Source organism: Cuculus canorus, chromosome 1 (genome assembly GCF_017976375.1).
Source record: "Cuculus canorus isolate bCucCan1 chromosome 1, bCucCan1.pri, whole genome shotgun sequence".
Classification (NCBI taxonomy): Eukaryota; Metazoa; Chordata; class Aves; order Cuculiformes; family Cuculidae; genus Cuculus; species Cuculus canorus.
In genome coordinates, this window is record NC_071401.1 from 143,750,690 (window position 1) to 143,874,579 (window position 123,890).

At 43.9% G+C, this 123,890-nt stretch overlaps 1 protein-coding gene and 1 long non-coding RNA gene across 6 annotated transcripts; one reads left to right on the plus strand and one right to left on the minus strand.

Moving 5' to 3' along the window:
* Nucleotides 1-3,472: 3,472 nt before the first annotated feature.
* On the minus strand, nt 3,473-111,942 carry IQSEC3 (IQ motif and Sec7 domain ArfGEF 3). Of its 5 annotated transcripts, none has more exons than XM_054055394.1 (15): nt 111,222-111,918; nt 65,445-65,525; nt 45,033-45,321; nt 37,658-38,751; nt 32,834-32,995; nt 22,249-22,371; nt 21,426-21,592; nt 19,210-19,349; nt 18,257-18,382; nt 17,036-17,135; nt 14,767-14,928; nt 13,891-13,983; nt 13,186-13,229; nt 13,023-13,102; nt 10,801-10,937 (listed from the first exon to the last, which is right to left on the minus strand). In XM_054055394.1, exons 1-14 carry the CDS (start codon nt 111,764-111,766, stop codon nt 13,028-13,030), a joined length of 3,201 nt encoding a protein of 1,066 aa, XP_053911369.1. In that variant the 5' UTR covers nt 111,767-111,918; the 3' UTR covers nt 10,801-10,937; nt 13,023-13,027. The 5 variants fall into 5 exon arrangements, with proteins under 5 accessions (XP_053911380.1, XP_053911389.1, XP_053911372.1 ...); XM_054055388.1 differs by having other exon boundaries at nt 10,820-10,954; XM_054055405.1 differs by lacking the exon at nt 13,023-13,102 and having other exon boundaries at nt 3,473-10,954; nt 111,222-111,942.
* On the plus strand, nt 60,531-79,064 carry LOC128850538 (uncharacterized). Its single transcript, XR_008447966.1, has 3 exons — nt 60,531-60,742; nt 69,104-69,292; nt 76,908-79,064. It is a non-coding gene; the product is annotated as an uncharacterized LOC128850538 (long non-coding RNA).
* Nucleotides 111,943-123,890: the final 11,948 nt, after the last annotated feature.

Below are 123,890 nucleotides of genomic sequence, written 5' to 3' on the forward strand. Positions count from 1 at the left end.
CCTTGTCTGCAGAGCTGATCCCAGCTACCCACCACTCCCTCTCTGCCCATCCCTCTCTGTCACATGCCAGAGCTGACATGCCTTTAAAAATAATTCCTCAATGGAGATGAGGACAAGAGATGGAGTTGGATGAATGCTTTTGGTGGGAAAGGTGCAACATCCCCCCCTCTGCCTCTCCCTGCCTTGATGGTGCAACACTCTGGCTGAGCAGTAAAGCCAGGTTGCTGCCTGCCCAGCCCATGGCTCTAACACATCGATGAGTTTTTGAAGTGTGTTTGGTCCTGCAGGGTGGAGAGAAAGACAGCTAGCATCTCCGTCCTCTCTCTGCACTTACTGCAAATGAAGGGATTAGGAATTATAATTCAAGATTCTTATTTTAAAGCGGCTTTTCAGGTCTACGAGGGGAACTTCGGTGCAATGCTCCTAGGGGAGCAGTGTGACTGAGCAGCTGTCACAGCTCTAGCCACAGCGCAGGCGTTTGGGAAGAAGCAGTTAAGGCTCAGCATTGCTCTCTGAGCTCCAGCAGCAGCTGTATGGGGTGACACTTTGACAGGGAGCAGGATGGGGTGTGGCAAGGGGCTCTGCAGCCCATGGTGCAGGAGTGTCACACGGCTGGGCACCTGCTTTGGCACCGTGGAGCATGTCTGAGTGCTGGGCGGGTGCTGCTGTCAGGCTGCACCAATGGATTTTAAAGGGTTCCTGGATGCTTTGAACTTTCTAATGAGAAGGCCTTCTTTCTCTGGGGATGGAAGGTGAGTCTGCGTATTAGCCATCACTGTTTAAATGGGAGCGAGCTGGGTAAGTGGCACAGCCACAGTGAGAGGTTCACCGTGTTTCCCCGGTACCGTCCCAGCCATTATCCAGTGCAGTGCCACATGCAACCAGTCTTGGAGGGGCTGCACCAATTTTTGGTGGCACCAGAGCCCCTAAGATGCCCCCCAGGTGTGGGGACTCCTCCACAGGGCAGAGCCCTCAGCTCTGAGACAGATTGGCTGCCACTTGTCCCCATGGCTTGTCCTCTTCTTCTGGGATACCAAGGGTCTAATTGCACCAACTCAAAGCACTCTGTGGCCCCTGGGAAGCTTCTGCCCCTCCCTGCCCTGGTGAGACAAGGTGGTCTTTCTTCCTTTGCACTTTTCCTCACTGCTCCTTCTTCCCACTGTGTTCATGGCAGACCTGTGCGAAATGTTAGCAAACTGCTAACATTTTTTCACTGTCATCTCTGCTGCCTTTCCCGCTGCTAATTATTACAGCAGTGTCTCTTCTAGGGCAAGTCGACAGATGGCCGAGGTTTTATCTTTGAACAAGCTATTTAATAAGGGCTTCTGCTTTTCCTTTGCACATTTCTTTCCTGGATGCTTGTCCTGAGCTGCTGGGTGGGTTGTCCTTTTCACTGAGGATGCCAGAAGATGTGAGCTGAGGCTGAAGTCCAAGGTCAGATCCCAGGGGCTGGATTTTTTTCTTTCCTCTTAGAAAGGGAAGATAATGATGCCCAGCTTTATGTGGTCCCTACTGAACAGCACTATCCCTACCTACAAAAAGATGTGATGGTGAACCTGTTCCCACAGCGAGGTAAGGGCTATGTTGAACAAGGGATCCTGCTAGGCAGGTCCTAAGTGTGCAGAAAGGCAATGTAAGTGCTGAAAGCAGCATGCTGCCCAGTCATGCCAGCTGAAATCCAGCTCACAGGGACCGATTTGTGCTCTGGGCTCATTCTGTCATTGGCTGCAAGGTTTGCTGTGACCTGCTTGGTGCAAAGGAGGTAATTCCTTCTCTAGGCAGAAGGTTGCAAGCTGTGACTGGGAAGATGAAGGAGAGCTAAGGTAGCAGTGATCAGCCAGTAAGTTGAACCAAAAGCTGTTTCAGAAAGCTCAGGCTGTGATTTCCCCCCACTGTTGCTAACTCCTGAGCTCTGAAGGGAGTGTACAAGGACCTAACACCCCTGGACCTGCTCCAGGGCCAAGGGGAAATCATCCCTTTGCACAAGAGTGAAGACCAGGTAAGGGGGAGGAGGAGACATCAGCATCAGACACCAGGCCCTGGTATGGTTAGGCTCACTCCAGTGACTATTTTCACCGGTTTTGAAAAGTTTCTCGGTTCTCAGTTTTCCTAAAGAGTTTTCAAAGCCAAATGTCCTGGGGAACCTCTACCATTAGCACTGAGCTGTTTGGTGATGCCTGCCCCAGCAAGAGGGTTAACATGGGTCTAGGTTCCCTGCACAGCAGGGCTGCAGCACCACTCATTGTTAACTTTTCTCCTACCTTTGTTTCCTCCTGCCTAGGAAGCTGAAGAGGGTTTTGGTGGCTTTTCTTGCCTTTTACTTGGATAGATACAACAGTTATAACATCGGCTGTCCCAGGTTGCTCTTATTCCTGCCAGGGCTGCTTGTCCTGGCAGGGTGAAAGCCCTTCTCATAGCATCCCAGGAGGGCTGGTGTCCTGCTAGCTGCCATCAGAGCCGGGCTGGCAGTCTCCCGCATTATGCCCTCATGTTGGCATGACTTGCCTGCACCAGGCTTAGCTGTTTCAGGCTTAGCCAGAATCAGCACAGAGATGTTTGCTCATAATATATGGATTTGTGTTTTCCTACCAGGAACATGCTATCCTCCTTCTCCTGTGCTGCCCAAAGACTTTGCTCCAAGTTTGTTACGAAATATAATGAATATCTCCCTTCAAAAAGGCAGTGGGAGGAGGAAGGGGGAAGCGCTTCCCATGTCAAAGGCAGCAGCAGGAGGCAGAAGAGTGAAGAGGCGGCTGTGGCAGGGGTGTACTAGCAGTGAGATAGGGGCTATGGAGGGAGCGAGCATCCCTGTACCGTTGTGCTGCACATTGTGCAGAGAGTCAGGGAACCTGCAGCTGCTGCCAGCGCAGAGCTCAGCAAAGCCATTGCCTTTAAGCGCACATCAGCCCGTACTGGCCCAGCTCTTTCCCAGCAGCTGTGCAAGCGGCACAGGGTGGCAATGGAAGGACATGGGCAGCTTTAGTGCCCTGTGGATAGACATCAGTTTGCAGCAGAGTGTGGGAGGAGGCTGCCCTGCCCTCTCTGGTTTAGCAATGGGAAATTAATGAAAGTAGCAAAGAGGGGCTGCCAGGTCAGGGAAATCCTGACCATGAAGTGGGGTGAGTGGATGAGACAGGCAATTTCTCCTGTCACTGGCACTGTGTGAGTCCTGTTCGATCTGCAAGTCTATGAGCGGTCAGTGTAAGGCTTCCGTACATTTCAGATGGAGAGCTGAAATGTTCTGAATAGTCAAGCCTTCCATAATGGGAGGGAATAGGAAGGTGTACATGGAATATCAGGATGGGCATATTTCACCTAAAGTGTTTTTGCTGCTACAGCCTTGGCCCTACGGTCCTGTGGAGGATGATCCTTCCTTCTCTCCTTCAACTCCCTGTGTTGTTTTTTGTTGTTTTTCTTTTAAGTGAACTTGATATTGTTTGGGAGACTCTACCCTTCAGGAGGAGGAAGGCTTAGGAAGACAGATTCTTGTTTTCAAGAAGTCACTGATGACTGTGCCACACTGTCAGACCCCAAGGCTGGAGCATAGGTGTTGCACAATGTAAGATCCTACTCTGCATGCTTGAGAACCATCTCAGCTTGTGGGTTGTATGGATTAAGGCAGAAAACACAGCTCCTCACCAGCTTTTAACCTCAGTTGCACTCATTAGCTGCAGGAAAAATATTCCAAGGTCAGCCAAGTGTGACAGAGCTCCTAACCTGGTTAAATCCCACAGCCCTACTCACCAGTCACCCTCATCCTTGAAAGAGTTGCTTATTCTCAGCCACTTTTCTTTGGTCAGGCAGGAGTACGTGCATGACTCCAGGCTGCTAGACTCAGGATCTGGACACTGACTTACAGAGGGGCACCTCTCCCTCCACAGCTGGTGATGACAGGAAACCTGAATCAGAATAGTCAATCTCGGCTCTGTGATCAGCTGGGCATCCCTAAGCACCAGCATAATCTTCCCAGAGTCCCCTAGACGCAGTGGAAAAGCACCCATTGTGCCCTGCACACAACAGTGACATTTCAGGCACTATCCCTGTCCCTGATAAGGGACTGTCACATGGCAGCTTTAGATTTGTGGTAACCTTTCTGCCACCACATTGCTCCCTGAGGGCTCTACTCTTTGCATCAGCCTCGGGACAGGTATCTGACCCCGGGGACAATGCCTGTGAAGCGGTAGACAACAGACTGTGTAGTGTGACTTCAGTGGCAAGTCTTCTTCATCTTGCTTGATAGGAGGTAGGTTGAACCCAGTTACAGCTGATCACTTGAGGGATGTCCTTCATTTAAAGTCCATCTTAAAAGTTTCAGAGAAAAACTCCATCTCAAAATTCTCTGTGGGAAAGAGTGGCATACTTTGATTAACTCTGAACACGCTATATATATGTTATTGCACTTTATGCAATAACTGCATAGATGTAACAGTGTACAGATGTAATATGACAGTTGTGGCATATTCGTTTTGGATTATCATCTCTTTGTACCAACACTATTTGAATCCACATAATATTCGTCCAAAAGGGACCTGCCGTCTTCCAATTAATAATAGTATCTGCACATCGGAGCAAGTTAGAAGTATTTCACATGTAGACAATCTGGTTTTATTGCTTTCATCTTTACAGCCAGGTGTGTGATCTAAACATCAGGCAGAAACTTCTTCAATAATCTCCTGTTTCAAAACATCTTAGAAAATGACTGTTTAGGGTGGGCTGATTTATAATATATCCGTGGCACACAAACCATAAATGGAAACCCTCTGAATCCCTGGGAAATTTCCTGTCCTCCCAAATGTTTTGTTGTGGCCCTGGCGAACTAAGTGATTCTTTGAAGCCAGCAAAGAATTTACAACCTAAAGACAGGGGGTTTTAGCAAGTGCAATCTTACCCCAGCATCTGATCGACTGCTAAAAAGATGTAGGTTGCCTTCCCCCACGGTTGCAGAAGACAGCTTGCTCTGTGTGTCTCTGATCACTTGTCTCATCCCTGTGCAGAGCTTCACAAAGGTCAGTTTCATTAGCCTTCCGATTATGCTTTGTATAAATATGCATGTATATCTGATTTGCATGGGAAATGACATTTTCCTTATGTGTCTTCCATCCAAATGTTAACCGAGCCTGAGCCTGCATTACTTGTAAGATGTGCTGCAATGGTAACTGTCCTCTTTGGGCAGTGCATGGCTGCATATGCCTGATATATTTGTACAGCATGTTCAGCTTTGTGGATAGTAGAGGTGCCTATGCGTTATGGGTCACACAGTCCTACATGTCGGCAGATGCTGTGTGCATTAACACGCAGTATGTGCTGACGTCTCCGGGTGCATGAGTTTCTCTGCAGCCAGCCGGCATCCAATACACACATTGGCACACGTGGCTTGTGAATTTGTTCCCCTTGCCGCAGCAGTGTGCGCTTTGCATGGATGTGCAGGCCTCCTTCCCCTGGGGTGCAGAGTTACATAGATGTGAGCAGAGGGCTTGGGGATGGCTCTGTTGTGTGCCAGCAAGATGGAAAGGAAGGAGCCGCAGCATGGAAGAGCTTTGCCTTCCCCTGTGTTTTCCTGTCTGTCTCTCTGCAGGGGTGAATTTCACATTGAGTTGCTGTCTCTTGGACAAGATTATTTCTTCCTGGTTTCCTCTGGATCTGATCTTCAGAGGACCTGAGCATCAAGCTAGCTCTTGCTGCATCTGATGAAAAACCAGCAGTAGCCACAGCAGGCTGCCGCTGATGCCAGCAGGAAGCCACGATGCTCAGCACTCCCTGGGAGCACACCCTTGTTGTATTGTTCATGTGCCTGCACACACCGAGGGAGCCCAGGGACGCAGAAGAGGGGGCTGAGGCAAAGAAAACATTACCGCACAAGTGACATATCTCAATATAATTTCTAAAACTCTATTAATTGAACAGATAAAATACCTCTGATCTATTTTTTGTTATTTTGTTACAAAATATTAGCCATTTGGACTCTTTGCTAGGTGTGACCACACCACTTTTCCCAAAGGAAGCTTTTCTTAGTGATAATTACAACAGGAAACAGGTACAGACAGACAGGTGCTTTCAAAAGCCTATACACAGGTAACACTTCTGTTGTTAGTTTTCGGAAAAGACACATTCAGATGGGGTTTTGACTAGTGTTGAAGAGCTGGGTGACTTTAAAGCTGCTGTCCCAGGCATGACTGTGAAAGAGTGGAGAGGACAAGGGCAGCTTTAGCTCACAAAACACTGCTGGCAGTCCCTGGAGCCTACACTAGCACAGTGAGGCAGCTGGTGGAGTGGGAGATGGGGGAGCTTTCTCAGCAACTCGCATTTCAAAGCAGAGACTCTGCCAAGCAGCAGCTTCTTTGATTTAGGGCTCAGATTTGTTTTGGAAACCTCACAAACACATGCAGATAGTTGCAGGTTGAGCCTTCTAAAAATGATCTAACAAAACTCAAACTCTTACAGCTCAGAGGCCCTCAAATACTTCTAAATCTGGTGGTAACTTTTTGTGAAGAAGTCTTATTATTGATGACATTTTGGTTGGAGATCATATCCAAACCATTCATCTACAGGAAGGAGAGAAAATGTGAACAATGGGATGCTTTAAAGATGTTGCAGAAAGCACTGAGTGTTGCTGCCACTGTAGCCCAGGTTATAGCATCAAAAGTACTACAGCAGCAGACAAACATTGCTTTAAACCCAAATTGTTTGCACTAAGCTTGACTCTTTTGTCACATTTCCCATCACTTTGCTACCAGTGTAAAGAGATTAATTTCACTGGACCTACCCCAGTATGAGCAATAGAGAATCGGGACAGAACCTGACTAATGCAGCTTTGTAGACCTCAGTAACGCCTCACTCTCTTCCACCTTCCAGCAGAGCCACCTTCTTGTTTGGCCTCTGAGTAACCAACATTCACTGCAGAATGCTCTTTACTGGGTTTTTATTCTCCTCCACCACGTTCCCCCTCCCCACAACCCCCAGCTCCTTTTTAATACAGAAGGATATGAATTCCGTAACAAAAAGCCAGTAGTTCATCTGGGCCAAGCTAATCTCCGCAGCAGCTTCCTACCTGACCCCACCACCTGAAAGATTGTGCTAGGTTCACAATAAGAATCACTGCTGTCAAGAGCTGGCTATTTTAGTTTGGGCTGGTCCCTCTGGGTTACCTGTGGTACACATTTTGTCCTTTATGAGGTTGTCACTGACACGGTCCTTCTGGGCTGCCCCCTGTCAAACATCAGTATGTGGGCAAGACTGTCTATTCACAGTACTACAGCTACAGAGAGTCCGTGTGTGTTGTTTGTATGTGGGAAGGATGAGGGATTAGACGATGCAATAGATCAGATGGGGTGTAAACATGCTTTAAGGTGCTTGTCATCCTTCAAGACCAGCCTTCAAAGGAAAAAAAACAAATCCATGTTTTGAAGTGAAGTCCGAAGGGCTCAGCTACACAGTAGAATTTAGAGCAACCTGTTCCACAACAACCTGGAATAGAGTGGTCTGGTGTCTCTCCTGCTAAATCTGACAGAAGCTGTTGTAACCAGCAAGGGTTATCTACGTTTGTTACTCTGTCCAAAGCTCAAGGCCAGCCTTTGCAAGGTGAGGGAAATGGAGACAACTTGCCCTGAGAGACTTCTGTGGCCCAGGTACCCTGTCACTCCAGTTAACTTGCTTCCATCCTTCATCCAGCACGAAGAAGAAAGTCTCATGAAAGCTACCTTATTTCTTCTTTACATTCTTGTAGCTCTCCCAATAAATTATTAAAGCAGCAAACCTCTCTTGTAGGAACTTCATAGACATCGTTATAAATATTTTATCTAAAAAATTATTTCATCAAGTACCTTAAGGTTTTTGTTGTTGTCGCTTCGTGTTAAACGTCAAGTAACATCCAATTTATTTATTTGAACACTCACGGAGACCTTTAGAGACTCACTGCACTCCGTGCACACTGCACAAGTACCACATTCCTCTCAAACAGCGAAGTAACCGCTGAGAAGGGAAGGCAGTGCCAGTGCCTCCTGGACACCAGCCCTTTCACCGCAGGCAGTGAGTAAAAATGAAATGGCAGCCACACGCTCCATTGACTGGACAATGGCAGATACCACACGTGTTTTCCCAGGAAGCTATGGGCAGGTCATATGAGATCTTGGCTGCCATGGGGTGGTGAGGTGTCACCCTGGAGGGAGCCAGCAGCATATCAGGCCATCTGTGCCTCACAGCTGGCTGGAGGGTGTGGGGCTGATCTCTGCCTATCAGTAAGTACCTCTCCCTGGGGGCTTCGATTTGAGATATGGAGCATCCTCACTGACTTGAGCGGATAGCTAGAAGAAAACTTCTCTGATCTGGAGGGAGATTGGGTTTCTGTTCAGGCTTTTCTTACAATCTTTTCTGTCTTCTCCTTCCACAGTCCTCCCTGAGGCTGTGCCTTTTGACACCTGGTCAGTACATCTGCTGTTGAGTATAAAAGGGGTAGCCTAGTGCCCTGCTGTAGACAGCTAAGCAAACAAATTAGACAGACCTGTTGGCACACCTGGGAACATGGGTCAGACTTGGGAATAAACGGATCTGGAAGTGAGCAGACTCCTGCCCTAGAGGGCTTCACTCCAGTACCTGCCCGCTTCCCTAACTCCATCTGGACTTATGCCTAGGTCAAATACATCAACTGAACATTTCAGCAGAACCAGCTGACATCCATAGAGCACTGAGGGGAGCCAGTCCCTGATGCACTGTAGTTTTGTCATTGGCAATAGCCCCAGAGATGAGAATACTTGCATAATCCCTAAGGAAATTGCTGTGTGGCTTTTACACAACCAGTTAAGAAAGAATTTCCTGCACCTGTATTCACCACCCCTCTTCCTCTGACGTTATTCACACCCCCACCACTGCCAACAACTCCTACCACTCCTCACCCAACGGCTGCATTATCAGCACCCAGCGCTCATGTCTCAGCCTCGCACAGAAAGGAAGCACATTTCTTTCTTTCTCTTTTAAAATAAAATAAAAATAGAGGCCCTAAAAGGCATTCTGTCCTATTTTAAACTCATAAAGTTGGTCTTAAGCCTTGAAGGGAGATAGAGAGAGTGAGCGAGACCAAAGCCTTTAAGCTAATTAATACTTTCCCCTCCCTGCTGCTCAAAGAGATTTTTTTTCTAAAAATACATCCATAGCCCATTTTTAGTACTGTCTTCCTTCACATCAATGTTCCCAATAAAGCAGAGGAGCCGAGCTGTCATCTCTATCTCAGGATCTTCCCCCTGCCCTCACTTTGAAGCTGAGATAGGGAGGGGGAGAAGAGAAGAGACATTGGAGTCTGGTATCAGCTGTCCCATAGGAAAAGCTGATGGAGACAAGAGTATAGCCAGGCAGAAGACACATATAGGACCTCACATGAGTGGTCTCCAAAAAGCCCATTCCCTCTAGCACAGGAGGAAGAACCCAAATGAAGGGATCATCCACCCCAAAGGTTTTGCTTTCAGAATATAAAAAAGCAGGCGGGCAGGAAACACAAAACCAGGTGGAAGGAGGACTGCAGAGGTGGGTCTGCTAGAGAAGACAATCTTTGTGTGTGTGTGTAGCGGGGGGGGGAGGGGTATGTGTGTTGAGGTGGGAGGGCACCACTTGGTGCCATCTCTTTGGAAAAGTACTCATCCATTCCAGGAATATCCCTGGGCTTAATCCATCCCTTCAGCTCCCTCAGAACTGCTTGGTGTTTCCTTTAGTAAGCATGCGCCATACATACACTACCATACAGGTGTATTTACATGTGATGAGGTCTGCTAGGTCTCAGCAGAGGTCTCTGGTACAATGCTCCAATATAACAACAGAAAGAGTTTTGGTGTTCAGAGTGAGGCCATTGTTGCGTTGTACTGCAGCTCAGGACAGTCTCTCTTCCTCTTGAGCTCTCTTTCAGTCATGCACTCCCTTGCTTGGAACCGGCTGCTGCAAGGAGATAATATTTGAGGAGCAATGAGGAGAAAGCATGGCAAGTGGTACAAGTTCTCAGCTCCAGCTCAGCAGGCGGTAGCAGCGGTGGCAGGGGGAACTCCACCCCAGGGAGTGCCCCAAGGTTGGTCCTTGGCACGGCCGAGTCCATTTCTCTCTGAGGCTGGTGAAGTTTTGGGGTGGGTACAAACCTATGGCCAGGTAAATGCAAGGCAGGGAAGGAGGTCGAGGAGTAGCAAACGGAAGACACAGGTGCCTACAAAGCAGCAGGTCATCAAGCCTCTCAGGAACAGGGCAGCAAAGTGCTACATGGGGACGGTACCAGCACAGGAGGCCAGCTGGGCTGGCAGGGTGTGAGGATGTGTGAGCATGTAGGTTGGCAGTTTCTATAGATGGCTCCTCACAATTAGCATCATCTTGAGGGGAGACAGGGTAACAGTTAGGTCAGTCAGCTCTTTTTTTTTTTTTTTTCTTTTCTTCTTCTTTTACTAAAAAATAAATCACAAACTAGATCTCTGTAGGCAGAAAGGGTCCCCAGGAGGTGGTGGGGAAGGGAAGCAGGGAAGTCTGTGCTGTTTTGGTGCTGGTGGTGTGGCTACACAAGGCTGCGTGAGCCACTTGAGTACCTGCGCCTCTGAAGCAGGGAGCTAGGGGGGCAATATTGGTGGGGATGGTTGTAGGGAGGTGGTGGAGGTGGGAGGGGGGGCTGATGGACCAACTTCATGGGGGTCCCGGGGAACCCACTGCCCACACCACGCCAGGGGGTGGAGGTGCAGGAATCGGAGGTGACGTAGCGTGTCAGAGTCTGGTTGAGGGCCGGCTCCATTCGAGCGAGGCACGGCTTGTCCAAGACAATGACTTTGACAATCTGCTGGCACTGTACAAGTGTCCCCGCTGAGGCGGGGTGCGAGGGCACCAGTGCTGTCTCCAGCCGCTCCCGTGGCATGTTAAGACGCATGCTGGGCTGCATTCCACTCTCGGGCCCCAGGGCGGAGTTGTGCTGGTACGTTTGAAGCCTGTTGTGAATTGACACCTAGTTTAGAAACAGCCAAAGAAGCATTAAATGTTACAAGACTTTTCCCATCTGCTGCTACTGGCTGCCCTGAACCCCCGCCACCAGCCGGCCTCACGTGCATTAAACACCTACCCCCCCAAAAAAACCTAGAACAGACACAACCCCTGGCTGCAGAGCTTCTCGCAATCGCCCCATCACCCCCATCTAGGCCTAAGTGTCCCTGTCCTTCCCATCACATCAACAGCGACAGGGCCGGTGTTCCCAAATGCAATGCAACTTTGATTATCCAAATGGCACAGTCTGCTCTACAAATGGAGGCATCCGTGAATTCTCATGGTAATTAACAGACCTCAGAGGTCATGCCCTTGTCCCCACCAGCAAAAAGGAGAGGGGAACCAGACAGTAAGGTTTCAGATAATTGAGGCTGTATGTTTCAGCAAAATGATGGTAGCTGAATCTGAGATAGAGAGAGACAGAGAGACTCAAGCCTTTCCTAGCTCCCTGCCTTTCTGAGTAGGAAGGTGCACCACATGACTGTCTAATCTGTTTACAAAGGAAAAAGCAGAAATCTGACATACTCCAGCAAAAGGCAGCTCCCTCTGATCCATTTGATGGTTTGTCAGTGAAAGGAAATGATTTTCAAAAAAAAAAAGAAAAAAAAGAAAGAAAAAATGCCCATCTAGCTCATACAATGATAAAAGAAATTCATGATGAAATGGCAGCAGATTAGATAATCTCAAAGAAATGGAAATGCTCCTCTGCTAGCAGAGTATTACTTGGGCAGCTAAAGGGGGGAAGGGAAGCAGGAGGTCATCAGAGTCTCCACAGAGAGACGCTGATAATGGAGTCAAATAAGGAAGCTCACTGAGTCCAGTTTGAAAATGAGGAGCTGGCCTGGATTGGAGGTCCCTAAAGAGGAAAGCATAGCAGGAAAATGGTGTTTTCCAAATGGTGGATGAATTTATAGTTTCTTCCGACACGGACATGGGCTGATGGAAACGCCAAACCAGAGCAAAGTTGCCAGCTCAAACCAAAATGTCAGTCAAGTGACAAACCCTCGGTAGGAAACCAGTGCTTGCAGATTGGCATGGCACTTCCAGGTAGGCAGGGGTACAGATGGGCAGATGGGACAGTGGCGGTGACCTGACAGTCTGGCAGGTTGGGCAGCAGCACCAGCAACTGGGAAGAAGCTGTGCAGTGGCCAAGCTTCCCACCATGCTGGAACAAGGATGAGCTGCCTGTCCCTCATCAAGCATGGAGGTTGTCCAGACTCAGTGCGCAGCAGGACATAATATTGTGCCCATATTTATTCAAGCAGAGGAATATCCCCTAGGAAAAACTGGTTGCTGGGCCATAAAGTGTTAATGACATCAGGATACATGGAACCCATTCTCCACAAGGAAACACTCCTCCCAGTAGAAATAGGAAATTGGCTGGGAGAGGCACCTTCCCTAGGAAGGGGGTGTCTGCAGGGAAATAGAGTGCTCCTCAGGGAAAAGAAGCAGTACCCGCTCTCCACAGGGAAGCTGAACACTTCAACTAAATATACTATGACAAGAGGGGAAAGAACTACCCTAGAAAAGGGCAAATTCAGGATAATGGAGATATTCTAGACAAGGAGAGAGTAGGAAGTAGTAGATAAGATTTTCAGTGTGAAGATCGCATTTTCCTGTTTCCTCACAGGCAGTGGGAGTATGGGTGTCTGTGAAGAAACACGCAGCCCACTGGATGCTAGACATTCCTGCAAAGACAGATGTACATAGGACAGCCAAGCTCCCTACTTGGGAAGGTGAAGCTCTAGGGAAAGTCTCTGGTATACAAAGGCCATGCTTAATCCCCTTCAAGGGGGAATAGAGAGACAGAGCTGCTGAGATTGTGCAGGAAAGCTGGGCTGCAGGGAATTTGCATGTGATGCTGCATGGAGTTAGCATGTCAGGAAAGTCTTTAGAGGGGTTCTTAGTGTCCCCGTAAGCAGAGCGTGGGTTAGTTTATAGCGTTTGGGAGCTTGGTCCATGAAGGATGTTACAGTTATAAAAACGGATTGAAAATGCTTTGAAGTTTAGTTTGGATTTGAAAGTTGTATTACCCGTCCTAGCAGTAACTTTTAATTGTATCTCTGGAAATTGGTAAAATTGTCAGTCTGGCTGGGGAGGCATTGATTAAAACCTGAGAAAAGAAACAACAGAGAATGTGAGAAGAGCTGAAGTGAGAGAAAATTACTTACCTCAGCTGCTCTGCACTCTACTTACCTCCACTGTGCTGTCCGAGACCTTCTCCCCCAAATCCTTCTTGCCTTTGAAATAAAACAGAAGATCTCACTCGCGAGGTCTGTACCTCTAGTCAAGGGCTGACCCTTATCCTGTGGACTGGAAAGCTAAGGGGAGAGGTACAGGGCCAAACAAGATTCTTGACTGCAGGAACAAATAAAGATTTTCTTGCAACCTGATAGCTACTCAGTGGGGTAGGGGAAGGTGCCGGTGGGGTCCTAGCCTTAGGTCCTATCCTTAGTGTCATTATAGTGAGTTGGTAGCCTTTCTCACCTCTGCACTTGATTTTTGCTGGCATACAAGCCAAGGGTATAAATGGACACAAAGCCTTTGACACCAAGAGGTTGGTCCAAAGGGTTGATGAAGGGAGTGGAGGAAGTTGATAGTGCAGTTACTCTGTTGCATCAGTTCAAGGAAGAAAAAGTGGGTCAGGTTCTCCAGAAGACACCTGTGCTCCATCAGTAATGCCTCTCTGCTAGATGTTAAAACTCCAGACTTGCTAATGAGACTTTAATGGCTGGTTTTAGGGTGTTTGAAGAATGCATATGTTCTCATATTTCCACTGCGCCCAAGGCTAATGTATATAAAACTGATGATTTCTTTTTGCAGTTATTCTCACAGGAATCAATGAAAACACATTTGCAAAGGCAGTCTTGCTCAACCAAGAGAAGCTGGGTGTCCTCTTACCTGTTGGAGAGCCTTGCTTAGACTGCAGTTCCATCTGGGCTCCATTGGTCCTTAATGAGAGACTCTTTGCCCCTTGCTGTTTTTCCAGCTCCCCTGCAAGACACAGGGGAGTGAATGAGGAGAGGGATGGAGGCAAGGACACTGGCATACTGAAGGAACAGTATTGGAAGTCAGCAAGGAGAATTAATGCAAGAAAATGACAAAAGAGTGTCAAGTAGGGAGGGAGAAAGGAACAGCCAAGAAAAAAACCAGAAACTGGAGAGGACTTGACATATGGCATAACTTGTATATCCCCACACAGCCTTCTATATAAGACCTGCATTTATACAGAATAGGTTATTGCTGCATAGGAGGGGACCACTGATGCTGAGCTACTTTGACTTATCAGTTTATATGTGGAAAAGCTATCAAAGGCTTCAGGGGCATCTAATCTCTGTAAAACAACCCGCACAGGGGCACAGTACAGACTGCTTGTCCCCTAGACATTCCTGGAGTGAAGAACAACTCTGCTAAGGCTACCAGACCTGTTCTGTACTTTCCAGCTATTTACAGATCATATTTGTATAACCAAAGGAGTACGGGATGCAGAATAGCCTTTTGGGTCTGATAGTCTAAGCTTCACTGTTCCAGACCACTGTATCATACACCCTACTTCCTAAGCATCACAAGTAGTTAAATTCTTCCATTTCTTCTGCTGGTGGGTGGTCACAGAGCCTGACCGCATTATCATCGAACACAAAAACAACCCTGTGCAGACTTGTGCTACTCATCCTCTTTCCCCCTGTTCCTGAAGAACTCATTTCCTTTACCCTTTCTCCCTTGTAGACACATGCAGTGTGATGGCACTGGAGTGTGAATTGTATTAGAGATCCTTACACTCAATTCGTATCTGCTCCAGCTCTGTCACTTCTGCTATTGACTCTTTCAGGTCTTCCACAAACTTCTGCATTTCCTCAGCACCCAGAGCACAGAAGTGTAGTACCTGTTTCTTTTCTGAGCCTGAAACTGGAGTCACCAGTGTGATGCCATGGGGGTAATCTGTAAAGAAGATGTGTCAACAAGATAAAGAGGTGTGACGCATTCTCACTGGAGTAGTTGGCTGCTTTGGACAGAGACCTTCCAACATGAGTCCAAAGGAATTCCACACCTAGAGTTTGTCACACTGCAAACTGTGAGAACATGCAGCATTGCAGCCCTCCAAGGGAACAGAATGGCCAAGATGCATCGGCAAGGCAAGTGCCACCAGCAACACAGTGCTACCAAACCAGAAAAATCTAGCTCTTAGGTACACTTAGCACAACATTGATTCTGAGAACCTGAGCACAGAGGTAAAGCCCTTCTGAATCTATGGAGGTGTAAACAATGAATATAAGGGGCTAACAATACTTTTTCTCCTGAGGGAGATGCATCAGGAGAGGTTGGCTCCTGGAATCAAACACTTTTTCTCCTGAGGGAGACGCAGCAGGTCAGATTGACTCCTGGAATCAAACTCAGAACAGCCATTAACATCCCACACTAGCAGGACTTCTCCTCAGTCTCTACTTCCAGCAGCAGAGAAAGTGGCAGGAGTGTTAGCACTGTGTGGGTGGGGAGCTCATTGTGCTGTGCACAGAGAATGGCAAAGAGAAAAATGTGGGTTTGTAAGTGCCCACTTAGTACACCCCAACAGGCAAAACACAGGGGAATGTAAATGGACACTGGGTCCAGAGAGTGGAAAATGTCACAACAAATGGCCTTGTGTTTTCAAAATCTGGTTTGGTGCAGGGTTTCAGCCAAAAGAAGCACGAGAACAAGTGTGTGCAGAGAACTTGCCTCATTTGTGACTGGACTTTCTCTGCCTTTTGCTCAATGGCTAATGGCTTTGATCCCTTTTCTCCTTCCTTCTCACTTTTCTCCAAATTTCATTTCTCCCTTCCCCTATCCTGCTTTCTCTTCTCTTCCATTGCTCCTGTATCTCCCTCTCTTCACCACCTACTTCCTTTATCAGTCTTTACCAAACAAGTCAAAAAACCATCCTGCTGTTTGCTGCCAGCTCTCAGCAGCCCACAATTTTGTCCCAGGCCCTTTTTCCACCCTGTGTCTGTCTCATCTGTTCAGATCACAAGTTCTTTATGACATCTGCTTTTCTGACTTTGCAGGGGATACCCACCAGGATGCCTTTGCCAGAAGATACTTGGGCAGTCCCGGGACAGTCACCATACCCCTGGAAGCTGATCGCAGCTCTGATGGTGCCGCCTGGGGATGCTCAGTTATAAATTACTCTTTTGTACATATCAGGATGTGAATGCCTTGGCATGATGCAGGGGGTAGGGCGTTGGGAGAGTGACTCAGGCTACCAATAGGGTAGAGAGAGGATTTTAAAAACTTGGTATAGCCACAGTGCTGCTACAGTCTTCCTTCCCTGCAACATGATCTACAGGTGCTCACAAAAAGCCCAGTGGGCATCGGCCACGCTTGCCCAGAACTGCTGTGCAGCCCCTCTACCCACGACAGCAGGAAGCCTGCCTGTTTCTGGAGCTCCTCCACAACACAACAAGCCTCAATCATGACACACCATGGCTCTGTTCCTTCGGGCTGACTAGGGCTGGCCTCTCGCCATGCTTTGGTGTGTGGTGTTCCAAGGGCTCTGCTTCTGTCTTGGGAAGCTTTCAGCACAGCACAGCATGGCACAGTCTGAGAAGGCAGCAGGAGCACCTGAGCCTTTATCAATGTCAAAGGTAGAGGTGTGAGTTGTGACTTTGGGCATGAGGGGAGAAGTGCTAAGCTCACAGCAGCAGTTGTGTCAACGAGGTTCTCCATCTATAGTTGGTTCCTGAGACCTCAGTGAGATGTATCTAGGGATTATTTTCCTCATTCCTCCATATTAGTGCTCTCTCTGCCACCATGACAAACCAGATCTTTCAGTGAGCTTAAGTTCTGCCCTTCTGCAGGTGCTCAGATCTAGCAAGAGGTACCAGGAACCTCTTGACATCACATTGTACTGACACAGAGATCTCCTCAGCACCAAGCCTCATTTTTTTCCCCTCCACTTTTAACCCCAATGGAACCTTTCTTCTGATGTAAATACACTGGGTGACATAACCTCTCCCTTCTTCTCCTTTTCCTTGCCAAACCCCTCCAAGCAACCCAGGAGTAATGGACTTACATTCATTTTCAAAGAGATGGAACTGCATCCCTAACAGTCCGACTGACTTGCAAAAGGTGTATGTTGAGGAGCTTTTCTTCTTGGGACAAAGCTTGAGGATCTGTTGAAGGGAGAGATGCATCATTGGGCAGGGTGCTGGGGAATAGCGAGGCAAGAACAATGCAAACTGCTCAAAGCAAAAAAAGCTTTTTGCCAGCTCTGTTAATTGTACATGGGAGTAACGCTTGGTGACTGACAGGCTCTTTGCCCAGAAAGCTGCCTGGCAAGCTGCACTTGTAACAACACTTCCACAATTCTGTATACGTAGCCCTGGGACCCACTCGGCTCCCAGGGGTGCTGGCTTTTTGATGCCCACATTTCTGAGTTTGCAAGGGTAACTCTTTTCACCAAGGGCCAGATCAAAACTTGAAGGAAAGCCTGTCAGAAATACCTTGGAGCTGGGAAAAAGAGAAGATGTGAATGCTGCACTGATCTTGATCCCTCAGCACTAGTTCATACAGATCTGAGTTATTCCATGGAGTAGGGGGACAGCAAGGAGAAGAACTTCTTCTCCATGTTCATAATTGTACCAATGGGTGCACAGGAATAGATGGGGAAAGCTCTTTTGTCCTTTGCCCCTACAGAAGAATTTGCTTTTAGCCTTACATTTGCAACATCCACAGTTTCATTAAATTCAGCAGAACTTCCATCTTGTTTGGTGTCCTTCCAGTCTCAGCATACCTCTGCCTTCCTTTGTCCCTGTCTAAATTCAGTTGCATGGTTGCTGGAGTGGGACACTTTAAAAAGTACTATACACATTTGGGGCTCCAGTAAGTAATATGTACTCTTCTACAGCTTTTGCAATGTTAGAAGGCAGTCATTTTAAACTGCTTTCAGATTCAAAGTGCAAGGCAGGACTCTGTCTACTATAGTACAAACAGACAAAGATATGAACCTCCCTTTCATGCAATGAACCTCCCTGCAGGCAAAGGCATGAGAGAGAGCAATGACACTGCTTGGATGGCTGTGGGATGTGACAGTTTGTCTTTTCAAGGGTTAGAGGAGTTATAGATTTGGTAGGTTTTTAACACTAAAGGATCCAAAGCTGTGTCTTACAGTGTTGATGGAGCAGTAGATGGACCATCAGGGGGAAAAGGCATGTTGTGGACTGATTTTACCTTGCTTTATAGAAATCAGGGCAAGTTTTATCACTGCAGTGCCTAATTGCCAGAGCACACTCACCACCAGCAGGTCATTGAAGAGAAAAACTTCCCTCTGGTGAGCTGCCTGCTTCTGCACTTTGTTCACATCAGTCACTTCATACAAACGGCTGCAGCAGACTAGCCGGCGATGGGGCACAGACAGAACCTGCAGAAGATCCACAAGAGCACGCAGGGGCTGAGGGAGGTGCTACTGCGGGGCCACCCCACCCTCAGACCACACAACCCTGCCCAGCGACAACAGCACAAGTCAATTCTGCCCACTCAAATCATCCTCCCCAGCACTCCTCACCATCACTTTTTCTGCTGGTGAAATAGCAGAAAGAGATATGCCTTTGTGATCTGTATAGGTCAGAGGAGTGGGACAGCTGTTGGGAACCCTCTTGCTCACACATTTTATCTTCATATACCTCTAGTTTCCAGTCACTAGGGATCTGCAGGTTTTCTGGGCTTTGAGAAATTATTTTACTCATGTTGAGTAAACAGTTTGTATGTTTTTGCATTACAGATCAGTTACTGCTAAAGAAGCTGTCTCTGCATTTGAGGGTCTCTTAGCCCCAGCAGTCCTTAGGGAACTCATTAGAAACAGACGGGTGAAATTGTTTTCTCTCACTTCGCCTTCTGCTTCCTACACCCTCACAAGGCCTGAAAGTTTGAAACACTACAGGTCTGTCACTGGGCCATTGGCAGGCAGGACCTGCAATGAGACTCTTGAGCAAACAATTACTGCACCAGACAGATACTGTAAACTCTCACCACGTAAACTCTCACCACCAAGATCCCCCAAAATCAGGAAAAAAATGAGATAGCGAGGAAAAAGGTGTTTGGAGAAAAGGGTGTGAAATCATCAAGACAAGCAAGGAAAGTATTACAGAAGAGGAGTAGGGGCAGAGAGGAAAAGGCAGTAAAGAGGAACAGTCAGAGAGGTGGGGATGAGAGGAATTAGTGGGTGCCAGTGGGGTTATGCATGCTCACCGTTTTCATTCCAACTATGGACTTCTCCACTTTAGTGACATAAGTCACATGGTCCTCATTGGATTTTAGCTCTTTCTGCTGGATCCTCTCGTAAATCCCCACCACCAGCTCCCGTGGGATGTCAGCACCATCGTCCACCCCTGCCAAACACAGAAAATGTTGGGCGGGATAGGCAGGGAGAAAACGAAAAGGAAGAAGCAGTGGTCCCTGACAGGCATCTACTGTCTCTGCACTGTGCAGTGCTGAGAAGGCTGAAGGGATAGAGCAACACTTCGCTTCAGGCTGTCTTCTTTTTTCTCTAATACATCTGCTGCACTAGCAGGAGTCATTGACATCTCTAGGGCCAATGCAGAAGATTTCATTATTCCATTGTTCTGCATGGTGGCTCCTTTCCATGTGTTCCCTAGGGTTTTACAGCCACAATTTCACATTCATGTATCTTGGGCCATTCAGCAGCAACCTCTGTGCTGTTTTCATATCAACAGAAGTGCTAGATGTGAAGGACATCCATGTTGGGATCCAGCTGCTCCTCCTGTCAATGTAAGAATCAGCTCTCTTGTTTGCTTGGTGGCCTCCACTATTTTCTTTTTGTGATGTCTCCTAGGAGTAACACATTCCTGTTACTCTGTGGTATCTCTGTTCTGGACCTGTCCCTTTTTTCTTTCACATCTCCTTAGATAAATCTCCAAATTTTTCTGTCTGACCCTTGCAGAGCCTGGCAGAAAAGTTTTCTTTCACCCTTTCCTGTTTCAAACACCACAAATTAAACATCCAGACATTCCACTGAACTGAATTCCTTCAGTTATTTTATATTGATTTTCTCTGCTTTCCCTCCCGCTCCCTGGTCTGAGATGTATTGCTCTGAGTGATGCAGGAGAGGAACTGCTAAGGAATGGAGAGGCATTGCCATGCCTTGGCTCCCTCATCTACCTGCTTGCAAATGTAGCCTCTATACATGCCTCTTTTCAAATACAGCCTGGTGAAGCTACTGACCTGGGCATTGGCTTGCACGTGAGTCAGGAATTAACCCCTTGTTTGTAATGAGGTGACATTCACTTGCTCTAGTGAGTTGTGGTGTGCTACACGCTGGAGGTGAGTGATCCTTGTATTGGCTGAACACATTGTGAACTGGCAGATTTTCAAGCAACTCTAAGTGTAAGTTAACATAAAAACCCCTTTTGAATTATTGCTCTCAGCTGTGATACCAAAGGGGATGATTTCAGGTATCTCAGGAAATAACTTGCAAGAGGGCCTCAGTGTCACATTATATTGGTCAGAAGTAGATGTCAAATTGGGGAAAGTGTGGGAGGCTGAGAAGACACTTTCTGAACAGCAGTCAGAAAAAAAGAAACAAAGCAAAGGAACCCCCAGAAGTTCAAAATCTAGACAGGGATTAACACTGGAAAAAATTGAGGGAGCTTCATCTGAATTGCAGATATGCTGTAAGAAATACTTGGAAGATGACTGACCTGGAATGACCTAGGACTGAACATGGGTGGGAAATTAGACAAGAATTTGTCTAGACGTGATGTCAAAAAGTCCAAACAATACTAAGCTGCATTAGCAGATCTGAAAAAAAGAAGGCAGTGGCTCTATATATGAGTATGTGTGACCACATCTGAAAAAAATGCTTTTAGCAACCTATTACCATGATGGGAAGGACTGACCTTGAAAAACAGAAGAAAATTGATTTGGGGAACTGATGTATCAGAAATTGTGAAGAGGTAATGTATGCGTGAACTCTATCAGGCCAACAGTTACTACCAGTAATTGCAAGCAATTAAGAAGGGGAAGATTTAGCCTGAATAGAAGGAAAATGTGTTCATATGTTCAAAGCAGCAAGAAGGGGATGGGCTTTTTTAGCACAACCCATCAGCGTCTAAGATGGATGGAGCTGAACAATAGGAAAATGTAATACAATGGACTGTTTCCAAGCAATGAGATCTATTAAAAGATGAAACCATATCTCAAGGAAAATGTCTGGTTTCTGAGAAGACTAGACAGATTTCTGCAGAAGAAAAAGCTTAGATCCTCCCCTTCCCCAGTACTCTAGAAGACACCTCAAAGGGTCTTCCATCTCTGGCTCACAGGGAGCAGCAGCAGCCTTGAAGAGAGGCAGCTCAACTAGGTTTTTGCTGCCTTCACCAAGGCAGAATTTAGAGCAGCAAAAAGGTTAAAAAAAAAAAAAAAAAAAAAAATCAAAGTAGGACCCTCACCTCTCAGATTTCGAATGAAGTCCTCCAGCATCATCTTCCTATCAGGCTTGATGTTGGGGCTGTACATGTCCGTATTGAGAAGGATGATTGCAAAGGCCAAGATGAAGATTGTATCCGGGTTGTGAAACTGCTGGACCACATCTGGGTTACACATGCAGTACCTCTGGCTGCAGTAGGAGGGATGCAGATATTTAACATGGAAAATGGGAGACCTCTGCTCCTAGGTGGCAATGGCTTCATCATAAGCAGATCAAATACCTCTTTTCACTCAACCTCTCAGACAAATGATAAGGAACTGGCTGCTCTCTGAGGGCAAATTTATTCACTAGTGGCTAAAGTAGGCCACTGAAACTTCAGCTTTCTTGTCCTCAGGAACCAGAAGAGCAAAGGAGACTGGAGAGGACTACTCAGGCTGGTGTCACTACATACAGGTGATATAGGAATATCTACTCCAGCCTTCCTTGCTAAGGGCAAAGCACTACTCTGAATGCACCAAAGCAGCAGCCAAACACCACTGTGAGTCCCAGTGCTGCTCTTCCTGTCAATCACCAATGAACAGTGAGTCTCTTGCTGACAGAAATGTCAGGACTGTCCTCACTCTAGCATTTCGCGCTCTTCATGCTACTGAACATCTGACATGGACAGGGCTCTGCCACAGGAGTGGCACAGACGACTCCAATTCAGAAGCACATCCATGATCACTTTCTTTGGAAGTAAGCTCCCTGGCCATTCACTCCATGGCTGCTGCATCATTTCTGCCTTGAGTATTCTCTCTGATACCTCTCTGGTTGCAGCAGTGGGGCTATAGGGTTCACTCTCTTACCTGAAAGCCTCAATTAGCCGCTCGACCTTCTGTGCCTCACCCTGCACGCGTATATGGGCCTGAAATTTCCGCAGTGCTTCATCCAGCTCCATGCCCGAGAAGTCCATCTCGTCCACCACGCAGCTGTGGGAGGAGGACAAAGTCTTCATCAGCACTTCCTCCCACAGAGGACACAAGACAGGCTCCTTCACTGCAGTACCAAGGCTCAGTCCTGAAGGGAAATACTGTGGGAGCAGCCCCAAGACATCACTACAGCTCCCCTTAAACAGGCGATAATTTCAGACAAGTGACTCCTATGTTCTACAGCAGGTGAGCAATTCTTGTGCCTAACCACATATATACGTGTGTATATACCATGAGATACGTACATTGTATCATACCATATACAGCGTAACTATTTACATACACATGTACAGAGAAAGTGTATATATATGCATTGATATTTATCTGTATCTGTACAGAGACAGGTGTCTAGACATCTATATTGACATAGATATTTAGACACCTATACCAATATCAATATAGATATAGATCCATCTGTTTCCACCTTTCTTATCACCTGGCAATCATCCACACATTGTCCATTCCTTCCTCCCTCTCAGTACATGCACTTGTTCACCACCCACTTATCCACCTTTCTCTTATCTCTATTCACTGGGCTCTTCCTGCACTTGTCCTCTCCTCACTTTCCATTCTGCCCAGCATACATTCCCATTTGTGACCTGTACCTTCTTCACCACTCTTCACTCCCACTCAACCACTGCAGCAAAAACTTTCATTATGTCTTTAGAAACCACAGCCAGCTCAGAGAAAATAGGAAATAGAAGCTGTTGTACAGAAATAACATTGCAACATTAGCTGCCTTGTAACATCAAGGCTAGGTAAAACTCTGCCCATGTAGCCAAACACCAGCAGCCCACAATTCATTCTATCCAAAATCTTATTTATTTTATACATTCCTACCAATTCCACACAATCTTTTACATTTCTACCATACTTCAGTAACATGGTCCCCTGTTACCTGCTGTAAATCCTTCACCTCATACATCTGGTATCACTTTTCCTTTCATGGTGATGCATTGCACGCTGGTAATTCATAGTCAATTTTAGATACTCAAAGAAAGGGATGCCATCTCTCTTGTTTCCCACTAAAGTATTCTCAGCTTATAAAAGTCCTTCTGTTAGTCTCCAAAATCTATGACGACAGTTCTTGCTGTCTGTAAGACAGCAAATAAGCTTAATCAAATAAGCTAGCTCTACTTTTTCTTACTGCATGATATTTTGGTCATCTGAAATGACAAGGCCTTTCCCATGTGGTTTCAAAACATTTGATTAGCATATTCCTACCTTTGGTATCCAGGTCATTACTGCAAGCATTCAACAAAAGATTAGACTGCAAAAACTCTGCTCATAACCTAAGGCCCAACTTCCCATTTCAGCAGAGTATGTAGGCACTGATGTCTGCATCAGCCAGTTCTCTCCTCCATTTATGATTCCTCTGCTAATTTCTCTCTCTTCCACTGTCAACTAACAATTTCTTATATCAAATGCTTTGCTGAAGTCTAGAATTACCTTCTGCATGTTCCTTGTCTAGAAAACCAGTTATTTTAACAAAGAAAGACATTGAAATAATCTACTCTCCACTGGCTTTGGTATGTTCCATTTACCTTCCTGTCTGCTGTTATTCTTTCCCATAAATAAATCCTCAGAGCTGACATTCTATCTGACAGACCAAGAAATTCACAGGTGCCAAAATTCCATTTTCTTTAAGCCTTTCTTAAATGTAAAGTTACTAATTTGCTAATCTTCTGCTATATAGCACCACCTTGACACTACAAGTGTATTAAAAATTCAAACACTTCACATTTTCTGCTTCTATATTCCTTGGAGGCTAATTTTATCTCCTTCCCTTCTCCTTTTATTGAATTCCCTGTATTGTGTTTGGTTTGCTTTCTCATATTGTAAAGGATGAACTGACCCCAAATTTAAGGTTAGGAGGAAATTTTCCACAAGACAGGTTGTCTGGTACTGTGTGAGGAATGGTACAGGGAAACCAGAGGGGGAGGGGATTAACTTTCATCTGGATCCTTCTATTTTATAGGATTATCTGGAAATTTTCCTAAACAAACCTCTGCTAATAAAGGGACACACTGTCATCAGTTTCTTCTTTTTTCTTTTTTTTTTTTGATAAACTGGAGGTGTGTCTTTTGGTCTTTTCTACAGTGCTGTACTTTGCTGTAAGCTGTTGGGAAGTGTTTTGTGTTCAATGCCATGTGCAGCCTTGCTAGAATAAACATTGATTGCATGATGTCTCAAATGGCTGAGTGACAGGGTTCGACTGCTCAGAGTCATTTCTCCATTCCTCCATTGATTCAAAAGCTGAGATATCATTGCTTAACTGAGGTGACACCCACAGAATAACTTATCAAGAGCTCTGGCTGAACATAGAGCATTCAGTATATTCTAAGGCTGGAGTTGTTACACCCTCAGCTAAGAAACTTGGACTCTGTCCTTGCACAAACTCCATATAATCAAAATGTAGGAACAACTGATGAGGAGTATGGGCAGAGAATCAATGGACCTGCTCTCATAGGAAATTTCACATGAAATCTTTTTATTCCTCTCCAAGAGATGGATTGAAGAAACACTCAAAACCAATTTCTGGCAACAGCAAAAATTTCCTCCACTGCCCCTTTCTTTGTTATTTTGATTTTTCTCATATTCAGATGTCCCTTGGGTTTACATCAAGGCACTCTGCTTCCGGGAATTTATCTCTGACTGTAAGAAAAGATTTTCTCTGGTTAGTTCTTGTGTTAACAGCTGCAGTTGGACTTCTGTTATTTTTTAATTCTTTCCAATGCAGGATATTTCTCAGCACCGACCCCAGTGATTTTACTCTTATTGTCTGCTTCCAGATATGTGAAAGCAGAGTCCTTGCACACACCAGTGAGACATGCTGAGGTCACCCAAGAAACTCCAATCTACCAGCATTAAATTATATATCTTTCACTCTGCCCCTCATTGATCAATTTTTCCCGCCGCCACAGGCTGCTTTAACACATCCTCCTCTTTGTGTAGAAATCTCAAATAATAAAGTCAATGTCCTTGATACAGAAAGCATCAAGCCTTTATTAGGACAGGTACGACAAGATAGCTGTTTAGAGCTCTTTTCAAACTCAAACAGGCATTGCTACATGAGTTATGCTGAGCTTTTCTTTTAAGAGTCTCTTTCATGGAAAGACAGATGTAGGTTTACTTCATAAATTCTAAGATGAACTCTGGGAGTTCCTTCTACTTGTGTCTCACACCAAAGAAGTGTGCCTTCATCCTGCTTCCTGAGAAAAGTTGATCAGGCAGAATGGACTGGTTAGGAAGAAAGTTTGACTCAAGCAAAGTCAGCCTGAAATTGTATTTGATTTATCTAACACAGCCTGTACCAAAAGCCTGAGGAATAGCTCCTAGAGGAGCCATCAGGTATGCTGCTACTCTCTGCTGCCAGACAGACAGAAGGAATGGTGGATTATAGATGTCTGATATTTTTTGCGAGTGAATTTGACACAGCAAAGTCCATTCAAAGAGCCAAAGAGCTTCGTGCCACGAGGCTGCCATATTCCTGCTCCTCTTCTAGGCTACAAGTTTTGCTGCCTTGGCTGACATCAGACTCCCCATTAACTTTCTGAATGCACTGTGGTGCCTCTGTCAGAGCTCCCCTGAAATGAAATGCAACCTTTCTTTGTGAAACCAGAACAAGTAGGTCTTTTCTTTCAGAGGCAGAGGCCTTGGAAGCCGACCTAAGATATCTTTGCAAGTCTGCAAAAAGTACATTGATACCCTCAGCCTCCAGAGCTGCAATGTAAGAGGCAGTGCAATTCTGTGCATAAGAGGGGTGTCCCTCCTCAGAACTGAGTTTGCCAATGTGAGAGACAAAGGTTGAGCTGGGAGTGGATGGCTCTCTGCATCCAATGAATAAACCAGCAGTTTACGTGCATGTGCCAAAGCCACTACTGAGTTCATTTTTCCACATACAGCAGAACACCTGTGAGATGCCTATTCCAAGACCACCAGGAGGCCTGAAGGATAACCAAGCGAGGCAGAATAATCATCTTATAAAAGCTCCTCCTGTTTCAACTCCTTCCCCGTCTATGGACTTGCAACAAGCCACGTGAATTGAGCTCACAATGCAACCAAAGATGTTTTTAGCCCAGTACCTGCAGGGATATGACTTTGGATGTTTGGATCATGTTGCTGAAGTGAGCACGGAAAGTGCTGACACCTTGCCTCATAAACAAGGTGGTGGAGTTGGAGAACTCTTGTGCCACCTGTGTACATGGGGAGCTTGGTCTGTCCTGAGGCACTTAGCAGACAGGCATCTTGCCACTGCAGAGAATTCCACACCAGTTGCTAGGTGACAGGACCACAGGGTGGGCTCCTAGTTTAATAAATTCTTTCAGCAATTACCTCTGTGGTAGCCATGCTGCCTCCTAGGCTGCAAGGAACAGATCCCCCCAAAAAAGAGTGGGCGCAGTTGCATCAGAGCTGCAAGGATTTAGCACAGGGCTAAGTGTGGCAAAAAAAAGCCTTGTGGCTAAAGGGTTCAGTGAAGGCAGGAAGCAGCTGTATCGTGTGGGGCTGGGATCTGCTCGAGGAAGCGTAATGACCTATTTTCCAGCTTTTCCGCTCAGGTGACAATGCAGCAGGAGCTGGGCTGCAAATAAAAGCGTCTGTAATGAACCTGCAGCCCATGGTCAGGGAGGCAACAAGGGGGGAGGCAGCCAGGTGGAAAGTTTAAAAGCACAAAGCACAAAGATATTAACAAAAAACGTCCCTCTCCTCAGCTTCTCTAATCCTATGAGCTTCCTGAAGATGAACCAGGGTAGGGGTGGGTGGCACAGAATGAGCTCAGCTCCCTGTGAGGAGGCTGGTCTGCACACCTGAACTGAGTTTCACAGAAAGAAGAGTGAGCAGGATTCATTGATCCCTTGAGCCAGTGGGCATGGGCGTATGTCCCAGTCCTCACCTGCATGGCCTCCTTGTGTAACAGTAGTCTCTGCCATGGAGACTGCAGTCTGCACCAGTCTTCCTTTTCTGGCAATACACCACATGTATTGCTATTTATTTTTATTTTTTTCCTGGGGCTGAGTCACACCTGTTTGCCCTCCCAGGGCTGTTGGCAGCTCACATGGCTACTCACTTGGACATCCATTTCTTCCTAAGCAAGAAATTGCCTAGCGTACCACTCCTTGCACCAGAGCTGTCTCCCAAGGTGGAGAGCTGTTTGTGCTCCAGACATGTTGGCCATGCAGGGGAGGGTTCTTCCCAGCCTTCATCTTCCCCTGTAAGGGACAAGGGAAGCCACTGTTTCCCTGGGCATCTACGCAGGTTCAAGCTGCACGTTTGGCCTTGGCAAGTCTGGCCTTGGAAAGCTGCTCTTGTCCACAAGTTTGATCTGTGCCTCTGCTCTTCTTGCAGCAGAAAGTCAGAACTGCCTAACTCATTCTTCCTGTTTCCATCACATCACTATCTATCGCTTCACAGCACAAGCTGCAGCACAGTGCTGCTCAAACCCTCCTGTAATACAAGTCCTCTATTGATCCTCTGTAATGTCCTCTGTATGAAGGGGAAGGGAGACCAGTTTGGGCTAAGCTGTCAAGTTCACTCTGCCAGTCCAAGAGGAATCTAACACTTCTTTCAGATAGTCTCTTTGCTGGGCTCCCAGCTCTGCACTTACACTCCTAAGAGCATCTTTTCTCTTCCTGACTTCCCATGAAAGAAAGAGAAGACAATACACGCTTGATAGACAGGAGAGCTACTCACCCAGAGAAGAGCGTGTGTAACAGCAACTTACAGTCTAACACCAGCTAACCCCCAACTCAGCACAGTATCTCCTCTGCTTGAATCCCTGCCTCTTTCTACTCTCACAGCAAATGCACCAGGACAGCCACTTCTCCATTTCCAAGTCCCATGACCTGAACACAAACCCTCCAGTACCAGCAGCACAGCCAACTCCATCATGGCATCACTCACATTATCTTATTCATGAATGGACTATAAATAGAAGCAATTCCTGAGTTAGAAACAGGTGGAGGGGAAGAATGAACTAAAGTGAAGGGAAGTATAAATTAAGGACAACAAAAGCAACAGATAATAACAGAATAAAGAGTGCACAAAAGGAATTAAACAATACATCTGAGCATATAATACAAAAGAAAGGAATGATGAAAGGATGAAAGAATGATGATGTAACTCCTATTAAAAATATGCATTAATGCCTCAGGCTTGACTTTTTCTGCAGTACTTGCCAGGTAGATTTGATAAAAAAAGCTCAAGTACCACCAGATCAGTGCTTTCATGGCACAGGCTACTCTCTACAGCTGTATTCTCTGGACCAGTAGACATTGAAGCCCTGGTGTAGGTCCTCAGTGACTCCTCTCAGCTGGCTGCAGTACAGGTTGTGGAAGCAGATTCCCAGGAGAAGAGGCTGGATCTTACTGCAGGATGCTGGGTCATAGTAAGTGGTTGTTGTTGTGGGATGCTCAAATTTGGTTAGAGATTGGATTTATCCCCTGCAACATAAAACACCTAAAAGCTAGACTCCAGCCTAAACTAGCACATTGAGAAAAACAACACTCTTGAGGGACCTGTGTCTCTCCATTGACTAAAGGAATTCATAAATTGATAGCAGGCACTAAACTTGGTAGTGGCTAAGAACAGATGAGATAAATCCTACTTTTAAAGATTGAAGCCTTTTCTACAAGAGAAAATTACACAGTGTATCTCCCTAAACAGACAAGATTTAGCAGTTCAGTGTTTTCAAAGGATGTGTGCCAGTTATAGTCAGATACTGGTGAAAATCACCTTCTCTCTCCCTTTTCTTCTGGCTAGCGTGTATAATTACTTGTGAGTTATCCTAACAACTTTTGTGGGCTCCAAGAACATTGGTTTAAGGTTGAAAGATAGAGCAGGAAGATGGAAGGGAGAATATAATTTCAGGGCATCTAGGCACTGAGTACGCAGGTGTGGGAAGGCAAAATACCAAAGGGCTCAAACCTTATATTGCACTTGCCCTCACCCACCCTCCTGCCCATGTACATAGGAGGGTTTTAAACCAGCATGGCACTTTGTAGGCAAGAGAGTTACTTTGAGAACTTGTTGTAAACAGAGAAATTGTAGGCTAGATAAGAGATAATGGTAGGCCAGCCGAGTTGGACTTAATTGCTGCAGCTGTGAGATCCTGAGAAGTGGCCAAACACCAGGGTCGTGGCTAATGAGGCGATAGGGGTGTATAAAGCCTTGCATGGCAAAGAAGGAGCTTGCAGTTAGAGCAGCTCAAGGAGATGTAGTGAGAGCACCCCAACTGAAGGAGTTAGAGCAGCACCCAAATAGAAGCCAAGTAAGCGAGTTTTTCATTTACTAGGCTGTCGGGAAAGAAGGATCATCTTCACAGTGCCAAATGTCACTGTGGACTCCTGAGCTTTTGCCTGTCTCCAGGAGCAGGCAGTGGTTGGCTTATTTGTCAGCCAGGACAGCTTCAATACCTATGGAAGCCAAGAGAAGTTTGCAGAGTATAGACTTATGCCTGAACTTACAGCTGAGTCTGGAGTTTGTAACCTAGGCAGCTCTGCCCTTCCTCCAAATACACAAGGGAGGCTGACACTTTCTGCAGATGTTTTAAAAGCTGTCCTATTATTTATTCATGCAGTTGGGTTAATTCAGCCTGGTTGCAATAGAAACAATGCTTACAGTACACAATTCTAACACAAGTTTTCACATCGAGCGAAAGCTAAACTAACACAGCAAGTGGCATCAATAATTAAAAGTGCTTTCGGGAGGGAGATGGTGGGCCAGGAAGGCTCCAGGGCCAGGTCTGAGATGTGAAAGGTCAGAGACATCTCGCTCTGCATGCAGGCTTGCTCATTGCAGGTGGTCAGAGCCTGTCCTACGGCTACTGCCTGCTCAAGGCCACCTTGCCTGGGCATTTGAGCATGCCAGGGCTAGCAGTGCTGGTTCTTCTTCTGCCCACTTGGGCCACAAAAATGACTGTGGCATGGGGCACATTGTGCAGAAGCTACTGTAGGAGTTATCCTGTATGCTATTTGCTCTCCAGGGAATACTATATACCCTAACATTAGCTTGCTAAGTGTGGGTGGATGTGGAGACTAAAAGACAGCTCTTGCAAAGTCAGTTCTCCCAACTTGTGCCAGTTTTCCTCAGCTAGTTTGATTGGAGTTGGATGGGCAATGAGAACCAGACTAGATCTTAAACAGTCCTAAAATGTCAAAAGGTTTTTGAGCTCTCTTTTGCTCCCACACAAACAGCTCAGAAGTTGTGGTTAGCCCTTGAGCTACTGGAAATGCCAACACAGTTTACTGTACTGCCAGCCCTCTTCTTCCTGCAGCATGGACGGGAAAAATATCCAGGACAATAATCCTGGGCCAGAATTTCTCTTGGAAATGCCTCATTTCCATGCATGTCACACCACTGGGTGTGTAGCCATTGCCCAGCCAGCTCTCACAAGCAGATGATGGAAATTTTCTTGCAAAAAACCACCAACCATTGCTATCCCCAAGCTCAGACCTGACATGCGAAGAGAGTCAAAGTACCTGCAGATAACACAGCTACAACCAGCTAAATGTGTGTGTTTTTTCCATCCCGTTAAAGAACATTTTGTGTGTATTTTAGGTCTACTTTTATCTTTGCCTTTAAGGAAGATGAATCAGCAATTTATTGTGAAGAGGGAATAGCAGCACAGATTGCTAGTGCAGGAACATCATACATTGCCTGGAGAGATGAGACCCAGGTTTGAACCCTGAATTCAAACTCAGTTGCTTGATACATGCCCATGTACACATAGTCCATGTCCATGATATTCCCATGTACACACAGCCTCAGCAGCTCAGTTCCCATCTTAGAGTCCTGCTTTCTACATCAGTAAGTAGATGGCAGGGTCACTCTTCTGTCAAACATGTAGATTGCTACATTGAGAGGTGCAGTGGAAACTGAGAGTAATGAGCATGACCAGTAAGGCTACCTGGCTTTAACGGCCCTTCTGCAACATGTAGAGACATGACAGGCAACCACAACATAGTAGCTCCTGAGCACTGAGGGTGGGAGGTAGACACCAAGCTTTGCAACAAGGAATGTTCCCAAGAGCTGCTGACACAGAGTTTGTAGTCACATGTGAGGCAAAACAACAGGATCATAATAATGGGATAATGCCAAATTTAGGAATACAAGGAAATGCCAGCCTATTGCTACTGCAATATTTCCGTGTCTGAGCAGAGGCTGGCTTTGGACTTCATCAGAGTATCTGTCGGGAGAAGCAGCCCACACATTGCTTGCTGGAGAAAAAAGAGGCAATTACCTTTAATTGTAGCTCTTAGTGTAAAGAGACTGGAGAGAACATGTATTGTCTTGTTGCTGGCCAAATCAATGCCTATAGAGTACATTAAGAAAAGAGCTGGACCAAGGGTTAGGTACCTGCAACAATAAGCAGCAGCAATTGCCGCACGAATGAATTTTGAAATTTGGGCTCAGATTTGCCTCTTGATATCCTATCCTCCAGGCTTTCCCTGGAGTAGAAGTGGTATGTGTATTGGATTCAGGTTTTCTGTTTGGCTTGGTTCGAAAGAAATGACTGCAAAATTCAAGGAAGATAGAGAACATTTTGGAGAATGGGAAAATATGATAAAGGATCCAGAGCAAAGGACTTCCTGCCCAATGGAAAGGCAACTCTCACTAAGGAATATGCTTCTGCCTAAAAAAATGAAGACCCAGCTGAGTGCTGGTCATCCCTTGAAATGGGTCTCTGAATGAGCTTGTTGCCCCCTGACTACACACATCACATCACTCTCCATGGCAGCCCTCACATTCACACTATGGTGCAAACTTGCCCTGCTTTCACTGTAGTAGTTCTTAGGATGGGAGAGGTGGTATCCCCTGTTCCTGATGTCCCCTGCTCTGCTTTCTCCTTTTCCCTCATCTGAAGTAGATCAGGACCAAGCAGGAAATCAATGGTCATCTCAGTTCCCCAGGCTTATCTTTGCAAGAAAGCCTGCCACCTTGGACAATACTTAGAACAGGCAAGATGCTTTTCTTCCTGACACTTCTGACCCTCCTCCCTGTAGTGTAGTTCAGGACAAACTGAAAAGGCCACCCATCTCAAAACTGGACAGAAAGAGAACCAGGTATAGAGCCAGAATTCGCTGCTCCCTGCTGGTCTCACAGCAAGGAGCAGGTATTTTTCCCCTTCTACCTCTCTTAGCATCTCCCAGAAAGCATCAGAAGTTCTTTGTCTCCGTGGAGTGAGAACCCAGTTATAGAGTTTCCCAGCCACAAAAACTCCCAGCATCTCTCCCAGTGGTGCTGAGGTCCTGCTGGATGATCACAGGCGCTCTGAGGAGGCACTGAAATGAAAGGGCAACTAATATTAAGGGAGGGAAATACATTGTTGGGACACGCATTGAGAGGTGGCAGATAGGGAGTGGAAATGGTGGAGTTCCTGCAGAGTGGGGATGGAGGAGTGCGGAGAGTGGGCTGGCAACTTCTTTACAGGGCAGGGAAGAAGGGAAGAGTTTTCCACACTTACTCCAGGACATCCCTGTTGAACTGCTTCTTGCTGTTGCCCAGGAACTCCCCAATCATCTGGCGGCTGAGGCCTTTCCGCTGGAGCAAGAAGTGTGCCACCCCAATGGGGGTGTCCGGGATGAAGCCTCGGGAGATCAGGAACTGGATCCCTTTGTCTGGGTTTCTGAAAGGGAAAGACAGATACATGGTGAGTTTGCATGATTTTTTGAGGTGTTATTGCGTCTGGCTCACCTCATGGCTCACAGGAAGGCAGCCCTCAGTATGTGCATGGGCTCCTATGAGTTCATGTGTGTGGCAGGACAGGACTGATGGGGACAGGGAAAAGTGATCTAGGAGAGTGCCCCTCAGCTGCTGCTGAGGACAAACAGATGTCATGGGACCTACTGCATCACTTGTAGCACCTGCTGTCATGAGTGCCATCCTGTTGCTACTAAAGGATTCTGCTGCACTATATCAACTTCATCAGTGATTCTTCTACCATCCCTCCGCTCCAGAGTCAAAGGCTTTTGTATCCTTTTGCCCCAGCCTGGTTTGTTTAGGGTCCCTGTGAGGGTGTGATTAAATGCTGTGTCCCATACAGACAGCACAGGAAATATCACTATGCTCAGCTCGTTGAAACACAGCTCACAGAAAGCTGTCCCCAAGGACCAGGAGTGAGAGATGGGCATGTGACCCTTTGGTTTAGGGGAGCTGGGGTTGCACCTCCTGTTGGGCAGACAAAGGCAAAGGGAAGAATGTGATTGTGAAGAGACTTGAGAGACATTGCTGACATGGTCTACAGGCAAATGAGGCTCAAAACACAAAGGGGGATAACCAAAGGTGGGCACTTTCTCTGTAAAAAAAAAAAAAAATATCCCTTTCCCATACATTTTCAGTGCTTAGTGTTGAGTGCCACTTTCTACCTCCCTCACTTGAGCCCAGTGCCGGCTGCCTGAACAGAAATGTCATATTCAGATTTGCTTTTCTCTTCCTTCACCTCCCCCGCCTTTAGCTGTGTTGTTCTTCCCTTCTCTATACTGATTTACCCCCTCAGGCAGAAATCTTCATGTGTGGGTGGATGAGAGCATGCACCTGGAGAATGCCTTTTCAGAGCTGGGGGAGAGCTGCCTGCAGCTCCCAGACAGAGGGTTTTTCTCCCTCTGTGGCTGTGAGTGCCTCTCTGAGAACAGTCCTGGTGCTGAGTGGGCCTGGCTGCCTGGTTGTGGGAGTGATTTTCTCCTTGTTAGTGTGCCAGTGTCTGTGCCCACATACACAACTACTGGGGGGTAGTGCGTGTCTCAGGAAGCACACACGTTTGTGTGTGTCTATGTCCTACACGTAGCATGAGAGGATAGCATGAGATCTCAGAGCACATGAATGCATGATACGCACAGGCATTGACTGTGACACTGTCAGGTGGTGAACAATGTGGGTGAGCAACATATGTCTAACTTTAAGAGGATCAGCATTCAGGAGAATGCCTTGCTCCTTGCAGGGGCCTTATGGGTATATAAAAAGTAAACGAGTTTGAAATAGTTCTGTTTACTCTGTAATGTCACAAATAAAATATCCTGGGCAATGTGACATCCCCAGGGAGCGTGGCTGCGAGAACAAGTCAGCACATTAAATTTATAAACAGAAGAGGTGCAAGATCTGATATTGAAAACCACAAGCCTTCTTGATGAAATCCAACAGTGTATCTTCTGGATTATCCCACAGATCTCCTGCTTTGCACAGGCAAAGTTCTCCGCTAAAGGCAAAGGTGATATGGTCAGCGGTAAAGTCAAGCTGAACAACGGAGATTCATAAAATGCACCTCCACCTGCACACTTTGGTATTTGACAAGGGACAGTATGGTGTTCGCTTGTTCACATGTTCATGTTCACAGCATGAAAATGATCTGAGTTACACTGGTGTGACTCCAAAGCCACTGGACTAAATTTGGACTCACTCCAGAAGAGCTGGGAGTTGAATGTGATCAGAAGAATGCAGCTCACACACTCACATGGATGTGCAAATTTCAGTAGAGATGGCACACACAATGCAGGAGGGTGTAGGACAAAAAGGTCCTGCTGTGACAGCCCTCCTGCACTGCCTTGACCATCACTCAAATATACATGCACACCCTATCCTTCCACTAACAGCAGCCTTTCATCAGTTTTGCTCTGGATTCAATTAGTTCCCCACAAAATCCTAATATACAGCATCTCTGGCACCGAACACCTGCAGATGTATCCCATGTAGTGCAGAGTGCAGCTTTTACCCAGATGTGCAGCAGACAACTCCACTTCCATCTCTCCTGAGCCTGGTCTCTGCTATTTTCTTTAGTGTTGCAGGGGCGTTAGGCACAGCCAGCAAATGCTGCGGGATTCCTCACGTCCTGCTGGCTTTCCCTCTGCCCACGCAGCCAGCTGCCCACACACTGAGTTATTACAGCAGTGCTGCATAATGAAGCTCTCTCTGTTCCAGGGATTCCACCCCCTCACTGTGGAGTGGCAATGGGGAAAGTGCCACAGCAGCACAGCATCGGTGTGCTCCCAGAGGCCCGCTCCAAGCCAGAGTGCTGCTTGCTGAAAACACAACGTAAGGCCAAATAGACTATGGTAGACGCCGCTTTCAGCTCTTGGTCCAGGTAAGCAGTCAACAAAAAGGATGTGCATACAGGCATGCGCAGCCTCAGCTCCATGCCCTATGGTTGGTGCCCACACTGCAAACCCTACAATGGTAAACTGGCTGCTTACTAGAAGTTGGCAGGGAAACCAACACGAAATAATTGCAGAAAGCTGAATGGCCTTCCCTGCCCCTTTGGATGGAGGTTCACTCCCCACAGCCAACAGGTCGCTTTCGTCCCTCCGTGTCCTCCAACATTTTGTCAAGAAAATTGAGCCTTACAGCTTAGCGCATATTATTTCAGCAGATAGTTCCAAGGGAGCAGGGGGGGCCTGATTAGGAAGTTGTGTTTCAGAGCTCCGCAGTAAGTATTCTATCCCACAGGGACCTGCAAAATGCAGTGAACCCAGGTCACTAAATGAAGAAGGACGGCAGAACTGCTTCCCCTCTGTCACATGAATGTGTGCCAGACAGATTGGGAGAGGAAAAGAGGCTGGGGAAAAGCATTTTCACTCATGCTTTATCTTCACATCAGTGCTCATGTCAACAGTGCAGGAACCAAAGGAAAACACATTGGGTGAAGGGACTCCTGCCGAGCATGGCTGAGAATATTGAAACACTTAATAGCAGAGACATGGGCCCCACATTCCCCTCCAGAGGTACACCTATCCCAGCAGAAACACAGGAGCATGTGTATGGACCTGGAACTCCCTCTATCATAACCAACCCCCACCTGTGTGTGGTGCCTACCTTGTCTCATTCCAGCCTGCTTGTGTTCATCATGCAAATCTGTATGTACCCTCGGCCTGACTTTGATAAAGACTGTGCTGGTTTTGACTGGTATAGAGTTAATTTTCTTCGTAGTAGCTAGTATGGGGCTGTCTTTTGGATTTGTGCTGGAAACAGAATTGATAACGCAGGGAAATTTTAGTTACTGATGAACAGTTCTCACACAGAGTCAAGGCCTTTTCTGCTTCTCACATCACCCTACCAGCGAGTAGGCTGGGGGTGCACAAAAAGTTGGGAGGGGACACAGCTGGGACAGCTGACCACAACTGATAAAAGGGATGTTCCATACCATAAGATGTCATGCTCAGCATATAAAGGTGGGAGAAAAAGAATGAGAGGAGGTGTTTGGAGCAATGGTGTTTGTCTTCCCAAGTAATTGTGTGTGATGGAACCCTGCTTTCCTGGGGGTGGCTTAACACCTGCCTGTCAATGGGAAGCAGGGAATGAATTAGTTACTTTACTTTGCTTGCGTGCATGGCTTTTGCTTTGCTTATTGAATTGTCCTTTATCTCAACCCAAGAATTTTCTCATTTTCACCCTTCCGACTCTCTCCCCCATCTCACCAAGGGCAATTGAGTATGCAGCTGTGTGGTGCTTAGTTGCCATCCCTAGTGTTTTCATTAGGGGACTAAAATGGAAAGATAAGAGTGTGATGATGGAGCAAAAGGCAGTATTTCTTATGGCTTTCTTAGATGAGAAAAGTCTCATTGAAAGGCAACGAGCAGATCTAAAGCTCCTTATAGGAGTTCAGCTGCTTACTGCCAATCCAAAATAGACTATTTGTGACCCCTCAAGTTAACCTTTTCTGACGGTAATCTCCGAGCTGCTCTGCTTTTGCTTTCACACCTACAGCCCTTTCATAGGATATCAGACTCAGATGTCTGAGACACTGAGACGGCTAAACCTGGTCTGTCAGGTGAAAATATAGTCAAATACCAGAAGGAAAATGACAGCCAAAGGACTCATACTGGGCTAGCTGAGCTCAGCTCTACCTCTGTCTCTTTGGAAAAGTCTGTCTTTTCCTCCCCTCTCTGTCTTTATTTGGAAATGCCCCATGTTAAGCAACCAGGTCTGGGTTTACATCCCCAGCTACACTTGTTCCTTTGCAACAGAGTAGAGCAGGAGCCTAGATCCTAAGCTCAGCTGGTGGATGCCAAATGGACAGCTACTGGGACTGAAGGTTCAAAATTTAGCAGAACGTGGGTACTACCCATGGGGCGCTGAGCTTGTTTCTCTGTTGGGCAGAAGATCAGGACAGCACTTGGGAGATTTCAGGGAAAAAGCTTCTGAGCAACCAGCCTGTGGTCTGCATTGCATACCCAGATGGTCATGCCCTTGAATACTAAAGAAATTCTCCAGAAATGGATCAAGACCAGGAGTCTGCCATCACGTGTTCCAGTGTGGCATGAAATAGGTTGGGAAACATGAAAGAGGAAGATTCACTTACATATTAAAGAGGTTCAGTCCAATGCGGTAAAGGCGTTTCCTCATGGTGTCTGTGGAAAGTGTGGGGGACTTGCAGCTAGCTGGGTTCTCGCAGTGGTACCGTGGGAGGCTGAGGATCATGGCCTGCAGTGCTTCTTTTGAGGACACCTCAGAAGCTGACTTGGCTGAAGTGGAGGTGCTGCTGCTGCTCAGCTGCTCTGAGTTGTCTGCATTCTCAGACTCAGAGCCTTTACTTTGCCCCGTCTCATTGGTAGCATCAAACTGGAGCTTCTGCACTGCCATCTGCTCTGGCTCAGCACTGCTGTCTTCTGTGCCATTAGTACTGACATTCACCTCGGTGAAAGTGTGGCTATTCTGGGCAGCTCTGGATTCAGGTAAGCTCTCTGGGGCAGCCGGTGGTTCACTGGCTTCTCCCTCCCCTTCTCCTGGGCTTTCCTCAGCCTTGGTGGCTTGAGCGAGCCCAGCCTGGGCATTGTTGCTGAGGCAGTTTGCCATGGACACCGAGGTAGATGATGAGACAGAGATGTTCTTGTTGTCAATCTGGACTGTGACGTCTCGAAAAGCCATCATGAGAGTGCTGCTACTCTTGGGTAAGGTATCCGGCAGGAGCCCTTCCTCCTTCTCCTTGTCCTGCAGCTCAGCTTCTAATTCTTGGTTTGGCTGCATTGAGCTGGCACTGAAAGTCTCCCTTATCTGGTATGAGCCCCCATCTTGCAGTGAGCACATGGTCTTCAGGCTCCAGGTGCTAAGGGCATCATCAATAGACTTGGCCAGGGACTGAACTTGTTCTGTGAAGGAGTCCTCCAGTTCAGTCAGTGCTCCACTGATGGTGGCTGGCAAAGACGGGGACCTCACCAATGGGATGCCCACAAAGTTGTACCCCTCCACTAGGGCTTTCTCAGCGGAGAAGCTCTCTGAGTTCTGGACCCGGACCTTCCTCAGTGAAATGCGGCGGGGCATACGGCTCTCCAGCAGTGAGTTGCGGATCTTCTCAAAGTTCTTGCTGAGCTGGTACTGCCGGAAAGCAGTCTGGATGGTGCAGGCTGCCCTGCGAGATACCAAATGACCTCCATATTTGTGCTCTAGCATTTCGATCTGTAAGACATACAATCAAGAGAGGTTATTTTTCGTTAATTGACTTCTGATGGCTTTCTGTTGTGCCACTTCCTACACTTATTAATCTGTAATCACTGTCGGAGGAACTTCTAATATTGAATTAGTTTTTTCGTGCACTGACATGCCCCTGATTTCAACAGAATGTCCCCCCTCTTTGGGAATGGCTGGCTAAAGCACCAATATTGTGAGCAACTGTAGCGTAATCACACCTCTTACTAGAGCGCCACCCATACAAGATGGAGCCTGGAAGTGCCCTTCCCTTGCAGACCCACTTCTGATGGCCACTAGGGTAAGCTCATCTCTCCAAATACAGTGTTCCGGCATTGTGTCTTCGTGCTTAGCAGCGCTCTGGTGATGTCAAGCATCATCCCTTGCTCCTCCTCTCCTCAGCTGCCTCAGGAAATACTCTCAGGGAAACGAGATATCATTCAGAAAAAGGAAAGAAATGTTAATTTTTAAATGCAGAAAATGCTGGCTTGATCATAGGAGCTAGAGAGAAACGTTAGCTTCCACAGAAGTTAGTGGAGGCTGGATTCATCGAGTGTCTTTTAAAAAGCACTCTGAATCCCAGAGTGTCTTCCTTCCTGATATCTGAGTTTTTCAGGTGACAGCAAGCAGTGCAATGAAAACTACCCAAGAAAAGAAAGACTCTCAGTTTTGAAAGGTAAAAAAATTCTGATTTTAAATGCTAAACAAGTAGAAGGAAGATTCACTCCTTTCTGATGGTAACAAGAAATACACGTGTAAATACATATACATACAGTTAACTAGCATCTCAACAGGCTTCAGCAAATAATCTGTGGTAATTTCTTTTCCATACTCCAGTATTTATACTTCCTGGTAATTTCCTCACTCCTCCTCTGCAGCTGTGCCTTCACTAACATGCTGCAGGAGGTGACTTGATTCCAGTGAGCAACTGATGGAGGACAAGGGGGACAATGTGAAGATGATGGCAAATGATGGGATTGAAGAAAAAACAGGGATGAACTCAAATTACCTTCACTGAGGTTTTGGCTGAACTATGAGCTAAACTCTACATTGTTGGCACTTTACAGGGCAGAGCGCAGGTGCAGACTGTAGCGTTTATATATGTATATGAACATGTGGAAAAGCCAAAAAAGGTGAAGTGCAGGACTGAGAGTGCTGCTAAAATCAGTCCTGAATTAACAAAGGATTCGCTACATCGTTCATGTGGTGAATATGAGGACATGCAAAGAAAGAGTTTTACTGTCTATCTCTTTATCCCCAGACAGATACCACCTGCTCCTCACTGTACCTTGCTGGACCAGTACTCACAGTATGAAGGACTGAGCTAATAGAAGATCTGAGCTTAAGTGCAAACTGGTTTTGTAGTCAAAGTGAGACTGAGGCATGAGTTTCAGTTCCCAGTCATGTCATCTGCTTCCTTTTTCTTTTCTTTTTTTGGTAACACTAGGAAAGTTGCAGATAAAACTATGAGCATCATCTAGGTACAAGCGAAGGCCTGGAATAACAGCCGTGAGAAGTGTAAATCACCTCCAGCATCTTTCCAATGCTAATTCTGGAAGTAGGGGAAGATGATATGACCTTGCGAGATGACAGAGAGAGAGGAACAACACGACCTCAGCCATTCAGCCCTTGCACTGGTATCCTGGCAGCTGGAGTAAGTACAGAAGTCCTTGCTCACTGGCAGCCCATCACCTCAGGCAGCAACAGGTCTAGAGATCCTACTGCGCTGGATGGAAGGCTGCCATTTCTGGAAGTAAAGAAAGGAGGGACACATCCTATCATATATACCTCACTGTAAATAAAGCAGAGACCTTTTGCCTTGTGCTCAAACGTAAGGTAGGCTAGTGTTTTCTGTGTGCCTTGCCCTTAAATTCACATCTGTCCAAAGCAAGCATCAAAGCCCAGCACTGAGAAGTACTAGCAATTTCCTTAGCCATGGGTTGGCCACTGCAGCTGTAGAGGCAGTTGGCACAAAGTTCTGCTTACCCCTAATTTAAAAAACACTGGCCTAATATTTGCCCTGCTGGCTTCCTAGAAAGGGACGGCAGTACTAGTGCTAAAAATCACCCACACAATGACCATGGATTCAGGTTCATTTACCACAAGACCTGTCAGTAGGCCTTTTTGATAAACAAGGTCTCTGCTTATCCCCAGAGTGTGATGTGGCAGAAAAGTGGAATACGGGGACAAAAAGAGATTGTGGCTTGCAAGCAGAAGGGGTTTGCTGGGGTTCGTTGTCCTTTCTGAAATGACCATCTTAAATCCCACCATAAAACCAGCACTGCTGCCACATCTCATCAAAGTTGGCCTCCCTGGAGAGAGACTTGAGTTATCCTTTCGCCTTATCTGTATGAAGGCTCATACAGATAAATGCAAATTAAACTGATAACCTGCACAGGCCCAACCCAGACAGTTATTACTGACAACTGACCGTGAGCACTTAACATAATGGTCTGGTTAATCAAAATGTAGAACTAATTGTGTTGTGAGGGAAAGAGGAACAAAAGGGAGGAACAGACACAGCTATCTGAGGGACAGAATAATAGTAAAATGCAAAACAAGGCAGAAGGAAGAGTCTTATAATTATCTGATGTTTCCAAAGAGGTGACAGCCATTCTGAAAACATGAAATTCATGTGCTCTGATCTTATTAGAGGCCAAGACAAGATGTCATTCCTGATCTGAAGTAAAAGGCCAGTTTATCTCATGAAAGGACAGTTCCTGAAAAGGCCGACTTTAATAACTACTGAGAGGAGAGATCCTTCCAAAAGTCTAAAGGAACAGTGCAAACTGTCAGTACCTTGAAAAAGCATCACCAGCTTTTTGCAGTCCATTATCTCAGTCCTCCCAAAGGGCTAAGGCATTAAGGAGCATAACAGGATGTAAAGTGAGAAGACTCCCAACCTAGTCTGTTCTCCAGTTCATATCAGGCGTGCAAGGATAGGTTCTGAATGTGGTCCATGGCCATCTGGCCATTTCCAAAGCAAGGAGAGTCCTCAAGTGTCTTGCAGCTGGGATAACAAGAACTGGGGACTAGTCCAAAGGACACCTGAAAAGACTGGCAAAGCCAGAAGCAGCACTCCCATAGAGAAGTGCCCTCCCCACCCTTGCTTTGTAGGAGGAGATCTGTGTTTCTCTCTCCTTGATGTAGCCTAGCCATTTACTGTTTACTGATGTCTGAGGCATTCACATATCAGGTCAAGCTAACTGACACTCCAGAGGAATTAAGGATTTCACACAGCTGTTGGCCTGTTTTCTTCCTCTCAAGAGGAGGAAAGGGCATCCATTAGCACCACAGCAGCCACAGGTAATGGAGATGTGTGTCTGGCTTGCTGGAGGAACTTTCTCTTCCCATTTGAGAGGCGAAAAAGGCCAGACATGATTGGCCTTCTCTCACTCTTAATAAACCCTATGAATCACAAGTAATTGCCTACTTAAAGCTACTTTTCTTTGGGGAATGATCCAACAGCCGTCGCCAAAGGAAGGGAAAAGCAGTAGGGGAGTCAGGGGGATTTCAAAGAATAATTAGCTTAATACATTTCTGAGTCTCAATATGAACACTCAGTTTGAGAAATTCAGGTCTAGTGGCCAAATCAGAAATTGCTGGGAAATAGCCGTTGCCATGAGGGATTGCTCACCCAGGGAGCTTTAATAAGTTCAACCTAAGCTAAGCCAAAGTGCCAGGCCCGGATATGACCAAAACACTTGAGGTGCACACCTCATGGCTTTGTTGCCCATAGGCATAAATTAAAAAATCTGCCAGGAGAGAATGCGCTTGATCTTATTCTCACTTAGCACTGTTATTCCACCCAGGTTGCCACTGAGCATGGTGACATGCCACTGTATTAGCAAGAAAAGAATCAGGCTCACGGACAGAATCTGAGTCTCTCAAGTCAATGCATGCATTGTGAAAAACAAAGACAATACAGAGCATGCATGTTCTCTGTCACCCATTCTTAATGCCTCTCCTTCCCACCAATCTTTCGCAATGGAAGGACATTGCTATAAGGGCCATGTGTTAATGGAACATTTTCCTTCATATATGGGACATCTGCCACCCTTCAGCACAGCAGAAGAGTATGTACGACTGAAACCATGCTCCTCTCTCCCATCATCCCCTCCACTTTTCCCATGTTACAATAGAGCCTAAACAAAGGGGAAGATTGGCACTTGAGTTTCCTTTCCAAGCTCCCAGAAGAATATACTTCTGCTCTGCACACTGCCAGCATGCTCTCTCTCATGATTTAGAGAGTGAGGAGAGCCATGACCCCACTCGCCCACTCTCTAATATGATGTCAATGGGTAATGACCGGTAGGCGACCTGTACCTCCAAGCCCTGTAGAGAAGGCTGTATGCTACCCTCCATTCCTACCAGCACTCAGTCCTCTCCTGAAAGCTAAGGGTGACTCCAGCTGCACTGTGAGACTAGAAGTCTCTCCTTCCACCTCTTTCTCATATTGTAAATTCTATTAATGCATTACAGTTTGTGCTATGACTTGAGAATTACTGGAACAGCCCTATGAGGGTCCTATCAACCTTACTCCCATTCAAAAGAACTACCTGACAAGTAAGTTGATAGGAATACCGGTGAAAACACATACTAGAGTGCAAGGTTGGAAGACTTAATACTCTTCACTCCCTGAAAACCTTTCTTCCAGAGCTGGAGGCAATACACTGAGGCCATCCATCAGGCTGGGGGAGCACACATACTGTAAGGCCTCTTGCTATGAGAAAAGTGGTTTCACCTATGAGATAGGCTAGGTCCCTGCAAGGTCAGTACGGCAAGGCACCAGAATTTAATGAACGAGCAGCTAACAAGTCTCTCTGTCTCACATGCATCCAGGGCAGGTCTGGCCTCTGCTGCAAGAACAGTGACAGGGCAACATGACCTTAAAGCTATAATCACACAGGACAGACACTCCTCAGGACAAATGAGAGCAGCTCTAGGACATTGAGGAGGCTAAACCCATATATAGCAGCCGAGATCTGGCCCACCCTGAGGATAGGTCGCATTAGTTTGTGAAGCCAGTTAATTAGTCTCTCTTGTTTGTTTTCCTGGTATGAAGCAAGAGTTCTGTCTGAGTTGAGCATGCAGTAGCTTGAGAACGACAGAGCTAAAGAGCCAAAGCTTCTTTTCTGCTTAGGAATTTATTGGGCCATTGATCTGACGTATATTTAGGGACAGCAGCAATGCCTTGAGGGAAGTCATAGAAAGATGTCCCAGAAGTAGCAGCTTCTTTTGTAGGAACTTCATTAGCTGAGACCCTTCATCTGCAATAGCACAGCTCCCACTGAATTCTCTCACTGAATGTAATCTGGACACTGTCACTACTGCTTGCTTGTCCTTCTCATCTCGCGTACTGCAGAATCTGCATATCAAACAGTCTCTGTTTGAGCTGCCATTCCAGTGAAAAGTCAGAAACATTTCTTAAGGTTTTGTTTTGCACAATAGCTCTCCTGGGCTGTAATCTGCACAGATGAAAGTGTAGGGGGGCATGTTCCACCTCATTGTCTTTGAGTGAGGAGCCCAGTTGCCATTAGCCCCTCTTCCACTATCCCCTGCTGGGAGCCCAACAGGAGATGCAACTAGAGATGGGTGCACTTGTGCTCTGGAACTAGGCTGTAGTCTCAGGCACAAGAAGCAAGGCTTGCAGCTTCAAGAACTGAATCATATTCTCCCAGTCTGGTAAACCTCCTGTCTTTTCAGCATCCACCAGTGGATGGAAGGCAGTGATGGTAACATTATGCAAACATCGTAGTAGGTGCTATGCAGGACACTCACTGAATAAACCCTACTTTCCCTGAGAGCTCATGCTTTGAAGATGCTAATGCAGAAGTGCACTGGAGGCCTGCCCAGCATGATCCAAGAGGGAAAGATGGCTCTTGGAGACCTCTTCCACAAGGCAGGCCTTTTTGGACAGTCAGTTGCTGAGAGCCTAGAGGCGTGGCATGCTTGTGAGCAAGGCAGTATCCCTGGATGCTGCAGCTCTTGGCTGCTCACAACCCATCTCCAAGTCTACAGTCACAACTGAGCATCTGGGTCCATTCTGGACCACAGAACCCAGGCAATGAGGAACAGAGCCCAGCAGGTTTGAGTGAATGACTACAACAGTCAGAGGCGAGGATGATGTTTCCTCCATCAGCCCCATGTAGACAAACGGCCAGGTGAACAAAAGGCTAAAGTATTTGCTGAAAGACGTCCCACCACTGTGCGAATACAGTCCCACCCACCCCGTCCCCTTCTCCCGCAGCCTGAGGAGGAAGCCTCTGTACCTGTTTATTCTTTAGGTCAAGGGAGAGCTCATAATCGGAGGCAGCTGCATGGGAACACGAGGCCGTCCCTTTGCTGCGCTGCACTCTCACTGGGGAGCCCGTGTGGTGGAGGCTCGCCTTCTGCACCAGAGGGGAACACCCCGCTGCCTGCTCTTCTTGGAGCTCCGCATGCTGGGCTTTTAGCGTCAGGGTCTCGGACCTGCCTTCCTGGCCACTCTGTCTGCCGGCCTCCTTCGGATCCTCCGTTTCACACCCGGCTTTCTTGCTTGTGGAATCGCTGGGATCGTCACTGTGAACAAAACGCAACGTTTCGCTTTTTTTATTTGTTTTTATTATATTTGATTTATGATTATGTTTATTGTTCACTATACTCATTCACTGAGCTGCATTTTAAATGTCTAGGGAGCCTGGGCTCTCTCTCAGTGATGGATCAGGACTTTAGATTGATGCAGCCAAAGCTTTGATCCCTCCCTCCTTGAGAGCAGGCACCTGTGCTGCACACGCTGCTGCCTCTGCTCAAGGTGCTGCAGTTGGAGGTGAGGGGCCAAAGAGGGTGTCACGGCCTGCGGACACTTCTCCTGCTCCCTGGAGCAGCTAGCAGCTGGCAGTCATCCCTGTGCCCTTCCTACCTATTGCTCAGCACCTTCCTGTGTATCCCAGACTCCCATCTGGAACAAAGCGTGGTTCGCAAGAATCCAGCTTTCCCCTGGAGTTTCTAAGGGCGTGTGGGAAATGGTGCAGGGGCAGCTGGATGTTGCAGAGTTTCCAGAGGAACTCTTGGAGAGCCGAGTGTATAAAGATGCAACAGAGCCAGCCAGCCCCGAGATCCCGACTCTTTACAGCACGTCTGCAATACAGCCCTAGAAGACTGCAGAGCTTCCATGAAAGAAGCCATTTCCTTCTGACCTACAGGACATACTGCTACGCCACTGAGATCTTGTGGAGAAAGAAAAACATCCTTCTCTCCTATCAGCCAAAGAAGTAATTGTGTGAAACCAGGGCCTGACAACAGAGCACTCTAAGACATGTTGCTCCAGACAGGATGGGGTTAGCTTACGTCTGATCCATTGAAGTGCTGAGGAAGTCTGACGTTAACATCTCTTGCTGAATATTTTCAAAAACCATCTAATTTCAAAGAAGACTTTGGTATTCTGGGGGAATGTTTGAACCATTAGTGTTTGTTTGTTGTTACATTAGTCTCTTTCCAGTGGCTACAGAAGAATAATTTATGAATTCCAAGAGTGTGCAGTGAGTCCACATGGATTCTGGGTTCTGCTGCACTATGAGCATCAGATAGAGCTCCACTGGTTTCCAAGGGATGAGCATTTATCTGAGAGCAACATCTAGTCTGGAAATAATTACTACAGAACCAATGCATTTAATTCCATTGAAACCAAAGATGTATACTGCCTCCCATATTTAAACACCATTAAATTATTTAATTCACTTCTGAATCATATTTCTTTCCCTTGGATTTGCTCCACATACGACCAGTTCTGTTGTCATCTAGATAACAAATCATTTTATGATTGGTGTTGATGTCAGAGTAAAATCAGGAAAATTAGATATGATTTTCTGTAGTGCCCAAATTACTTAGAAGCATTTAAGTCTCATTTTCAAAAGTGCTGTAAGCACTCAAAAGCCCAAGTCTTCTAACTGTAAATAGACTTTGCTTCCTAAGCCTTGAAGCACTTTTGCATACTTATTAGTACTTTAAAAAGAAGTTTGCTCTCTCCAATAACAATAGGTTCAACAATTAAAAAATTTAGAAATATTCCCACAGTTTCTGAAAGGGTTCCAAATCTGATGAATGAAAGACAGTATCACAACTTCAGAAATAAGAAAGATAAGGCATTTAAAAGTATTAGGTTTCTTCTTTCATGCACGTGCATTTAGTCACCAGTTAGGCTTAAAAAAATAAAATCACAGAAGAAACCAGTCTCTTACATAAATGCTATATAACCAACTTTGTCAAAGCATATTAAAATGACTCATCAATCAGGAAATGCCACCATTAAAATGAGGCATAAACCTGTCATTTTGGGTTGTACACCTTATAAAATCTTTCCTTGTTCTATTCCTGATACTATATAACTGAACACTCTTTTTTCTATAACTAAAGATGTAGAAGTGAAGCATGTACCTATTTTTAACTCCTTCTGTCCATCCACATTGCATGAAATATTAATACAAGACTTTTCCCTTACAGCTCTCACTGTAACATTTTTATTGGGAGCCTCTGCTCTATCTATTCTCATTTTAACCAGCAGAGCAGTAATTTTTATCCTCAGCTCAAGGGATAACCAGGTGAACATAGATTTGATCATGTTTTCATTGAAGTGTGTGCCAAAAGCCTCACAAGTATTTGAGAGGGAACTGGACTGTGCCCTACAAAGCAATTTCAGCGAGACGCATAAGCTCTGATTCAGCAAGCCACATATCCCAAATTGCTCTGCTGAGTCAAGGCCACAGTGCACAGCGTGCTATGCAGTTTCTTTAGGGCACATCAGGGCCAGAGGCAGTAGACTAGAGAACTAGTTGACTTGACTTGCCTTGCAGCATGAACGGGCTCTAAATGCCAGCAAATATTCCCTGACATGATGGTCCTCTAAACACTCACACATATGCTTGACTCTGTTTTTATGAGGGCCTCCACTGACTGCTCGTGACAGAATGTGAAGTCCGTGGATAAGAGTTAGCAGCATTCAAGCCCGTTGCTCTGTAAGGCTGTACATCACCTCCAGTGTGTGCTGCCTATTTGGTTTTCCGTCGCACACAGTTTAGAGTCTGAGTGAGTAACATCCACAGTGACAGGACATCCTGAATGCACTGCTAATACAGAAGAAAAAACAGCAGGCTTTGTAGAGTCACAGAATAACCTAGGTCGGGAGGGAAGGCTAGAGGTCTCTATTTCAACCCACTACTCACAACAGGACCATTTTCAAAGACAGATAAGGTTGATCTGGGTCTTCTCCAGTGAACTCTTGAATACTTTCAGACATGCAGATTCCTCAGACCCCTGACAAGCTTTGTCAGGGCCCTTAGTGCACTAATATACCTTTATGGCTTGACTAGCCCCACCTGCCCCCTCAAATATCCCCTGCACAGTTCCTCCTTTTCAGCCCAGCCCACAGCAGTCAGTCCCTGCCACAGCAACATTGTAAGAGTGCTGGTCTTCAGCTCTGCTATGGCCTTCCCCTTTCCATGTCCATGGACCCACTTGATCCGGACTCTGACCTGCAGACTGACTTCCCAGCTTGACCTGGAACCTGTCTTAACGCTGTGGACGTGCCTCAACACCATGGTCTTACCCATTGATGACTGGGCTGTGTCTGACACTGCATACTATTCACTGGACCTGATTCTTACCCTGGACAAAGAAGGAGTGGGCATTGGACCACCAGAATGCTCAGAAGCCCCCTTTAACCACATTAGACATTTAGGATATTCCTCAAGACACAGGAGGGCCCAAAGACTGCAAGCACTAAGTGCACACAGATGTGTGAGAAGCATCACCAAGCTCAGTTTTCCCACTCACAGCACAAAACTGAAGCCCCTAAAGACACTGTGCTACCATAAGGACATACGCTAATCGCACATACATGTGTAACCTTGCCTTCCTCCTCCATGCGTGCTCTGAGTTCAGTGAGTACACCCATACAGAATGTATTGTGCTTATGCATGGAATTTTCTGAGGGTCAAAACTCGGCCAAATCAAAACCAGATTCCACTGAAGCACTCAAAGGCATTTTTTCAGCTAGATGTCTTTATGCTAAATATAAAGTTTTTAACCCCCTGCTGGTTTGGCTGTTAAACTGTTCAGAAAGAAATAGCAAATACTCTTGCTGAAGTGGGAATAGTTTATACATGCTCTTTGTGAAAAAGAAAAACAAAAACAAAATCCCAAACTATTTCACCTTTGGGCAAGAGATCAAACCTGGGAAATTTTAGCTTCAGCTGGTAAACTTCAGTGGCTAAAAGCAGTGGGAAAAAGGGGTAGAGAGAGACTTGGCTTAACAGCCTCAATGTTAACATTGCAGCCCTGTGGTTCCACTTACCACCCTTATTCCTCCCAGGTTTACTCCATTTTGAACCTGCTTCTGAGGAACTGGTGTAGGGAGATCTGTTTTCTGTTTTCCAGGAGCAGTAACGCATGAAGCACCCACAGGAGAGACAAAACACACTTCTAAAGATCAAATCTGATGCTGCAGTGAAATATAAGCTAAAAACTTGATGATCCTGATGTTTTCACTCTGTACTGAGTGACACAGTTGTTTTGCTCTGGTAGAGCACAGTTTTTGTTAACAAGTGAAGGCCCAGGAGCTGTTGTAATCATAGTAACAAAAAAAAAATCAACAATAAGAAAAGTAAGTAGGGCAAGGAAAGACACTACAGCATGGAAGATGTCCGGGGAAAAAATATTAACTAAATGATAATATGAAGCTTGCCTATGACAAGCTGTGGGAAGACACACTATGGTTAGAAGGACACGGTGCTAGTATGGGCCCTCCACCCTGGGGCATGCTAGAGATGCTGCAGCACCGTTGAAGTCTTGTGGAGATGAGATGGGGGCTCCTGAGGCATGAGGACAGGCTGAGAGAGTTGGGCTCTGAGGAGATCTTATAGCAGCCTTCCAGTACCTGAAGGGAACCTACAAGAAAGCTGGAGAGGGACTTTCTACAAGGGCATGGAGTGACAGAACAATGGGGAATGGCTTTAATTTGGAAGGGGGATGATTTACATTAGACATTACGAAGAAATTCTTCACGATGAGGGTGGTGAGACACTGGCACAGGTTGCCCAGGGAAGTCGTAGATGCTCCCTCTGTCAAAGTGTTCAAGGCCAGGCTGGATGTGGCCTTGAGCAGCCTGGTCTGGTGGGAGGTGTCCCTGCCCATGGCAGGGGGGTTGGAACTGGATGATCTTTAAGGTCCCTTCCAACCCAAACCATTCTATGATTCTATGATTCTAAATTAGGGGGGATCCACTTGCTTTTTCTTGGCCAGTAAGAAATCAACCTCTCTGTCTATGAGATGAAAGAAGAGAATGGAGGTATTGCCTGTTCTGTTTCTTGAATGAGAAAATTTTTCTAAGCACTTATAATAATCAAAAGCCCCATGCAGAGTCTAAGGTGTGAATCCCAATGTCCTGGCCAAACTCCAAATAGGTTAATTTAGTTCTGTATCCCAGCACCACTCCTGCAGTTTCAACTGTAATCAGTGTTCTTTACTTGCTGTCCTAAAGTATCACATACCATCATCTTTCACAGTTTTTACAGCTACTCTTGCATGATAAACAAAGCAATTTTCTGCTAGTCATGCAATCAGGTAGGAAAGGTTTGTGCTGTCTTTGAATTCCATTTGATTGGAAGTTGTAATATTAATGTAAATCATTTGCAATCAGACAAAAAAGGAAGACTACAAATTCATCTATTCTGTTCTTCCTAGATTTTCCTACATGACTTTTGTGACCCACAGCAGCTAGCTTAGTTCTTACCACAAAGAGATTTAATCTTCTATAGAAACCATTTCTCATGTTTCAGGTATTTCCTGATACTTTTGCACTGCTGACTTCTACATGCCTGCTGCAGACAGAAACCATATTTCTTAACAAAGACGGCAACTTCAGACAATCTGACTCAGGGCGTACATGAAATACTGTACCCAGGTAAGGATTTCAGAACTGGGATATCGGGGTTCTGAGCTGAATCCTAGTGTTTGTTTCAAGAAAGCAGGATGGTGAAAAAGCGCTCACTGAGACAATTCAGCTGGGTAACCATAAATATTTTTATCTAGCACAGGTGAGACTTCTGCTATTTATTTTCTATGTGCAGATTTCTCAGGGAGATTTTACATGAGGAGTACATTGAGGGAAGGATGTAGGGAGATGACAGAGGAAAAATGGTATCATGTAGAGTTTTGCTACAACTTCTTTTTTTTCTCCTTTCTGATACCTTTGAAACCCAAGACCCAGATCAGTGATACTAAATTATCAAAACAGAGAAGTCCATCCACTCATTCCTAGTAATATCAGCCCCGTGTCTGTACAGAGTTGTTGTAGCATACTCTATCCTGCAAGAGATTTGATTGCTTTTCAGTTCCTATAGCATCAGGATGGTACAATTCCTTGCATTCACCTCACCACCTTATTGCTGCTGGAAACACACTTTTCAAGCTTCACAAGGGTCTGTGCTTCTAACTATGTGGCTGAACTATGGTTATCTGCTGGATCTTGACTGTCAGGCTTAAATATTTCCATACTCAATGACTTGAGAAGGAACCTTTCCCCACAGATGTTTCAAGACAATTTCAAGCTAGACCTGTAGGGAGGAACTCAGAAGTTGGATGCTCCCGATGTTACATTCCATTGCCTCGCTATCAAATACCAGAATCAGTTCAAGGTCTGGGGGTAATTTTCAGAGCTCCCAGAGAGGTGTTTACAGGGTAGACGAGTGACTAAACAGATCTCTAGAGCTAGGAGAGCTACTCTTCTTAAGGACAGTAATTTTAGTCCTGTAAGACATTAAAACTGAGCTTTCTCACTGATTCCTCCGTAGCTACACAGCTCCTGTGTGGTCAAGACACAAAACATCTCTTTGCCCCTTGTCTCCTGCAAGAAGAAAAATTATTGCAGATAAACAAGAGCAATAACAGAGTAATAAAACCAGCAATGGCTCTTCTGGACTTGGACAGTAATGTAAGAAACCAGTTACTCAAGAAGAGGATGCTCAGATGCGCTGTTGACAGGTATAGTTGTTATGCAAAAGGATCTAGCTGATTGGATAGGAGGAAGCTATGGAGTTGAGGTGTTACAAAAGTACTAGAGAGGCTGATCTCACTTCCTCTGTGTCACTACAGGAGAAGGTCACATCACTGTTTCCATGTGTAACTTACTGAGCACCTTCTTCATGGTATTCACAGTCAGGGTGCAGGATTGTGACCTATAACTGAGGCAAAGACTACATGGACTGGTTGTGAAGGATCACAAAAATTTACGCATCTGTTTCTCTGAGCATCCTTCTAGGATCAATTAGTTATTGTATATATGCTACTCTAAAGTGCAATTATCATGTGTTATCATGGCCTTAGAGCCATATGAGATGTCAAAGTTTCAGAAACAGCAGAATAAAAAACCCTTAGAAAGGGTCATATGGAGAATTAGAAAAAGGGGTCACTAATGCCAAGAAAATGGAATCCAGACCCCAAGTCTGCAAGAACCTGTGCTTTCTCTGTCTTAAGACATTTCAGCATTTCCACTGTCCTCTCTCCTCCCTCTGCTCAGCAAAAAAAAAATATATGTTGCTGAGTTTGCAGGGTCCAAAGTGCCATTTCAGTCTATCTCCTTTCAGTGTTCCCTGAGGACATTCATAACATATGGTGAATGGGTTGATCGGAATTCAATGAAAAAAAATGGCTGAGACAGGCTTGGTAATATATTACAGGATCTTATCAAGGTTCAGAGATTTCTTACATGCTAGGGGTCTGAGTGCAAAAGAACTGCTTCTGATTTGCCCTTAAGTTCAGGTTTTAGGGTGACTTGGAGACAATGCTCTCTGGGAGCATGCTGAAAATGATGGAAGGCAAAAGTCTCTCCTGCCAGAGAGGCAGGGAACTTGGAACTTGATCTTGGCAAATCATCCCCTGCCAGCTGAGCTGCAGCCTTCTCAGTCAGTCTCCCCTAACACAGACAAATATAGGAACAAGATTCTTATTTTGTCTGCATTCACATAACACCTTGCAAAGCAGTGGCATCAAGCCATCTTCTCACACTAGTTTTACCCAAGAGGAATTAATGATAATTAGCCAAGCTCATTACCCATCCCAGAATATATTACTTGTTTCATAAAAAGGCTGGCACACACACCTATAAAATAGATTTGACAGTACAGTTAGGTAAATATATTGAAAATCAATTAAATTTAACATCCTTTAGTACAGACACAACCAGGAAACATCTTTTCAACATTGCTTGAAGTGGTTTCGGTGAGATGTCTATTTAGCAGACAGGAAACATAATGAAACTAGCAATGCCTCGTGTCCCACAGGGTCCAATATGCCAAAGTCAGGGCCTTCGTTTTGGGCTTGGTATGATCCCCACGTGCTGTGTAATTCCGACATTGTTGTGGTGGTGTGTGTTTTGCTACAGAACAGTACTGTAAGAGCTAAACTTTCCTGATGCACTGCATACCCTCGTGCTGCAAAGATGATTGTTTAGGTGTCAGTCTGGGCTGACCCAGGCTGGTTGCCGCATTGTCTCTGCAGGTTACACTAGTAGGAGGCCCCACAGCCTGTCACTGCACAGAGGGTCACTTGTGGCTGTGTCAAAGGGGGCACCTGTGCTTATCACTGAGGTGCGAAAAGCACCAAGTGGACAGAGAAGGGATAGGGAGCTCCACTCTGCAGGGTTTAATTACTCTTACTTTAACCCCAGACCTCTCCTGCCGCTGCAATGTTTGGTAAACACGACCTTTTAGAGAAGGAAAAAACAGATGGCATCCTGCATTAGTGTAACTGCCTGCTCAGCACCCCAGGAAAGAGAAACTTGGCTTCTCAGCAGCAGTCTTTCTGCCACTTCGACTCAGATCTCTTGGCTCCTCATCCCTGAGGCAGGTCTGAACATCACCAAATTCGCTGACAAAAGCCTGCCGGTGCAATCATGCAGAAGATAGAATTTCACTGCTAAAACGAGATGAATTCAGGGCTGGGAGGCAGCAGAGCCTCTACAAGGCAAGAAAAACTTGCATATCCCCTCAGCCCATTGCTCTACTATTCCAGTTGCCTGTGAGCTGGGTGAGGGACACAACTCTTGGCATTTACAGACCTAGGCAAAGGTTTCTGTGGTCTTCATTTTCCACATATTGTGACAGACCTTGGGTTGGACTGCACCTCTGTGTTCTTTCCTAAGGGATCAGGGTAAATGATTACTGAAGGCAGTGAATGAGCAACTTCACAGGAAGATCTTTGTGTAACCCAGATAAATTTTGTTTCTATTCTCACATGTCTTAGCCATTTCATCTCTAGCAATCACTGCAGCTCAGTAGAAGGCCACTGCTTGCGTCAAACCAAGGCAAGGAAGCCTGATCCTCCTCAATATAAAAAGTAACACTGCTTCAAATCACCTATCCAAACAGATAGTCCTAACAGCATTCATCAGCTCTAGGAAAACAGATATGATCCAGTTTTAATTTTGCCAGTGTGTTCGGATCGAGGGGTTTGGGTTGGCCTGTGGCTAAAGACCAAAATAGAAACATCACGGTTAGCATTCCTTACTCCTTTCCCCAGTCCAATGAACACTGTCACAGCCTGGTGCAGCAGGCACAAAGCTCTACTTTTCCAAGTTCTAGTGCACTGCTTCGCTCACACTTTGAGCTAGCAGTGTGCTCAGGTGGCCAAGAAGGCCAGTAGCATCCTGGCTTGCATTAGAAATAGTGTGATCAGTAGGACTAGGGAAGTGACCATCCCCTTGTACTCAGCACTGGTGAGTATATGTGGCACCTCAAACACAGTGCTCAGTTTGGGGCCTCACACTAAAAGAAAGACATTGAGGTGCTGGAGCGTATCTGGAAAAGGGCAATGAAGCTGGCTGAAGTGTCTGGAGCACAAGTCTTATGAGGAGTGGCTGAGGGAACTGGAGGTGCTTAGTGTGGAGAAAAGGAAGCTCAGTGGAGACGTTATCGCCCTCCACCACTACTAGAAAGGTGGTTGTGGCGAGGTAGGTGTTGGTTTCTTCCCCCTAGTAACAAGTGACAGGATAAGAGGAAATGGCCTCAAGTTGTGCCAGGGGAGATTTAGATTGGATATCAGTAAAAATTTCAACACCTAAAGGGCTGTCAAGATTTGGAAGAGGCTACCTAGGGAAGTGGTTGAGTCACCATCCCTGGAGGTATCTAAAGATGTGTAGATTGTGTAGATGTGGTGCTTAGGGACATGATTTAGTGCTAGACTCAGCAGTGTTAGGTTTACAGTTGGACTCGATAGTCTTAAAGGTCTTTTCCAACTTAAATGATTCTACAATTCTATGATCCATTTCATGTGACTTCCCTGAGGCATTATTTCCTTTTCTATCTTTCTTCATTCCTATTTGGAAAAGTAGCATGACTTAGCAGTTTACACAATTGGTCCTGCAAACTGGCATGCAAGTGGCCCTAGGGCCACTTAAATTTTTCTTCCCAATGAGGAATGAAAATCATTCCCATTCCTATACTTTGTACTCAGACGATGACCTTTTGGGGCAAGATCATTGAGAAAAATCTGAGTTTGCTTTGACACAAGCAATTCTACTGTGTTGTTGAGCAGAACTATGGCTGGTGTTAAATGGCATTGTGCCAGTGGACTGCACCAAAGTCAGTGGAGGATCTAGCCCAATATGCTATATTTTAAGACAATCTGTAACGTGCTTATCAGATCCACTTGTGTTGCAGCAGCACAGCAATACTTTTCACTATGCAATTCTGTACCATCCATTTTTGTGCATCTTGACCTACCACTCTCATATTAGTATATTCTGGGAAACTACAGGCATCTGTTATATTCCACTGGTCACCTCAGCAGACAAGTGCAAAAGCGTACCAGTAATGTGTATATAGGGTACTCTATCCCCTTCTTCCCTCTTTCTCCAAAAGATGAAATGAGAGAGACTGCAATCAACCCAGATACAGAGGCAACAATAACAGCATCATAATCTGTTTACAGGAAAGCAGCGACATACCAGTGCGGGACATGACAAAGGAGACACATGGCTCTAATCACTGGGCAAATATAGTTCCCAGTGGGATGATGGTACAATCTGTGTGTGGAAAGAACGAAGATGCCAACCAGAGATAGCTAAAAGTTACTAGAGCACCCTTCCAAATGGTGTGGCCAGAGCTAGGTTACTCAGTCTTAAAATAAAAATCTCACTGAACTCAGTTCCTATTTATGTATTGATGCTTTTCTTCAGGATGATGTTTCCTCACAGAAGATGGTGTGGTCTCCAGCTCTTCTGCAGTTTTTGAACAGGCCAAGTGACAGTCTCACAAATCCCCCAACTTTTTTACACCCTCTCCCTCAGCTATCCAGCTGTTTGCAGAGCTCAAATAGAACGGCCTGAGCAGCTGTACAGCATGTTCCTCTTCAGCATCTCAGATTCTTCAGTTCTTCCTGGAGCACATGAAAACCTGCCAGGGCCACATGCAGAAAAAGGAATACTGGAACACGGACATGTTTTTCTAAAAGGAGAGCTTATTGTATTTGAACACAGAGCCTGCCCCATGGGGATGGTCAGAAGGGGAACTTGTATAAGAGTTAGTGTTGCAGAGCACAGAAAAGACAAAAAGCCTTTACATTGACATCACACTGCAAGATGATGTGTAATAAAAGGCCACAACCTCATTGCTGTCACTGCCAAAAAAATGTTGGCATGAACAGCGATATTCCAGCCAAGGAACCTGCTCATTTATCTTCTGTTCATATGTTCTTGTTCCCTCCAGTTTCTTCTTTCGTTTACACTAATTTTTAACTTCCTGCATTTCCTGCTCCTTGTCTCCTCTATATAGCACGTTTGGTATCTATTTCCCTTAAAGCAGCACCATTATCTTTGTTGGGGTGGGTCTGTCTCCCTTTCTTTCTCATTGGCTCTCTTTCCTTATCTCTCTCTGCCTCGTAAGCCATGAAAAAGAGTGCAGACAGAGTCCACAGAAACCACTGTCGAGTTCAAAGAACACACCTTAGTGTACAAAAGATATGGCATGGCCCAGTTTTGGGAGTGGATGAATCTTAGCTGATGCAGATCAAGTCAAATCATATCAGTAGAGGATTAGAATGAATGGTGTGAGCTCCATCACAGTCCATCTGCTATTACTTTATCAACCGTCTGTGCTTGTTTTCTAGTGCTAGATACAGGACTATTTCCAAAGCTGTCATAGCCTCTTCTCATGCATCTCTGTGGCACACAGGAAACACAGGATACAGCAGGGGTTTATGTTCCATTCCACTGGTACCAAGAAGTTGCCATGTTACAAGCAGGAAATTCTTTGCAATACAAGAGAGAGAACAAGAAGATCATCTGCAAGCCTCAAATTAAAGTAACTAGCTGATCTCAATAGGTGTTGAAAGTGGGTCCCACAACTATAAGATTGGGTATGGCTGATTCTCTTTCACAGACATTACCAATACTGCGCCAAAAGAAATGGCAATTGCTGTCACACGTGGGAAAAGAGTACTTGAATCCAAGTCCAAATTCCTCTAGTGCAGGACCCATGTAAGCAAGAGAAGTAACGGGATAAGGAAGGGCTGGAAGAATGTGTGGCCAAGCAATGGGTGGATATAGCTTCAGGCTCTCAGAAAACACGTGGCTGATGGGTATCTTTGCAGTTTCAAAAGAAGATACTTTAGACAGGTTTTCTTTGGCCTCTCTCTCTTGCCATCTTTCTTCTTCCTGCAGAAAGGTGTTGACAGAGGCAAACAAAGCAACCCATGTGACAGGGAGACTCCAGTATCTCACAGAGATTTTTTTTCCTGTCGAAAGGCCAACTATTTCTCACTTTAATTCCCAAACCTGCCCAAAAGAAATTGCACCAGCTGTTGGAGAGAAAGAGCAGAGAAATGCCTGGGTGGGAGATAGTGCCAAAATGTTCTGGTGGATCTCCTTTACAGGACTGAGAAGCTACATCTGTGACTCACCTCCTGTTTCTTTGGATGCTTCCAGAGAGAGCCATTCCTCCCAGGTCATAGTACCAGACGAATTGCCAACTATACCTCCCTGCAAGAGATTCCCAAGGTTGTTGGTAACTATGATGCTAAGTATGTTCTCTAAATTTTTTCTTGCTTATAATGGTGTTTCCATACTTCCCCTAAATCTACATGAACTGAATACCTTTGTGGTTCTGGACTTAGGCTCTTGCATAGCAATTAAAGCTGCTAGTCCTGACTGTACAAAAAAAACCCCATAAAAAGTGAGGAATTTACTTACTATCAAATTTATGAAGAGTTCAAATCTGGGTCTAGACATTACTCCTCACCCACATCTCTGTGTCAGACTGAAAACAAAACTCTGACAAGCCTGGGGAATATTTATGTGAACTTTGCTGACCCATCCTTGCCTGTTTGCAGCATCCCCACAATGTCCAAATGTAATATCTTGAACAGGATTATTAAGTCTACAGGGAGGAAAGAATAAGAAGTAGACGAGCTGTTAAGAAGCAGAAAAAAATCCTCTCTTCATGCCTTTGACCTCAATAAGGAAAAGAAATGAGAAAAGAAGCATGCTCAGGATGTGCTAACAAAGCAGAAATGCTGCTCAAACTTCTCTTATGTGCTTTTTAAAACAGTGCTGTTGAGGAAGTCAGACTGAAGAGCTCTACATATAAAGTTGTTTGTACTCAGAGGCACAGACTGTGGGTGCAGAGGCTCGCTTTGCACTGGCACATCCAGGTGCTTTAAGCATGACTAGGAGTGTTCTCCATTAAGAATCAGGGAATTCAGTCTCCATGGTCCACTAACTGTAGGAGTTGGCATTTGACACTGCCAGCTGAGGGCCAGTTATTCAGAGTTGTGTGGCAGGTGCAACCACTCTGACAAAGACCAGATGAATTATGGCCTACCAAAGACCTCATGAAGATGATGGCCTGCTTAAAGATCTGACAAATATTGATCTTGCCAAAGACTTTCCAGCGTTGAAACTTGATTACTTTTTTTTCATATTTCAAGGAGGAGTAGAGGGGAAGATATTCTTTCACTGCAGAGAACACTAAGGTCAGTGATGGACTGACTGAAACTCCTGCGTCCCCCTACTCCCAGCTCCACTGGCAGGGGTGATTAAAGGGCTGTAGCCAGGGAGACAGTCCCAGAAGATGTGAGTCCACAGAATGACCAAAGATGAGACCTGGCTATGGTATAGAATAGGGTTCTGATGGAGAGATGATTTGAGATGGTTTCTCCTCAGAGCTGTAAGCCTGCAGTGAGGACTCTCCACTTGGGATTCGGATGCCACCCAAGGTAACTTCCCTCGGACTCAGTGCCCTCATCCTTACTTTAGTGAGTGACTATTTCTTCTGTATATGTCTTGCCCCTTTGGGTGAGCGATTCTATCTACTGGGTACGCTTGAAAGACAGATTTCCTTCTGTGAAGGACTGATTGTCCATATTTTGGGACATCCTTTTAAAGGATTGTTTGCAAAACTTAGGAATTCTTCTGGTAGTTGTACAGTAATATTCCCAACTGACATCTATACTTTTGGTTTATTTTTGTTTGTAGGAGTGCTGAGTAAATCTAATTATTTTCAGTGACTGTGTGTTTTGTGGGTTGTTATAACAAGTTGTTATGTTGTTTTGTGTGGTAGGTTATAGATCTGATTTGATACAGACTAGAATGTTTATCACATTTCATACCTGGGACAGAGCCACTGAGTACATCTGAGCTGAGAGGAAACACTGACCTGCAGATTAAATATCAAACATCCTGTCAGCAATCCTAAGACAGAATGGCTAACCACGCATTTCATTAAATGGACTTGCATTCTTCCTGTCAGGCAAGGTCAATCTTTTAAAAGTTCAGAAAAAAATGTTGGGCATCTCAGTTGTTTTTCAGTAATGCTTAAATGATGGACACGGGTGGAAAATCATCATTCCCCACCTGTTTTTTATCAAGATGCTTCAGTGGTATCCAAAAAGAGAATCAACTTGGAGAGCTGTTCAGTTCTTATCAGCTTCATGGGCCTCAGCCTTAGGGAGTATCGTATTCATAATCCAAACAAAGTCTTATGTAGCATCCTCCCAGGAGGATCTAGCTGTTAGAGAACCTAGAGTGACCCAAGGGCGATGTAAGAGCTGTACTGGGAGGAGAGATGCTCCTGGCCTACAGCAGTGGAGGACCAAAGATGGATATCATGCTGTGGCTAGATAATATTAGTGGCTCTTTCATGCCAATGCCTTCCAGTATGACTTCACAGAGCAAAGAACAAACACCTGTTCTATGGAAGTGGAGAGTTTGGGTAAAGAGATGTGAAGAGTCAGGGACAGCAGACCTCCAGAAGTAAATGAAATCAGAATTTGTCTTTTAATCATGTTCTGCTTAGGGTGTTGCATATCTTCTGCAGCTCAGAGAGCTGGGAAGAGAGATGTTTAAAGGTTTCATTTCAAACAACTGTTCAAAATCCATCCATCCATTTTTCACCTTACCACATGCAAAAAAAAGAGTGACAACCACAAAGGACCTTTTTCAGCAAGGAAACATATTTCCATTTGAGTACTTTGGGAAGTCAGAAGTGGGGTAAGAGAAAATTTCACCAGAACTACAAAGTAGTCTGGCTTGGAGATGTAGCCAATGGCTTACATGTCTCCTTGCCAATAATTGGTGCTGCAATGCCAGGCATTAACCGATCTATGACAATGACTAATTCAGCAGGCACTTTGGAAATGAGTACACAGCTGTTTGAAGTCTGAATTATATTGAGTTACAATTTAATCGATTTGCAGTCATGAAGTAAACACTTGCCAGTGCACTACTCATGTTTCAACCCTGATCTAAGCAGCAGTATCCCTACTGGAAAGTGAGGAAATATTATGGGCAAATATGAGCAGTGCTTGTCCAACTTTTCTATAGATGTTTCCATAGATGTTTCAGACCCTAGCTGTTCTGCTTACTGCATTTCTAAGCCCTTCCAGAAGACTGTGTTGAGATCTCCAGCTTCTCCTCTTCTGGGAGGACTCCCTGTCTCCTTTGCCTTAAGAGCAGGTAAGGTCTCATCTGCAATTCTTCCAGATAGAAAGGACCTTCTCCCACAGACACACATGCTACATCTCCCATTCCCAGAGAGCTATCTGGCATATGATTCTGCCCTTCATACAAGTGTACCCAGATCCCATCCAGTCATCTTTGTGACATGATCCTTTAGCCTTCCAGTGCTATCCACATTTCCATTGCCTAAGTGGACCTGCCCCACGTTCCTAAAGTTTTATGTAGAACTTTTCCCTACACTGGAGCAGAGGTGATTTTCTGCTGATTTCCTATTTAGCACCACAGGCGAGCCAGGCTCCAAAAAGCCTATGAAAGGCAACTGAATGAATATACTGTTCCCTCCAATTGTGACTCCATCATTTCTTCTCATTACTCTAATAGAAACAAATCTTTCTCATCTCATCCTATTACCTCACACAAAGGAAAATGGTATGTAATCCTGTTAGAGCTCGGCTGCTGCTGGAGACATTTTAAAGTCATTGTTCTGGGATGCCAGTCTGTACCGTGTGAGACTGGGAGAAGAGGGAAATGCAATTATTAGGCTATTCAAATTCCTAGAATGAAACCTTACTGTTAACAGGCAGAAGCCAGGAAGAAAAAGAGCAGTTACTTTATGAAATTATAGGGTTTGGCTAAATCAGAGTCCAATCAACATCTCAGTAAAAGAGCAGGATCTGCTCCTAATGCCATCCATGGAGTCTTCTCATTTCCCCTAACCTGATCTTTGGTATCCCTAGTGGAAGCCCAACCTGCAAGATGAGTTATAGTCACAAAGCCCATGGTGTACAAGTCCAATGGTGGTCCATGTCCAGGATTTACACCGTACCGTGAAAGGAGAATCTCTATGTGTTCAGCAACAGGAATCCGCCTGCTGTTGCCATCACCTCATACTATACTTTGGTTCTCAGCTTCTTGGGGGGAGATTCTGAGATCAAATCTGTCTCCTAACATTCATGGCCTACAGCACCAGTCTTGTTGATTGCTGGTGCAACCCAGCTAAGCAGCCAGGTGGGAAATTTGTATTTCCAAACTCATGAAACTCTACCCCATGCACGAGGAATTCACATGCTGGATGACAGAAGGGAGCTAGCACTGCTTGTGGCAGTCAGTGAAGCAAAGCAGAATAATATGAGTGGGAATGATCGCAACCACCTCATTGAGCTGGTTTCTACTGAGTGATTAGACACAGACATGTTACTAATCATTCCCACCTAGGTGAAGCCAAGGCATAGAAAGAGTCAGAAATCTTGCAGAGGACAACCATTAGGGAAGACCAGACCAGAACACCAATGACCATCACAAACCACAAGCGGAGACAAACTTTTGTCCCAGACTGCTCCTGATAGCTGACCTCCTACTGTCATGCCTTGTGTTTCCTTCTTCTGCTCAACACTTGAGCTGTATGGCTGTTCTTGCTGGTGTCCCCTGCAGTCAAGTAGCTACTCTTCTTTACTGCCTTAATGGCCCATTTATCCTCACCTTCTCTGCTGGATTACCCTCCTGCTGCCCATGTTCCCTCAGTCACTCAAAGGACTTCTGTCTCACAAGAAAAGGTTGGGTTCCTGCTGAAAGCAAGACCATTCTTGCACTCCCCAGAAGTAACCAATGTGGGCTGAGGTAAGGTTGCTGGTTGAGGAGAAGAAAGCAGTTGATCACCACTGAGGTCTCCAAGTCCCTTGAAGAGACGAGAGTCACTTCCCTGTTTATGCTCTTTATTAGTCCCTATTCTCTTTAATCGGCTTAGACTGATGAGCCAAGGCAGCAGTAGGGATCAGCTGGGCTGTTTAATTAAAGGATTGCAGCTCAGCCCTGCAGTTTGGGGGTTTGTGTAAATGAGCTGCAAGTACATTATTTAATCTACTGCACAGAGAGGAGTTGGGGCATTAATGAAGCAAAGTCTAATTAAAACTAGACGGCTGATGGTTATTAGTGGCATCAGCTCTGACAGGATTTATCTCATTTAGGGAAACGCCTGATCATGGAGGGGGAAAAGAAAGAATAACCGAAACTGGTTTATCAAATTCACCACAGCACCACTTGTGACTGCTGTCCATTCAGCAGGGCTCAGGAGAGCTTCACAGGGAGCCCCCATTTGCCAGGCTCTCCCATCAGGAGCCCTGATGAGCTTATTTAGGGATATATGCCTGGCTCACCCAGGAACTGATTGCTTATTCAGGCTGTCTGACCCACATATTTCAGTTTTGATTGACTTTTGTTCTGCCTTGGTTCAATGGGGATCCTGTTCATGATTTGAGCAGGGCGACAGGCTCTGTAAATGATCTGATGAGCTTCTCCTAGCAGCATATTGAGCCGTTCCAAAGCAGCATAGCTATCACCTACGGACATCAGCTCCACAGTGACTCTGTATTTTTCCCTCTCTGCCATTTCTCTGCCCTCCTTGCTGCATTGTATATGTAAGTTCAGATATGAAGGTAGCCTATGGCTACCTTCAAGACCTAGCAGAGGCTGGGAGGTGTCTTCTGGCCAGCATAAAGCTGACCGGTGAGTTTAATAGTCCTGTATGTGCTCTACCTTTCTTCTGGCAGAGTACGGGAAATAGGGAGGCTCTCCTCACCTTAGACGGTCATATAGAGAGACCACATATAAAAGCTGGTCTGTTTCAAAAAGCAACAGTTCTGTGTGCCTGCTTCTCACCTTCAAATAGCCATGGTGGTTTCAACCATCCCTATCACTACACAGGTTAAGGACTGCTATTAGGGTTTGGGGGTATTAGAAATGGAGGGGACAGCAGAAAACCTTGGGGGAAAAAAAAATGTAAGGAAAGCAGGAGGCCCGCAGAGTGGGACAAGCCACAAAATACATAAAATGGACAGATATAGATGAGTATGAGAAGCTTCATAACTAGCAGCCCAGGTGCAACATGCTGTAAAGGTCATTGTCATTTATCCCCACTTCTCACATCACTGTCTCAGCCTCATCTTTGGATGCAACTTGCCAAAGTTGTTAAATTACTGAAACAAATGATTGCTTCCTCTTCAATTTACCTGCCAAACCCCAGATAAGAAATTTGGTGGTTCCCAGCACACAGAGGGCAGGCAAACTCAGGCTCAAAGGATAAGTGGGGCCTTTGGGAACCACTGGGACAAAAGAAAGGCCTGGAGCATAAGCATGACAAAAATGACCCCAGAGCTTAGGACACTGTAGGAGTGACAAACTTGTAGGACAATAAAAAGCTAGAAACTAAGGGAATTGATCAGAAATAAGAAGGAGGCTGGGACAAGAATGGGGTAGGGCCAAGGATCAGGGTATGAAGATGGAACAAGATGGCAAAATTGAGCCTTGCTTCAGACAAAACAGAGCACATAATCAAAACTCTCTCCAGAAATGCAAGGCAGAGGTGGCTGTCCCTACCACAGAAACCTCTGCTGTCTCCTCTTCTTCCTTGGCAGCATCTGCCCGTCTGTCATGGAGGTGCAGCTGCAGATGTCCCAGTGGGCTGTCATGCAAACTTTACCAGTGTTTGAAAGCCCTCAGCACAGACATCACGGGGGTTAACCATTCCATCTTGATACAGAAATGGGCAGGAGGGGTCCTGCTTCTTTACCATGTCTCCGAGTGTGGCTGAACCCTACTTCTGAACATGTACATACACACACCCCCACTCCTGTTCTCTTCATAGTTGTCCAGCACTCACACTTTTCTTTGGAAGGAAATCAGAAACCACAGTCTGCTCCAGTGAGCAGAGCAAATAAGAAGAACATCATATAAAAAATATGTAGCCTCACTACTGCAATTCAGCTGCCCAGTTCTGTCCAGAGTCCTGCCTAGCAATTCAGGCTTCTTAAACAGATGCCAAAGGTCGGATATAAAAGTCTGGCAGTGTGATGAGGGAAACCTTTAAACAGAAACCTGTTTGCTGTTGACAGAACAGTGATGAGGCATGAGAAAAAGAGTAAGTCTGTGAGATGGAGGTGTAAGAAATTCTAAGAGGAGAAGGAAATGGCAAGAAGAGATGGACAAGGCCAAGCATGGAAGCTATATGCAGTATGTACATCTCAAGTATTTTTGAAGATCCTTGGACTCCTTTAGGTGATGTCAGTGATGTGATTCACTGATGAGGGAGAGCTATGGCAATTGCTGGTATACTCACATTTGGCTGCACTGGATACAATTGGTTATAGTTAATAGTACTTGTCTATAACTGTTCTTCATTGGCAAGCTCAGACCATTTTGACACATATAAAACTATGTCCCTCACCTTGTTCAGGGTGTGAAATAAAACCCTGAGCTTGTTTGATGACTTTTGCTATAGCTTAAAGGTTATGGCTCTATACTGGTATATGTCCAGGCTTCTTATAATGTGGGATAACTAATTTGAAGGAGAAGAATAAAGCATGTGTATGTCAATGTCAAAGTGATGCAGAAGGGTAGGAAAAGGTACAAGTGTGAATGTGGGTCGATGGAAGTATATGCTTGAATGGAGGCTGAAAGTATGTTTTTAGAGGTGCAGAGTGAAGGCCAGAGGGGGTTTGTGAGCAATTACACAACAGTATGAACAGTAATCTCTGGAGGGGAAAACAGAGGGACAGCAGTTCTGGGGACATCAGACATGAGGGAGGATGGAGAAGGATGGATGTGTATGATACACAAATTTTGTTTGGGGCAGGAAGATTAGTGATGGATGATAACAGAAACAGGAGATGGAACAGAAAAGGTCTCGCTAACAGCAATTTCCCACCTTGGTGAGGAGTCTGCAGATGAAGGCTTCTGCTCTGCATCAGCTGCTGGGCAACAGAACTGGTGTAAAACAGTTTCATTCCTGAAAGAAAAAACAAACAATAGAAGGTCAGTGTTCAGCGCACTCAGCATTCATGAGAGAATGCCTTTCCTTGGCTGTTCTAAGGGGATAGTGACTCTCAGCAATGCTGAAAGAGAAACCCGATTATTACATGAAGATTTTGCACATTCTAAGTTGGTGAAGAGTAGGAAAGAAAGGGGCTGGCAATTCTATTCCCCTACGTTACCTGACCTGCTGTTGATGTCAGGCTGTAGTGAATGGGGCAAAAGTATACAAATAAAGTTTTCCTTCTATTGGTATCTGTCTCATGATCCCATACATCTCATGAAATAGTAGGTGGAAAACTGAAAGGACGAGCACAAGTATGGGAACCAAGATTATGACAAGAGGAAGAGGTCACAGCAAAGAAGAGCAAAACCACAAGAAGTAACAAACTTGAGCAATACAGGAAAACATAAAGCTAAAAATGCATTTATTAGGTAAGAAAGGCGAAGAATTAATCCAAAGGAAGAAACTGTAGATCAAACTTCCAAAACCGCTCACTAATATAGATTGACTTGTTCTTAGGTCCCTTGGCTGGAAACATTCATAAGGAGCTTGGTTTTCAGGGGCGTTAGGCACTTATCACAGCATTGGAACCCAGTAAGAGCTGCTCAGCACCTCTGAAAATGAAATCTTTTTGAGATATGATCAGGAAGGCTGTTGAGGTGTCAGAGGTAGCACAAATCAACAGCCAGTTTAGAACACATTGACCTTCATCAATGAAAAGGAGTCACTAAAAAGAGATGCAGTATCAAGGCAGGGAAGCACTAGGGGAGTGGAAAAGAAAACAAAAAGAGAAGAAAAGCAGGGGACTTAAAGCAGACTGGATCCTCAGATGGCATAAAATCACCCCATCTTCAAGTCAGTGCAACAATACTTGGAGCTCTGTTCTCAGTGCTACTGTGGAGACCCAGGCCTTAAATGGGGTCATCTCCTTTTTAAAATATTTTTCCCTTCTAACCCAGACATAAGCAGTAAATCTAAGTCTCCTGGTTTGTAATGAGGTCTTAGGTTCTCCCAAAAGCCCTACCACACTTCCCATCATTCTGAAATGTGAAGCTTATCGCCTTGGTATTTCTCGAAATCTGACAGACATGGTCACAAACATAGCTAAATTACAGACAATGCTGATGCTGTTCCCAGACACCTCTTTCTGGCCTCCCAGCTAGCTTAATATAACAAACTGCTTCATTATTCTGCTTTCTTGGCTTCCAATGCATTCTCAAGAGAAATATTTCCTTAGAAACAATAGGATTGGCAGAAACAACAGAGCAGCAGGGAAGATTAAAGCGTTAGCTTTACCTCACTGACCTCTGCTCGTGCCCTCGGTCCCTGCCTGTAATATGCAACCTGATGGAAAAGAGGACATATTTGTATGACATACCAGATTCATCTCCTGGTCTTCCATTTCTGTAAGTACACAGCTCACATCCCTTTTTTCCTGCCAGCCTAGTTACTGCTGGTTCTTACCATCGTTTCTCATCTAAACTTCTCAGGTGGTTAAGTGTCTGCCTGATGTGTCCACGAATTATTTGTGTTGTCTTTTTACTGAAGGAAGTGGTGGGATCACATTTGAGTCTATTTTCAAGCGAGCTCACATAAATACTGCAGCTCCTGCATCTTGTAACCCTGCTTCCAGCTAGAATCTGTCAGGAATTTTCTGATAAAATTTTGGTTTTGCATAAAAACACCAATTCATCAAATTTAAATTATCTAGTGAAGACATCTTGGGTTTGACAAAGATTGTTCAAATTACAGAGCTTTACCTGGATTTCCTTCCTGGCAAGCTGCTGGAGGTCCGTGCCTCCGTATCCCACTTCTCTAGTCCAGTTATGCCATACAAATAGCCCCTTGGAAAAGAGTCATCAGGTTTTCTACCCAGCTCATTGTTCTGCCCAATTGCCAAAGCAGCAATGCTGGGAGCTGCTAGCCCAAGAGGTATGGAGCACTTGTGCCAAGGCAGTTGGCTCTGCAGAGCAGCCCTGGAGTCAAAGGCATCATCAGCTGCGGGAATGCACAACGCTCTCAGCTCATTCAGCAACAGCCGGCACTCGTTCTGAGGAGCATGCTTGGTTTTAGAAGTATTATGTATTGGCATTTCCTACTGAATTTCATCTCTAAAGGAACTGCTGGGAAAAAAAAAAAAAAAAAAAAAAAGGCCTACTTCCAGACAAAAGAAACACCATACTTTGAAATAATAGAATTATTTAATCATTTGTGTTGGAAAAGACCCTTAAGATGATTATTGAGTCCAACTGTAAACCTAACACTGCTAACTCCACCACTAAACCATGCCCCGAAGCATCACATCTACATGCCTTTTAAATACCTCCAGGGATGTTGACTCCACCACTTCCCTGGGCAGCCTGTTCCAGTGCTTGACAATCATTTTTGGTGAAGAAATTTTTCCCAATACCCAATCTAAACCTCTCCTGTCACAACTTGAGGCCATTTCCTTTGATCCTGTCATATCTTACTCAAAAGAAGAGATGGACACACACCTCTCTACAACCTCCTTTTCTCCAGACTAACCAACCCCATTTCCCTCAGCTACTCTTCATAGGATGTGTGCTCTAGACCCTCCAGCAGCTTCCAAGTGGAATCTTCCAAAAAATGGACAGCCCAAATTTCAGCCATTTCTGGTTGTAATATTTCCCTACATGAACTACACCATTCTCTGCTTTTATTCAAACAGGAGATGCACCACTCCAGTTCCCAATTACAGAAAAAGAAAGCAAACAGCGAGGAGGGAAAACATAAGGAAAAAGAGGAACAAAGACAAAAAACAGAGAAACAGAAGCCTATGTATAGATTACATGCCTTGCTAGTTAATTACGGGGCTAGAAAAACAGAGAAAAGTAAAGGGGAAACAGAAAGGAATAGAGGTGTGAAGCTAAGGGACTTTAGGCTCAGTCTCCTGTGAGCATTTTAAGAAAAAACATCTCACAGATACTCTTCAGAGAATCAGGATGTTCTGAGCACTGCAGCTGCATAGTCAGCTGTTGACTCTGGTTCTCATGATTTCTCATGTGTGTTTAACATTAACATTGGGCATTTTCTGCCCAAACCAGAGTCCCCTTGAACCTCTGAGATTCCAAGATCTCTGAAGTATTTGTGCACCTTACATATCACTACCAGATGCTGATCATGCCCACAGACAGAAATCTGCCTGCAGGCCATCTGGGATCCTTAAGTCCCCCTCTAGGGGCCATGAGTCCCATGGGGAAGCCACCAGGGAGGAGGTGAGGAGCAGACACTGCCTGATAGAGGCAAATATATGAGGTGTAGAAGAGTATACCAAGACTGTGCTTGAAGCTCTTCCCCTCACTGGGAGCAGGGAAGGGTATCTTATTACTCCTATTAAATCGGAGTTCCCCACATGTCCAAGAGCAGTTGGACCTCTGGGTCTATTTAAATCCTTCTTTTATAGCTTACTTCTCTTTCACTTTTGTGCTACCTAGGCATACACCACAGGGATTGGAGACTTGGAGGCTCCCCTTATTAATTTTCCTCTTTCTTTCCATCTCTTGATCCTGTATATATCTGATATTTTACAGATCTATGCCCTCATCTTTGCAAAATAGCAAGCATAGCCCAGACAGGAGCTGGGAGAAGGTTAACCTGCTATGGAAGAGTGGACCTGTTCCCGCCCTGAAGAGGCTTGATTAATTATCTGGACAAAGCAGCTCTTACCTGAGTATAAGAGACAACTGTCCTAGGGCCTTGCTATCACTTCTAAGACTAAAGTAAGTGATGTAGGAAAGCAGCTGTCTTCTTAACTGTATGAACTCTTCAGGTAAGGTTATTTTTGATGTTGCGATTCAAGAGGGCCTGGCAACGTTGTAACGGCTGGTGGCTACCTGGATTTCATTCCCCTGTGGTGCTGTCAACTTTTGCAGCTTTAAAGTGAGTCTTAAGATAGTTATCATCTTTCTAATGTCAGTGCAAGACTGTTGATGGCTGTTTTTTTTCCTTTCTGTGCTTTCTTTTTATTTTATTTTTAAACAAATCTTACTTCATAAGTCAGAAAGGCTACATACAAACTTGAACGTGCAGTCTCTGAGAAGTTAAACAACAGAAAACATAAGGCTTGCTTTGCCTTTATAAAACAGGGATGAAGACAACAATTCTTCAGTTCAGTGACATTTGATTCAGACGCATTACTTTGGGCCACTGATCTGTAATTTTTTTTTCTTTTTTAAATACTTCAGGTAGGTAGCAATGTTTTACCAATTAAAAGAGTAGGTCCAGGGCTTGATTTTCACCTTTCTGTCTCTTCCTCTATATGCTCTACCTTACTTTCCTCAGATTTGCAAACCATCGCAGGGACTGCAGCTAAACAAACACTGTTGTGGGCAGATCAGGCAGGTGACTGGAAAGAAACATGACTTTTTCTGTTGAATGGTTCTTTCTCTAATACATTGCTTTGAAAACAAATAAATTATTATCTCTTGGGCTGTACCCTGATGGAAGCTTGGAAGGGAAAAGCCAGCATGAAGAAAATGTGTTGTGGGTGAGTGAAGAGGAGTTGAGAGGTACAAAAGAGAAAGACTCTAACAGAGAGGGGGAGGCGTGCTGAAGGGTCCGTTGAGGTAAATGTCACCAGCAGTATGTGTGTTGTGCATAGAGGAGCAGCAGAGGACAAAGGCAAGCATAGATGCAAAAGGAGGACTGGGAACAGCCTGAGCCTGTCGGTGCCTCGCTCTGTCTAGCTGGGACGCGTGCTCCAGAGGCAAAGATTTGACAGTCTAGACCTATCTTAAACGCAGAGAAAGCTGTGCTTGGCCCAGTAGTAACCTATGCTGTCAATTGGAGCATTATCCCCCTCTCCTCTGAGAGAAAACAACTGACTGAATTTTATTCAGTTGTCTTTAACATTGCTCCTGACAAGAGGTATCCTCCAGCCAGCTGCCTGCAGCCACAGGGAGGGTATATGTGAACCAACTGTCTGGCCACAGCAATTCTTGCTTGGTGATGAACTTTGGAGAGGCCTGTGCCAAACCTCCTGGCTAGCACAAGCTGTCTAATCAGCTCAGGAAATAGCTCTACCTTTCTGACTTCTTAGAAAGTTGGACTGTGCTGCAAAGGGGCCCCCTGATTCATGGTACCTTGTTCTTTACAGCTCTGTATCCTAAAGAGCCCAAGCTGCTTTTCTCTTGAAAAAAAATGGTGTTGTAGAGGGTACCAGAGTTGAGCTCCAGAAATTGAAAGTCTCTGTCGCTACCTAGATTGCATATTACAGGGCCAAAGGAGTGCAAACTTTCCTAAAATTGCCTTAATGCTGTGTCTTCCCTTAGGACAAGTCCTGGGGCTTTATATCCATTAAGTGTTGTTGCCCATCCTAAACATCAGTGTCCATGAGTTTAGCACTGATGATAGCTGTCCTGAAATAGAGATGCCTGTCTGCTGAGAGCTGTAGTATGGTAAACATGCCTAACTCCTTTTTCTTCTTCTCTTTCCCCTACAAAAGGAAACCCCCAACCAGACAGCATATGGAAAATGGCAGTTCTCCCTGCTCTCCAGCAGTCAGCTTTAATTAAACAAACATCCAGTGCAGCCTGTTCCGATAGATAAAGAGCAGCTCTGTGTTTTTCTGTATGAACTATTTTAGACTACAAGAAATGCCAAAACAAGACAGACGGAAAATTGCTTTCACTGAGAGTACACAGAGCCTCTCTTTAACATGCTGCATCACTTCTGCATCCCACCATGACTGCTGCCCTGGTCAGTTATGCAGGATAACTGGCATGACCCCCGAGAACAAAGAAGATCATCGTGTTCTCCAAATGCCAGTACTTGCTTAACCTCTGTAGCATGGTACTTGGGCCCAATTGGCCTATATAGTCAGTAGCCTTGCTCTTGGTCAAGTGCTCATCAGTCCTCAGAAATCTGACAATGCTGAAGGGCACATGGTGATCCCTCAAGCAATGTTCTATCAGTAAATAACTAGTCCAACTCATGTAGCCGTTCTGGTTTATCTTTAAAACTCTACCTTTTGAAGAAAAACTACTGGCTTTGACCAAAAGTCATTGTTTGTAGTGCTGGATATCTCAGCTTTCCTGGAGCTTTCCTTTTCTACTTGTCTCTCTGTCTTGCATTTTTTCGGATAGCTGCCAAGAGAACAGATGGAGTCAGAAAATCATGGCCTAGAAGGGGAAGATTAAAGGCGGAAAGAGTCAAAGGAGAACTGAATTCATCTCAGATGAAGTTCTGCTGGTTGTTATCTTTCCTAAGATGAGGACTGGAGAACGACAAACAGGAACTATTTAAGAATGCTAAGTTTATGGAAGGCTGGTTGCATGCTCTTCTGACTCCCCCAAAATATATAGGTCAATGTCACCTCTACCTACCAACGGAGTTGTAGACACAACCTAACTAAGGGTAGCTGCAGGCCTTACCCCTTCAATTATCTCCCTGCTGTGCTATATCTATTTCTGTCTCCAGTCATCCTGGAACTGATTGTTGAAGTGAGATCTGAAAAAGGTATTGTTTCTGAAAGAGTACCTTCTAGCAAGCAGCTGTTTCTCTTCTGATTCTTCACTCTTCAGTCCAAAATACCCTTCTAGCTGTCTTAATAACTCACTGAAGGTCATTGGACTGGTGTTTTGGAGGTAATTGAGTACAGGCGGATTTTATGGTGTAGGGAAACAATACATGGTTAAAAATAAAATCAAGGTAATCTCTGGAATTTAAGTTCTTTAACTCCTTGTAACACTGATCGCCTCCTCATTGTTATGGGATACTGTTGATGGCAAGAATTCTACAAAATTCAGAGAGGAACTGGACATTTTAAAGAGTGTCCTATGAGGATATTTAGCGAAGATCCTTCCCAATGCAAATGTATATGATGCAAGTAGTTCAGGATTAGAAGAAGGCCTTTATGGATGTCCTATGACTCCCTACTGTGACTCTTCTTGCTCCTCCCTCTTGAACATCTGATGTTAGCCATCTCTGAAAAACAGCTACACAAGCCAGATTCACAAATCTAACTGTCTGAGAAATCCTGTGTTAAAGGACAAAAGGCTTAGTAGCCAAGATATTGAAGTGCAGTAGTGCAACGAGACTGAAACTGCCACTTTATTTTACATTCACAGTAACTACAACAGTCTAAACCTGAGCATCCTCAGGATACATCTTAGGAAATTGTCAAAAACTTCCGTATTCGGTCAAAACATGCCCTGGTATTAATCCACAAAGGGGAGAATGAGAATGAAGCAGTCTAGAGTCAGATTTCCATGGTAGATTGCTGAGGATGAATTAATAACAAATGAAGCAGAGGGAAGAACTGAGCAAAAGATGATAGGAAGATTATTTGGAATTTGTGTGTGCTGACCTAGCGAGCTGTTACTGACACCTTTAGGCTACTTTGGTTTTGATTTCCCTTCCCTAACTTCTTAATCTTTGCCTCTTCCTATACTCCACCGCACATCTGTTGGTTTTATGGTTATAGATTTACTTTGCTCTCCACATCATCGCTGCCTCAACTCCCTCATCAGAAACATCCTCTCAAATGGCAGTCTTTAGTCTTTTAGCTATCTGGAAGGTCAGTGCCATGTTTATAAAGGGCTTGCATGTGCCACTATAGTCTATGCAGGACCACTTTCTATCTGTTCCACATACTTGTCATTGACTCTCTGGTCCATTGCCCACTGGAGTAGATGTTCATAATGTATCTATATGCAGAGTCCCAGTTACATCTTCCAGATCTAGGATTTTCTTAATTCAGACCAGCAACTGTCTAGCTGTTCTTGTAGCAATTCACAGGCTTAGCTATCTAATTAATTGTATGAAAAAAAAATAATGAGGATGTGTCTAGATGATGTCTAGATGCTAGCATGTAAGTACAGCCTACAAAAACAAACAGCTGAAACAACTTATTGTCTCGGTATGATCAATGAATGTATAACACATATATGCCTAGCCTTGCTGGGATGCATGGTCGGTCTTCTTTCAGTCCACTTGAATGCCTATCATTCCACACCTCCTTCTTTAGCATTGTTAGAGTTCTCCTTCCTTCTTCCCTCTGTTGGGCAGTGTTGTGTTGGGTTTACATGGCATGGTTTTGGTAGCAGAGTAAGGGCTACAGAGGTGGCTCATTGTGAGGAAACATTAGAAGCCAGGGTCAGCTGGCTGCAGTGTTGACCTGCCTCTGGCCAAGGCCAAGCCAGTTACCAATGGTGGTAATGGCTCTGTGATAACATATGTAAGAAGGGGGAAAATATGGTGAGAGGGGTGTGGTGGAGAGAGTCAGGGGGCGTCTGGGCTGCCAGGGTCCATTGGATTGATTGGGCTGGGCCAGCACAGCATGGTGGAGAGAAAGAAGGGAGATGTGGGAGAAATATCCCTGCAGACACCAGAGGGAAGAGAAACAACTACGCAAACATCAGATGTGAGAAAAATAGCACTACAGAGAATACTAAGGTCAGTGAAGAAGGAGGGGAAGGAGGCACTCCAGACAGCTGAGCATTCCCCTGCAGCCCGTGGAGGAGACTACACTTGAGCAGGCTGTCCCTCTGCAGCCCATGAGGAGTCCTAGTGGATGTTCACTTGCAGCCTGTGGAGAACACCATGCTGGAGCAGGTGGAGGAGGCTGTGGCCCCATGGAAAACTGCTCTGGAGCAGGTCGTGGAGGACTGCATCCCATGGAAAAGTCTCATACTGCAAAAGTTCATGGAGGATTGTCTCTCATGGGAGGGACCTCACACTGGAGCAGGGGAAGAGGGTGAGGAGGAAAGAGTGGCACAGACAATGCATGATGAACTGACCACAAACCTCATTCCCCATGCCCCTGTGCTGCTGTGGGAGGAATAGGGAAGAGAATATTAGGAACAAAAGTCAAGCTTGAGAAGAAGGGAGGGGTGCGGGAAAGTCTTCTTTTGGGGATTTGATTTTGTTTCTCAGTACCTTGTTCTGATTTGATTGGTAATAAATTAGATTGATTTTTTTCCCCAGCTGAGTCAGTTTTGCCTGTGACGGTAAATGGTGAATGATCTCTCTCTGTGTTTACCTTGACCCATGAGTTTTGCCTTTGTTTCTTTCTATTTGCCTCCCCGGAGGGACTCACAAGGAGAAGGGGTGAGCAAGCAGCTATGTGGTTCTTTGCTGCCTGCTGAGGCTTGCAGCTGCGTGGGTCTTTGTTGCCAGCAGGGGCTCAGAACCATGACAGGGGTGAAGTGGGAAGAACCTACCAAGAGCATTTATTCTCTCTGCTTGCCTGCCAAAAATGAAAAATCAGATATGTTTTGTAGTCCAGAACTTGGCCTGCCTTGAACATCTCATGAGTGTTGGAGAGAATGTCTTCTTCCATGGTGTTTCTCTAGCAATTTGATGATCAAAAGATCAGAGCTTATCCTCTAATACCTACTTAGCATCTGCTTCATCATCATACTGTTTCTTGGTACAAATTAATTTTAAATCATACATCCTTTATGCAGCATTGCTATCAATTTGTTTTTCTAGAGCTAGGGGATGGGATGAAGATTCCCATTGAAAGAGTATTTCCCGTTTCTCATCACAATGTGGATTTTAGAGACCCTATGAAGTATGTTAAAACAAATTCACCTCGGTAGTATAAAATACCACATGCACACACTACTGTTTGGAATGTGAAAATTCAATGTGACATGCTGACGCAAATGTGTGTCTTGGAGCTATTGTGGGTTCTTCAGAACAGCACAGCTTGGAAGTACTAGGCACCGTGCTGAGGAAATGGAATTGCCTGTGTTGGAGGAAGGAGATCTGAGCCAATGCTGCTGTGATCTGATCTTTTTTTGGTTCACTAGTTGGGTGACTATAATAGATATGTCAAATACGCCATTCATTTACCACCATCTGCTTTTAGGGATGGAGATATTATTGCCATATCTTCCTGAACCATTAATTTCTCAGCTTACTTTAGCCCACATATGTGACAGGCATTTCGCTTGCACATCCTCACTCTTACCTTGAAGAAATTCTTGGTGAAAAGTGGGCAGATGTGTGTATCACTTTCAGAAAGAATTTGGGGTGTTTTGCACCAACTCCAGTGCAAAGAACATGATGCAAACATGCATTTGCACAGGTAAATGTGTGTGGTTGTGTACTAAAGACGGTCTGAGCATGAAGGGCTACTGTGAACTAGCATTCACAGACTTAGGGTCAGAGTCAGCAATGTGCCTAGAAGATGGTGAAAATGAGCTGTGGCTTGTGTTCTGGCTCAGTGGGGTCTGTTGCTCTGCCAGAGACCTAGAAACACTCTTCTTTCTTGTTGGTGACAGGCTACTTGACAGAAATTTCATTCCCAAGGATCTAGGCTCCAGACATCACTATCAAGAGGGAGGAAGATTGGAAAGATGTCACCTGTGGATTTACTGTAGTCAGTGAAAATTGCTGTTGACAAGTTCATTTTGTTACCTAGAAACACTTGAAGGAAATCTAATACATTTGTTAAGCCTACAAGGAGTGGATGGGCTAGCTGACAGATTTCCCCTACATGCTAGAAATGGGCAGGAACAGAAAAAAGGAATGGAAGGAGCAGCTGCTCTTCATGCATGCCTCAGGAATCATCTGGAAGGGGGAGAGTCCCTACTTTTGGCTTCTGTGTCAGAAGTATTGTGGCCAGGTAATCTCCCTGTGACAGCCAGAAGCAAAGTCTGGGGCCAGGTTTTGGACTCACTTCCAGCACTTCTCATCCTAGGTGGTATATTATGCTTTGTGCAGTTTTGTGTCTCTTGGTGCTTTGGCTACAGCGGGATGGAATGGCTTACTGAAGGTCAACTAGGGATGATACGCTCACTCTCAGTTACCTGTGGACTAACCTCATTATAACTAGAGTCAGTCTAGGTGATAGAAACTCAAGGTCACGCATCTACAGTACAAAGAAAGCCTAATCCTTAAAGCAGTAAACATAATGTATTGCATACACATGCAGTGCCTCAACTTGAACAGAACAAAACCCTCAGGCTTAGGACACGTGAATTGCCTTGGAGAAGCTAGCATTGCTGAAAGGTTTCTGTAGACGGGGACTTGTACCTCTGAGGTAGGTAGTTGCATGTTGGTACTCTCTTACAGAATTACTAGTTGAGGAAATACTCTTCGGGTTTATGGGGGATGCTTCCCATGCTTTCATATTTGCCCAGTGGAAGTGATTCACTCAGAAGCTTCTCTCTTTGCTACCAATTTCTTTCCTGAGGCACAGTAGGAACAAGGATGAGGAAAATGATTGTACTTGCTGAGCAATTCCCAAGAAGAAACTTATTGGGTAGAAGAGAGTTCATCATCTACTGCTAGAGGGGTTGGGGAGGCCACATCTCCTGAAATGTCTGTGAATCACATGTCAATTGGGAGTTCATTCACTCAATTTAAACGATTTCTCTCTTCCAGAGAAACATCAGCCACATAGAGCATGGCACCAAGAGGAAGAAGGCAAAGTGGCCATCAAGAGAGGAAATGCTGTATGTTGGATTATGCAACAGCCCAGTATGCACCATCAGTCTTGTTTAGATCCTTCATCAATGGTGGAAACAGCTGATGATTTATTGTGATAGACAAGTCACAACATTATTAGCTCTGACTAGCTAACAGGGTGAATAGTGGTACTCAGGAAAAACAGCTACTGTATAAAAGAGCAATCTGATATTCTGAATGTATGTGCACAGCTAATCATGTGGAGGGGATCCTCTGGTGACACATGCAACACTTACTGGGAATGAGCAGAGGTTTAATAAGTTGTAGCCAAAACTATACTTCAGATATCACAGCTAGGAAGCTGCTATGGAAATGCGAAGCATGTGTGAGGGGGAGTTTGTGTAAGTTCCTGAAATAATTTCAATTAAATAATTACTATAAACAGAAGTTGTATTGATTAAGTTCTTAATGGAAAAATGGTATATTCACACAAAACTACTTTTCCAAGACAATATGCAACCTTTTCCAAGACAACATCCCTCACTTCCGACTATCTTCAATATCATAATTTATTTTAAAGGCTATATATGTAATGGAATAATTACATGTCTGCAAATGCATGCTGATAGTGACTCTGTAGCTTTGAAACATCTTTTCATACTTCTTCTGTTTTGTACTATACAAAGGCCCCTTTTTCTTTGTTCAAATAATTGATTTATAACCACATAAAATAGAAATAGCTGGCAAAAGCTCACTTTTAATTATACTGATGAGCATTCTCCAAATCTCCTCCAGTTCTTCATATAATAATTATAGTTTGTCATCCTAATACCAATGAGTACGTGGTCCTTCTAAAGAGATCCAGAACTAGCACTCTGCCTGAACGCTCTCCTAGCAGAGTAAATGTCTTTTTTCTTCTCTCCTATTTTGGGCTAATATGAATGAACACTATAAAAAGCTAAGGCTTGTGTTAGTGGAAGTGGCAACCCTTTTCACAGTTATTAGAACTGTGATATATAAATGGAATTTATGCCTCTTCCTCAGTGAAAATAAATTATTTTGGGGTTTTTGAATAATCGTCAGAATTGGACTCAGTAAAAGGATTTTTGTTTTGACTGAGACTTAGCTCTGTTTTTAATCAGGCTTAGACTTCTTATTGGCTTCCCATTCATGTGGCTCATATTTAACTCCTTAGTACAGGAAGAAAGCTCTGGAATTTTCCAGAGGCTAAAATGAAACCGTCCCTTAACACTGGAGAATGACACAAAGCTATATGAAGTAGTGCTGTTCAATAATTCAGAATCCCATAAACATGCAAATTAGCTGCATACACAGAAATGGCTCACCACTGAGCTCTTTGCGCACCTCAGCAACACTGTCTTCTGCATGTAGATTTGCCCCTCCATAGAAATGCATGGCTAGATATGCTGCTGCTATCACTCCAGTTCTGTGCCCTTGCAGGCAGCACTGTCTTCAGTGCTAGATACCAGAATAACATGGCAGTGAATTGCACCAGCCACTAAAGACAAGCTTAAAATCTTATTACTACCACATCAGGCTGATGCACTAAATTTAAGCAGAGGTTTTGTTTTGTATATTCACCAAAGATTATCAAGATTGTTTCAGGATGTAAGTCCTGCTGCCTAATACAGAACTACTCAGACTCTACCCTATGCTGAGGTTTGACACAAAACAGTGTAACAAGAGGAGTGCACTTGAACATAGTGAGATAGACCATAGACTGGCTTGGCTTGGCTTCCAGAAGGCTGCTTCAGGCCCATGGTTTGGGGCTTTGCCTATGGAAACTCAGTCACTACCAGATCTGCAGGTATCTGGCATGAATGACACCTATGATTGGAAGTGGAATGGCTTCCTAGATGGAAAGGACAACAAAGAGAACTAGAAATGCAGAACCTGACACAGGCTACTTGGTGGCATACACAAGAATAAATTTTGCCCTTCTTTGATGTGTCAGAGCTTAGCTGCTTCTCCTGTGGCAGGGGAAGAGCAGAAGAAAAGGACAGGACCACTTGGAGAGCTGACTCTAATGCCTCGGGTGTCAGATAGGAATAGACACCATTGTTTCAGGGGAAATTGGATTTCCCCATTTCATTTCCAAACACACACATGTGCTTCCACCAGGGCCTTGATGTATGGAAAGCAAGCAGTTTTCAAGACTGCTTGTGAATACAGCAGCTGGTTGACACCAAGAGCAGCAGAATTTGCATATACACTTAACCTGGAAGGAAAATACCATTTGGCAGTAATGCAAGTGGGGACAAGATGCAACTTCTATGGTCAGCACTTGACCATCATGGATACTTGCTTTGGGGTTAAGAGGAGACATCACAGTTTCTTGAGGCTTCATAAACTCTTGGCCTTGCTAAGGTAGCAGAAGAGCAGGTGGAATTAATGACATATCCTAAAATCTGGAAAAGCTGTGAAAGTTGTTGCATCTTGACTGCTCAATAATTCCTGGGATTTAAAGCCAGTAGGAAGTACAATGTACTGTCAAGTCAATTTATCAAGTTGATGATAGTTTAGGTTAGTCTTAGTCCCAGGAGTTGGATTATTTTTATGCTCCTTGTCTGGTGAAGCAGTGCCGGGAAAAAATCACCACAAAAATGGAGAAGGCATCACTACTGGATCATCTACTGGATCATCTACTGGATCCCTCTGTAGTGTCTTATTGCAACTAGCTTGTTCCTTGTGGGGAGTCTTAACTTGCTAAAGCATATGAATTACAAACCCATTATTGTTCTTTACTTGATAAAATTTGAGCTTCCCACCATATGCTGGAGTCCTTTGCTTCCTTTCCTTTATTTGGAAAAACAAATATATAAGCTGTGGTTCTGGAAACATTAGAGATCTTTCTGTACTACAGGGGCCTGATTTCTGCAGAGATATCTTAGGAAAGTTGCAGAAACAATTACTAGAAATCAGAGCAAGGAACTGTGGGGCTGATTTATGCTTCTGCTCCTGAAACAAGACGGCTGAAGCAAACTTTCTGAACCTCGTGGTACTGGGCAGTTTCTCCTAACGACTGAGATTTAACAAGTTTGCTCTGGTACCCTGTTGCCAACAGGGCTGTAGCATAAGCTGAGCCACACCATGTGGCTCAGCGTAAGTTGGCAATGCTATTTGTGCTTTTGCTCTTGAGTCGTGAAGCTACATCAGTGATGGTTCCAGACCCCAGATGCTGGGATGTGACAGTGACAGTATCTGCATCAGCTTACTTTAGCACCAGGAGCTGTTGAAATCTTGATTCTTGTGATGAACGGATTCTGCCTAGACTCTGGTTTAGCCTTGGAAGCTGGGTGGTGAGGAAATTCCATTTTTGGCAGCTGCTGTTCTGTATAAAAATTGTGTAGTGCACGAAGAGATCCCAGAGCTGCAGGAAAGGTGTTGGGAAGAGACAATGAAGCCTCTCACAGGAAAAACAAACTAGTAAAAGTAAGATTTCAATCAAACAAGTGAAAAACAGTGAGAAGCACAAAGGTAGAACTCTGGATTAGAGAGGACAGGCATATTCCTTACTGTTCTCTAAGCACAGGTATGAATAGGTAAGAGCAATTATCATGCTCCTAGGCTAGGAGGGTCAGCCTTGCTTGTAGCTGAAACACAGGCCTCTGCGTCCAGTGAGTAGCTACACATAAAAGTTGTTCTCAGGTTGACTCCAGAGCAAACCAATTGTGACAGAGATTCACTAGTCACTGGATTTATTTCATGACAATGAAATAGATGTCACTCAATGTGCCATGGAGAGTAAAAACCCTTCCTCCTGTGCTAGGAGGGGTGGTCTCTCAAGGGTCATCTAGTTCTATGCTATTTACACATGGCTCTGCTGCTCCACCTCAATCCTAACCTACAGGGAGATATGATTCTTCATGGCTTATGTCTTGATCCTGGATTGCCAGAATTTCTGTTTTCCCGCAGCTGATACTTCTTCCTCTAAAGGATTAGTATCTGATTCCCTGGCTAGCAGAGACCAGCATGCTCGCACAGCAGAAATACTCTTGACACGTATGAGGAAGCAGGAATGCTGCCCTGCACCCCTACCTGTGTGTCCTTGAGTTTTAGTTGCAGCTGCAGGCCACTACTTAGTCTCTACAGCCTGAGACCTCCAAGGTCATTTTGGACAGAGATCTGGGTACCGGCTGTAAAGTGGAATTCTTGCTAGACAGTCAGCAGTTACCTGGTTGAAAAAAAAATTAGAAGTGGTTCATAGTGGAGGGCAAGTAATACTGAATAACATTCATCCTTGCAGCAAACTGACCAAAACACATAAATGGGGTGAGAAAAGAGGCATCTTTCTTATTTTTGAGATAACAGTTGTTCTGTCGCACTTGCAAAACCAGCAAGTAAATAAACTCAGAGGCAAATCCACCTTTTATACACTTGCCTTCTATTTTAACCAGAAAGGCACCTCCCTAGGACTTTCCTTATCCTTGCCACCTCCCTAATCATGATTACTTCAATACAAGGGCCAACATCATACCCAGAGTAGATGAGAATGGTTGTACTGATAGCTCCACGTTTCTCAGCTGACTTCTCCATCGAACAGCAGATCTCCTAGTTCAGTCTAAACCTAACTCCTGTTGCATTTTATTCCCCTTCTCACTGTAACTTTCCGAACAGTTGTTTCTCAGCTGAATGTTGATTGCTTTCACCAAAAATCTAGTCAGTGCTTATTCAAGCCATATAAACTCATGCTTCACTGATCTATTTGTTTCTCCTTCTACCCACTATCTTTTCTAATTAAGCTTGCTGCTACAGATTAATCTCTCGGGTCCGTGTGGCAGCAGTTATGCCCACAATACAACTGGGATGGAGCTCAGCATGGTGGTCCTTGCTGGGATCTAAATCATCATAAGCAAGAGATCCTTTGGCAAAAGGACAATAACAGTGGTCAACACAGATTGTGTGGCAGGGTGCTCTGATAGGCAGTTTCGATTTGGAAGAACAGTGCTTTTGCAAGAAAGGTTTCATTATGCAATATTTACAAAATGGCCTAAGAGATGTCAGTAAAGTACTGTTGTGTGCCTGTATGTGATAGAAAGAAGCAATATACTACAGTCTTGAGTTACAGGCATTTTGTATAAACCTGAATACAGGGGAAAAAAAAAGGTTAAGATTATTATTGCAAGTCAGAAGTTTCTCTCATTGGTGGCATTTTTTAATTGCGCTGCTGTGCAATTCCCTCTGCTAGTGTTAGTCTACCTCCCTTAAGGAAGTAAATCAGAGTGTGTGGGCTGGGGGCAGCAAGTAGATGAAAAGCTTTAAGTGTGTCTCTTTAATGAAAGGGTAGATTCTAAAGCGTTTTCTCTCACCCTTGCAAAATTATCCTCTGGTTAACTGTGGTATCAACTGCTTTGCTACTTCACGACTTTCTGCCTGTAAAGGGCAATGCCATACTTGGATGTGTTTTATTTATTCTGTTTCTGCTTTATTCCATAATTTGAAGCATGTCTTCCAAATTTCCAAGTTCAGGGTAATTGATGCCACTGTGAATTTGAGAGCATCTGCTTGGGGTTTGTACCTTTGTGCAGAACAATTGAATTCTGCCACTCTTTTAGGCACATTGAAGACCACCATCTCTTTTTTCCAAAGTAAATTAACAGAATAACTGGAATACATAAGACATTTCAGGCCCTGTTTCTATGCCCTCAGTTACTAGGCACTTTAATTCCTGTATCTCTAAGAATAACCACTGCCATAACGATTTTCTTCTTGTGTACCACTTGCCTCCGCACCACACAGTACTAAGACAATGAAGATCATATTGCCAGTTTTCACCAAGCACATACAAGGCTTTCTGGAAGAGTGTGTTGGGATGTTCCAGAGGGATGTTATTTTGGAATCTACAAGGTCTAAGAATAGCAAAAATTTTTTTCTTTTCTTGCCAAAAGGATGGTCTTCAAATAACTTAAGTGGAAGAAACTGTGTTTCTCTTCAGGTCCTATGATAGAAGGACTTAGGTTCTATTCCCACATTCACTTCCAAAGTGAACCATTCTTAGCTGGACAGAGAACTTCCCACCCTGGAAAACAGGTTGTACCATGGATTGCAGTCTCGTGATTAGGCTGCACTTGGAATGGACCATGCTTTACTAGCATTTATTGAGATTTCATAGTGATTACTGCCATAGGACAGCTCAAGACTCTTTGCAAAACAGCACTGGCTTGTATAAAAGGCATCAATAGAGAAAAAATAGGGTTTTTTGCTGCTTCAGCCACTGTATGCCATGATTCAATTTTATGTTTCAGGTACCATTGTTAAGATGTTGTTTGGAGTAGTCAGCTTTCACTGCTTAGGTAGCTGAAAATGCCTACCTGTTTAGTGTGTTTTCAAGATATAAGGCTATTTAAAAAAAAAAAACCAACACAATAATCAAACCCAGGGTGCATTTATGTTAACAGTGAAATTAAAGTACCCATGGGAGACTGGATATTGTGGAGAATAATCATCTAAAAGGACACGTCAGACAAAATACAACCCTAATGTAAATGTATTGGCATAAATGGCACTTACATAGCGTATGCACAATTGGATCTGGTTTGGAGACTTGTAGCTCCTATATAACCAACAAGTTTAATGAGATAGTCAGCCCTTGGTATCAGGCAAAGCACGATTCTATTCTTATGCAGTATCTAGGCAAATGACACTAATTGAGTCATTTTATAATATTTTTTATTCTCTCTGTAGCTGTCTGAATGAAGTGGAAACCAATGAAAAGCATAATAGGTTAACTTCTTGGTATTTCTTAATCTAGAATCAGTTTGCCCAGCGTTACTGGAGAACTTCATAGGTAACATGATAATGTTTCCACTCAATCCACTTATCAACAGTTCTGAAACAGAATCAGAGATTCTGGCAAAGGTTAAGCATATTAGAGGATACTCCATAAATAAAACATAAGCAAAGCCTAGATGTACTAGGAGATTCCCCATAATAAAAAAGATTGGAAGGAAGAAGAGTGAAAGGTTTCAGTGATGCACAGGGAGACCTCTGTATAGAGCCTGAGGTACAGAACATAAGGGAGGAGTTTGGAGGCCTCTATGTAATTCTGACTCTTTCCAGAGGAAACATAACTGCTATCAATATGCTAGCCACAAAAGGGTAAATAAAGCTTGCAATGTGTTTGACCACCTACTTGTTTGTGTCGGCATCAATTCTGCATCTAATCATCCTTTGTCCTTGAAGTTTTCTCAAGGCAGAATGGGTTTTATGGAAATGGAATGTACCCTGGCTGGCTATGTGCAGTTCTTTAACATCATGCTCCTAAACCTGAAACGCTGGTCTTATTAAAGTTTTACCACTTCTAGTACTGTAAGAGAGACAGAAAATGCCCCAGAACTGTGATAAGGCACCACATGAATACTGTTTCCAAACTTTTTAATCTTTCAAAGCACATACAAAAGAAGCATCTGGCCGAGAGTAAGGGCTGAAATGAAATCTGATTGTTATTCATCTGGGATCGCCTCCAACTCCCACTAAAACAGTATTTCCACTGAGTTTGTGTATGATCTGATTTCAAGTCCCATGCAGTGAATCCTAGCCAATTCAGCTCTTAAGGGTTGTCCTGACTCAAATGCTAACTATCTGCATTCAAATGAAGGTTCTTCCTACTTAAGAAAATATCTTATTCTTGGGTCTACTGCATGAGAAATGTCATTTATTGCCATTTCAAGAGGGAGAATCTGTAAACAATATGGCTTCTCAGACAGCAGCCTCCCCTAGCAATGCCTATGTTTTCCTCTCTATCTTCAATCTTTTTACCTTTGTAACTAAACACTTTCAAATAGGAACATTTTTCTATGGGCAGCAGAATAAACAGCCTGATCTTAAGAACCTCTAATGATTTTATGCTGAATACTTCTCAAACATGGGCTATATAGAGATTATGTGTGCAGGCATGCAGTTCTGAAAAATCTGTAGCTCACATATAGTCAGCAACATGATACAGCACGAGCCACAGAAAAGACTGGAGCAACAGCAAGAGAGGTGTGAACTGTCCCACATATCAGCACAGAGTCTGTGTGCCAGCGTTGCAAAGTTCTACATGACTTACTGTGTCCTACTAAGCTGATGCTAAAAGCTTGCAGTAGAAGGAGGCACACGCTTCACTTCTAGGAGAAAAAAGCAGTGGTTCTTAGCTGCCCCAAGTCCTTTCTGAGATCAATGAACCTCTTGCAGGTGCTAGGCACTGCATTTAGGAATATCGGGAAAGACCTTTGATTCTTGGGCTGAAGAAACTTTGACAGAGCGGAGTGGTGGTGGCTGCAAAGATACTCCTCCTGCACTTCTGTGGCATGTCTCTTTGGGTGAGGGGTGATGATGATTTGTTGAGGCACCCTGTGGAAGCCCGAGCTAGCACGGCCTGTGCTGTGCTTGTTTTCTGAGGTAAACAGGAAATCTCAGACCTCAGTAATGTCAGTTCTGAACTTCTCAACAGGACTAAATTCCATTTGAAGGGAAAAGAACAGGAGGAATGATCTCTATGTTTAGTTATCTCATATCTTGTCTTACATCATCCTTTCATGAGTGTGCCAGAAGGCCAAAAGGAGACCTATGATTGTCGTGTACGACCTGCATAATGGGCTTTTTCAGTTGTTGATATGGCATGTGGAAAACTGAGTGAGCCGTGTTCCTCTTCTACCTAATTCAGAGTGACTGGAGAGGAAAACCTTTGCTCTGAATCTGCAGGGACTCGAACCTATGCCTCTCTCCATTCCCAAATGAGCCCTGAATCCAAAAAAACTTACCTGCAAAAACGCTAAGGTCAATCTGAATTTCAGCCTCCAATTTTTTTTCTTAGTCTTCTTACTGGCAAATTGTACAAATGCATTTGGAATGCTATTTCTATCTACATATTTAATTGTAAAAACATATTTAAATACCAAAAATTTTCTTAATCTCTCTCAGTGACTTGCAGAACGCTCTCATGGTTTTTGTTCCCTTTGAGCTTTCCCAGGAAACTCTTACCTTTTTTCAGGGTCCATCTTCCACCTGTTGGGATAGGAATTTGTGTTGTCACCCATATGTCTTAATCACTATATTGCTTTGAGGTGCTCGAAAAATAGGAATGTGGATAATCAATTTAAAACTGCCATCCTGAGAGCTCTCTCACCAAACAGTGTCTGTACCTCAAACTGCTTAATCTAACCTGACTGGAAGAACAAATGGAGTTGTCAAGCATAGTATGTGACTCTCTCCAACAGAGGCTGTCAGGACCCAAAGCTCAGTGCTGATTCTAAACCAGCACTTGGAATGTTCCAGTATGGCTCTCTGATTCAGTCTCTACTCTAATTTTTTAAGCAGTAGTGCCTTGTATTATGTCTAAATTAAAACATATTCTTGCATTAAAATGATATATATAATTCAACTTCAAAAGCTGTCTCAGAAGCTGTCTCCCCTTTGTGACAATAATGCTGTCCCACTTGTCTTTGCTCCACAAAGTGCTGTCAAATAAGTCCAGTCATCCAGCGCTCACTGCAGCAAAATGGTTCATCTTTCAAAGGCAGCATTCTCGAAGCTCTTTACAAACCCCACTGGCAGACATCTCATGCTACCCCCTGCAACGGAAATGAGTAACGGTCATCTAGTCACACAGGGGGATGCTAAAGTAAAGTCAGGCAATACAATTTGCCCACTGACACATGGCAAGCTTGCCTGTAGCATGGAGCTCCTACCTTTCTAACACATCAGTCCTGGTTTCTAAGCAATAGCCCAAATTTCCTCTCTATTCAGCAGCTGAAATTGTTGTGCAGGATTAAGTAGGGACTTAACATCATATTGAACAGGAGCCAAAAGAATTAATTTCACAGGAAAGGAATAAACCAGCACAAAGAATTCAACAAGTTGGAGAGTGAAGAATGAATGCATGTACTGATGAAGAAAGAGAAACAACCTAAGCCTAACTGCTGAAGGCTGTAGTTGTCAAAGCTAGCCCTTCTTCTCTTTAAATGAGGAAGAAACTTTCTAGAGAACAGAGTGCAAGTCACTTTTGCCCAGCAGCTCACCTGGCTAGGTGCTCCCCAGCCTCAATGAACATAACTGGGAACCTCTCCTTGAAAAGAATGTTATCTGAATCCTGTTGCTCTTCTACATAGCCTAAACTATGGCCCCCAAGGAGTATGTCTGTCTCAGAAGCACTATACTATGCCTACCTGAACTAAGCATTATCCTTGCTCTGATAGGTCTGCAGACGCTGTGTAACCTGTCATTGGAATAGCAAATGAGATCACATAAACAGAAAAAGGCCTTGAACCTGAGCAATATGACCCTGGCCCTTCCAGGCTGAGCAAACTAATCCATTTATTACAAGTAGCAAAGGCAACACAGAATGAACTGAAATTAAATAGTTCACATCACTAATAAACCACAGGAACAGGAATAAAGCTGACCTGTACTGCTCAGTTGTTACTAACAGGCTAGCTTTACAGGTATTTTAACCACTCTCTGTCTCTCCAGAAGAGAACATATAGCCTCAATAACACAGTGAGAACCTCCACTTATTTGTCAGCACACCAAATAAGCGTCACCTTTCTGTTGAAATTAGCACAAAAGCTCATAAAAGGCTTGCAGTAGCATACAAATGGGCACAGCAGCATTTGGCTAAACATCTGCTTGTGTGTTGTGAGTACTGAAATGGAGCCCCTGATGTCTTCTTATGAAGAAAGAACCTTCTCCTGCTTGAGCTAAAAGGGGATCTCAGTCAGAATGCGTAGGTGTCATTGGGATAATTTCTTTCAATTTCCAGGCTTACTAAAACCAAAAATTCTCCATCTCTTCTACTACTCTGCAAAAAGCAGATGCACATATGCACAAAGAAAACTAGAGATAAAGGATATGTCTAGAACTTGCACCTATTTCATGAGATTGCTGAAAATGTTAATTTTACCCAAGGCACACATTAACAATCCACTTGAGTCCTCAAACCTTGCCTGCTTCCATTCAGGCGGAAGGTATATCAGGAGGTGGGAAGTGCAGAATAAGCGAGATACCTAATTTGGGTTGATGTAATAAGATAACCAGGCTGAAAAGTTGCTACATGCCCTAACAGGTGATAATAAGTCTCTTTTAATAACTGATTGTCACTAACAGCTACTGCAAGCAAAAGAAAAAATAAAACGGAGAGCGAGCAAAATGGAAGCCTCAGCCAGCCAACAGGAAGAAACAAAAACTAAGTTTCATACAAGCATATGAGACATTCTCTGCTTATCAAAGAACATAGACAAACAAGATGTAGTCCCCATGTAAGGAGGTTTATCCCCTGCTGTGACCGACCCCATCACATATTCCTTTATGTGGAATTTCCAGTATAAGGAAAGAACATGAAAGGAACAGGACATTCGATGCATGCAAAACGTAAGGCAACTTTTTCCCTCCTACTGTGTTGTTCTAGCATTGTGCCTTGCTTTTGGTTTTAGGTCCAAGAAGGTTGTTAGCCTTTCCAGATTCCCACAGGTGTGAGATATTCTGCTGAGCCTGTCAGTAGGAATGCCATCTTGCTATAAGCGTGCTTCCTCACATGGAATAGCTAGGAGTTTTCAACACATTACATCTTACAGCATCAATCCTGAACACCACATCACTGCTGTACAGGCTCCCTCCTCCTGTAGACTAATCTTGTTGCTTGGCATCAATGGCAGAGCTTTCAGAGCTGAGGAGTACTGGCACATTTGAAATTTCAGCTAATCCCCTTACAAAAGGCATTGTTGCTATTCTTGAGTAGGAAGTTTTCTAGCTCTGTTAATGGGTACAATTAGAGGCAAACTCGTTGTTTTCTGACAGCTTGCTCCAAAGATGCCATGACCCATATCACTTCTGGTTGAAGCAAAAGAAGTCAAAGCATTCAAATTTTTGTCTGAATGACAATTCATTAAACAGCAAATGGTGAAAAATTGCTAGAGTCCTAATATTCTCCTGACAAGAAATGTACTTGTTTGGCTCAGAAGGAACATGTAAAAATTTTTAAGTGCTGGTTAACCTTTTTTTAACAAAATTCCATTGGAAAATCTAGGAACAAAAAACAGTTTGCTGATTCTTAAGCATTACGTTTTATTGAAAGATAGTGTTTCTCACAAGACCCTATTATACATTGAAAATGAGTGGGTGGTTTCTTAGCCAGTTTTAGTGTTCATAAATATTCTCAAATGGTGCCAGAGTCAAATTACAAGAACTCCTTATGCTTGTGTTCCATGGAAAGGGCTTCTGAATTCTAACTAATCTGTGCTGCTTCCTAACACAAAGAACCTTTCCTCTTGGAGAATAGCCACTAGATGCTGTTATTCTGGTAGCACAATTTCATCCTTATGGACTGAGTGCAGTGTTTTCTCCCTCATCCATCTTGGTTTGGGGTGGCTGAACTTCACTTGAGAAGTTTACCTCCTCGTAAAACAGTGTTAGTACAGTTAAAAACCACCTATGAATGTAGTGCAGTGACAGGACACGGCATAGTGGTTTTAAACTGAAAGACGGGAGATTTAGATTATATATTAAGAAGATATATTTTAATGTGAGGGTGGTGAGGCACTAGAACAGGTTGCCCGGAGAAGTTGTGTATGCCCCATCCCTGGAGGTGTTCAAGGTCAGGCTGGACGGGGCTTTGAGCAACCTGATCGAATGGAAGATGTCTCTGTCCATGGGTGATCTTTAACATCCCTTCCAACCCAAACCATTCTATGATTCTAAGATACGCCACCTCATCTCCCCCACCCATCCCATCTATGGGCATTATGATGTCTGCTTTCATACTGTAACTGTGAGAAAGATATTGTGAAGCTATTCATTGATCTGGGATATAACCCATGCTCTTTCTCATGCAATAGTGGCGACCATAGATACACATGTGATTGCATTCATGCTGGTGATGGGAAAATATTAGAAACCTAATTACTGGAGAAGATGTAAAAGAGATACAAATTAATGTCCTGATGATAAACTTAATTGTCTCGAGCCCCCAAACTGTGTGGGTGGGGCACAGCTGGGCAAAGAAGACAGTGAAGGTACCTTGCCCTTTGTGGCACTAACAAATATCTTTTGTAAAATTAAAGTAGAGCAGCTGTTTGTAATAGAAACAATGAGCAACTTTTAAAATACTTCCATTAATCCCCTAAGTGCTTTATAAAGGGGTTAGGAGGGAGAAGGAAACAGGGAGTGCCATTGATGTCTAGCCAATGGCTGATTTGGCAGTCAGTATGCTGCACAGCTGTGTAATGAGGAGCTTTGAGCCAGGGACATCTAAACAAACCCTTTCTCTTTCAAAAGTTACTGGAAGATCATTTAGGGATTCAAGTCAGCCCAGGAGGATCCTTTTCCATGAGTGTGAATGGAAACTAAGCACTTGAAATCTCTTGGTGACTTTGGAAGACTCAGCCTTTTTAGCTTGTTCAGAGCAGATGGGAACACTGCCATTCAGATTTCAAATCTGAGATTTGCTGCTCTACCATGAGCTCCTGAGAAGACAGTTTCTTTGCCTTTACTGAACCCCTTTGAAAAATAAATGCTCAGATGACTAAGCCATTTTGGACAGGAACTAAGAGCTTTCCTGCTTGACTACAGATTGCAGCTAAGCTGAAGACCCCACATATGACTGTAGCACTCGCTCAGAAACCAGCATTCCTTGAAAGGTGACTGGTTTCCTTAAGCTTATTCTGCTGTCCTAGAGCAAGTGTACAGGCTAGATTGTGTGAGTTCCCACAAGAGTATGCCATTCTGCTGCTTTTACACTCTGCACAAGCTTCTATGTGATTATAACTTTGCACTAGTCTTTCTACACTGCTAACTTAAATTGTTGCAGTTGATTGGATTACAAAAAGGGAAATGACATTTTCACTTGTGTTTGATAACTTAGTTTCTTCTCACCACTAGAAACTGCAGTGTGAGGAGCCTTTAAACAAGAAAAAATGTGAAAATACTGAGAAGAGCCCCAAATTGAGGCCTATTTAGTTGAAGACTGGCAGTTAGAAATATTTTAGGAATAAGACTGGGCATTTTTTGTGTTTTATTCTTGCCACCTGAAAACGTATGTTTCTCTCACTTAAGAAGAACTGGAATGAGATCCTTGTGTTTAGGATGACAAAATTCAAAGCAAAGACAGATTAAGGGGCAGACAGATTGTGATAAGTTTTCGCTGCAGTTGCTAGACATCCTTCACTGAGTTGAAAAAGTCTGTTCAGCAACACTCAGTGGCCTACAGCTATGTTTCCTCACACTCATGTCAGCTATTATAAGTTAAGTGAGTCAGTCTAGGCATGCAGTTGGATTGAAGATTACCAATGAAAAATGAAGGGGCTACCGCAGTAAGTGGTGGTCTTCTGAGTCATTACTGCACCAGTGCCACAGCATGGTGCTGTAAGGTTCAGTAAGACGTCCCCAGTAAGACGTCAATTGAATTCCTAGTAAGACTAAATGGCTTTGCTCTTGTTCTTGTTCCATACTAGCATGTCTAAAGTTGGAGTCTTCTGTCAAATTTCATTTGGTTAACAGAAATCACTGAGGCTATGGTCATACGCACCAGCTTATGGCCCGGTCTCAGTTGGCCAGCCTAACACCCACACAACAGATTTTGTGGAAGAAATGGCAAATCTAATCACAGGGGATGGCTGCCTTCTGTCCCAGAGGCAGTAGAGTCTCAGTGGCAGGTAACGGTCAGTCTCAGTGCTCAGAAACAAGCACCGTTCTGTCAATGGAAATTAATATTCTTCTGGCTTGGAAACAAAGTACAGTGTCCCTCAGGGCAAGAAGGGAATTCCAGTCTGTATCCATTAATTGATGGAACTGTTTCCAATTACACATCCTCTGAAATCCTTAATTCACAAACTCTTTTTTCTAAGGGGAAGAATGCTTCTGACAAGCCTCATTAAGACTGCGTAAGGAGGGAGAGAATTTCTGCTTCAGTGCAGGGTATGAATGCCAAGAACCCCTCCAAAGTTCATGCAACTATCAGAAGCTAATAAAAATTTAACCACACTCATGTGGAAAGACCTCTGTGAAGTGCACACCAAAGCCTCTAGCAAATCTTAAAATTGGAATTGCAGAGCAGGAGAACTGGAATCCATTGGAATGGTTATGGGCACCTCAATAACATGCTTGGAATGATTGTGTCAAAGAGGTGCTCTGTCGATGACCTATGGGACTTGGCACTGTTGAGAGCCATGCACAGAATGGAAGTGCACACCAGACTTCTTAGGAAAACCAAATAGCAAAGAGCAATGAGCTGGACTTTCACACATTCCATATTACACTGATTCTTGAAATACGACTGGAAATCTAACAGTGACTAGCTGGAATGGGTAAGATATTAGAGGCTGGCACAATATTCCTCAATAATTTTTACTCAATAGTTCAGTGTCATAACCTTACATTTTCCTTTATGATCCTTAAAATGTGAAAGACAATTATTTGAGTCCTTCCCTATAACCTTCTTCTCCATAACTCAGAGCTGAACACTTATACCTCTGAAAGTATGTCTGTAACTAGACTGACTCTTCAACTTTTAGAAGCTAAAACATAGCTAAGGGCATGAGGTGCTAATGGGATGCTAGCAAGCAGAGAAAGGGTGATGGTGTTTTGAATCTCCATAGGGTTGGGGGTTTTCTACTTCATACAGTACCCAAAGTTTTGTGGTCTCCAAGTGGGCATGAAAGATGGAGGCCATCTTAGTTCAATACAGCAGGCTGGTCTTTTCATATGCTAAGTGTTCTGCACAAAATTCTGTGAATGCCTAGGAATAGTCTTATAGTCCTTAATCATAGGCTCCTGAGGTGTTATGGTTGGGAAGGAAGGAGGAGTTTGATTATGTGTATTTACTTCTGTGCTGGGTTTTTTCATTTTTTTCTAGGAGATTCTAAATGTAGCAGATTCCAGACCCAAAGCATCTGTCATATTCTTTCATGCCATTCCTCAACCTATCATTATTTTACAATCATCCATCTCTTCAGCATGGCTTGCTTTCTAGGGTCATTGAGCTCGATTTATGACATCTTATTTCTACAGTAATTAAAACTCATGTAGTAGTCTTGATTTCTTTTGTTCTCTTTCTGTTCTCACTTCTAGTTCTTTTCTAGTTCTCACTTCTGTTTTTCTCTTCTTTTGACAGAGGATGCAAGTTTGTTGGAAAGTGTTTTTCTGTTTTTCTGCCTGCAGAGCACATGGAATAAAAGTTGTGTGGATTCTTACTAGATATCCACTGCATAGCTGCTTTTGTCTGCAAGGACCTGCAATCAGTGACTTTGCAATAGCTGGTACTGAGAGCTCCAAGTGTCAGGATGAAATTACGAGGTGCCTGCACTTCACTCTTTTTCTTCAGCCTTTTTCTTGCTTGTAATGACTCAGAAAGACTGTGGCAGCATCAGCATCTCAAAATGATCAAGGGAATTTACACTTATTGTTTGACCTCAGACAAAATAAAAATCCTCTGTCTTTCTAGTTCTGTGATGGTTTTGACCCATGGGAGATTCATAGGAAGAAAAACCTACAAGGAGCAAGACAGAAAATGGAAAGGATCAGAGTGTAACAGAAGTACAAGAGGTGGATGTGGAGTGTTATGGGATTTGGACATTCTAATTCTGCCTTGGCAACTAATTAAGTTAGGGATTTTACATCAATCCAAAGAGTGCTCCAATGAAAGGTAAGATAAGGTAAGGAATTGTTAATAATGGAAGGAAGTGGAGGATACAGCCAAGAAGAAAGAAAGAAGGGAAATGTACTATCTTCCAGAATTGAAATTCAGACGTATCTGGATGTTGGTCCTTAAAGACGAATCTGCAGGCTCCTCCACCGATGGGCTTGGTCAGTGAAATGAAATAGAATAAGCTGTGAGGTAATTGTGAACCTCTGGGATCAAGCAATACTAGCACATCTGAGAATGGGAAAGTTGCCACATCAACCTTAGCTCTCCACAAAACAATTCTGGCATCTGTCTGCTCGACATGCAATAGCAATAAGGACATCTGGTCCAAAAGCAGAAACTTTGGATGACCAAATGCCGTCTTGCAGAACATGCTGAGGCTTTGTGACTCCTGGATGGTATGTGCCTCTGAAACATATCAGGTCTCATCAGCTGATAACATTAGCTACTAACTCATCTTCTTCCAGCTGTTGGTTTGCTTTGTTTTGTAACCCATCCTTCTGAAGGAAAGGGCTATGCAGCAGTCACTCTAGTGTTTCATTTCCTTCATAAAACCAGCTGCTGTCAGACAGCATTGGGGTTGGAGTAATTACAAGATTCTTTACATAAATCACTCTCCTGAAACTCATTTGTCTTAACAAGTTCTTCTATCAATGTTCTCTTTATTATGTCTCCTTGGAAAGGCTTGCAGTCCGTCTCAAGACCCTCAATCTGTTAAAGGAGGAGGCAAAATGAAAGCAATTGAGTAAGTATACTACAAACTATGCATGTATTACAACAGACTGACTGTTGCACTCATGTGCCCCTGTAAATGCTTTCCAGAAAATGCAAGGCAAAATAAAGTGTTTTGCTTTTTGATTTTTTAGCATTTATGAAGGCTGCCTCCATATGACATTGCACTTTTAGTTTCATAATTTCTTTCCTCTCACAGTTTTTATTCAACCTTATCTCCTTTTTCTTCAACCTTATCTCCTTTTTATTCAACCTTATCTCCTTTTTCTTCTGTGCCAGATCCTTGCTGATGGAAATGTGGGGCTTTTGGTCTTGACAGTGCGTGTCAGGGAAGAAGTAGAGGATGAGGGAGAGAGGTAGGGCAAATTTTATCTCATTTTGAGAGGGTTTTGGTGATGATGAGGATGATTTTCTTTGATTTTTTTTTTGTACTTAAAAAATGGAGTGTGGAATAGAAGTAGTACTGTCAGTGTTGGATTCATGTGACATTCCTGCTTGTGATTCTCAAGTATCCTTGACCGAACTCAACAAAAGAGAGGAAACAGGGGAGTTAAAGCTTCATGCTTTGGGTGTTTGCAAAATCTGTTGGGGCTGAAAAGGCCAGTTAAAAGAAAGAAATGTTTCCTGATGCATCTTTGTCTCACTCGTTATAGAATCAGGATGGGCATGAACTTTGAAATATGCAGCAGTAAACAGAACAACTCCTGTGGCACTGGGATCCATGCCATGTCCATTACTAAAGCCAATTGTTCTCTTACAGACAACAGCCACTGTTGATTACAGCACTACCCTTCTTGTTTGCTTATTCAAGATACATTTCTTAGTTAGCAATGCAGCCTGTATTTCTACCAAGGCTGAAACAGTCTTCCTTATTAACTGTTCAACCCAGCTACTAAAAGTTTAATTAAATCTGCATCTGTTGCCTGTGGGCCCGTTAGACCTCCAAGGGACTCAGTTCTCTCCTCAGTTATGTCTGTTCACGGCTCTGGGCTTCTACTGCATTGGTCTCATTGCTTTCAATGGTTACTCTCCATTTGTTCCAAGGTAAACAAAACCGGAATTATAAGCTAAACATCTAGAAGACAGTGGGAACAGACAAAATATGTGAGTAGTTTTCTTATTTAGACCTATAACTCATTCTGTAGAAAATCTGTTTTGGAGACTGGTTTGATGCTGTTTGGGGGAGATGGCTTGATTTATCTTTTCTTGAAAACCTATTCTTATGTAATTCATAATTAAAATAACAACCTCAAAAGCTTGATTGAGAAAATTGGTTTGGATTCTTCATAATCAAATCCTCAAACAGCCAACGAACGCACACCCAGAAATACCATGTCATAGAAATTCAGTAAGTCTTTCTACCCAAGAGATTTTCAGCTATTCATGGAATTGTTACTCTCTCACTCTCCACCACTGTTATTATGGTTTGGGGTGAATGACATGGGGCATAATAAGTTCTCAGAAGTGCACAGACTGTGTGCAACATGCAGCCACAAAACGGTTGCAAGAGTTCCCACTTGTGTGCCAGCATTGTGCCATTAAAACAGCATTCCTGTCTTGCAAAACAGGTCAGAAATACTCTCCGTGGATGAATTTGCTATTATTAACTAGAACACCTGAAAACAAATGAGGCGATTTCTGGCTTGGTACTAGTGGAAATCACAAGTATGAAAGGAAAAAGAACAGCTTGAACTATTCAGTGAAAAGGAGTTCCTTGAGAAACAGAACTTCACAAAGGATGAGGGGAGGGCTCAGTAGCAAGTAATCAACCCACACTTACACTCACCATCATAATGGGCAGGATAAAACTGGGATGTCACTTTTCCAGATTCATATCAAGTTCTCTTTTGTCTAAGTTCATAAATATGAAGGTAAAAAGCTTTTCCTGCTGCACTTGAGGAACATTTTTTTCTTCATAATTTGTATGAATATCAATGCTTGGGGAAGTCAAAGATTAATAGCAACCATTTGGTGCCAAGCAAAGCACAGGCAAGCTTCTTTTGTGCAGCTCTGCAGTTCCTCCTCACCTGCAGCACATCCACCAGCTTAGTTCTGAGCACCCGTGCAGCTGCCAGTTACCCAAACCCTGCTAGCCCAGACCTGTTCCTCCACATGGCCCTGCTGCTGATGCAAAAAGCTGCCTATGCTATTGGTTGTTGTTCCAGTGTGGATTGTCCATGCAGCTCTGCAGATGCATTAGAATCCTTTCTTACTCTTTCCCATCCTATTCCAATCTTGCTCCTTCACCTGTCTCACTACGTGCAGCATCTGCTAGTCCTTCGCACAACACTGAGTCTTCGCCTGAGTCCTTTGGCATCACCTCCTCCAGTTCTCCATGCCTCTTCCTCAAAATGCAGACCTCTCTCATTCATCTCAATTCTGCCCAGCAATTCTACCTCACAAATGCAGTTTTGGACTTGCATAGCGGCTCTGCTGAGCCAACTTGGATTTGCCACCTGGTGAAATACCCACATATATGGAAGACAAATGTCACTAAGCTCATTCTAGTTTATCTCAAGGTAGACCCATGGTGGCCTACTGGCATAACAGCCATTCTGTGGACTTCTTGCCATCAGAGCCCTCCCCACCTAACAGAAGGTAATGGTAGTAGACAAAATGTACTGTTTCAGTTTAAATAGGAGCATCCCCTGTTATGGCGTTAGTATGAATAAATACATCTCTAAAGGTTGTGGCAAAGCAAAGCTGTGCGTGCTGATGATCTTACAGCACCTGCCACACTGTTTGCTACAACACCTCAGAAATGAATTTGCAAGAAAGTTTGACAGATCTTTTAGCTCCACAGACTATGGTGTGATGGTTGATACTGATGAAGGCTACACCTATGTCTAATGATGGTTCTTTGTTTCAACATATATCAGGAACTGGGTAACAGGCAGACAGTCAGGAATTTGCTTGCTCCTTAGCACTCCCACCTGTGTTTTTTAGCACACTGTCAGAAGGTCTCAAGCTCAATTTCTTCTTAGCATACTCTACTTAGTTCACTCCTTCTTGTAGCACACCTTTTTTTTTTTCTCTTACTCGGGGCTTCTTCTAAGCAATCTCTAGAGCCTTCTCAGTCCCATGTTTGGAATGCGGTCACTTACTTTTTGAAGTACAAAAACATAGGTCAAAAGAGCTGATTTTTTTTCTGTAGTCATCACCACACTACTAAACAAAGCAATTAAATGTAAGTGCTCTCTAAAAAACATTGGGCAAATCTTCCCTTCCCTCTTTCCCTATTGATTTTGTTAATTCAGTGGGTTCCTGAAACCCCAGTAAGTCAACAAATGTAAAAGTTGCATATATGTGACATTAAACACATCTCATTTTGACTATTCACCCTGACAGTTGTGAGTACACATATATTTTTATATACTCTTGGATTCCTTATTCTTTCAGACTTCACTTCTCCACACAGAGATGAATATCTATAGGGAGAGGAAGATAAATTCTTATGGGGATACAGCTCTATCATTCACATGCCACTTTACCCTACCTTTCACTGTTCAGTACCTGCAGACATGCCATGTTTCTTCTTCTCCCAACAGCTACCTGGGAATCCAGCAACAAAAACCTTCATCCAGCTTTGTTCTCAGCAGTGCTGTATTCCTACGCTGCCGTTGTGGTGTAGCTGTCATCTACAATACTCTTACAGTAGAGCTGTAGAATGGAGGTTTTGAGGGAAAGAGAGGGTGTAACTGCCAGTGAGAAAGAGGAAAAGGGTGAGCTAAGTAAGGATGAATAGGAGGTACTGTCTGGAAGGAGCCAGTGATGTTTGGAAAGGGAGTCCAAGCTCTTTTCCTGAAAGCCAGTTTCATTCCTGCTATCTTTGCAAATGCCATTGTGCTATCAGGAGGCACTCAGTCCCTATCTTTTCTTTATGACTTTAATAAAGGGAGTAGTAATAGAGAAATGTTATGAAATTGGTCATATTTTAGCTATTTTTTGTGACATATGTCCAACTAGTGCCATACTGGATCCCAAGGGAACAGTTACTAATTGTGCCTATAGTTAGTGTTCACCTCAAGGAATTCAAAACAGCCTCAAATAAAAAAAGTGGAAAAATAAAAATTAGATCTGGAAGATAAAAGAGACAGAGTGAAGTCCTGATCCTCTGAAGTGCTGAGTTCTTTCAAACCAAGGAAATCTATATACTCTTACAGTACAAGCTGTTAGGAAAAAGTAATCAACATCAATAACTCCTTGCTGGTGACAGAAAGGAAGCCTGGAAACATCCAAAGCACATTCACATACTGAAGGCATTCTCGCCCTTGCTCCAGATCTCCCTTGCCATCTTTGTTATTACCAAATGCAGCTTAGGTCTATACTGAATGCATCCCTTGACTGTGAGAAACACGTTCAAGTTGTACAAGAATTCCAAGGGCATGACCCCCTCTCACACATGCACGAGAGAGTGCCAAAGAGCACCCTTTGGGTTTGTAAAACACTGGGGCCTGCCTCAATATTGAACGAAAAAAAACCAGGGAGGATGGAGGATCCCTATCAAAATGGTGTCACCAGGTAACAGCTAATCAGACTGAGCTAATGAAGCATTCTTATCATCAAGTCCTACATCGCAAACAAGAGGGATGGGAGAACGCAAATGCCCTTCTTATTACTGGAATTTAAAAGATCAGCCCAGAATCCGATAAGCCACATATATCAGTCATGCAAGAGTTCTCCTTGGGTGAGGCAGAAAAAATCTGACAGAGCAAGACTTTGAGACTGTCTGCATGACTTGGTGATTACATGTACTGCTGTGATTGTGTCAGAGGATGGAGGCAGCAAACCCCAGTATGACTCTATTTAATAGGAGAACAAGGGGAGGGAAAACATAGCTGTGGGAAGAAGAAACTGTGTCTTACCAGGCAGTGTTTTTTGGAGAAGTCCGTCAACGTATTCACATGCACAGATGTAATAATTACTTTCCACTTCCCTAGCTCACATGCAGTGCCTGTCTCTGTGGGAGGCTTTTCCTTTTGCTCCCATACGAGGAATATTTTCGGTGTCTTCCACGTGCTCACTGAGCTTTCTTCCATTAGATCAGACTGAAACAGCAAAGACTATAGACTGTTAGCCTACCTTTTCTCACTACCCTCTCCCTTCATCACTGTGCAGCTTATAAGTAGTTCATTGCTGCAAGAAACAAAACACTCTCCAACATGCGTGATTTCTTCCACTTTTTAATCTGACCAATTTTCTTGCTGGTCTAGCTGCTTTGGTAAAACTTGCTGGACTTCCATGCAATACGTGTTCACAGCCCTGCCAACCTAAAACCACTTGTCTTAATTTCTCTTCAAAGACAATACTCAATTTTATCTCCAGCCTTCACTGATCTTTCTTTCCAATGTAACTGACACCAATCCTGAATGGCTGTTAAGGATTTTTGGCCAAGATACAGACTTTCAATTGGCCAAAACTCTTCCTGATATCAAGCTGTCCAGGGAGTGAATCAGTTTTCAGGATTTAGAGCAATGTTATTTATGCCACAGAAATGACCTCATAACATTTAACACTTCTTGTCCTGTTTGTCTCCTTCTTTCAAGGCACTGTAGCCTACTTGACAGATCAGAGCCCTGGGACACAGGTTTTACTCTCAGCTTTGACTAGCTGGGTGAACTCAAGCAAAACATTTTCCATGTCTTCATTGCCTTCTGTGAAATGAGGATTAACAATCTCTGTAAGCACTGAAGGGTTTACGGATAAAGAGTAATGCAGAAGAGACATCTATTATCATTAGCTCTTTTTGCATGGTATTTCTATCATTCACCTTGCAGCAAGATCTTGCCATGGTTAGAGGTGTACTAGAGGAAATGCTTACATATTTGCAACTTGCTGCACTTTCAGATATTGTTAGGGACATACGCTAACAATATTCCACCCATGAATAAGTGCATTACTTCCCAAAGCACTTTATAAACCATAGCATTACTGTGTATATGAGTTTGTCTCTGAAATGTAGCTTTTTCCAGTGTAAGATATAAGAGTTGGCCATAGCAGCCTATGATGAAGCCTTGTAAAAAAAAGGTAGCAGCAGAATGGCCCTGACTCCTTGTGCTTAACAAGTCATATTATCTTTGTGCTTGAGATAGTGGGATGTAAAGGACTCAGTGAGGATTTGCTAGCACCTGAAACCTACGTCACACAAAAGAAAATCACTTCACAAGAGGAAGACAATGAGGCCTGTTGTCAATTAAGCGAAACAGTGAGAGGAACACGATGACAAATATACACCAGCATGTGAACAGAGATAACAACTTTGCTCTCTGTGTATATCCTGTGAAGGGACGCAGGTGGTCAAGGCCCTCAACATCTAATCTGGAAAAAGGGTGCTAATGCCAGGCAGAGACATCCTGAAAACAATGCTATCTGCAGACATAATACACTGTCTTCCTTCGGTAATTCCTGGAAATCACGCAGACACTGCCCAACCAGGTTAAAAATTGCTTTATGAGATCAGATAAACCTCCCATCCCACAGTGATGAGAACTAGTCACATACACTTTGGGCATACGGTAGTAGGCTCCTTCCTTAAGCCCAGGAACTGCTTGCTGGGAAGGTGGCTTCAACGAGTCATTATCTGCTAAGGATAATGTTCAGTATGTGCTATGTATTATTAATTTCTCCTGAGTAAGAGGCTTCATAAAAATAGAACATAAACTCCTATCACTCCTCCCCTGCCCCCAGCTACACTGAAGCATCATTACAGTCACACACCTAAGTGAACATGCATTCAGAAACTTTGCAGCCTCTGCAGGATAAGGTGACGGGGCTCCTGGCTCTCCTGCATTCTATAATTTCCTTTGAAACCTTTCTCCTTCCCCTTGTAACTCCTTTCCACTGCTGTCCGCTCTTCCATCAGCTCCTATCTCCCTGCACAGACAACCTCTGCAGAATCCAGAAGTATGCTCTACTCTATCTTGCCTGCTGCAGAGGTTTTGGAAAGCATGCAGATGTGCACACCGCTAAGACGCAGTCCCGAGGCAACGATTCAGCCATGCTTTGAGGCTTGGGATTTGAAGAGTAGGTTAATATAGACTTAAAAACCGCCTGAAGGTTGCCCTTAGCAGAGAGGAGAGACACACTGTAGATGCCTCTTGTCCTCTCATTTCCCTCTTCCCTGTCACCAGTATTTCCTTTCTTCTGCCTACCTGTAAAATAACTTGCTGGAAGCAAATGGAATTTGGCAGAAGTCTGATCCCTTTCTTAAAAATGAGTAGAATGTCTGAGACTGAAACTCTTTGTCAATGTTTTTCTTCCACCGAGGATACAACATGGTATTCCCTATCTGTTTGGCACTGTAAGAGCCACTGTAAATGAGGTGATAGAGGTGGTGTAGTAGTTACAGTCAGAGCATATCTAGTGAAGTCAATATTTATGTATTCAGCTTGACAAAGATAAGAAACTCACTCCTGTCTTGGCAGAAACAAGGGACCAGCAGTGGATGCTGCTGAAGCTAACATGGAGGCCAGTATTTTCCCAAAGGAGTAATAAAGAATTCTTGGGGGAAGCATTACATCAGTTGGCTGTGCTATCCCAAATGATTGCCATAACAAGTGTGCACAGAATCCAATAGGTAATAGCTAACTCAAACTAACTATAATAGCTCCAGTGGTCGGACAGAAGTCAATTCAAGAAGTTTCGTAACATCAGAAGGTATTGACAAGTGTTATCTCAAGTTTCTTCAAATTTGAAACTACTTAGTTAAGTGAGTTCAGCCACTCAGATTTACAGTTAAGTGGCAACAGAATCTGGCTCTTCGACTTACAGTGCAAATAACTGATCAGAGTCATGCAGTCTGTCTACATTTGGAGGTTCGCTGGATACAGATTTATTGGCACAAAATTTTACAGAAGAAAACTGCTTGAAGAGAGGCCCTTGCTATGAGAACTAGGGAATGCTTAGAGAAAAGGGAGGAGATTCCTCAGATGCTTTGCTAGTTCAGGTGAAGGTTAGTGGTCCAGCGTGCATGGATATCAGCACAGGCCCTCAAGATAAATCCAGATACTCAGTTACTATGGTGAAGGGGGCCATGTGAGTACCTAGGCAGACACAAACAATTTACTGGTTTCCTACTGGGAATGGGTTTGCAAATTAAAAACTGGCAAATGAGAGGCAAGGACATTCATGAGAATTCTGAACTGACTGTAGAGCTGAAACTTTTCCTGGAGCAGCCCAACAGAAGCAGAAACAGTATTGCTTACAGAGGGGCAAAAGCAAGGAAAGACAAGTCTGAGCTTGGTTCCATAACTGAAGTGGCAAGACAGATAATAATCTCTATAAATCTGGAGAGGTATCGTCTCTTTTGGAAAATTCTATCATGTAATAAAATCCATTAAGAATCTCAGGGACAAAACCACATGCTCTGGGAAGCAGATCGAACGATGTTCCATGAAGGCAGTGCCCATCCAGGCACAGTAACACCAAGATGCTGGACATGGAGGCTGAAGGAGCTGTTATCAGAGCAACTCTTCCACTGAAGCAGGATAGTCGTGAATCACTTTGGAGGGCTGTCTCGAAATTGACATCACAGAGACAAACAGATTGACAGCAAGGTCCTGAATTTTAATAGGAAGGTCACAATTTGAACAAATATCCAAAGTGCAGCAAAACCTGAAGAGAATCCTAAGCCTCCTTAAGATCTATAATAATTTCAGCGTCAATTTTCTTCTACTCTTGAGAATGATATAGATGCTTTAGTGTGTTTCAGCATATATAAATTAACCTCTCTAACAGTAACAATGTCAGTGGCAGCATGTACTGACACAAATGTTGGCAAGTGGATTAAGATGATCCACCAACTTCATATGCAAAGCCAGGAGGAGAAACAGACGCCATTTGCTAATGGTAAACCTCCACCTAGGGGCCTCCTAAGCTCTTACAGCAATTTCCCAGTTCTTTATAATCTTAATGTATCAAGGCTGTTACACATAAAACACCAGCTCCAAGAAATAGTCACAAATGTGGAGTGAATTGTTCAGCCATTTTGATGTAGTTGTGGGCTAAATAAAAAATTATCTTGGTTTTGGTCTTTATTAGCCGTGTTCCTAAGCAAAACGTGGTTTTGTGACCATATAATCTTTTCCTTTCTCCTTCTATGTATGAATATGTCTCTGTGTGTCTACGTTGATTCCTACCTTGTAACTGCAGATCCCCCTGTAAGCTTCAACCAAGTGTGAGTAACAGTGATCTCAGAGATACTAACCTCTTATGAGTTCCATGAAAACAGCTGGCACAGTGTAACAGAGGGAACTTTGTAGGTTCCTCACGGAGGGAAGGGGCTGCTGAGCGAACTGAAGCTGTTGCTCCATACAGAAATCTCCATCTTGGAGAGAGATGTTATAAAAGCCTCAACACCAGGAGAAGCTTAAATCAGATCTCACAGCTTGTTAGGCATCATAAAACGTAATGGTGACACGAATCTTCTGGAAAGTCAAGCTTCATTAGCTCTGCAGCTCACAGACCCCCCCAGAAGAGGGCAGGAAGGATGTTTGCCATTTTAAATTTCTTATTCAAGATCACTTCAGTTTTACCAGAATGTTCCCTCTTAGATGTGACTAAATACGTAAAATATTGATCCCCTTCTATCCTCCTCAGCTGATCAATGAGCATGATCTTAGCAAGAGGAATGAAAATAATACCTGTGTGAGAAGTAGACTGAGGGTGGATGCACAGAGTACATAAAAGAAAAAACATTATCAAACAGAGCAAATACAGCTTTATAACCCTGCAGCAACAAAACTCTTACCATTTTCTATTAAAATACCATAAGAAAACATTACAAATCTATTATAAGGAAGAACCAGAATGTTGCTTAACATTTTTTTTCACTGTTATTTCTGTGATGAGTTGCTCCCAACTGCTACTGTCAACAGTCATTTACACCAGTGGATGTATGCGTATTTGTGTGTAAGGATAAATCCACAAAATCTGGTACAGATCCTCAAGTGATGTAAATTGGCATGATTGTATTGATGTCAGTAAAGATACACTGATTTCCTCCAGCAGACAACTTGCTTTTCTGTACATAAAAAGCACAGAAACTGGGTGCTGTTTCAACAACACTCTTAGACACTTACTGTAGACGAATGCTCATGCAAATATATTCTGTCTTCTATGTGCAAATACACATATTGTCTTGCAGTGCACATTGCAAGTAATGACAGGAGCTTTATGCTGCTTCCTATGCTGAAATTTATAAAAACAATCTTTCCTGATCTATCTGCCCACTCTTACCTGTAACAACAGATCTCTAACTGCTTTGCTACGTATCTTTAAATACGTACAGAGATGAAAAGGATGGTCCAGTATCACAAGTCTGTTAAAAACACATTTAAGAGGAATTAAACTTTGATCTGAAGACTGTTAGTCTAATACTTTAACTAAGAGATCTTAAACAGAGCCATTGTGCAGAACAAATGCAATAGTCAAGGCTCATTTTCTCACCTAGGGCTTAGCTAAATGAAATTACAAACTCCAAAATAGATGAGTACAAGAATAGTGCTAGTTTGTTTCAAGATAAACCTCTTTGAGGCAAAAAATGTATATACACCTTCTTTTTTGAAGTATGAAAAATAAAGGGAGATTGGTTACATTTCAGGGTCTGTCTTCATTTTTTCTTTTTTCCCTTAATTACTTTTATGTGGTTCCATGGAATGTAGATGAAGTAATGATCATAGGCTACAGGTAATTTTATAACAAATGAAATATTTTCCATCTGTTAAACAGAATAATGCTTTCCTAAGGGAGAAACAACTAAGAACAGAAAAAGAGAAATAAACCACTGCTAAGCTAGGAAAGAAAGAAGAAAACAAACAACCTAACAAGACGTTTATAGGGAAAATAACTGAAGAGCAGAAGATGAATAAACTCTATGTACAGAAAGATTAAGATGGAGAAACAGTAGCTCTTTTTTACTGTTTCTACTTGGATTTGAATGCAGAAGGAAAAAAAGAAAACTAGGAAATTTCTACAGTTTAATGCAAATGTTTGTATAGAGGTATTTTTGCTTGCAGAAGTGTACTTGATTTTATCACATGAACACTTTTTTTTGAATGAGTTGGTAGAAGACATAATTAATAGAAGACCAGACTTCTGACCAGACTTCTGACAGACTCTGGTCTGGCATCTTCTAAGGACTAGAAGAGTATCCCAAGGCTAGATTTCACTGGTTTACTCTGACTAAAAGTGCAAATAATTTCAAGTATGATGTAGATGGGAATATGTGCAGTCTATGCCTCATATACGTAGCCACTTGCTGCATGCATAAACTGAAAGAACTATGCCTAAATTCTTGTGTGTGCATAATCTTATGAAGGACATGGAAGTATCAGTTGCTTGTTGGAATCTCAGAATAGCACTTGCCCTTCCACATTGTACGTGCTGCAAAGAATGGGAAAGCCATCCCAAGAGTCACCTGGCACCGAGGTGCTGGCAGGAATTCTCAAGGGCATTGTGAACACCTATTCATTTGTAATGTTCTTCCATTTCTACTTCTTCCAAACAGCCATGTCTGAATTCTTTTGAACGTGAACAATTTTGCCATGTGAGCCAATTGTCCCTAAAGTCCTCTCATAGAGCCTTACCTTGGATCTACCTGGGAAGTGACACCAAATGGGCCAATACATAGCATATGGAAGAAAGGTACCCTTGCCACCAGGGCAGAGCAGCCTGGCTGCAACAGAACATATAGCTGAGAAACATAAATATATCACCATCTTATTGGAAAACAAAATAATGCTTTTGTATCCTTCTTCATTTAAGCTTTAAAAAATTCACCTTTTTTTCTGTTGCTTTCAGCCCATGGCTTCTCCTGTTAAAAGATTAATATGACTCTTTGTTACTCCAAGTACCACTCTGACTGGTCTTGGGACATAGATGCAACAGGTAGTATCTGTCCAAAGAACCACTGGGCGGTATTTCACACAGATACCTTCCCTGTTATTATTTCCTGGTGCTCCCAGCCCAACAGTGAGATTTCCCACATGAAAATTTCAGCTTTGACACTGTGTTGCCCTGGTTGAGAATTTATTCGGCATCCTATGGAGGTGCTGTCCCTGTGGGTGGAGTTCCTCATGCTGTCTTTACTCAGCAATTTTATACCTAGAACTTGATCCTGAACCCTTCCTAAACTGATAACTAAATATTGTTGAGAATAATCGATTCCATTTTCTTCCACCTGGGATTTTACAGGCCCTGATGTAGAGATGTGTCCATGTCACAAAGCACGTCTTAGGCTGATTACAGTGTGAATGGAACCAGCATGAATATATCTTTGGGTGGGACGTAGTCAAAGAGAGTCTCTTTTTTCCTCTCATTATGCTCTTTACTTCAAAATTATCTAAGCAGGGCTTTAGCATCTGTGTAGTTATGCCAATGCAGACCTGTGTCATTTGAAACTGGCTTACAGCACTCTACTCCAAATAACTTTTGATGCTGAAATGGTACATTGCTAGCAGGGATTTGCAGAACCTAGTTGCTTCAATGCAACTATTTCTGGTGTGTGAAAGCTCAAGAGAGTTAAAGCCTGAAATGGGCTGGGGGAAATCTGGAAGAATAAAAGCAGAGGGCAAATGTAGCATTCCTTGTGTGCCCAAAGTGAAAGGAATAAAGGAATGGGTATCTGGGGTACCGAAGCCATTTAGAGTTGTTCTGGCCTTCTATTTTTCTTTTTTTTTTGTGCTGGTGCAATGCGCAAATATAGCAAAATATGTTAATAGTAAGCCATAATATTTACAGTTATTGTTAGTATCCATTGAAATCAGTGGGATTTTGTCTAATGCCTTTACCCTGGAGATAATACATAAAATAGAACATTAATGCATAGTTAAAAAGAAAAGATATGGAAAATAGCACCTCTGCATATGCAATATCTTCACTTTAAAGTTACATAATTGGGCTTTTGAAATTAAACAAAAAATATAGCAAACAGCCTCAGACTAAAACAGCAACTGACCCTAACATTGTCTTTTAAAACTTGCCTCTTTACTAGGACAAAAAGTACTATCCTAAACCAATACAAAATAAAATAAAATAGCTTTCAGCCCAATGCAAATCTAAATGAGCTTTAAGACCTCTGGGAAAATGTGATTTTTAGAAAATTTCTTCCAAGAGTTCTAAGAGTTTGTTTTGTGTGAGGAAATAACTTGTAGAGCAAACAGAGGCTAATCATTTAAAGTCAGTGCTTAGGTTCTTTATGTCATGTTAGATGAATCCCATTTCTGTGCTTTATATTCACTGCTCGTGACACGGTTAAAAGATGACTTTAATGCCACTTCAATGCAGAATATTTGTAAATTGTACCCATGTATTTTGATGGAAGGAACTGTAACAGATTATTAGCTATTATTCTAATTGCATTTGTCAAAGTGAGTCTTCCAGCTAAAGCATGGGCTCAGAATCTGAAGTAATTCCACAGGCAGAACTCCTACTGAGAGTTTCCCTGATAAAAAAACAAGATTTGGGCCATTAAGACTTAATCTGTTAAATTCAGCCCTGTAGCATTTCCCTGAGACTCGGTGAAGGGTACTGGGGATTGGCAAAGAAGGTAGTATTCTGATAAAGAAAGGAAGGAAAATTTATACTCACAGGATTTGATGATACTTTGGGATGGTCCCTTAAGACAAGAGGCTGCTTAGTAAGGGTGATCTAAGCTATGCTAATTTGGCAACCTGTATTTTTGAAGCAAAACATTCCATGACGAATGACCTTATTTTTTTGTTTTTAAAGCTGTGAGGCGCTTATGCAATAGACTCCTAAGGTAGAAAGAGACAGATGCCGCGGAATAATAATCAGCCTAATTCTTGCTGAGAATCTCTGCAAAAATCTTTCTCCTTGCCTCTCCTTTCATAGGTAAGCTCAGTGCTACCTTTCTTACACAACAACAGGCAGCAACAATTAGTGGGCTTCTGCATAACTTAGGAATTCTTCCCATTCTACAGATGAGCTTGGGTTTGTTCCCAATCTAAAAAAAACCAGAGGAGGTTCTAAACTAGAAAACTCACAGTCTTTTTTAAAAAGTGAACAACAAAAATAAAACTGAACTTTTCTTTAAAATAACAGAGATGCTTCAATTATTTTTTCTTCCAAGCCCCTTACAGAAGACTATCCCAGTTGACATGAATAGTCACATATGTCCAAAAGCTCAGGTCTTCACTTCTACCCTGGGCTTGAGGTGAGCTGGGCTGCAAAAAAAAAAAAAAGTCAAGCTTGATTTGAAATGAGCAAAATCACTGGGCTGTGACTGAGGTGAGAACGGCCAGCACAAGAACAATTAAACAGGCTGATGTTAGAATCTCCTGTTTTGTGAGAGTCAGAGGAAATTCCATTACTGGACAGTGATAATGGGGCACTGCCTGGACACTGCTCTAACCCTTGCTTTCAGCCACTGCATCCTGACATGTTAAAATATCATTTTAGATCTGTTTAGAGTGGCCATTTTCTGTAGCGAACAGTCAATTTCTATGCTTTTGGCTAAGAGAAAAAATATAGATAACATTGAACTTCAGGGTTTATAATAGAGGGAAAAGCGGTTCAGACATGGAGAAGAAGGAAAAGACTGCAGATACCTATTCTGCATAGGTATTAAAATATATGTCTCCTGCTGTCACGCAAAGGTAAAAATACAACTCTCAGGCTGGCCAGCTGGATCGTAAAGGATACTGGGCATGCTTTCAATAGGTGGTGAGAGATTCTGCCTCCCCTCCGTCCAAGTTGCTTTTAAGTTAGATTTTGCAGTCTCTTTGATTTCTTTCTAACAGTCAGAGATGAGAAAGCTGGTATACACAATCAATGGGAGGAAAAAAGAACCTGCGGGAGTGAGAACTATATACTGTTTTGCATCTCTCATATTTCCTTTTCTATAGAAAGATTTTGATTTGCCTAAGCTATAGAAGGAAACAGAAGCAGTCTATTTTAGTCTTCCTGAGTGAAGAGCGCTGCAGGGATTGCTCTGTTACCCCCAGCAGCAGCCCCGACTTTCCACAAAAAGGCTACATCCATCCACCTATCCTTCTCTATGAAATACAATACATCATACGCTGTACCAGCGATCAGCTGTGTTCTTAATGCATTTCTCTTTGCGTATTTTGGTATAAAGAAAAAAAATTCACAATTCTTCCCACAATGAAAGCCCCAGCAATAAAAAGCTCAGATACAAAGGAAGTATTTAGACTTATGCATTGAAATCGATTCTTCAATCTGGGTAATGACGTATGTTAGAAACTCTGTTCAGGAGAAAGGAAAGCCCTTGCCAATACAATGTTTCTAACAGAGCCTTCACTGCAGGGATTCAGTATTGAAAATACAATGAGGTTGATTACACATTTTTCTTTGGGTTTTTTACTGGTTTGACTTCTGTGAACTAAGCTACACTATTCAGGATTTACACCAATCGTCATGAGTTCAAGATCTGGAATTAGTTCTTTTCAAAACTCCATCTATTCCATAATGGAATAGATGGGCCAGATCCTGCAATCGCTTACTACCTGTATTAACACTCTGAGTAGCCCACTCGCTTCCTTTAAGTTGTGATTGCAAAATTGAGCCTTACAGTGCAGTATTTAAGAAGCATGGATCTGCCTTTTGGGATTCTATCATGTCTTGACCATACATATTCCTCTAATAGTATTTCTTTCAACAGTTATTTTTCCACTGATTTTCACAGAATCATGTGATAGATGCTTAGCTATTATGAAATGGTGTAACTCGTACTTACATGAGCTGAAAATTGAGCTCCATGTTGTAGCTATGCTTGTGTACTCAAAACGAGCATGAGAAAAGGGTCCCTTTTATTTGAAGTGTGAAAAGAGACAAGGAAGATGTTTTGGGCTATACAGTGCATTGTATACGTCACTTGTTTTTACATTACTATAATCAAAGCAACAGAGTTCATTCTAGGAAAGAAATTCCGATCTAAGTTTACTATTTATATTAGCTTGTTTCTGAGATGAAAGAAGCCACGTCAGAAACTGTGCTCCTTCTCTTCCTAACTTCACTAACTCTGGCTTTCAACCAGAAAACATTCCCCTGCTTTCAAAGTGTTTAAACAAACAAAATTACAACACTGACTGCTCTTGTAATTACCACCTGGTGAATTGACAGCATATACTGGATACATAATGTAAGAAAATGTGACTTTTCAATAGCAGCCTCTTCCACCACTGCCTATAGTGCTGGAATGCTCATCCTTGTTTACTATACATGCACGCACATAGACCATTATCAGTATTCAGTACTAGTAGCGATGCTTTCTTCACTGAAGAGGAAAGACCAGTGAAAAATACTTTGTCCTTTTGAAGAGCTGGATCAGTGTCAGGTGCCACTTACCAAAAAGGAAAAAAAAAGACAGGCAACCCACATACAAGTGTGATAAGCATCCTAAATGTTGAACGCACGTACAGCATCTGTATCTATATGAACATATATACATCATGTATGCCAGAATGCATACCCTAGACCCCTTACATCAGCGAGGGCAGGAAACCCCCAGCTAACTCCAGGGATACCAGCAATTTAAGGCAAACAGAAGCTGCCACAACGCTGCTGTCCTTTGCAAAGCTTCTCCCTGCCTGGGCTAAGCTGCACTTCTCTTTGATCAAAGACTTATCTATTTATGACAGACAATGAGGGCACGATGCTGTGTGTGAGCACCGTGGGTTCAAACGGGCCACAAACACTCGCACGTAAAAATAAAAGCAGTGAGCTAGGAGCCAAATGCCTCTTGGAAGCAGCATCCTGGCTTCCTTTTGCACTCTGCCTGCTCTCCCGGAGAACGCATCGAGGGAGGGATTCCCCACCCACCCACACACTGCCTCTCTCCGTGCAAGGCTGCAGGGGGTATAACCCAGTTCCCGCTTGGATCCTGGCCCGGGAAGAACCCGTTACGCTTCTGCTCCCCCACCGCCAACCGTTTTCTCACTTACTCCGGTCTCCTGCTCAGGACGCCTTTGCCGATGGCCTGGGGGGTCTTGTGCTGGAGCAGAGCGGCACAGCAGCCCTTGTCCCTGCCGTCCCTCTCGGCGGGGTGCTGGTGCGGCTGCACGGCGGGGTGCTGGTGGCCGGCAGCGCGGCCGCCGCCGCCGGGCCCCGCGCCCGCCTGCTTGCCCGGCGGCGGCTGCGGCGGGAGCTGTTGGTGGTGCTGAAGCGAGTCGGGCTGCCCCGGCTGCGGCTGCGGCTGCTGCGCCGGGAGCTGTTGGTGGTGCTGAAGCGAGTCGGGCTGCCCCGGCGGCGGCGGGGGCTGCTCGGGCGGCGCGGGGGCGGCGGCGGAGGGCTCGGCGAGGGGCGGCTGCTGCTGCTGCTGCTGCCCGCGGAGGTTGCGGTTCTCGGTGCTGAGCTCGTCCAGCCGCCGCTCCAGCTCGTCGATGCGCTGGCGCTGGGTGTGGATGAGGCTCTGCTGGTTCTGCACGATGGCGGTGAGCTCCTTCAGGTAGAGGACGGCTCGCACCGGGTTCTCCAGCAGGCTCTCCATGCCCCGTCGGTTTGCCGGCCCCGGGGCGCCCCGGCGCTCCGGCGAGAGCGGCGCGGGCTGCGGGGAGGCGGACTCCAAGCCGCCCCGCGCCCGCGCGCGCACCCGCGCCACCGAGGGCCGCCCGCCCGCGCGCGGGAAGGATGGGGGGGCGGGTCGCGCGCCGGCCCCCGCGCGCAGGGGAGAGGGGAACTGGGGAGCAGGGCGGGGCCCGGAGCGGAGACCCCTCCCACAGCGCCCACAGCGCACGCGCGGGGAAGGGGGGAGTGTGTGTTTGTGTGTGCTTGTGTGTGCCTGTGTCTGTGTGCATGTGTTTGTCTTGTGTGCATGTGTGTGTGTGTCTGTCTGTCTGTGTATCTGTGGGTGGGTGTGGTGTGAGTGTGTGTCTGTTTCTGTGTGTGTCTGTGTCTCTGTTTCTCCGTGTCTGTCTGCGTGTCTGTGTCTGTCTATGTGCATGTGTGTCTGTCTCTGTATTTCTGTGTCTCTCTCTGTGTGTCTGTATGTCTATATGTGTGTTTATGTCTGTGTCTCTGTTTCTCTGTGTCTGTCATGTGTGTCTGTATCTGTGTGTGTGTGTCTGTGTCTCTCTTTCTTTGTCTGTCTATCTCGTGTGTCTGTGTGCGTCTATGTGCATGTGTGTCTGGCTGTGTGTCTATATGTGTGTGTATCTCTCTGTATGTCTCTGTGTCTGTGTGAGTGTGTGGCAGCAGGGTACTGCCATGCCAGCATTCTGTCCAGGAACACCACCCCATCCCAGCAGCAGGACAGATCCTCTCGTGCTGCCCCCCCACTGTGTCCTTCCCAGCACCCGTTCTGCACTTCTCCCCAAATGGCACTTCTAGGTGTTGCCATTCTATTTTTTCCATGGTGACTTAGTGATTTCTTCTGTTTTCCCAAAGTGACGGGAGTAAAGTTGGGTTGGAGTGTGTCCAAGAAGGCCAATGACATCCTGGCCTGCATCAGGAATAGTTTGGCCAGCAGGACTAGGGGAGCGATCCTTCCTCTGAACTCAGTGCTGGTGAGACCGCACCTCAAATACTGTGTTCAGTTTTGGACCCCTCACTACAAGAAGAACAATTAGGTGCTGGAGTGTGTCCAGAGAAGAGCAATGAAGCTGGTGAAGAGTTTAGAGCACAAGCTTTATGAGGAGCAGCTGACAGAGCTGGGGTTGTTTAGTCTGAAGAAAACGAAAGTGAGGGGAGACATTATCACTCTCTACAACTGCCTAAAAGGAGGTTGTAGTGAGGTGGGGGTTGGTCTCTTCTCCCTAGTAGATAGCGACAACACAAGGGGAAATGGACTCAAGATAGGACATTTAGGTTGGATATTAGGAGGAATGTCTTTACTGAAAGAGTTGTCAAACATTAGAACAGGCTGCCCAAGGAGGTGATTGAGTCACCATCCCTGGAAGTGTTTGAAAGATGAGTAGATGTCATACTTGGGGACATGTCTAGTTGAGGACTTAGGAGGGCTGGATCGATCGTTGGGCTCCATGATCTTAAAGGTCTTTTCTAATTAAAACCATTCTGTGATTCTGCGTGATTCTGTATTTGTGACTGGTTTTGGTTGCCCTATTGATAACAATCCTATTTGTTGCATACCTCTACCATGGAGAAAACAGGGCTAAATCTGAACCCCAGGGAAGGAGTTGCTGAGGAAAATGTGTGCTAGAGGAATCTGCTGCTTCCCAGCAAGTTTGTCCCTCCTTTGAGTCTTCAGTGTCCTTTAGGTTCTTAGGAGGAAAACTGGGACTTAGTGTGGAGTTCTGCAAGGGAACATGACGGCTGTGGATATAATGCCAGGGAAGTGACAAGCAGGGCGTTTGTTGTTGGAATCCATGCATGTTTTGTTCATTTCTTAGGAAATTGCCCTGCCCTTCCTCATTCACAGCCCTAGAAGTTCACAAACTTACAGCCTTGAGTCTAAGAAACTGTGTGCTATTATGTTCATGAATAACTAACATGGCTAAAAGTAATAAACTTAATTTAGGAACTCCTTTGTGTATCCATGGACAATTCTGATGAATTTTAGGTTGATGAATTTTGATGAATTTAGGTTTAACTAAGCATACAAAAGGTGCAAGACTATAGAACAAAAACCAACTGGTTTTAAGTAGGTAATTTTGAGTGTAGAATCACTCCACTTCTGTCTTTTCAGATCAGCAAAACCTGCACCGTAGCAAGGATCTCCTGAAGGGAGGAACCGAGTAATGTAAAGGAGAATCTGTTTCAAATGAGCTGAAAGGTGTATTTCCAGCCTTTTCTGTTCACAGATAGCCCTGGGAATGTAAACTGATGCAAACAGGATCACCAGGATTAGAAGCTGTTCGCATACTCCTCCTAAAAAAGAACTGCTATTCACAGTTCTCTTGCAGGCACTTGGAGGTGGCTTTAGGGAACATGAAACATTGCTGTATGACACTTTTGTGCTAGGGGAAGACTCCAGAGTGAACTCCGAGAAGTAAAAGCATTCAAATCCCCCACACTTACGGTTTTATTGGGAATTTTTAGGGGAGCCCTTCCTCCATCTCATTGCCTAGCGTGTCATTAATGTCTCATGACAAGGGATTGACTGAGCAGGAACTGGTGTTATTTAGCAAGGGGAGAGATGGTTATGGGGGAATGTGAAAAAAAAAAGGCACACACAGAAGGACAGGGGAGGTTAAAACACCTAAGCTATATTCGGGGAAGAGTGGAAATGATCATCTGGGAAATAGGGCTGATATGCTGTCCCCTTCAGAGACACTACTGAGCAGCAGCATCTCAGTCTTGCCTCACAGGAACACGGTCCAGGGACACCAATAGAAATAATGTGCTTTCGGCATTAATACATTTTTGGGAAACAACCAGGGATGGTTATGGGTACACTCACATATGTACATACACACATGCAGGGCAGCCTTGTCCTTGTTAGAAGAGACTTCAGGCAGAGACTGTTTATCCTGCAGAACAGAAAAGGCCGTTTTAAGGCAAGCCCTGTTCCTTTGCAGCTCAGCTGGGTAAAAGCGATGAAGTAATAAGATAGATATTGTACTGGCCTATCCAGGTATAGTCATCCAGGTTGTGGCATGTATTCTTAAGGGAATACTATCTGAAAATAAGAAAATCAACCTAGTTTGGAGAATTGGGGATGGGGCAAAACAGCTTGGAAATCCTGTGTCATGGTGCTTGAATGTCTATCAGAAGATGTGACTTTTACTGTGGGCAGTGGACCCAATATGTTCATCCACGTTTTCCTGCACCTTTAATTCACTTGACCAGCTTCATTAGCCTAGTTTCTGCTAATAAATCTTTGTCATAAATTAAACAGAGACCTACAGCCGCAGATTGGCAAGCTAGAAACAAGCAGGGTAGGAGAATAAAAAAGAAACTCATTTCCTATGAAGGTTTGATGGCTGGTGGACAAAACCGGTAAGACCAGCCTTGACCTTCCACGTTTCTACAGAGAGCATGTGCCAAAGGAAAATGCAGCAGAATGCTTTTGTGCCTAACATGAAAGACTACGCAGGGATCACCTTACAAAACTTCAAGAGGTAATAGAGTTGCATAATCTTCCATAATAAGAAAATTCATTGAAGACAGGGTATTCATTCAGGAGGAATCTGTGAGGATATCAGAAGAAACTGTGCGTCTTCATTCCTTTGGTAAGCAAGAATCCTGCATAGCTAGGAAACGCCTCCTCTTTTATCCAGCCATCATTGTGTCCCTTTCATTATGCTGCCACAATACCTAGCATACGTAATTTTCAAAGCCGTGCACGTTAGTGAAGTAAGCTTTACTGTTCCGTCGAAGCTGAATGGTAGGATTGTAGCCACAAGAAACAGGACTCAGGGTGGTTAAATGACTTGTCTGAGGCTGTGTAGGAAGCCAGGGCGACAGACTTCTGATTTCAAATATCTTTGGCATTTAGCCCAATCTTCAGGTCATTACGTGCTGCTGCTTCTCTCTTTAGGAGAGATGATATCTAGAGGAAAACAATGGTGAAGATAAGGAAAGTATGAATGCCGTTAGAATTACTTTTGCCATAGATAATTTGTTGGCATTGTATTTTAAAAAGTCCTCATTCTTTTCAATCCATTCCAGAAAAAATAATGAATAATAATGGATTAATTATGTTATTATGGAATAAAGTGCTTCCCTTATCCACTTAGCTAGGTGCTTGGGCATTGCACAGACTATTACAAATAAAGTGCAGCAGTAGTAATTAAAATAAGCATGCATTACAAAAAAAAAAAAAAAGAAAACAAAATGCAAATGCTTCAAGCCCCAGGATTTAATGAAAAGGTCTAAGACTACATGATTTAATTTTATATGTATTTAGCTACTTAATTCGGTCAGAGGAGAATAAATCCATAAATAAGGGTGCACTAATAAGCATACATGATATGGAAGATAGTGGCATCTTCAGGTGTTTCATCTGCAGAAAAATTTTCGCTGCAGAGTGTTTTTATAATGTTTTCTGAGAAGTCCTAATCCCACTTTAATTTGCAACAGCTCACTGAAACTTGATGCAAACAAATCGCTCCAGCCTTCTGACACGTAGAGGCTTCCCATGCTTTTTCCATTTGAAATTCTGTTCAAGACATTTCCCTTCTCTCAACTATGCTCCATCTCCTTCTCCTGGACAGGAGCTCCTCAAAGCAGATCCAGGCCATCTTCTCCCCATTTCTTGCATTTGACCCCATTCCCCTCCACTTTCCATGACCAAGCCTTACAAGGTACCAACTTTCTCCTGGTAATTTAGTGTTCAAAGTGGTACCAGTTTGAAATGCAGGGCATATAGCTTAAGTTTCCAGCTATGATTTTATGGTCTTATCATCATAAGCTTAAGAGCTTAAGAGCTTATGATAAGGGGTTTTTTTATACTTGTGTAAGATGTATTTCTGTTGTCTTTCTTTTAGGAGAAGGAGAACTGTGTACAAATGCATCTGAATACAACAAAGATTATTGGTGCTCAGGATAAAGTTCTTAGTACTCAAGGAAAGGCAGATATCATGTTGGCCTTAATTAACCTAATGTTTTCTCCCCTTCTTCACCTCTCTTTCAAAAACACGGCAGAATGTGGAGTGAAATCCTCACAGCCAGTGCTTCTCACTGAACCCATTTCCACCCAGCTATTACGAAGTAGGTACTAGGAAGCATAAAGCAAATCGTATCAAAAAGACAGAATTAGAATAAAAGACGGGAGGGAAGAGACAAAAGAATCATGGTCTTGTATGCTACCTTCCGTTCTGATTTCTGGGGGGAGATAGGGTTTTCTCGGTCCCACCTGGAAGTTAGCAGCTGCTTGAATAGAGATTCTCAGAACTGCTTGCAAACAGCCTACAGTCCAAAAGATTTCTGCAGGAATTAGATGAATAATTTCAAAATAGAGGATAGAATCAAGACAATCACAATGTACTCATGCATAATTCATGGATGGGAAAAAAAATCTGCATCTCCTGAATGCTTCTTTTACTCAGGCTCCTTTCTCTTGAGGCCTCATCCAAAACTATTCAGATCAATGAGAGATTTTTCACCATCTTGAGTCTAAGCCAAACCACTATCTGCTTACACCTGTTAAACAGATGGATAAAATGACGCTAAGACCAAGTAAAGTGTGTTGCCCACAGTCACATAGGATACCACTGAGGGTCTGTAATTAGAAAGCGTTGGAGTAAAAAGAAAGCATTTCCTCTGCTTCAGATGATCATTGAGTAAAGGCAGGAGGAGTTCTCTGGCCATCTTCTGCCTCAGGCCAGCACTCAAAGCCAGGTGGTATGGTTTGCAGCCCTACCTACATTCTTTAAACAAAAAAACTGCAACAAGGTGAGCTCTCCCTGAAGTAGGGACTGTTGAATTGTTAATTCATACTGATATCACAAAATCAGGAGCAAAGGAAAAATATCTTGTTCTATAAATCAAACATAAAGAGCTGAGATGTGGTAAAGACAAGCACTTCAGTTTCTTTCAGTGTTGTGTTGCTGTGTTTTATTTTCTCTTCTCTTCAGTGGAGTACAGCTAAGCTGACAAATAAATATTTTAAAACAGCTGCTCATCAGTAAAAAGGTACAAATTCTGTATTGTAGCCTTAGCTGAGATGTGTAGTTTTGACACATTTTAAAATCTTCATAGCATTTGAACTGTGCTATTGCAGCCCTGCATTATTTACTGCAAATTAAAAGGAATCAAGGTCCCTCTTTAGAGCGCACTTTCCCTTTAATGTCACTAAATATTACATTATCTCCTGTCTTTTTCATTAAATTAAGCTTTGACCATTTGATTAATTCTAGAGACCAAAAGCTACACTGAAACATTTTCTTCAGTCAGTCAGGTTTTTGTTTGATCTGACAGTTGTTCAGTCTTTTGTAAATACTGCAGTAAAATGAAAAAATGGAATATGAGCTTGATTCTCCAAATCTTATCTGACTAGTCCTACTGAATTACATGGAGATTTTCAGATGGGACAAGTTTATGTGATCTGACCTTGCATAAGATGCACAGACAAAAAAACAGAGTAAAAAAAAAAAAAGAATAAATGGAATAATGTTAAGTCTAAACTCACACTCCAACTAGCAGCTTTTTCTGCAGTGGCAGAGATCAAATACTGTCAAGGAAACAAAAAACATGCACAGAGAGTATACATTCCAGCTAAGGCTACAATATACCATTTTTTCCAATGAGCAGCTGTTTAAAATATTTATGTCAGCTTAGCTGTGTTCTGCTGAAGAGGTAAAAAACCCTACTGAAGTGTTTGTCTTTAATACATCTCAGCTCTTTATGTTTGACTCATAAAACAAGATATTTTTCCTTTGCATCTGATTTTATGATATCAGTAGGAATTAACAATTCAACAGTCCCTACTTGAGAGAGAGCTCACCTTGTTGCAGATTTCTGTTTAAAGAACATAAATAGGACTGTAAACCATGCCGCCTGGCTTTTGGGTGCTGGCCTGAGGCAGAAGGTGCCAGAGGACTCCTCCTGCCTTTACTCAATCCTCATCTGAAGCAGAGGGAGCATTTTCTGATTACAGATCCTCTGTGGCGTCCTGTGTTTCACCTTGAAAGCGTGGCTTGTTTGGTCTGTGCTCCTGTTGTGTAACAGGGGTAAGCAGATGCTGACTTCTCAGGGAAATTAAGGCCAGGACAAATCAATAACGCATCTGGCCTGGCACGGTGCACACCATTTAATCTCATGCAGCTATTGAACCTGGAACATGACTTTAAGAGCAATGTATCTCCAGATATGCCTCTGGTACCACCGCGAAGACAGTAAAAAGTGGAGTATTTGTCTCATTCCTTGATATTTTGTAACTATAGTTAATCTCTCTCATCCTTGACAAGTTGGAATATTTTTCTCATTTGAATTTATCCTTTTCACTTTCCAGCCATGAGTATTTATGCTGTTCTCCACTAGGGTAAAGAGCTCTTTAGTCCTAAAGCTTTTGTCTCCCTGAAGGTGACTGAGCAGATCACCTGACGATATTATTTTTAGCAAGCTAAAGGGACTGGATGCTTTTAAATGATGCGGGTTTTTTAAAAGACTTGAGTCTTTTTTCTTTTTTGGCTTTTGAGGTAATCGTTCAGACTTGATACACAGAGTGGTCCAAATAGAGGCAGGCCCAATATTTGCTGAAGACATGTTCCTATATCTTTTTGCTCATTATTTACGGGGTCACGCTTCTGTTCAGGTTAACCTTTGCCTTCAACTCTGCCTACAGACAGAATCCGTTGTGCCAAGACATATTAACTTGTGACAAAAACTCTGTTCTATACTGGTGCCTGAAAGAATTTCAAATGAGTAAATGAAGAGACAAAAAGGATCCTGTGACTCAAAGCCAACAGAACTTGCTCCAGACTTTTCTTTGAGGGACACGGCAAAATTGCTTCAGACAGCTACCACTATCGACATTCCTGCAACTGACTCCATATGACAGGACCTCTGTCTACACTATCCCTTGCAAAGGACACAAAAAACCACTCTGTTTTGGGAGGCACAGATGTAAAGAGCAGAAGATTGGTCAAATAGCAGCAGATCACAGATCTAGGTTTGTGTTGCATGCATTACCCTAACATACGGTTAAGCTCTGAGTTTAAGCCATTCTGCCTTGTGAATTTCTTCACAACTGATGGGATTTTGGCAATTGTTGAAGCCCATCTAGTGACAAGGCAAGCAGCTGAAACCTTACTATACTTAACTTGGCCAGACAGAAATTCACCACTGATTTCCTGGCCAATGCATCTGCCCATCTCCCAAGTAAAAGCCGCCTAGCAGACCTTTTCAGATAGTGAGCAGTAGTATCTTCTCAAACAACACTACACTCATTTTTAAAAGAGGGAAAAAAGACAAAAAATCCCAAAACCTCACAGTAGCACTTCTTCTTCTTTACATCTCATGCAGAGATTACAGTTCAGTTACTCCTTCCCTCTGCAGCACTCCCTGCAGTGCACACCCTGGGCAGGTGGAGAGAGAAGTGGCAAAGGATAATGGGTCTTGTCCCTGGAGGGAGGGCTTAGGAGCCAGAAGCAGTAACAGTGGCTGGATGGTTGGGAGAGAAAACTGATGTGAATTGGGGCGCATGTTACATAGGGAGACCACTGAGAACTGACACGGGACTGAGGATACATAGGCTGTTAGTTGTTGAGGTGGGTAGAACTGAGACAGGAGGAAGGCTGATGTCTGGTCTGCAGACAGGACTGATAGGAAAGTTGTGGAAAAGAAGTGAATGTGCAGAAAGTGGCAAAATGGTGAGAGGGCAGGAGATCTCTGAAGTGCTTCTCAGTAAAATGAAGAGAATGGCTGAATATTTGTTATAAAGACATGCCAAGTATGGTTAAAAGGAAGACTCAAAACTTGGAAGTTATGTTTAAGTCCACTGTGTAAGACTTAAAGAGCATACAAATAACAAAAACCAGATGCCTAAGAAACAGAATTATAGTGGGAGCAGCACAACGCGATACTTCCCCAAAATATGCTTCCAAACAGACTTTCTGAGCCAGAGGCAATACCTTTGCATTAAAAATATAGAAAACTCAGTCGTTTTCCCTTCTATCAGTTTGGCTGGTCTTGCCTTGAACCTGTCTGAATTTTTAGCATTCATTTTAGCATCTTGTAGCAGGGAGCATCAGATCTTTGCTCCAGCTGTACTTATCTAACATTCTTGCCATGCACTACGGAGGAATAAGGAAAGCATCACATAACCAAATGAGGGATCAAGGCCACATGAGCAAACAGAATCCTCTCTCCAAAGAATTCACCACACAGGAGCCTGTAGGTACCTGGGGCTTGGTGAAAAGATGCCAGTCCTTCTATTGACCCTGTCTTAGTTTCAGTCTGGATCCTAAAGGAGCTAGAGTTATTTGCTGATGTCTTAAGTTATGATTTGTTTAAAACCTTCCCATCTGTTCAGGTTTTTACTCTGTTCAATACACATTTAAATTACTGCTGGATGGATGTGGCAGAGTGATGATTTTGGAAACATTCTCATTGTTTTTTAATTTCTTATGTGCTGTGGGTTTTACAGAGATCAGCACAAAAAGGTAAAATATAACCAACTGTGGCAGAATATATAAAACAGCATGAGCTGCCTACAGATAAATGAAAACAGTCCAAAATAATAGAGACCGATGTGGATCATGGCCAATAAGCATATTTGCAATAATAAGCATGTCATCCATATCAGATAAACAATTTACAAATATTTATAAAGAGAACAAATAGACCATTAGTAGGGAGACATTCCAAATTCAGATCATGTCTTTCAGTCCTAGTAGATATGCATTAGCAGCCAAATTTGCCAAAATAAATCTGGCACTCTTACAGAGGTCATCGTACCTAATAAATTAAAAGAGAAAAAAAAAGGAGATTACAAAGAAGGAGAGAGCAGACAAGCATTTTCTTCCCCTTCTACTAGTATGACATAGTTTAGAGAGATCAGGCTGCATCAGTGCTGCTAAAGATGATATGAGCACAATGATGATAAGGAAAAAATGGAGGCAGGGTTGAGGGAGAGGCTTCCCCTGATAGCTGCAGTTCTGACCCCAATCCTATAAGCTGCTCCAGGCAAGCAGGTGCATGAGGCTTCATTTTGAAATCAGTGGGTTCAAGCCAAGCACAAAAATCTGTCTAGCTGGAGCATTAGCCTGCAGTTACCATTTACATCCTTTTGCTGGTCCTTCAGATGCAGATAACGCTTTGTTGATTTGGCATGAGTTCTCATGCTGTGAAAAAATATGACATAGTGTTTATTCTTTGACTCTGGTGGTTGCAGAATGAAGCCAGTCAGTTTAAAAAAGTGAACCAAAGTTCACTAAATAAAAAACAGTTGTCTCTTAATGCAGACCTGGCACTAGCACATCATGCAGTCGATAAATGTAGAGTCTTGAGCTTCTGGGAACACAAGAGGCTGAGGCTGTAGCTGCAGTGGGAATTCTTCCACAACATACATTTTATATGTTTCACAGCATAAATTTCAGGACATAAGCAGTATTATACCCGTCTGGAAAAAAAAAATGGCCTATAAAATACCAAATGTGACTCAAATAATATTGGTTTTGGCATTAATTTTATTGTATTTCTATCCCTTCCATGAAGGTGATGGTGCATACTCCAGGCCAAGCTCCTGCTGCCTCCACAGGAATATATTCAAAGAGGGAAAGGCAGAACTCATAATGTGACAGTCTGCCTCTTCTGGCTGGGTCTCCGAAGAGGTGTAGGAGCAAAAACTGCCTCATCAATGCTAGTACCAGTTCAGATAGACCCAGGGATAACTGTGATGGGAGTTCAAGAGGACATGATGTTCTGGCAACTGCTGGCATTTTTACTGTGCTAATTAACCCTCTTCATCCTTGCTGGCACTTGCAGTGGTGTCATTGCTGCTTCAGCTGAAATAGTGGGTTGCCCTGACTGGAGCCTCTCCTGCTTAAAGAGCTACGCAGCAGACTGTTCAGTGGGCTCCTGGAAAATCAAACCTCTCTCTTACAGGTAAGAGTCAAGTTATGTAGGGCTAAAGGCAAGGGTTCATTACATGTTTTCAAAGTCAAAGAGTAAACACCATTGACTTCAGCCACAGCCAAAATTTTGCCCTGCATGAGCTCTATGTTGCTTTTCTAGTGGTTCTGGTATAGTGGTGAATATGAAGTATTCTGCAGTGATTGAGAGAAGGTGGAGTATTGTGCCACAGTTTGCATGACTATAGGGAATAAAGCCCAAAATAAGATCAGGAGCTCTCAATTGTAAATACTAGTCAGCACAATAAGAGGTAGGTGCTGCCCCTACTCTCCACTACAACTACTGCCACTGCTGCCAGGCCAGTTTGAATTTTAAGGAATATTCTTGTAGCTGCTTTATGTTTTCATTTGCCTTCTGATAAGTCCTTCCTACTCCTTTTGAGGTACCCCAAAAAATTCCTCCTCTTCCTTTATCTTTCAGATATTCTTTCCTACCCACAGTTTTGTGAAGGTTCCCAAGTCCTTTCACCTTTTCCTTGCAAGCAATCTTCTTGCTCCTGATGCTGTTTGACTTACCTATCCTGGCCATGTCTGTGCTTAGCCTACTTCCCTGCATGCCGTAAAGGTCAAGTCTGTAAGTCCCCTGCACCGTATACAGACACGTCTACAACCGCCCACTTTAAACACTGGAGTACTCCAAGGCTTTGCATGCAGAGGACACCTGTGCTGTCTCACCATTCAGAGCAGGATGCAGCTTGTCTTTAGCAACCCAGCTCAGCACCTCTGCCTCGCAGCAAATTACTCGGACGAAAATAGAAAGCCTCCCCTTGAACAAACTTACAGGATTTCTGGGCTCAACCTTGATTCTCTACATTCAATGGGAAATTCAAGGATGTATTCATGATCCACATAGATTTGAGAACACATCTTTTGTTGTTGATTGAAGTTCAGCCTGAGCTGAGAGGTTAAGAGCTTGCTGTGGTCCTGTCTTCCTTCCTGCTGAAAATTCTTGGTTCCCAGCTCATGTTAGTGGATGTGCTCACCTACTGCCAAAGGCCATGTTGAAATAGATGTAGTGCATTGTTTGTCATAAATTAGTTGCCAAAATAAACACACTGTCAATGCTAAATTATTTATGAATTTGAGACACACTCACTGAACATTTTTGACATTTAAAACAACAAGGACAACATACAGGAA

Bases quoted from the DNA above. Each gene is read 5' to 3' on its own strand.
- IQSEC3 (XM_054055405.1), bottom strand. From the start codon at position 111,766: ATGGAGAGCCTGCTGGAGAACCCGGTGCGAGCCGTCCTCTACCTGAAG. The intron at 45,322-65,444 runs GTGGGAAATTGC...TTTTGTTCACAG, and splicing joins TCTGCAGACTCCTCACCAAG to TGACGATCCCAGCGATTCCA. The intron at 14,929-17,035 runs GTAAGTCCATTA...TCTTCTTTACAG, and splicing joins CCATCTCTTTGAAAATGAAT to ATTACCCCCATGGCATCACA.